Source organism: Ptychodera flava, chromosome 15, assembly GCF_041260155.1.
Source record: "Ptychodera flava strain L36383 chromosome 15, AS_Pfla_20210202, whole genome shotgun sequence".
Lineage (NCBI taxonomy): Eukaryota > Metazoa > Hemichordata > Enteropneusta > Ptychoderidae > Ptychodera > Ptychodera flava.
In genome coordinates this window covers 35,077,372-35,206,551 of record NC_091942.1, presented here as the reverse complement: position 1 = coordinate 35,206,551, position 129,180 = coordinate 35,077,372, and the positions used below count along the sequence as shown (strand labels likewise).

General features: G+C 36.2%; 5 protein-coding genes across 8 annotated transcripts; 3 read left to right on the top strand and 2 right to left on the bottom strand.

The window, feature by feature from the left end:
* Positions 1 to 9,799: 9,799 nt before the first annotated feature.
* LOC139152004 (ras-related protein Rab-40C-like) lies at positions 9,800 to 41,217 on the bottom strand. Its single transcript, XM_070725083.1, has 5 exons — positions 40,761 to 41,217; positions 26,709 to 26,769; positions 20,968 to 21,106; positions 18,894 to 19,116; positions 9,800 to 14,609 (listed from the first exon to the last, which is right to left on the bottom strand). Exons 1-5 carry the CDS (start codon positions 40,900 to 40,902, stop codon positions 14,371 to 14,373), a joined length of 804 nt encoding a protein of 267 aa, XP_070581184.1. The 5' UTR covers positions 40,903 to 41,217; the 3' UTR covers positions 9,800 to 14,370.
* On the top strand, positions 41,213 to 56,966 carry LOC139152003 (PR domain zinc finger protein 4-like). Of its 2 annotated transcripts, none has more exons than XM_070725081.1 (9): positions 41,213 to 41,346; positions 41,579 to 42,104; positions 43,366 to 43,499; positions 44,294 to 44,449; positions 45,909 to 46,034; positions 48,567 to 48,693; positions 50,980 to 51,182; positions 52,706 to 52,853; positions 54,566 to 56,966. In XM_070725081.1, the coding sequence occupies exons 2-9, from the start codon at positions 41,612 to 41,614 to the stop codon at positions 55,126 to 55,128; spliced, it is 1,950 nt and encodes a 649-aa protein (XP_070581182.1). In that variant the 5' UTR covers positions 41,213 to 41,346; positions 41,579 to 41,611; the 3' UTR covers positions 55,129 to 56,966. The 2 variants fall into 2 exon arrangements, with proteins under 2 accessions (XP_070581182.1, XP_070581183.1); XM_070725082.1 differs by having other exon boundaries at positions 41,282 to 41,346; positions 41,595 to 42,104.
* Positions 56,967 to 63,115: 6,149 nt separating this feature from the next.
* Positions 63,116 to 103,311, top strand: LOC139151999 (putative leucine-rich repeat-containing protein DDB_G0290503). 2 transcript variants are annotated; one of them, XM_070725077.1, is made up of 20 exons: positions 63,116 to 63,263; positions 72,268 to 72,320; positions 77,408 to 77,437; positions 79,880 to 80,286; positions 81,862 to 81,909; positions 82,394 to 82,447; positions 82,982 to 83,026; positions 84,750 to 84,848; positions 85,160 to 85,283; positions 89,624 to 89,979; positions 90,305 to 90,432; positions 91,079 to 91,318; positions 91,974 to 95,161; positions 95,607 to 95,754; positions 96,136 to 96,168; positions 96,832 to 97,038; positions 97,541 to 97,741; positions 98,304 to 98,471; positions 98,878 to 98,970; positions 99,277 to 103,311. In XM_070725077.1, exons 4-20 carry the CDS (start codon positions 79,944 to 79,946, stop codon positions 99,391 to 99,393), a joined length of 5,592 nt encoding a protein of 1,863 aa, XP_070581178.1. In that variant the 5' UTR covers positions 63,116 to 63,263; positions 72,268 to 72,320; positions 77,408 to 77,437; positions 79,880 to 79,943; the 3' UTR covers positions 99,394 to 103,311. The 2 variants fall into 2 exon arrangements, with proteins under 2 accessions (XP_070581178.1, XP_070581177.1); XM_070725076.1 differs by lacking the exon at positions 63,116 to 63,263 and adding an exon at positions 66,429 to 66,595.
* LOC139152001 (meiotic recombination protein DMC1/LIM15 homolog) lies at positions 103,251 to 114,271 on the bottom strand. 2 transcript variants are annotated; one of them, XM_070725078.1, is made up of 14 exons: positions 113,973 to 114,271; positions 113,452 to 113,617; positions 112,351 to 112,442; positions 111,276 to 111,320; positions 110,696 to 110,746; positions 110,273 to 110,368; positions 108,967 to 109,049; positions 108,110 to 108,277; positions 107,499 to 107,590; positions 106,035 to 106,108; positions 105,805 to 105,919; positions 105,521 to 105,581; positions 105,034 to 105,150; positions 103,251 to 104,431 (listed from the first exon to the last, which is right to left on the bottom strand). In XM_070725078.1, the coding sequence occupies exons 3-14, from the start codon at positions 112,399 to 112,401 to the stop codon at positions 104,362 to 104,364; spliced, it is 1,023 nt and encodes a 340-aa protein (XP_070581179.1). In that variant the 5' UTR covers positions 112,402 to 112,442; positions 113,452 to 113,617; positions 113,973 to 114,271; the 3' UTR covers positions 103,251 to 104,361. The 2 variants fall into 2 exon arrangements, with proteins under 2 accessions (XP_070581179.1, XP_070581180.1); XM_070725079.1 differs by lacking the exon at positions 113,973 to 114,271 and having other exon boundaries at positions 112,351 to 112,454.
* Positions 113,808 to 124,427, top strand: LOC139152002 (NHP2-like protein 1). The gene is made up of 4 exons (XM_070725080.1): positions 113,808 to 113,940; positions 118,117 to 118,237; positions 121,170 to 121,307; positions 123,849 to 124,427. Exons 1-4 carry the CDS (start codon positions 113,938 to 113,940, stop codon positions 123,971 to 123,973), a joined length of 387 nt encoding a protein of 128 aa, XP_070581181.1. The 5' UTR covers positions 113,808 to 113,937; the 3' UTR covers positions 123,974 to 124,427.
* The last annotated feature ends 4,753 nt before the right edge of the window (positions 124,428 to 129,180 follow it).

Here is a 129,180-nt window from a genome sequence, read left to right as displayed (position 1 = left end):
TTACTGGAACTATAAAATGGATACCTTGAGATGATTGTGATAGACGATGAGATAAGGTTTTTTACTTTTTTTACTTTTTTGAAAGTTTTTTCTTACATTTGTATTATTTATTTACAAAATTCAGCAAACTTTAAATAAGTTATAGGTATGGATACAGATTTAACATATGAAGTTCAAAAATATATTCATCTTTACATTGAAGTTGTAGCCCTTTCCTAGTTGAAGAGTCTATGTGACTCACGTAATAGTATTATAAATGGAGTCAAAAAGACCTTGGGTTGAGCGATTGTTTTGTTTTCAGAGAACCTGCTGCTTGTTCATAATTTCTTATGTGAAAACTGTAAGAGGGACTTGTACATTCTGTAGAATTCAAGTCCTGTATTACCAGTACATTCAGTTTAAAACACGTTGTGTGTGACCATCACTTTTTATATTGTATACATTGTGCAATTTTTTTGACCTACCCTCTGTGTGAACTTTACATCCTGGTAGGGTTTTTTGGTAAGGATTTGCCATTTTGAATTCAAACTCTGCAATAGTCAACCATACCATTGAATCTTTGAACAGCATCTTGAACAAAAATTCGGTTATCTCTTGTTAACAAAAGAGAAAAGTTTATTGTTGTTAGATACCATAGTGACAAAAAAACCCATGAGGTAAAGTAACTCTTGGGTCATGTAAATTGCCTAGTTCCACCCATAAATCTGACTTGTTTACTGTATGCCCTATCAAAATTAACGCAGTGTGATTTCCAGATTTCCAATGTCAATGAACTGAAAGGGTTCTGAAAAGTTGTCTTGAGAAAGTCATCAAGAGCTTGCATTTAGCTTTACAATTTTAAGCTCTTGAAAACGTTTGGTTTCCAGCAGTCTCTGCTAGAGAATGCTGGAACGGTTAATTGTGGATGGGTGTTTCATAAATCCTAACTTTTGTGCATTGGAACAAGTGGCTTATTGTAAGCTTTGTACAGCTCTATAAAACAAAATTAATGTTTGTGTTGACACACAGAATAAAGAGGCTGAAGCTGTTCCATGTGATCGGAATTAATGAATATGGGTGTTAGAATTCACCTGTATGTTAGTGTATGTGTTCTAAACAAGAAATAAACACAAAGAATTTTTTGCCATACATTTTATTTTTTACGACACAATGCAACACTTATAGTTCATATCAATCAGAGACAGTTTAGTTTCGAGTCCCGCTCGTAAGTCTCTTCAACTGGTTCTTCTTTAGTATGCTTCTGTGATTACTCTCATAAAACTACTTGTGGTCGATTCCTTAAAGTATTTTAACATGCCTGAGTTCTTGATAGTTTGTTGGAGACAAAACAAGCTGCAATACAGATTCAGCTAACATACAATCACGAAAATAATTCATAGTATGAAGTTGTGTACTGTGATATGCATCTTGGTGCTAGCCATTATGGTTCAAGACATTGTGATAGTCCAGGCACGGCCACAGAAGAGTGTCGTTGATCGTAGCCTGAGATTAGGCCAGAATGCAGTCGACGGGCGAGGTATGAAGGAGATGGAGCTCATCAGCAATGAGAAGGGAAATGCACACGGTCCTCCTCAGAATTCAAAAATTCTTCTGTGTCCATATTTCTGTCCTCCTAATTGCGGTTGACATAGTAAAATGGTAGAAACGTTAAAGGGATCTGATTGACAACATTAACGTTTTCCCTGTGACCGATTTCGCTATCAAGATGTATAATGACTGTTGACTATAGTCTGGTGCCGAAACCCTGATTTTTGGTCGAACCCAAAAATTTCGGCCCCACAATGGTTCTCGGTGGTTTCTGTATCTTCAAAGCCTACTGAATCAGGATCTGCATGATGCCACCCTGGCATCCTTGGGCATTTTAATATATTCAAGATGGCCGCCAAGATGGCCGCCAAAACATGTAAATGGTAATATCTCAGCTCTATGAAATGTTATCAAAGTGATTTTGGTGTCATTTGCCAGGTAAACAGGGTCAAGGAATTCATTTCTTTCATTGCCCAACATGTGCAACTCTTAATTTGCATAAAAATCCAAGATGGCTGCCAAAATCACCTCCAAAACAGGTAAAATGCCATATCTCAGCTCCATGAGAAGCTGTTGGAGTCATTGTGGCCTCCTTTGCCAGGTAAATGGGGTTAAGGAACTCATATCTTTCATTGCCTTATATGTACAACCCTTAATTTGCATAAAAAGCCAAGATGGCTGCCAAAACGACATCCAAAATCAGGTAAAATATCATATCTCAGCTCAATGAGAAGCTGTTGGAGTCATTTTGGTCTCCTTTGCTAGGTATATTGGGTCAAGCAATTCATATCTTTCATTGGCTGACATGTACAACCCTTAATTTGCATACAAATTTGCATAAAAATCCAAATACCTGTTTCAGTGTGTAAGGAGTCATATCTCAATACACTATGCCACTGATTTTGGTGTCTTTTGGCATGTTTTACGGGTCAAAATTGGTATCTTTTGTTATATTTGCTATAAAATCAACCATGAAAATCTGAAATTGATGCTTACAATCCAAGATGGCTGCTAAGCTTGTTTCCACAACATATATCAAGGTATATCTTAGCTGAAATTGCATCCTAGAGATTAATACATTAAGGGTTCAAGGCTGAAGGATAAGTTTCTTTCGTTATATTAAATGTAAAGTATTTCATTGAAAGCCAAAATGACCACCCAATATCAACTATGGCCACACAAATGGATGCCATAAAACATTGAGCCGTATCTTAATCCACCAAGCATTCTTGAGATTTATTTTGTTGTGTTTGCCTGGTTTTATTGGCCGCAGGGTTTTTTATTGCTTGTATTTCTGAACTGGAAAAAATCTTACTTATCATGGAAGGATTTTATCCTACATTGCCGCTATAATGGTTTCATAAAACATTACACCGTATCTTAATTTATCCAGCATCTTTGACACAAAGTTGTGTGTGTTTTGGTCTGTTTTGGAGGTTATGGAATTCACATTTCCATCCACATAAATTGTCAAACCATCCATTTAAATTAAATGATAATGAACTGTATCTTTCCATACAACATCAATGGTCGTTTTATCTTTTGCCAATAACCACAATAAATGAGCTTCAATTATTGAAGGCGAATTTGCCGAGAATGCATTTGCACTTGCATAAAAGTGACTTATTTGGTCATCTTTGAGCCAACCTGAGTCATCTGTCTTGTTTATCTTTGCACCAACTTAGTCACTCAGATGACCGCAAGTGGTGTAGCAGAAGCCTTCTATGAATACCTTATCATTGCAGGCACGGTTTTCTGATTTGACAATAAAGATACTAGTCTTTTGCCACTTTTGACAACCAGTCTTAATGTCATCCGTCAGACGTTGTACCTTAAGATTTACAACCGTCATGCTGCAAACAAGTCTGTAGATTTTGCTATAATGTCATTCATAGGCAGCAGAAATACGAACTTCTTGCGTTTGACACAATTCAGAGCACTTTGAGCAGTTTAATTGCATTACAAACACCAATATTGGTAAGGTGTGAGTTGCATCTTTACCAATCAAGCATTCTTAAGACCTATTTTGATGAGTATGGTCATGTTTTATCCAGTTGCAGAATTTGAATCTCCAGTTATCTGACCTGAAAAAACTTCCAAGAACATTACAAAAGAGGGAGTTTATCTGATAATGCTAATAATGGTGTCAAAATATTACATCATGTCTCTATTTACTGAGTAGCTCATAAGACCAACTTTTGTGTCTTTTAATTCATTTCAAGGGTCAATTGCATATAAACTGTGCAATCCAACATATATCAAAAGTGAAGTCAAAACATCGATGCCCTAAATAGAGTCGCAAAACAGGCATGTATCCTTAACATTATCATTGATCATCTTTGAGATTGATTCTTAATCTTTGGCCGCATTTTAGGTATCGAGGAACACACTTTTCCCATTACATGAACTGTTTACGTAACATTTATCAATCAATCAATCAATAAATCTTTATTAACCCATGACTGGGCAATTGACATTGCAGCAGTGACAAACACAGTACATCAATCAAAAAACATGACAAACTAAAAAAGGTTAAAATACCAAACAGCACATCCAATAAGTAAAAATCACAGGGAGATAAAAGAAGTATATTTAAAAACTAGTTCAATCTATTCAGTTGACCAATAGCTCTGTTGATAAAAAAGTTTTTGGTTCTATTGGTTTTAAAAGCCTGTACTCTGAAACGGCAGCCGGATGGTAGCAAGTCAAACTCGTTTTGTAGAGGGTGCTGAAACTTGGAATGTATGATGGAATTCCCCTTACGTAAAACATGTTCTCGTACAAGTCAGTGGGGCCCACTTGTTGTTCTCCGATAATATTGCTGCAGACTTTAACTATCTTACTAATTCTGTTTCTGTTCTTAACATTTAAATTGCCATACCAGCAGACCATTGAAAAAGTGCAAATACTCTCAATAAAAGATTTATAAAATAACGTCATCAGAGACTTATTTACATTAAATTGGTTCAACTTCCTCAGGAAAAACACACGTTGTTGACCTTTACTACAAATAGCATCGACATTGTCATCCCAGCATAACTTATCATCCACTGTAGAGCCAAGGTAATTGTACTTGCTGACTATCTCAATTTCGGAGCCGTCTATAACTGTTGGCTCCGGAGAAGATTTGCTCCTTCTGAAATCAATACACATGTCTTTTGTTTTACCAACATTCAATTGTAGAAATGATCTATTACACCATTCGATAAAATCATCTACTATGGGACCGTGGCCGGTCTCACAGTTATTCAATAAACTGACAATAGCCGAGTCGTCGGCAAACTTCAGAATATGTCTATTCACGTGTTGACTCTACAGTCGTCAGTGTACAATATGTATAGCAGGGGATAGAACACAATCTTGCACAACATTTATCATTAGGTGGCACTTTTTATAATACTTATCTGTAACAATGTATCAAAATACTCATTTACAAGTTTTCGACCAAAACTGTTAGATTCTGTAAGATTCTTGCACAACATCATCTTCATCGCTTTATTATTAGCAGGGCCGTTTATATTGGCAGTTGCTTGCTATACTATACTGCTAGAATATACAAATGTCACAGCCAGTTGAGTTGAAGAGCGCCTGTAACTTCCTGTGGAATATGGAGGGTCACCTGTACATCCATTAGGAATGATGTATGCACATCTGAAGGAGCTGGTTAGCTTTGACTAAAAGTTAAAGTGAAAAGCGATTTGACTGATTCATTTTTCAGCCAACCAAAGTCACGAAATCCGTTTGACACCTTGGATCTTTGTTCACTAAACCGTTCCTTATTTATATATATAAAGTTAAGTGAAGTAAAGTAAGCCTTTATTGAAGTCGTATCCCAATTGGGATCTTGATCATAAAGTACAATAAAGGTTTTGCAAAATCAACAACAAACGAGTATTAAAAAGAGATATATATGTATAAATCTGAGTATCTATATGCGTATATTACATGTTCATCAATAGTTTACTTTTTTTCATTTTTTCTTGTCTAAGTTATATATGTGTGTGTGCCAGTTGTTATGCTCGTTATTTTAGAAGCTGTTTTAGTGTGTTGCGGCTCAAATGGCTAGCATGTAGCCCACTGCACCATAACAAGACAAAACATGGGCACCTAGCAGTTGTAGCTCTTTGTCTGCATACATTTTTGGTTGTTAGTATGTTTCTTTTCATGGTCCAATAAAAGCTTGTACAAGTCATCAAAACAGTACAGGTTAGTCTGCAATGTACTTTTGGTTTCATTCCGAGACACAAGGAAAAATGCACATGCTCATCAGTATAGAACTTTTATGTCAGTTAGTGGATTAGAACTAGTGAAAAAGATTGCTTTTGGAGGAGCAAGGTGTATATATGATTAATCATAAAACAACAACAATCCAATTAAATATTGGGTATACGTAATTGTACTGCAATTAAACTGTTCAATGTGCTTTGGATGGGTGTCAAGCGCAAACATTGGTATTCTTGATGCCCCTACGGATGACCGTATTGCAGAAACTATAAAATTGTTTGCAGCATAACGGTTGCGAAGCTAAGGGTAGAACTTCAGAGGGATAACATGAAAGTATCTATACTGTCAAAAAAGAATAATATAATTCATGTAAATGGATGGTTTGACAATTTATATGAGTGGAAATGTGAAATCCATGACCTCTCAGACGGACCCAAACACATACAACCTTGTGTCAAAGATGCTGGATATATTAAGATACGGTGTGATGTTTTAGGAAACCATTATAGCAAATGACACCAAAATCACTTTGATAACATTTCATAGAGCTGAGATATTACCATTTACATGTTTTGGCGGCCATCTTGGCGGCCATCTTGAATATATTAAAATGCCCAAGGATGCCAGGGTGGCATCATGCAGATCCTGATTCAGTAGGCTTTGAAGATACAGAAACCACCGAGAACCATTGTGGGGCCGAAATTTTTGGGTTTTGTGTTTCGGCACCAGACTACTATGCCCACTTCAAGTCAACTATGCTCGATACATAGACGGCAAGCAACACTATCAGTAAATGCATATCGAAACTGTCATTGACATATGAAACAAAATTTCACACTGTTTTTTAATAAATATTGGAGAATGTTGTCTAATCATATTATGTAACAGAGCAAAAGGGCGAGGACTTAAAAGTGTACAAATCACAGGAATCGATGCGGGTTATCGCTTGTAGTGTAAGTTATCTGCATGGATGAACGTATCATATTTCTTTACATAACAATACTTTCTTGAGAAATTCGCTCTTATGAATCAGAGCGTCCATATTTGCATTAAACACAGAACAGGCACGTTAATCTTTGCACGTCATGTATGTGGAACAAGATAGAAAAGATGTACAGTTATGCATGGTCCTGTCTGACATCAGTGCACATCAAAGCAGACTGTCGGTGTAATTTGGAATTTTGTTTATCCATCCAGTAATTCAGTGCCTGCATGTCAATATTTTGAAATGGATTTCTGACGAAACCCGGGAGGAATCGATACCTTCTCCCATGTACGGTGGTGAAGACGTCTTCCTTAAAAACACCTTAACAAGTATCATTTTATCCCTCTCTGAAGTCACTCGCATGTTTACTTTCAGGCCGTCGAACACTTGGAGCCTTATCCCATCCCAGTTTCATGGATGCGACTTTTGCAGAACTTTCTGTAACGTTCGCTGCCATGTTCAGAAGAATACGCATGAATGTGTTATTTAGATATTCCAATGCCAAATCAGAGAAATATTCCATCCATTTCCTCCTGTGTGCATGGGGTGTTAAAAAAACTGCGTCAGTTAAACATTTCATAACAACTTACAGCCATCGGCACTAGGCCTAAATTTTACATCTGTTGTCCATATTTAAAAAAAAGTAAAATAGTAAAATAGATGAGCAAGATGACGCATTCATAACCCGTCTTTCTCGCTGGAGCAATATACAAGCACAAGGAAAATTACATTTACCTTAAGTATTGAAGAAGCGATTGTGCATCAGCAGGTAAGACATTTTCTCAGAAAGAAGAGCCTGCAATTGCGCTGTCAAGTTGAACGCCTCGATGACGTATTTATGGTGACCATATGCTCTATAAAATAGCAGTAAATACTTCCAATCACGGACAACTCTTTCTCCATCGCCTTCTTAAACTGCGTCAATGAAATCTGAAATGAAGAGACCGCTGTGGAGAACGCTGCAATGGTAGTTACGTACATAGCATTGACTTCATCATTCATGACAGTGGTGGATGGTGGTGGTGGCATTACGTATTTTATTGACAAATTTCATCATTGTCATATTAATGAAATTCGCTATATCTTGTTCAGATGCCATGGGTTTCAGATGTGTAATCAACCACACTTTTTCCAGCATTGGCAACACATGTAAATTCTCCATTATTTGCATCGACACCAACTCTACCATTCAAAATATACAGATTGTAGGTACAACATAATGACAACAGTGAACGTCCATACAAACTTACATCTTTGTCTTTTGACACTCGTCACATTGAAAGGGTCATTGTCATAACCATATGTGGAATCTATTACATACTCTGGATTGTCATTCATAATATAATCAGGTTCTTCACCAGTTCTGGCATTGAAATCACCAGTAACAATAAATGTACACTTCTGGAAGATTTGTAAGAATATCAGACAATTCATTTTAAGTAATTCGATGACATCTGTAGAAGACAATTTGTCATAAACTTTTGAATAACATGGTGAGATATAAACACAACAAAACAATACATCTTTTTCAAGGGCGAAGATATTGTCATTAAACAATAGGAAAACACAGTCATGAAGCTTTGATTCAATATGTTTAACATGTGGAACTAGATTGTTTCTAATTATTGTACACACACACCACCCGGATAGCGACCAAGATTTGTAGTTCTCTTACGTAACTTGTTGAAAATATGAAAACCTGGAAAATTTTTGTCAATCTGAGACACACTTTCTGACCTTGTTTCAATGAAAGATATACACCAAAGTTCAGAACATAGCTTGCAAAATCGAAACACAATTTATTTTTGAGACCATGTACATTCCAAGTTAAGAATGTACCCGTATCTAAGTTTGGGCCGCGGCCGAAACTCGGCGATTTTCTAAGTTGTGGTATAGATGTTTCATTGTAAGTACTTAAGCAGGAACCAATTGTGTCTTCATACTTTTTGAAGTTTCTTGTAAAGTTTTTTTTTTTAATCTGTGCCGAAGAGAATAAACAACACTTAAATCCAGGTTGAAATTTTGTGAGCATGGCCAAGAATTTGGCTCGAAACACCTTATATATCTCGATAATGGTCTGATAAAAGTACTCTTTCTGTTTAAATTCCGTGAATGCTATGTCCGTATCTGTTTAAACTGAGAACGGGTGCTCTATAATCTTTGGGTATATATCTTATATGTTTCAGCACATCAATATTTCAAGCCCCTTAAGTCGATTCCAATGGATTTCACTTGTCGTTGTCGATACTCTTGAGATTTCTTGACTTGTTCAGTTCTCTGTTTAAATTGAAAATATTTCAAATGTTTCAAATTTTCGTCACGAGAGACTTTTATAAATCTTTTCTTAGCAGCGCAAATACAATAGAAATACAGACCTGTTTCCAAAACGTAAATTTTGTTTGTCATTTTCGGTACACACAAAATTTGTAGGAAGGCTATCCAGGCAGATATCACAGTCTGACATCGAGTTCTGATAGCGTTCTTCTTGACATAAAGTACAGGTTTATAATTTAGTCTGTTTTTGTGCATAACATGTATAAGTAATGGCTGTTCATAACGAGAAATAAGCTTATACTTCATTGTGATGGAGTTTCCCTGCTTCATGTCAATACGCAACTGAGGGAAGCTATGGATGTTTTGTTAGGCTGAACTGTCAAACTCATCATCGGCTTCTTATTGATGCATACCAGACTTTCATGTTATCTCTTTTGGATTTTTAGTCTGAACGTTCCAACGTTTACTCGAAAATCATCATTAATCTCGACCGCACTACGTTCTCGCAAGCCTGTAGTGGGGCCATTGATGGCGCCACCAGCAAGTCAAGTGTCGGCAAGAGATTTACGCTGGTGGAGCCAACGAGGCTCTGAGAATTTTGGCTTTTGAAACGTTCTGACAAGCGTTATTGCTTTCACCACTTCGTTCACGGAATTCAATTTCTAGGGTCTACTTTTGTTTAGCAAAGAAAAATTCTCGTCTCCTGTTTTGCAAAAACAAATAATTGGGAATTTTTTTCCCTTAACTCATGAAGCATGTTTGTCAATAACAATCCTCCAAAACGGACAGTTTTGTTTCTAGATTTTATTGCAATGAATGTAAAATACAATTTCCCCTGCAATACAATTTATCATTATAACAAAGTAAGAATTATTCAAGAAGGTATTTTATACACAAAGAACACAACTAACAAGCAACATATACATACATTAGAACCTCACTTGTATTGAAACACACTTGAGAGGTTTGGTAAGATTCCACACAATCATAATTGATTTTACTAAAGCTTTACGGACTGTCTACCCATGAGAAACATTTGCCAAGAGTTGCATTTTTAACAGAAAATGCAATCCTTGATCCCACAACCTGTACTGTTCCTTTATTTGGAACATGCTGTTCAGAGTTTAACTTTCAAATTGGCCTGTTGCTGTAGATGCTCGGTTTTCTATTTGAATCAGAAACATGCCCAGCTATGCGTGAAACCACATACAGTACTGAACCAGCCTTCAAACATGAATGCAACCACAGAAGGCTGAATAGCGAACTTGGACTCTAAGGGTGCAGCTCATTTGTTTGGAACCTTCTGATAAGGTCATTGAACTTTGCAGTGAATGTAACTTTGGCTCTTTGGTGGAGATTTTTGCAGTGCTGTGAAAAAAATGCAGAAACTCAAGTCTGAAACTGATTACCATTTCATGTTTGAAGTCTCGTTGGACGATTCTGTATGCATCACATCGTTTTCCAAGTATTTTTTGGAATGAAGAGAAATTGAAGTTGATGGTTGTCATAAATACTGTTACATATCATGTGTAACACTTCAATATTACAATGCAAGTTATGGTGATACCAAAGGACTTGATTCATTGCTTATGTTGCATTGCATGCATTCAGTTGCAATGTTACAGGCTGTGTATTTGTCTGTTTACTGAAATTTTACATCATTTCTCTGTGGTCTGTAGCGTCAGGCCATTCTGAAATGTTTTCAAATCTTCAGTCAGCCGTTTCTTTCTACTGAAACAGAATAGTGAAGGTATTAAAGACACCTCTGAAAATGTGGCTCCATGGGTTTGTGAAAGGTTTCCATTGGCAACATTTCAAATTTTGGATGAAAAATCTGAATGACGCATTTCCAATAATCTAAACATATGGCACAGTTTGACAGCTGTCAGTGTTTGGGAATACAGAGGGTACACATATCTTATGTACCAGATATGATTTTAGGTCTCACAGTAAATTTAGAACTGCAAAGATTTTGTAACCTCACTACATCCATTTGCATCTGTACAGTAGAATTTCAGTCAATTCTTGGCGACCAAATACTTGCTCACATTAGATTGCATTGACTTGTTTTAAAGAACTTCTTGTTTGCTTAGCAGCTGTTGCTTAGCAATTTGAATCCTGTGGGATCACCTTAAACTCAATATTTTGAAAGATGCGAATTGACAAAATGAATGGCATCCCTTCAAGAATGTTTGCATTTATATTTGAACAATGCACTGTGTACTACTTTAACTGCCCAAATCTTTGTGACGTTCAAGTCACTAACTGAATGAATTATGCCAGTATGGTGCTGAATGAATGGTTTTTGAGGTAAACTACAGTAGTTGTTTCAGAAAGAGCAGAGAAATGTACATCTTCAGTCGTCAACTCAACGGATACAGTTTTAACTTTTCTCCTTCCAGCTAATTTCTGACATCATCTACACGGTACATTGTGCTAACTCATGAATACAATGGTTTTGTCCTACTGAAAGCGCAACAATCAATAATAATTACAAAACCCTGCCTAAATTACCATGAGAATTCAATAAAATCATCCATTCTCTTCTCAATGATGGCAGATTAAACCAGCTTTACAGTCATACACAAGATCAATCATGAAAGTAAGATGCTCTATGCAATACCAAATATCAAGTAACTTTCTTCCTAAACTTCTTTTTTTTTAGAAATGCCATAAAATGTCTTGCCTGCAGTTGTTTAAAAATACACTTTTTATATGTACATAAGCAATTGATAAAATGTCTATTTGCATAATCTGGTGTGACAAAATCACAAGTCTTCAAAACATGGTTTGTCTTTGCTGTGAAATACTTATCATCAACAAGTAGTTTAGGAAGGGATGCTTCAAAAAAGGTGTTTTCTGAAATCCAACAGAGCACACAGATTCTTCTTTACGACTGTGCAAAACTAAGGAACCCAAATTACTGCTTACACTTTGATATAACCTTTCCTTGCAGTGAAATAAGCTTTGAAGAATTGACAACCTTACTTACACTGGCAATTGAAATATTTGAATGGTGAAAAAACAACTACTTGACTGTAATTTTTTAATTTACAATATTATAACTAAGGCAAACTGGGGGCTTAGAATAAATAGATAGATTACAAAGTTTGGGAAGACAGTTTATGTTGATGTAACTGTAAATATTCTATTGATGAAGTATTATATTTTGCTGAGTGTTTCAAACTGCTGAATGAAAATTACAAAAATATTATATATTCAGTGTTGTACAATGATGTGCTTTGAAGTGTTATATAGACAATTATTTTGAGGGACTACATGACAGACTTCTTCATGAGAGCCCCCCCCCCTCCTCCTTCCCTCAGATGATGTATTTACATATAATAGAAACTGTGGAACAAGTTAACTAACTGTTGCGTATGATTATGATATTGTTTCAGAATTCTAACAAATGAACATCACCGTGAACTGGTTACTATGTCGCAGGAACTCTTAAGTCATCATTAGCTGATCAGGCAGGATTAAAAGATTCTCCTCTGTGCTCTCAGGACTTATCGTTTCAAGTTATGGTAAACAAAACAATATTATGACAAACTTAGGATAAAAAAATTGGTTGTAAGTTACAATGAGTTGTTACCTTGTTGTATGGTAAAGCTGAACCTTTCTTGGCAAGTTTTCACAGCTTAAATTAAATATTAACTTTTTATTATTATTATTACTATAATTATTATCATTTGTAATTGCCCCTCGTTTTGCTTGCCCATCACCCCCTCAGCATATTTGCAGAATAATACAGCATGGCCGGTATACTTGAATGTTAATTTTCATTGTTCATACCAAATACAGACGAATTTCAACAAACTTTGGATTTAGACAAATTCTCTCTTCTGCAAAGACGTCCATTGTCATGTCATGTCATCTAGGCTGAATTATATTCTTAGCATTTATTTTGGCAACAAGTTAGACATCTCTGTTTGCATTTTGTTCCCTAAACACCATGAATCAGAGCTTTCCTGGGTTGTATGAACTTTAAAAAGGAAGGAATTTTCCAGTGGATGCCGACTTATTAGCTGAAGTATGTACAGCATTGGACATTTTTTTCTCTCTTAGATATTGAAATTTTGTTTTGCATTATACTTTGGATGACAACTAGACATATCAAACTGTAAAATCTTCCTTGGCCCACAAACAGTGCTAGACGATTGTTTACTTTCATGACATTTCATTATGTTCAAAATTGAAATTACCGAAATCATTATTAGGACTACACCCACCATGCAGTTTTACTGCAAAGATTACTGTGATATCAACAGAATATATCAGATGCTTCTGTGTTCCAAATTGATTGTTAAACAAATTCTATCTCACCAATTAAGAATATTTAATTAATACATTAGTTATCATAATTTCATTTTTCTAGGTTAAAAAACAGAAAAAAAGGTTACACATTTTTTTGAAACAGTTTGTTTCATTCTGTATTTACAAACAAATCTTGGCGCGTCAAATTGCACAGAATCTTCCTCCCCTATTCCCTCCCCCTCATGGGGTGTAAATTGACTATGGTACTCCCTGCATAACTGTTACATGGGCTTAAAAATGTTCAAAGTACAGACCACAATACTAAAATAATAGTTCACACTGCGGAGCATAACGTAAGCTTTAAAGTACTTTATATTAGAATTCCATCATATAGGCTCTCTCTAAATAAAATGGCAGCAAATAATTTATGTCGTATTAAATGTCTCTAGTCGTTTTCTAAAAAATTACCGAGCTAGACATTTTTGTCAATCTGGCCCTCGGCTATGGATGCAAAGTCCTGCTGTGGTTTGCTCATCAAAGGGCCATTGTCTTGTCAATGATTATTGAAATATTCTGATAACGCCCCAGTTTCATGCCTGTAATGTTACAACAAAAGACTGTTCGTAGATATCTGGATCAGATGTAGACACAGCATTCCAAGGAATCTGAATTGAATGTAATACTGCTTGTGATATAGAATATTGAAGTAGCTTGCTGTTTTTCAAGGCACGGGTGTCTGTGTGTTCGTTTCACACTGACCCACAAAACTATGGCTGTATTATGCTTGCAACGTGATCTCCATCAAGCTATCTTTCTCCAGCTTTGATCGCATGGTGTCAAAGTGATTCAGACATGTGGCATTGATCCAACTTCAAAATAGACAGCCTCAGCTGATTTGGAGTTCATGTCTTTTGAGATTTATTTCCATGTATGTAGTTACCACACTGTATTTGTTGTGATCAGATGCAATTATTCTGTCATGAGTGATTCATATCTCCATCCCTTATCTATGCATTGAGGCTGTTGCTATCTTGTAAAGAATGATCCGCTTGCCACAATATTTCTCACTGTGTCTGTCACACAGTTTGTCACAGCACGTGTCATGAGACACAGCAACTCTTTCGGCAGTTCATGGGTGGCGAGTCGTATGGGTTCAATGGAATAGTCCTTGATTTCTTGGACTTGGAGTCTCTTGGAGGTAAATATCGGTGCTGGTGATGTCCATTGCCAAATGACTTGAGCCGTGACCTCAGCTGTGTTGGCAAGGGTAGCTTATCCACACTGTAGACACACGTACATTTCACGATGGCTTGGCAACACAAGTCTTGAAGACTGAGCACTAGAAAACAGGGTACAAGAAGACAAATCAGTGTCCCATATCTTATTTTAAGCTATGTGTATTTATCTGTCCCTTGTCAAAGAAACATATTTCAACTAGCTGAATGCATTCTGTTTTAAACATCCATTATTTACTGCTGTTTATACAATGAACTGTGAACCACCAACATTTTAAGAGTTCACTATTGGCAAAAGAGTAGGGTAACATATGCCACCTTCATGATGTATTATTTCTATAACATTACATAATATATTTTTTCCTCCATTGTTTCAAATATTGATGTTATACTGACTCATACATCCATGAGGAATGTAGATTAAATCATATTGATCTCATGAATAGAATGTTCACATAATAGAACAGTAATTTCAGAATTGATCAATGCTAGAGACAAAAAGAATGCACTGTTTGTTTTCATAGAATGTGACTAGGAGGGTTTCTGCTCATTGTTAGGGTAGGGCGCGCCTCAGAGACAGATAGTCGGACTCTCAAATTTTTACAATTCTTTTCTGATCTACCACTTATGGAGGCTCATTTTGAAGCTCTTGGACTCAAAACCATTTTCACTGTCTTAGTTTTTTTTAAAAATTGAAAATTGAATTTTTCCCGCTAGAGTTAACACAGGGATGGCGGCCATTTTGAATTTCAAATACGGGTAAATATTATGTAATTTGCTTCTCTAATTCTTTGCATTGTAAGCCCTGATTTTTATTCTTATTTGGAAGTAGAATGGTTGAAAGTTTCACTGAAGAAAGTTCGAGCAAAAGTTTAAGTCTTTCATTTTCAAGGCGCGTACTACCTTAACTTAAATGCTCTTTCTCAGAGAACATTGAAATACCGGTATGCTAGCTTATATAAAATCTGAACATGCAAGAAGTCAGTCTGGCTGGAGATACAGCAACACTCTAAATTAACATGCATCAGACTGCACACAGTAAAGGGTACCCTGGACATATTTATTCAATTCACAGTGTTATTGCAAATGGTCACTTAGGCAGATATTGAGGTAACAGGTGTTGATGACAGGGAATATGCAAGTCATCATACAGATGGCAGTCTGGCTTCATTATTGTAATCTCCTGTGAGATTGACTGTGACCCGACAGACGACATATCCACCGCCATCAATCAAAATGTGTTAAAACTATTTGGATAAACTCCCATCAAAACAGGCATAACTATTTACATGAGGGAAATGAAAAATTGGAGTTCAGCACAGCGTACCGCAGCGACCAATCATCTGTCATTATTATTCAGCATGGTGCCTGTCTCTCCCAGACAGGAAACTGTAGAGCAGTAATCACCAGTCAGGACGTTGACTCACATCAGGTGAGACTGCCCACTTTACAAGTCATCAACAACAGATACAGATCTTGAATTTCAAAAAGGCTGAAGGCAGACATATAAATTACCCAAAGTTCATAGCAGACATGAGTGAAACATGTCTGGATGTCACCGACTCTACATATTTGCCATGATGTTGACAAGATTTGGATTTCCAATCTGCAGGCACAGACAGACAAAGTGCATCCATCAGCATTTCCTCTGAACAATTTTCCAATATCACACTACCGTAAACTTTTGAACCTTTGTAAACATCAGAAAGTATTATAGTAGAAATACTAAATTGTATTCAGTCTTTTTCAGACTCACTGTAGACTGCAACCAGCTCAAATAACATGAATGCAATCACTTAATGTCGGCCAATATGAACAGATACAGTATACTGAACAGGTGGCTACCTACGACTTCAGTTTTTCAATAACAACTTGTTAATAATAATTTAAGTATGTGTTGTGGCATGCCATGTTCCGTCAACCATGTAGAAATAACATACCAAAGTTGAATACCCAAGCAGAAGAGTTCACACGTTTCACTGATATGCACAATTGCTCATACAAAGTCTGGACTTCATGATAGGTTTTCTAAGCTCAACAATTGTCAACATTTTGCGTTGAAAAGAAGCTGCCAAAACCATCTGATGAACTATGAGGTTTGTGTCCAGTCAATCAAAGTAGACAGAATTGATAGAAAAGTTCTGCCAGATTGGATTTGGACAATCAGATTCACTGAACTGACTTAGAAAATGTAGAGAGATGAATGAAGCCCTTTGTGCATATTTTCTGGTTTAATTATCATCCAACTGTAGATAGAATACAGTCAGCCTATTTTCCTCCTTCAAAACAAAGTGTATAATACGTAAAATTCCTTTCAGGTACATGTATGTATATGTTACATGCATGTATTTCTACTTTTTGCGTTTTATTTAAAATGATAGCACATTTTACTGTAAATGGTCAATTCTTTATCGATTATGTCTCTTTGTATGACCAATGACCTTCATGTGACCTTTGACCTTCATATGACCTATCACGAAATCAAAAGCAATTGGATTAAATGTAGAAGAATGAAAGGATAACAATAATTGCTACTGGCTTATCTATACAAATTAAAGGGAAGCTGTTTAGCCTCTGTTCAACTACAGCATATCGATAAATTGTACAGACTGTAAGTGATTTTAGTTACTTTCCTTTTTCATGACAAAACTTACTTCAATCAGTCGATTATATCCTAAATTAAGAAGAATCATGTTTGACAGTTCTTCCAGTGATTGCATAATCAAACGGACCAAGACAATTCTTTCAAATAAAATGATTGATTTGGTAGATGAATTTCATTAGGAAACCGGAATTGCTTAACCACTCATTGAACACAATCCCTCTAAATGGATATCAGGGTACTACAACAAACATACTACCAGCTTCTCGTACCTTTACAAAGCTACAAACTGTTATTGTTGAAGTTGCATTCTGAGGGTAACAAAGTCTGTTTTGTTCTGAATGCTACAACGGCTTAAATTTAAGCTACTTTCAGAAATCTGTTTGATATCCTATACACACACCTGGTTTCAGACACGACTACTGTGAAGTCAAATGAGACTTGTCATCACCTCATATTTGGCCATGGGTCATTAAAATTCCAGTGTGGGATTTCTAGTATTGTTGCTTGTGTATGTATTTATGGTCTAATGGAGAATAAAGCCTGGCTCTATAGTGACAAAGTGGAAGCCATAGATATGTGTATGGTAATACAAACAGGTCGTGACAGATATAGAGGATATATTATAGAATGACTCACAAATCTGACCAGCAGGAAGAGTGTCTGTAAATTCAGATACAAACAATTGTTTTGTTCAACTACGACTATTTCAACAGGTTTGAATGGAAAGCTGCTTTAATAACACTATACGCCTGAAACAGAACACCTTCCAAGACGGTAATCCTGTCTGGAAGAAAAATATTAAATCAGATAACAAAATAAAAGAAAGCCAAGACAAGAATGCAGTAATTTTCAGTCGCATGTCAACACAATAAAGCTTTGTTGGATGAAACAAAAATAAAAGAATATTGTTTGCACTTAAAACAATATTCAGATTTATACTTGTGGAAACATGAAATCAAAGATGCCTAGCATTGATGATTCACGTCTCCATTTCCTGGCAAAGGGCTTTCATTTTTTGTTCTAATTAAGAAATAATTCGAAAGGTCAAGTCATATTGAATCATTGTTAACATTTATTTATAGCATTACTGCTGCTGACTTTCCACATGACAAAACAATGACAAGGCAAATTAAGTATATCTGTCCAAACTTCCCTGTCCATTCATTCAGTGATGACTTTGAGTAAAATATCATTTTACAACTCATGACTCTCGCATTGTGTTGGCATCTAGGCTTTCAACTTTGAGAAACACAATGAAGCAGAAATTGTCTTTTTTATACCCCAAACACAGATTTGTGCATTTTCACATTTAAATTCTCAAAATCGTGATTTAAACATTTGCATCTGGTTAATTAAGTCTTCAGTCAAGTATCCTAATACTGTCAACCTGTTCATAGAGAAACCTGCTTTTGTCAGTTACAATGGGAAATACAAACATACACAAAGAAATGTACAAATACCCAAAATATATCATATTTGGCTCAATAATATGTTCAGCTTCTAGTTTCTATGGTAATACATGTAATTGTTACTACGCCATGAAAAACCACATGTAACCATTTTGCAGTTTCTATGGCAACACATGTAAAAGTAATGTGTGTACCAAAAGGTATGAATGAAGTTGGCAATTTCTATGTTGAATATACAATCATTAGTGAAAAAAGACATGTTCTTCTCCTCGGCAGGGACAATGCAGTATGCTGTTTCCATGACAACACAAAAAAGGTGACCAGTGGTGTTTCCAAGGCAACATGTCAAAGTGACCCTTTTTTATCTCCCTCACCTTTACTTGGTCTCCATAACCTTTCCATTCCGTTTCTTTTGAGCACCTTTCTTGAGAGTTCAGTCAGCGATTCCACAATGTTGAAATCACAAAGTGGGCTCACTTCAAAGAAATCCATGTCATTCTTCATTGCATACGTCTCTGCAATCCCCGTGCTGACTTGACGTTTGAAGGCCAAATGTAACCGGTTACCAACTAAAATTTTTGGAACCCCTGGGGCGTGCTGCAAAGAAACCAGAAAATCAGGCATCAATCAAGCAGACTGGTTTACGTTGAAGTTTTCGCTGATGTTCATAATTATAGAAATCTGACTCTGTGAAACTGACAGCGATACTTTCCTAGGAATGAAAGTGAATCCATGAGTGGGCATTTGAATTTCTTCCTGTCGATGGTGCCAAGTGGAAGTTCCTCATTATAAACACAATTCATAAACAAACTGATCTATTACATGTATATACTTTGAAAAAGAATGTGCTGAGTCAGACTTTGCCGATACAATGTACAATGTGTCTTAAATTGACTAAAACTATGCAACACCAGAACATTTTAGTACCGGTACATTTCTACCTGAAATTTGGATGTGTAGCGGGGTAATAGAATATTTCAGCAGAGTTGCTCTGTACTAAATCAGTCAACAAACTTCCTGCATAGTCCTTACAATAGTGATGCAGACAAAGTATATCACAGTGACTGTATTTTTAAAATAGTTGATATGTTCACGTGTAAATGACCAGCAAAATACAGCTCTATCCTTGAGTGACATGCATATCACTGCTTCCTGTTTACTGTAGCTCTTGTACACTTGACATTGAAATTAAAATATCATTCTGTCTGGTAGGAGTGCCTGTGTATCCAAGCAACAAAATTTTTTTCCTGGTTGCTGGGACATATGCCCCCTGTATGCAACATGGACAAAGCATTTAGGCAATGATATAAATCTAACTACTATTTACACTGTACACTTATCTCTATTTTATTCATAAGTTTTATGATACCACACAAATCATTACAATGAACACACAGAACAAATCATATGCCCTGTATGACCTTGTGCTAAAACTTGACAGAAATCAATACTTTTCATTTTGTGTCATGCCATTCAATACGTCAATCTACCATTGTAGAGTAGGTCTATCTAGCTTGGACTGTTTGATTATTGAATTTCTCTGTTGGAGAACGCCAACCCTAGTGTGTCTATGTCACCACTACAAATCATTCACAGAATGTTACAAAATGTTATGCTGTCTTTGTTATGCAGGTGATTTATCATTGCAAGGAGTGGAGGTAATAAACTGCAAACAACAAATCAACAGAACATATTATGACATTCTGGGATTGGTTTGCATCAGCCTCACTTTAAACGCCAACAATAACGTCTTTCTCTGTTGCACATGTCACTCAGCTTAACAAAAATCCAACACAAGACTGTTGTGTTCTCAATGGCACTGAGAGAGGGAGTTTTGACTACACAGCTACAAAGAGACGTACATTAACAGCAACCAATCAGAGAGGCATATGGCTTGGAATAAATTGACCTTGCTATAATAACAAGTTGTTCTTGAATGGATACATCCAACAATAACCTTACATGTATTCAGGTACCTTGCCTTTCATTGCATGTCCATGTGTTGACATAATAACCCTGCGTTGAAAACTTCCCAATTTCTATGCTTTGCAAACAATTTCATCAGGGTTTTTTTTACACTGAAGAATTTAAGTGCTCCTTCAGGCTAAAGTGAGTTGTCCATCACTTCTGCAAACATCAGATGATTGTTGTACTGACAAAATTAAAGCTCCATTATTGAGATTTGAAAGCGTAAACAGCAAGCGCAATATTTCATTGATAAAACACTTTTTGTGTTTGCCATAATGGCCTTTGTACACTCCATGATGATATATTTGCCAATAACTCTCCGATGTGTTCATTATTTTGGTCTGAAATAGAGTGTACTCTGAAGCTGAATAACAGCATTTTCACAGCAGTTTGTCACTCAAACTTCTGTTAAGGACTAGGATGTTGCAAAATCTCAGAAAGCCTTTCAGTTTTCTCATCAGAATAAGAATGAAATCTCACCTCTTCAACTTCTTTGAGCCATCTGTCAATACCATCAAATGACCACTTACTGGTGATGTCATAGACCAGAAGGATACCTTGGGCTCCTCTGGAATATGATCTGAATATTGTACAAAATCTGCCTTGTCCTGATGCATCCCTGGATGAAAAATTTAAAAGAAATAACATATTAATGGTTTCTTCCAGATGGAGGAAAAATGATTCAGAGACAGTATTCAACAAATTGTATTGCCGGCTACAATAAAAATCCTGATGTTTTGTAGCAGATATGGCAGTTCACATCTGTTCTAAAATCTGATGGCAAAAGCACAGGGTAACATTTGGTGTAGTTCAGTACAATTTTCAAAGATACTTGAGATTTCCTTGTGCACAATTAACATTTGCTTATGTCTACAAGAATCCCCACAGGTACTTAAGTTGTTGCTGGCGTCACACTTCCAGACTTTCACCTAATCCCGTGAAATTAGACTGTCGCTGCCAAACAGATTCTCGGAGGAAACTTTCATTCCACAAATTGATGCCGCACTGGTTTTGGAAATTACTCTTTTATAGCCGTCACGGAATGATACCAATCTATTCAGGTGACTCCTCATACTGAAAGCTGATTTCACTTATAGTCAGCCATACTGTCTGCATGCATTCTTGCTGTGGCCACTACGATACTTGCTACAGGGGTCTGTTCACACTAATACCCTGCAGTACCTATAAATAGACTGAGTTTCATTTCAGCTTCTGATGCTTAATTTACATACATGTACACACCAGTGCTGTCTCTTCATGTTTTTGAAAAAGCACAAATTATTACTTTGTAATTTCCAAAGACAATTTTCTGTCATTGACTGAAGCAGTCAACTATAACTCTTGGAAGCTACTTGTATACATTTTATAACAGAATATTATACATACAATAAAATGAAGACAAGACATTTTATGACAGTGTAAAAATGCAGACAGCGATAATGTTGGACCCTATTACTTCAGAATGATAAACTATAGAATGTGACAGCAAGGCTGATTTGAAAGCTATGGAACCAAGACAATTACCATGGTGTGATTCAATCCAACATTACAACAGATCTGACATAATTGTAATATATGGTACATCTTTGCCCTCGAACCCTAACCCTGTGTTCACAGGTCCATGGTATTAGATCCACCGACATCATTTCGGCTTCTCTGAAGACTGCAGAGGGCCACAGAGGCAAATACTTACATGTATGCTATGATTTCAAACTGTCATGAAATTTGTTGTGAACATCACTTTAATATCTCAAATCTGCATGTTCACTCTAAAGGGCTATTCCACCCTCTCTCTATATACTATGTAGATTAATCCACTTATACTTCAATAGAAAACAATGGGGTTAAACCATAGCATGGGGTGATAGATTCAGGATGTTTTTAGTTCAAACTTTGTTGGAGACATCTGAAACAAATTTTTTTTTGTATATACAAACTTTCTGCACCATGATAATAAAAAAGAATTCTTTATACAGTGTGTGTATTTGTGATGATATCAGTTAATACTGGAACAGCTTTGCCATTAAACTTGTCTTTTTAATTTCACTTTTCTTGGTGCTGATTGTAGCTGCAGCCTTAATATCAAGACCGAATAATATGAAGCACAGGGTCCTTACTAAGCTTTTAATTATCTAGATAGGTTAAAATCTGCTTATTTTATTCAAATTCTCAGTATTTCTCACTCACCATCGATGTTTAATTTTTTCCAGCCAAAGAGTCGCAGTTCACAATTAACAGACTTATGAATACTTATGAATATGAGATGTATTTTCCCTGTGACTGAATTCCTTGTCTTGAACAACAGAGTCAAGGTTACAGTTTAGGGCTAGTAATGATTATTGATTTAGCTGGCATCATACGACGTTCTGGGGCTTGCATGTGAACTGGGCTATGAAACTGCGATGTGTTCTACATCAGTACAGGGTTTGATCTTGTCATGGAAACTCAAGGGGGAAATCAGAGGCAGACATCATGACTGTAACCACAAATCCAACACTGTGTGACTGACAATCAAGTCAACTAGAAGAGGAATTACACTGCAGAAGCTGATCAGTTTTGTTCATCAACTGTGGCATGATAACGAGTGTTTATGGAAGCACGTCGGAAACCAGAAATGATTTTCCTGCTTGACGGCCACAGGGTGGCATATGTAACTTCTTGAAAAGTCTCTACAGGTTTTGATTGAGTCTTTTTTAAGTTATGCAAGCCACCAAGCTATATGAGCACAGCATAATGTAACAGTTGTTTTGCTAAGTGCATTGTCGTGCAACTGGCCGGCATCAGCACCAATTTTACTTGTGATAAAATGAGGACGTGATGCGATTGCCAATAATTTACTGTTAAAAAGGCTACTTTCAGTGCACATGTTATTATTTGAAGCTGCGATGCTCCAAATGTTTTACCGATGCATATACAGTGGAAGTCATGGTAAATACAGGGAAATCGTAAAAAGCAGTCTTTAAGACACTCATCAAGTAAATGCACAATGATGACTTCCACAGTCAGTTTCACAATATAAATGTAAAGCAGGGAACAAATGGCTTCAAAGACCTGTCCTTGTACCACTGACAAGCAAGTGAATTATTACAGTATTTCATATAAATCATGGCTCTGTGAAAGCTGCCCGCATTCTGCCTTCATCAAGTGTCCTTGGATTGTTCATTTACCTCCGAGAGTAGGAATATATTCCCTGGATCTCTAAATTCCCTTTGTGATAATTCATGTTGTTTTACCGAAACAATATGCACGTTCATGGTCACTGTCTTTGCGTCCATTGACCTTCTGAACTTTATTGTTTCTATTCATATGTAGATTACTTAAAATATGTGCATAACTAATTTTTGTCAGTAGTAGCATTGTTTTCAGTACTTTTTGTGAAACTGTTGAATATCAATGATATGCGATCGTTGCAAGCTGAAACCAATTCAGGCATGTTTGCCTATTTGGTCACATACAATACAATGAAAGAATTTTCCCGATACTCTATGCATCCATGTTTGGTTACCCTATCACTGAAAGCTTTTGTTAAAATTTCACAATATGAAGCTTGCAATGCCAATGCTGGTGTGATACGACTGCACATGATTTTATGAACTTTACACAGTTCCCTACTCAATTGCTGTATATGTTGCTCAGCAACCCTGTAACGTTTGTCCATAATGTAGATAGCATTCTTGGCCAGATGTCTATTGAACAGTCTCAGTGCAAAGAATACAGTAATTGTACAAACATGATTAATTTATTGTTCTATTTTACCTTGACAAATTCTGATTAGATAATAAAAGAGATTTCTGTTTCAAAAAACTATCTGCATCAAAATCTCCATATTCAGGATTTCCCTGAAATACCAAAAACATTGAGAGCATGGAGTATAGTACCTGGCTATTAAATTTTACCTTAAACTGATATTTAAACTGATATACGCCATCAGTCAATATTACAAAAATATTGTGTTAATTTTATGGAAAGATGTTTGAAATTTTCTCTTCATTTTTAAACAGCAATTCGACAAACAAGTAAATATCAAATCAATATAAAACATTAGCTATGTAACATTAAAATTCAGGCAATACCTCATTGTAGTATTCTAACAGAAACAACATACACTGAAAATTGATCATTTCATTTTAAAAGTTGATGGTTCTGTAGAGTACAGGTAAACAGGAGTGTTGAATTTCAAGCTCTGTACAAGTTTGGAGTAAAATGCACTCATCATACAGTGAACTGATTGTTTTGATTGAGGTGTACATTTACAATATTTCAATGACTAGACCTTTCTGATAGGTGTCAAATCTATTGATTGTTATTAAGAATAACCAATTTTATCATATTTAATAATAAGCAGCATTTTGAGCATTTTTTGAAATTAAATGTGGCGTAATTGTATCACTTGTCAGTTTCTCTGGGAACATAACATCTCAAATGATGGTTGAGCCTCCATTGGGAAATTACTAAAATACTCCTTCCTATGCAGTGTATCTTCATATCGTGTACTTCACCCTTTGGCTTTTATTGGAAAAACTAGCCTGATAGCAACACTCAAAATTTTTGCCACAAGGGAACGTAATTTCTGTTCAAATTTGATGTCCAGTTTGGACAGCTGAACAAATTGTTAAAATTCCATCTACCCAGTTTAGAAATTGGCAGGTTTTAATGAAGCCAAATACCATCCCTGAGTCAACATTGTGCACAGTAACTTAATATTGCTGTGGCCAATTAATTTAATTGCTTATGCTAATCATGCAGCTGAAATGTGATTAAGTGGCATGCACTTCGCAAAATTGGTTGGAAGTGAAAAGAAAAATTTCAATAATGAAGCGCTGGATCTCCGATTAAAATTATGTTATTACTGGTTTTATTGGAGCTTGAGAGCACTTCCATCAGAGCCTAAATGATTCCAATGGAAATTGTGTATGGAGTATATTAAAATTATGCTCGTCCAGTCCATCAAATGTCTTGCAGCTGCCATTGTGTTCTGGTGCTTTGTCTCCTGTGCAGATGTTGATTGCTATTGTAGATGTGATGTTTGATTTGCAGATAAAGACACCATAGTGTGGCAGAAAGACAGCGGTGTCACGCTGTTCAATTGCAAAATTCACCACTGGGGACTGATAAGTAGGAAATGAAATCAAACATTCAGCCAAACACATTAAAATGGGCTGTCACCTAGACTAGCATACATGGATGTCATTGGTTCGTGAGGCAATTCTGTAAGACTACGGTACAAGTATACAGTAGCCTTAAAATGTGTTCTGATGGATATCATCACATTAGATATCGGCATTGTGTCGGACCACATTCAATTTCTCCAAATTGGCTCGAGATGGAATGGGCATTCATTGAACAATTACAAACCGACTTTCATACGTCAGTCATACAGTGTATACTTACAAATTGATTTTTTTTTCTATTTTCAAAGACAAGTTGTATCAAAATCACACTAAATTTTTTTTTCGAATGTGAATATACCATTTGAATGCCCAAGGTAATCAAAACAGGAACTTATTATGTTGAATTGTACCAGTAAACTACAGGTATCCTTGAATATAAATCACATTTTCGAGTGTGGACAAAATACAGCAATAAAATGTTACCCATAAGAGGACTTAATAAAAAGTTCTTTTACGGCAAAAAAACAACAACAAAGGGCCTTGATTAATCTTCCTTTGTGTCAGAGAAATCGTTTTGAACATATTGAAAACATTTCTAAAATTTTTGCCATACTTTCTTTTCTTCAGATATGAGATCACACACAAAAGAATCTGGCCTTTCAACGTAATCGGTTAAAATTACAAGATAAGGTGATTAATCTCTACCTGTGAGTTTACAAGAATAGATGATTGATCCATAGAAACTGTACCCTGTTTTGTAAACACTTCCTTTGAATGGAAAACCTATTCAGTGACTCACTGTATATGGCCTTTCTCTATTCAAACTTTACAACAGTTTTCACTGTTTTTTAACCTTGACTGTTATCAATGCACTTCACCTGTTGACCTGCTATAGCTTGTCCAAGGTATACTGTACCTACCGGTTATGTCATGTAATAGTGAGTTCCTAGCATTTCGTTGATTGACCCTATTGTTATTTGCAGATATTCTGTACTGTTGATACATGTTTGTGTATGCTGGAGGGTATAGCATTGCTTGCAGAACCAAGGCTCTCAATGAACCCTGTGTATCAGCTAGACCACACATCAGTTGCACACTAATAAAACTTACCACAACTGTAACTTGACTTTCTTCCCATCGAGAAGAATCGTTGTCGTCTTGTGCTCGATGCCTGTAAGATAAAAAGACAAAAATAGAACTGAGTTCAGTTGACACACTCACAGAAAAACTATAAGTCATTTACTTGGTGTTGGAATGCCTGTGTGAATATGAGATGAAATTTCATCTCTTTGCAACCTACATTTTGTTTGAGCACTATAATCAATTTCTGCTGAAACAGACATGTCCAATGCACATATATTTTTCACTTTAAGAGCACTTCAAACAATAGAATTTTGCACATACGTTAATGTAATGTACAATGTATGATCAATCATTATAATTATAGCTGTCCAAGAACAATTGACATAAGCAATTTCAGATAAGACAAAGAAATTGCAATTTTTATCATACTTGTATGCCATTTATGTCCCAAAGTACCGCTAAGAGGAGAAAGCCCTAGGTCTTGCACCAATGAAAACATTTTTCAGACTCAGTATCATGCCCAAGCTGAGTTGCCACTGTTCAAATTGCACGTTCTATATTTAACCTTTGCCTTTTAAACGCGGTTTACATGTAAACAGTAAGAGTGTGGTTTAAAAGTTTTCATCTGGCATTTGATATTTTTAAATATGAACCATCTACATGTACATTGTAAGGGAATCCCCATAGAAGAGCATTAACTTTGCTTGGCGATACATTTGATGATGTAAAGAAATACTTATATCGATAATTTCATTTTTTCAGCTGCAATGAAAGTTGTATTTAGTTGATTGCCAGAATGAAATGATGGTGAGAGTGGTGTTATTTTGAATTTACATGAAGTGTGAGATGCTGAATGTCTAAGCTAATAACAATACGGTAGGAGTATCAATACTGGGGGTGCAGCTAGAACAAGCCAACCCTCAACACTGCATCCAAATGGTAGATGAACTTTGACAATAATACATGTACTATTGCAGTCATTATATGTAAGTTTGCACAACCTTTGGGCTCTAAAAATACCTATCAGATACATAAAGATTAAAAGTTACTTTTCTAACAGCGTGCATTTAAAATGTTATTAATACAAAATGTTAAAATGAAAATAAAAGACGACGTTTGTCCAAAAATACTGTACATGTATACCATAACAAGTTTTCCTCTAAACATGATACCCCTCCCATCGATTGCAAACAATTGTGCATGCCTGACACTGTGCACAGCAGTCAATCATTCCGTGATGGATAATACCATTACCAGGTACTGAGATCAAATCGATTACAATACCCACTGCTAACAATACTGATTACAATCCACTATGACTACTTCATATTCCTTGTTTGTACAAAAATGACCAATCCATTATACTTTGCTGAGAAACCATCGATGAGGAAGCAGACTGCATCAAACACAATATTGAGGTATCTGCTCTATCATGCTAAAATTAACCATGAATATTTTAATTTCTCAGCACAAACAAGACAGTTCTTCATATATGTACATTACATGAATATTCTGCCAATTAATACAAGTATGTGCATTATTGATAGATGTACAGTATGCATTATTGAAATATTTTAAGAGACAAAATTACTTCTCGTTTTATTCAACAAACGTATATAAATTTCAATAAAATACCAAATACTTTTTAAAACTTAAACAAAGTCAATCACTAACTAAAATGATATAATGTTTGATTTGATAGTTAAACTGTACTACCGGTAAATGCAAATGTTTGCAATTCGCCAGAGTTAGCTCATCTTGGCACACAAATTTCAAATAGATACCAGAAATTATGCTGCTCATCATGTATGTTTTATGAGGATGTTTTTTGTTGGATACCTTTTTGACATATTTCAAGACGTTGTAATCCCAAAATGTACAAAAGTGATTGAAAAATAATAAAGTCTGTTCCAAGGTAAAAACTGTATGCGTGAAGGTACCCGAACATAATGCCAGCAAAATGTCTTTGTCAAATTTCTTTGTGAAAATTTAAATCAAAGCTACTGTACACCTACAGCATGGTCTGAATGTTGAATAAGGAAGTGAATCCAAAGACTTTAACATGACTACACCCAGCTCTACCAACTACTTAAGTTTAACAATAACAAGTGAATTAATTCTCTATTCATGGACTGCGGTAAAACTCTTCCCTAATTTGGCCATGGATAATTTGGAAGACCACACTCACATGTACATGTACCAAGAACTAGTGATAAATCAAATGGTAGACTCTGCCATTGAGTGTTCAAAGATCACAGTCCCTAGATTTGCCCACAAAAATGACCTCAATTCACAAGGCAAAAGGTTAATGATTATAAGTTTACATCGCAAATCTCAGTCAAACATTTTGCCATTTCAGGTTCTTCAAGGGCAACGAACTGTATAGCCTAGAAGACCACGGAACTAGGGTAGTAAATGGTCCATAAAAGGAGAAGAATTGAAAAGTTGGCACAACTACCCAACTGAACAGTACATAATTGTTACTGTAATCTCTCACATATCAAGCAATTACAGTAAAATGCTATCTCTAAGTTTACTAAGTGGTACAGTGTCATTTGACATGAAAATTTAATGGTATCACTACCAGTATTTAACTTCAACTGAGATGATGAGTACAAAAAGACAATGATTATTTTTTCTGGGTCGTATTGTATACGTCTCTAAATTGTTTCATGCACTCTCTGCATACGTGTCTACACACTGGCACATGAGTATGACTGGAATATTGTTTACACAAGTGAACAAAGACCATGTCCATAAATTAATACTTCATACATTTTAGTTACTCTATGCAATTCATGTCAACACGTACAGCTTGGACCCACTATCAGCCTTGCCAAAGCTTCCACAATACAGTTAATTTACATTTCAAATTACTCAAGCTCTATTCACAACACTACCTCATTATGAAAGGAAACTCAATTTCTCATTGACAATGCTATGATGTCTATCATTTCATTAGTGTAATATCACTTTTACAAAATTTTGAAATATAGCCTTCACTTTTCTAATTATCTGCTTGGCATATTTTACAGTTTTCCGTTCTCTGACCAGAGGTGCATTTAGAGAGATATCCTGAATTTCTTTGGAAGTGAAATAATGGGAGTCCATTCAAACACGCTAACTGAAACCTCTAGCAATCTGCAAATTGTTGTTTATTTTCAGCACGCTGCAGGTGCTAAATTTGATGAAACTTCATTACTTATTCATAACTAATTTAATAGCTGCTGCATGAACATCATGTACAATGTGTACTTCACTCTACAGTATATCGATTACAGAAAGAAATTTTTTCTTTAGTGTTGAAATTATCAAGCTTAAAAATTCAACCTTTAATATGAGTGTGATCATGCTTTGAGTTAAATATAAGGAACTGGTATGTCATTGTTCAAGACCATTTTTTACAGTTTGTCCTTGGACTGGAAGTAATTTAGCAAAAAACTGTATTTTATGGACCATACATGAACAAAGGTTGATTTATGAGAGTATACCAATTATACGAATGGTAAATTCTGCACACGTACTCGGTACATCAAAACAAATGTAAGTCATGGCAAATATCTCAAGAAACTTGAATGTTCATAGTACACTAAAATGAATTTTTCAGAGTTTATTTATATCTGTGTGTAATCGCCTCTCCAGTGCGTCAGCATTTAGTACCTCTGTATCATTTACGCTTTGTACACACCAGTATATCATTGCGAATTGTGTATTAATTTACCACAAATGTATCATACAGCACTATTTGATGACAATGCCAGTGGATTGGTCTTCCTGAAGAGTGTTCACACACATGTACTTTCTGAAGGTTTGACGGATAACTTGCAGGGACTTAAGTTAAAGGTCCTTGATATGCAATTGATTTATTACAGATTAACAGAAAGACAAATACATGTATCATCATCAGCCGTGTACATGTCTGATCCTCTTACTAATGCCAAAGCCATTTTGGATTAAAAAAGTTAGGAAAAATTGATTTTTTGTAATCTAAAGTTTTGCTCAATTTTGTTATATCTCCATGATTTACAGCACATTTAACATTTTCACCAATAAAGACATTAGAATGGTATTTGTAATGGTCAGAGCATTATCTATATAGATAATCTGATTTACAGCATTTGTGGTATCTTTCTGACTATTGTTATTGTATATTGTATATCTAAAAGTACATGCACATAACTGTATGGCTGCACATATACAACAGTTCTCCTCCTTCCAGGTTAGGACATATGTTGCTGGATCCAAAAGCTTGCTTGGTTCAAAGTCATCCTGGCACTTGGTGTGTAATTTACATGTAGGTCAATCATGACAAATTATCTCTACAACCACATATCACTAACAGCTCTAAATTCTTCCTGTAAACATCTCCTCTTATATACCTCATTAAACCAAAAAATAGGACATTTCAATTTCTTCAAACCATCTCACATTACAACATGTTAACTTTACATAAATACTACTGAGGAGTCGGCAGATTTGCTGGTATACAGCGGTTTCATGTATCTCTTCCTGAGTGTCCTCTGAAATCAGGGGTCACACAAGGCCACTCATACATTTTGAAGAATTTGACATGTCTCTGAGATCTTGAAGAGTGGAGCAGCAGTGAAAGTTGTTTGTAAACGTTGACAGGAAAGGTCAGAAACTGACAGTCTGTTTGTATGGAAGGAATGTTGGACTTCAAATTTTGGACATTGAGAAGACGCACATTGGAAATTGCGACCTTTAACCCCCAGACAGGTCATAACTCCTGAACATTGAACCACTTGATACTGAAGGGCTAAGTTCAGCATTTGTTCATGAATATCTTTGGCATAATTCTTCCAAGATGTACTGTACATATATGTTTGGCAGTCAATAATAACTTGTAGTTAGATAGCACCCTTAAGTCTCTCATAATAATTGGATTCTAAAAAGTAAACAAAGTACTTCACATCCAACACTTCATCTTGTCAAAATACATAATTCGTTTTCAAGCGTGTGCTGAAAGGTGAATGCATGTGTTGCAGTGAAATTGTCCTTGTTGATATACAGTCCCTCCAAACACTTTGGTTGATAAAAGGATCTAGTGTGCCATTCTGAATGTAAAATGTTGAATAGTTAAGAGGTGCCAAGGATTACTGACAGACACTATACACTCAACACAATGTTGTGCTTTCTGTGTTCCATACCAAACCAAGGATTACTTGCTTGTTGACAAATCACTGACCCTGACCTAGACAAAGTCTTAATAGTTTGTATGCATACTGTCCATCAAATTTATCCACATGATCAAAGCATACAAGACGATGCAGAAATATTACGCACAATCATTATATCATCTTTATTAAAAAGACCACTAAATGGGACATAAAATGTACGGGAACATTTGTCGCTTTGGTTGTTCCCTTTTTGAAATTTGGCATGCGGATCATGTTGACAGCTGATGACCTCTTGCAACTTTCCAAGTAGGAGGAAGCTGTCAAAAGTTTCTTTGATCCGTCACAAATGAAGGTCTCACTGGTTTTAATTCCTACATTCAGTCAGTGTGCAAACTGAAGAAACGTCAGCCTTGACACTTAAAAACTATTTCTTCAAAACATGTTTGGCTTCTGCGGTCACTTTAGAGTCTTGCCGTCAGAGCTGCACAGGCAGAAAGCAAATAATTACGTGGTTTACTGGGAAAAATACCTCAAAGAGCCCTTGAGAGTTTATGAACCACACCTATGTTGTTACTTGAGAAGTGTTGGCTTACACGGTACAATAGGTGAACCTGGAATTACGTACCATGTATAAACATCAACGGCTATGTAGACATAGTTGCATTCCGTGACACTATTCTAAATCAGGCATTCAAATACCTGCATGTATAGTTTGAGTCGACCCTTCTATTCAAGAAATTCTCTCAACTTTCAGACTTGTCCTGCAGTGAAGGCTGTCTGCATATTTATTACACAATCAAACAATGCAAGACTGAACACCTGCCACTTACATGCACAAATACTTCTTGGTGGTTACCTATTTCTCATACTTATTTTCCGTGTCAAGACTTACAGTTAGCTTTCAAAAATTGAGCTTCATTTGTTTTTTTTTGAAACATTCATAGAAATTGGCATAACACTAATGAATTATTGATGTTTACTCATGTTTGATCCAAATATAAATCTGTGATGAATATCAGCGTATGTTTGGCAAGGTAAAATATTCAAAATAATGTTCTACAATTCATTACACTCCTACATGTATTGCGTCATTTTTATTGCAACATTGTAAAATATCCTTTTCATATCATAGTAATTACTAAAGAATCAAAGACTGAACACAGAAATGCCAGAGAATGTATGTATTCCAAGATCATATTGAGAATTTTCTGGTGTGGTTTCCCACATAACATAAAAATACCAAAGTGAAAGGAAAATTCAAGCATGCTGTGACCAGTCTGTGTGACCAGTCTGGCAATCCATTGTTACAGTCTAGCAGTGTGACGACGAACCATAAATCATCAACATGGCTGATATTATGAGTTGAAATATTACAAAGTGGAAGTGAAATTTTATGAGATTTTCAAATGTTCAAACAAAGGTGTTGTTGTCAGCCTATTGACTGGTGGTTGCTTGATTTCAATTTGTAACTTCTTACATTATTGGACGAAAGCTTTCCTTTACTGGATGTTCAAGATGCCAATGCATTACCTTTGGGTGAATACTGATGCTGCTCTATGGCATGCAACTACTGCAGCTACAACAATGGCAATCCATGGCACCTTCTAGCTGGTATTTGTACAACTGTTGTTATCAGTCAAAGCTTTGCAATATTGCTGTAAGCATCGACCAAAGAACCCGCCAAAGTGTAAAGTACCTTTACAAACTGGAATGAGTGATAATTGCTTCTGTAACACTGTTTCTGCACTTCAGCATACTAATCAGTACACAGTGCTGATATGGAAAAATATGATTGTTTACTAATGAATTATTATTGGCATAACTTTATGTGATGTCTCACATACAAGGGACACAAAAAATTACTAGCAAGTGCAGTATAGAGAAAGTCTCAAAAAAGCAAACTGAAATATAACTTACATGTACTTTCTATTTGCTGTTAGTTTGCAAAATACAAAAATATATCGCTTAGTAACAGTAGAAATATCAATTGTAACAATGTTAGTGTATGTATCATTCATCACAAAATAAACATAGAAGGGCTGAATGCAGAAAAAATTCAAAGCACTGCAACTGGAAATTTGCCAACGTTTACAGTGCCTGTAGATCAAAGTTGTAGAATGGTATGCCGAGAACCATCATATGACTGCATAAATGACATTCTATGGTATATTAACAGGTCATTATGGCAGCTCTGAGGCAACCAATGCTGGGTTCAAACCTTGCATAGGAAAAATGTCCTTAGGAGTGAACCGTTCGATATCAGGGGATGGAGGAAAAGCTTTTGCAAATAGACTTGACACAAACTTTTGAAGCTTTCAATGATGTCATTTTTTTAAATAGACTGTCCTTTCTACACCAAAGACATGACTGTTTTTAATCACAATTTATAGCAAACAAACATTTCCTCCTGCCCCCTTCTTTCTGCTTCTTTGTTTACCTTCATACCACCACCCCTGAATGTGAACAGAATGTCAATGGCAACTACAAATATTATGAAGAAAGAAATTTATTTAATTAGTTGTTTATAGTTTGTATTTGTTACAATTACCTATATTTTGACATTCTGGGGTATCTACACACCTTGTTCATCTCTCTGCCCCCACAAGCACATCTTCAAAAAGTACAGCATACATGTATGTTTATAAGTCTCTCTGGCAGTGTATGTGTGTTAATTAAAGAGGCCACACAGAGACAAATGTGCCCTATTTTCATGACATTTATGTTAGTCTAATGGGTATTTCAATTACTTTTGCTAAGATTTAAACACAGGACAGAGATAAATTTTGATGACTATGCACTTATAGCACTCAGCAATAAAGCTTGTGTTAATTGTGGGCAAGATATTCCAATCATCAAAACAGCATAGCAAAGGAAAAAAATGTTTTGACAAAACTCATTCCATTTTTACACAGCGTAAAGTATGTGTAAACCTCCCTTTCATGCTCTTACCCCAAGGTCAAATTGAAATTCACAGAGGGGACTAACAGGCAGGATAGTGTACGTTGAAGAAAAACACACACTGACTGACTGAGTGGTATCACCTGAAGGCCATGTACACTCAACTTGCATGTTACAGTAACTAAATTCAATAACTTTATCAAATGAGCATTGGTTTGTTATCATTGCAAATGTGAAAGACACATAAATTATTAGATCATACTGGAAAAGTTCTAATCACTTGGTTACTGACACGTACTTAAAATAATCTGACATGAAGAAAAGGCTTGTGCAAGCCAAGACTACCACTGACATGGTGACTTATAATATGGCCTTTCTTGTCACATAGCGGGTCAATGTCCTGAGTGTTAACCTGACATGGCTGCATGGTACATGTAATCAGAGTTGAACGATATCTTGATGATGGATGTACCCTGCCTGGGGATGTACTCGCATTAATGCTGGTTATTTAGGCCGTAAATCAGCTGTATCAGGTTAAAACTCTGAATTGTATCATTTATTCTTCTATTGTCTGCACTGAACTTGCATAGAATTCATCATCCTTGCATAGTTACAAATGTGGCTGTCATTTCTTTGGAGAGGGCATACCTGTAGATGTATGAGTCTGAGTTCACTTTACTGCGTATAGTGGCTGGATTTTGAATAGCTGAAGATAAAATCTGCCAGATGCTATCACCAACAAAGTCTTGAAGCTGTATGCCTGATAAAATCTAAGAATTCATACAGCCTCAGAATCTTGGCAATTCATCAGACAATCTGTACTGTCTGTATCACTATATATGTGTAACATATCTAAGGAAGTTGGATGAATCGCAAGGCTTGCATGGAGCATGTGGATGTATGCCTCCCGAGGCAACATCATGGTGACAGTCTGCAATAAGAGTTCAAGTATCCAGACTTTGCACCCGAAATCATGAATAATTTATAAAGAGGTTAACACGGTCATGTTGTATCATGGCTGAAAGTACATGTACATGTGTTTGCAAGACACACATAATTTGCAATGCCGGGGTCCAGGGACACACACATTCAATGCAAATGCCAGAAACTATTCACTAGCCAAGTAAACAGACCACCATAAATTGTCTTTTACTAGGTTCACACCAGACATTTACTATCAACTCAAGGCTAAATCAGAAAACTAATTGTGGGCATCACTGTCTTGTAGAGTTTATTTCAATGTTTCATTTAGAGAGGGGGATGGGGGATTCCCCCTTTGCTGACATGTTGGTACCCCCTAGTATGATTTGTCAAGGGGGACCAGTCCCCCATGGAATGGTGCCAGTCACACCATACAAGTAGAACACAATGACATGAACTGGTGAAATCACCCCCTCCCCTAAATTTTCTGGTAAAGGGGGAAAATCCCCCCCTGTTGATGCCATCCTGGATGAAACACTATTATTTTGCTCAAAATAGGAAGGGGGTATTGGGCCGGGGCAAAAATTTAAGGAGCCAGTATCCATATTAGACATGTCAATGCTTGCCTTGGACCATGTTGAAACCAAAACAATTGGCAGTGACTTTGATGAAACATCTATACTGACAGTATGGGGTACATATATACATGTACCAAATGGTTGAACTAAGAGGTCAAGCGCTGAGAATGGGGTCAAAGCTGAAGTCCTGATTCATAAACACCAGAGGAAAAGCAAAAACAGAATGAACAGCACTTGGTCCTGTGAGTCACACATTATTATTATGGAACAGTCAGAGGTCGGATAGGCAGCCCTATGTAAGTAATTGTAGGCTTTGGCACTGTTCTCAACATATCAGTTCCAGCCCTGACAAAGATGATAACTGCCGATAAAAAAAGGCCAGGAATATGAAGGCCTTTGTATCAAAGTCCAAATCTGGCAAACAGGTTACAATGTATCCACATGATTGGTGATATCACTGATAGTTTTAAAACGGAAGCTCTCTAATGCCTAGATTCACCAAAAGCCCAAGTGTGTAAGAATTCACTCACATTTCATTTTGGAATACAAAAATTCATAGATTTGCTTCTAACACTTGCATGTGCCACAACTAAAGTTTAGCAGTGAGATCTGTTCTATACTCACTGAACTACTGTAGAGATGTGTGCTATTCTAACACATCTAAAATGGAGTTGCTACTTTTGTGTTACCGGTAATGCTATTGATAAGTTTGGTTATTGCATTTTGGTTATTGCATTTTGAACAACATACAAAAAATACCAGGTCTTAACCATGACCATTGTCATCATCATGCACAATAAATTCACCTCAAAGTTCAGCAGAAAGATTCACTGTTGCTCATAAAAAAGTTTGGAGAGATAAGGTCATCGATTATTAAAAGGAGTTTACGACTATGAAGTGTTTCCTTGTTCATTGAGTAATCCAGAAATGAGTGTATCCGTATTCGACAAAACTGTTTATGTATACACATAGTATTTATCATGATATGCTTTGTAACACTGACTCTGGTAAACCACGCAAATCATAGCCTATGGAAATCCTCTCTCGGAAGTCTTATGTTACTTAACTGTAGAATAAGGCTAATCTCCCCATACTCTTCCATTTCACAGCAGTAAGGCACTATCATGTGGCTTAATTGTCATTTTCTGACTTTTAGGAAAAAGTGAACGAAGAAGTTGATATCACTGATACTGCATGCACAATCTTTACTTCAGTTATGTAATACATTACAGACATTTCAGTTTTCCCTTCCCTAGTTGTTCGGGTGTCCGTCATTGCTTTGCTAATGTAGAGTGTTGCCCAGGGCACTTGTTCCTAGATCCAATAAACAGTCATCAATTTACTGAGATAGCAATATTCACACTTGATATCCTTTAGTCCCATATAGAGTTGAAATTTTCTTCTCTTAGCTTGTTAAAAGACATACTCACTTCAAAGGCCCGCTTTCTGACATCTACCCTTTGGGAATACATGCATGTAAGATGTTTTTTAATTACTGAGAGCAGACATGCCAAGCTATGAATGTTACTGAGGTTCTGGTGATAATCTCATATCTAGCTGAATGTCAATTATTCCTCTTCGGGCAACACGATCATGCTCTTCACTTGGGAGGTATCTGGACATTCTTACGTTAACAAATACATTCCGGGAATTCTGACCCACTTTCCAGACTCTCTTATGACGGAACTTCAACTTTGTAATTGCGATGGACCTGCTTTTCTGCAGAATATTTCAAGTGAGTTTTTCTTTAAGTGAAGTTTATGAGAGTATATATTAATTCTTTCATGCTGATGTGAGTTTTATGAGCAACTCTGGTCTTGCTCTTTTTTCTTATCAGTATGTATGGAGGTGAAAGGCCACATCTGCAGTCACTCTATGTTTGTAAACGTAACTTTGTGGAACTTATGAACGTCCCCACTGATGAGGTATGCATATGGAAGTAAAATTATGGCTGCTAATATTTTGCGTAAGCCCACATGTTTGTTATCTGTATATCATAAATATTGATTTTGCTTTGTGGAGGATTTTTATGGAACATGATGCACTTATGTAAATTCTTTGTTGCATCATGGAATGTTATGAAGGCACAATCAAAATCTATAGAAGAATACATCCGCATTTTGAAATGGCAGAAGAAATTTTATTCGACCAAATAAAAAATTATCAAAAAATAAAAACACAAAGAAATAATTATTGTATTACATACATTTTCACTGTCAGTGCTTTTCATACTTATTTACTTTTTATAGAGTCTAGCATCTTGAACAAATTTGCTACTGTGGTTTATTTTACTACCTTTCAATTTGTTATCAGTGGCATAGCTTAAAATATCACCATTTACATTGTACAAATAAACAGTAGTTATAAATTTGTCAGAGTCCTATCTCAGCCTATAGTAACCATTGCCTTTGTACATCTTGTTGTCAATCACAAGCTCCCGTGGTCTGTAGTTTAAAAGAGGTACTTTGTGTACCTATCTCTCCCATGCTTTTTCTGTAAATACAGAGTAATTAAATTGGTTTTTGTCAGACTTATAAGGGTGTTTTTCATTTGAATCATGGAGAAGAGCTATGTTTACATTTCTTTACACCATGTTTATGTACATGGATTTAAAAAGAATAAAAGGACAAAAAATTGCTGACAGTCTCTTTCAGGGAGGTTCTGAAGCAATGTCTGTCCTTGGGAAGCCCTACAAAACTTTCGTCGATGACATTGTTACCAAACTGTGTATGGTTTCTGAAATTTTGAGCTTGGTGACCATAAAAGTGCTACAACAAAACTACAATTGCCAAACTTCCCTAGGAACAAAGCATTTCTGTTTTTTGAAGTAGTTCTACAGGGATAAGTGAAATGCCAGTAAAGATTTTCATCTGTGGTAAGTAGGAGGTAAATGTATACCTTTGTGGACAAAAGTACACTGTAGTCTGTGTGCACATGTAAGTCACTGTTCACTTGCCTCCTCTGTTCCTTGGATTCTTTAACAGATTATTCATAAAGATTATAATACGTATATTAACATAGAATATTTACATAGATTGATTTGAATTTGAAATTTACCATTGTACTAGACTCTGACTGATAGTCTAAACTTTTGTCATTATACATTTCCCATTACCCAATCCAAGCCTGTGTAATTCCTGGTATCTGAAATAACCAATTTGTTTCGTTCCCTTGCAAAAGTCTCTCAAAAGAACTTTGCAGCTGTTGCTTTAGTTAAAAGAAAAATTGGAGTTATTTGTTGGCATTTGTCCCTTTCTCTAAACAGGTTCTATTCATTTTCCGAAGTCTTCTTGAAGCGTTACAAAACCCGTTTGATTTTGCTTGCATCCATGATCATCTTACAGGAACACAATGCAACGCTGACAGACAAAGCCTTCTCTACTGTGCAACCAATTACTACCAACCCCAGTTCTACGCCTTGTCAATCAAAAATGCAAATATTACAACACAGCATATACTGCATTGGAAATTCACAAAATCATCTCAATAACAATTGACGAGAGTTTGATGTTGTTACTCATCAGAACCCTTTGTCCATTTGTTCTTTGCCACACTTTACCCACTGTATAATGTGTGGTAAATGTGGGTTCACGGTACAGCTTGCATGCAAATTACAATACTGCATATGGTTTTGATTGAGCAAAGTCATCGATGTTTCATGCATGTACATTTTTCATAACTTCGCTTTAGACTGTGAGTCTGTCTCAGCTGAAACACAATACACACTAAAGGCAATGGGGTCATGAAATTGATGACCACTGTGGAGGACATATCATTTACCTATAGGTGACGCACATTATAAGCTATATTTGATCAATAAATGCTGTGTGCAAATGTTGTGAAAAAATGGAAGTTAATGACACGCAATGAAAATACAAGTATTGAAGTGGAACTCCTTTTTTTGGAGATTTACATCGGTAATGGAAACCGTTTGACACTTGATGAGAATGTACTTAAATCATGTATGTAGCCTACTTTGAAACAACGTCACTATAAACACCTTTCAATGCAATCATGTATAATGTGTGCAAGCTGGTGTTTTCCATACCAGCGTGCTGGGTTCACTTTCCTTTGTGTGTGCTATTTATTCCTAAGCAAACATCAAATGTCTCGTTTTCCAAGCTACGTGCATAATAGCTATGGCTGACTGCACTCACATATAACATGCACTGTTTTCCCCTTAAATTATCGATCATCGAATCCTTCACAGCAAATTATAAGCTGGTTCTACGACACTTTATAATTCGGGGCAAGGTGAATCATTGACGATCGATGCGCTTTCTGCAAATGTCAATCATATAAATATCACAGAACCACTTCACTCGAAATATTCATGGTTTTCGTTTGAAACCGGCAACCTAGACAAGAAACTTTTTTCACATTCATGAACTCAAGAACAAAGTACCCGAATAACAAAAATCGCGGAAGCCAATTTCGCATTACCATACATGCATTTGCTCAGTGGCAGAAACCCTCGTTACACTTGTGCATTGTGTTGCCTATGCTGAGCAACACGCAGTGGTTGAAAAACTAATTTTTCTCACCGTTTGTGTAATGGCCGTACGGGGAATCGGCAGATCCGTCTTCAAGACCACTCAATATCTCTCCCTTTCCTACATCGCTGTCCCCAACCACGATGAACTTCAACATGTAATCATAAGGTTTAGTGGCACCCATGTCCATCATTGTGTTCACACACAACAGTGCAGGAACTTGGTTGAGTCGCGCCGAGGACCAAACTGCTCTGGTGTCGTCGCGAAACCTTGCAGTACTGGCTCTGACAGTGTAAATCTCTACCTGATAGGCATTCCACACGAACTCCTAGGATAACAACGTCTTTGGCATTGGCAAAAGGCTGACGATCTTTTTAAGAGTCGTGCGAGTGTGAAAAATTCACCGTGTTACGATGACTGCCATCAGCTGTACGTTCGTCATTCTTGTGTTCATCGTGACTCGACTGTGTGTGTGTTGTTTGTTGCTTGCAATGACCTATCCCAGAAAGCCTGTCTCCGCGCTTGCGTAGTTACTTTTGAAACTGAGCCGTTCATTTGTTTTCTTTTCTCCAGTAAACTTGAGGTAAAACAATATTTATCGGACGACGCGTTGCAGATTTTTGGAGAAAATTAGCAGGTAATCTTGTAAATTTGCATTTGAGATAACAATGTATATTGCACGAGATGATTATTTGCCGTACGATGTTTTAAGTATCACGTAGCTAATTTGTCAAGCTGATTCCCCGAGTTCACGAGCTGGCCGTCTGCAATTTGCAAAATTGATGCGAAACCGATGGCCGGATGTCAGTTGTTTTTCGGTGCGATTGCTATAAAATTCATTCAGACTTTTTTCCGCATATTTTCTGTAGTATTTCACCTATTCAGTCGGACCTATCCAAATCATGGGAAGAAGAAGCAAGAAATCATTGCGGGCCATACGCCTAAGTCAGATACGTTGGCAGAAGAGAAGAAATGCAACTTCAGCAGCATGCGGCCGCGGTGGTGATGGAGAAGAGGCAGTTGCTATGGAAACTGAGCCGACTCCTATTGAAGACGGGGAGTTGTCAGAGATAGAAGAAGAAGAAGAAGAAGAAGAAGAAGAAGAAGTGAGCGTTAGTGCCTCCACAAAAGATGACACAATTGCAACCAGAGTGCGACAGAAGAAAAGATTAAATCTTGATAAGGTTGTTGAGGCAATGAAGAAGAGGAAAACAAGTGGAGATAGCAATCTGCTGTGTCCAGACCAAATCAGTCATAATGGCCTGAATGATGAACAACTTGACAATATTGGAACTTTTCTCAACAAACAAACAAGTGTAATACAACAACATATGCAGCAAAATGACATTGATGCATCAGAAAGAGACCAAAACAATGCAGAAAACAACCAGACAGGTACTCGAGTCAACAATTTTTTCAAAATTATAACTAGATTTCATTTCATATATTCCTGAAAATGGATGAACTTTTTAATGAAACAACATACTGACGTTGAAACAAACTTCAAAAAAATATGCTTGAACTGGAGGGTAGTTCAAGGGTCAATGTAGCCTGTAATATGATTACATAGAAATCACCTGAATCTTATTCTACTTTAAAGCTTAACTACAAAATTTGTTTAAAAAATCACTGTAGTGTTCTACTGAGTGAAAAATGAAACTACTTTAGTAAAATATTGTGATCAATTTAGTCTTGTTTTTTTGTACAGTATTGCAAACTGTAAAGACAAACTGCTTCTACCTAAGTCCAATAGTCATCTTCTTGTCTCTTTCCAACAAATTTTATGACAAAAAAGTCCAATCAATGTAAAAAACTTAAAAGCAGTAGTTAGAAATACTAATGTCCAACTGTAAACAAATGAGTTAACATTGATCATTAGAGTTTCAATATTTAATAAATGGAGAAGCTGATAAGTAGGCAACAATTTAAAAAAGAACAATTGTGAGTAGGATTGCAATGAGGCCATATCCACTAGACTAGTAAACCATTGTATATAACCATGATTAGGTCCTTCTGACTCCATTGTTCCTTTCAACCACAGTTCCTAAATGGGACCATGTTTCAACTCAAGATACTTGTTACTAAATCAAAGAAATTTCTAGATTTTCCCGAACTGACAGGAAATGTTCAAAGGCATTATCTCTGTAACAGTGTAAGAGGAAGCAGGCTTCTTAGTTGGATAGGTTGACATTTATTCAACAGATAAATTATCAAACACATGTGTGATAACTGATTTACTACTAAGTTGTATACAGCTGCTCAAGTGTTATGCACTACTTTCAAAGTTCATTGGACTTTTGCTGTTTCTGATATATATTGGAAATGAGGCATTTCTTTTTTTAAAAAGTGCTTTATTGTGAAATATGCTACATCCTTCTACTTTTGTAATGGTGGAAATTGAAATTCTCATAATCAAGTATGCCGTTTGTAGGATGGCAAGTCTTAAATCACTGACCCAGTGAATAAGTCCTCCGGCAAATGTCAAACTACAGCCCCTCCACCCACGGTCAAACCATTGTTCCAAGGTTTGTTTACTTATATTTAGGGATGTTTACATTGTCATGCATTGGTAAAATGGCATTAATTTTGTGGGAGGTTCTATACAAACTGTCATTTTAAAATCAAAGGTAATTTTTTTCTTGAAATTCTTTTATAGATCCGCTAACCTCTCTGCAGATATATAATGAAATGAAGAAACTTTATGGTGCAAATTTAAAATACACATTGGTACGAGATACTCTGATATCTGAAATGATGACAGGATCAAGAGCTCTATCAAGTCTTCCATGGGTAGGTTACTTCTCATGCTAAGATAGTAAAATGTCCGCTTTGTAATTGTTAGTTATTGATTAATATTTCACATGAAGTCTATAGAGATACAATGAGGCCACAGTAAGGCAACTATTACTCATTAGCTATGCGAGATCTTTTGGTTATATGTTGAAACACATTTTTAATTTAAATATCGGTACATTCTTTGCTCAAAGTGAAAAAAGTATCACAAACTTCTTCCGCAATAAAGCATGATTTTTAAGAAGGCTTGATTATTGAAGATTATGATTCAGTGTGTAATTACATGTACAAAACTCTGCTGTGATGATGGTGCTAGTGACTTATCATTTATGAGTGACTGAGTGGTGACATATTGAAATTGTTGGCATATAGTTGTTGAAAAGATTGGCATAACAGAGTATTCTTCAGGCTCAAAGTATTACCATGCCTACTGATGACCTCAAAATGAGTGCAACATAGTAATATGGTGAAGCTTGGTATTGATTGATGTGTGGTCAGGAAGTTCAATATACAAAAGAATCAGGACTTCGGAGCAATGTAATAGCTGATAATGTTATATGTTTGTGAATTTTAGAAGGGGCTCTTGCCATCATCCTAGATAACACCCATGTTCAAGAAAATGGAAGTTGTTGAAAGGCACCAGTTGAAAACATGGTTTGTGATTTTCTCCCTCTAACATCATCTTACTTTGATTTTTACATTCACAAAGTGAACTGAGGAGGTGCAATCGGGGCAAAATGATAGTTAGATTTCTTGGACTGAGGTAACATGTTTTGTTTCATACCTTGCAGCAACTCCTCGTTGGCCAGTCTGAGGCTTGTGGGGGTGAACTTGGAGTGTTCAGCAAAGTTTACATTAAAGCTAATACTGTATTTGAACCCATGGCTGGCCCAACATTCCTGCCTGAAGATGTTACAAAGGAGATGAATCCAAGATTCCTTTGGCCTGTAAGTAATGATAAATCAATGCCTTAGGTTGTTTATTTGGAATAATGTTAGGTCTTTGCTCAATCTGCAGGACTGATTCACTACCAGACTGCTGTGCAGTAAAACATTGTAAATTATGTCTACTTTCTTGACATGAGGAATTCTGACTTTGCTACATTGTGTCTCATGAAAATTATTGAAACAGGTTTATCAGTGATGATTGTGTTCCTTTAAACGGACAAAGTCGTCTGTTTTTACTTTTTTTGTGATATCAATAACACATGTAATGCTTGCATATACGTCACTCAGTGTACAGAGTGACGATGGTACATAACTGCATAAAAGTAAAAAATTGTCCCTTTGCCAAATGCAAACAAAATGGAGTTTGCTATTGCGACTTGCTTTCCTATGAAAAATAAACATTGACAAAACAAAAGAAAAGGCTGCTATCCTTATCTACATGAAAGGCATCGCTAATTAAGATTTCATACGCTTGCATGAGGTCCAAACTTTTTGTGTAACGCTAACAGTATATGTTTAGCCATGCATACTGACAGTTGTACACTAACTTGATTTTTTAGTACGGACCGTAATTGTTTCACTGAATCTTTAACTTTGTCAGGCTGTAAGAAGAATTTAGGTTGTGCACAGTTGGCCAGTATTTCAGCATGTTTCAAGAAGTCAAAGAACGCACAAACTACTTTTCATGTCAAAACAATTCATGATAATAGCTCAAAAAATATTGGTGTTGTCCCTTTTTAAAAGATCATCAGATCAGACAGTCATCATTTTATATTAAATCAATGTGATTTCTTAGGTTAAGGAAAGTAAAAATTTGGTTTGTATGCAATGTCTCTGTTGTCTTGTAATGCGTCTGCTATCATATACCAAATGGAACCCTGATAACTTGAGTTTTGAACTTAAACATTTGCCTAGTACCAGCCTCCTGCCCTGAACAAGAATACTCATCAGTATTTTCTGTGCACAAACTGAATCAACATACTTCAAAAATGTTATCTTTGCACAAAGATGTTGTTATTGTGAAAGCCAGGGTAGTTGTTCAAGAAAGGAGTAAAGTTGCTCATTAATGGGTATTTGCAGTCAATTGTATATTAAACTCTCATCAGAAGCACCAGTGTTAACCAAGTACCTGTGGATTAAAGGCTTGTCTTCATAGATTAATAATGAAAGAATATTTGGTACTAACATGGAATATCTCTTTGTTTATAATAGGTACTGTCCTTGTATTTGTCCTTCCATTTGTACATCTATTGGTAATATAGACTGGGAAAGCAGATGTAATGATATATTGTTTTGTACTGTGGTGCAAAATCTTGGCAAAATTTCTTCTTTGGTAATTTTATTCTTGTAATAAATATAGGAATCATCTGAAATTTCTACTCATGAAACTCAAGCCTGTAAAGTGATAGCTTTTGACAGATTGATGTGATGTTTTTGTATTATCCTTTGCTTGATTTAGCTCTTTGATGATTGCAAAGTATCACAGTACATAGATGTTTCAAATGAAGGCTCTGCATCCTGGTTACGTTACATGAACCCAGCACCAAAATTGGCAATGCAGAACATTGAAGTAAGACTTGTTAAGGTAAGCTCCTATTCCATTTATGATGTGTTTAATATCAACATTTGAATGTCTGAATGCAGAGGTCACTTGTATGTGTATAAGTGATCCATAAAATAATATTTTCCTGCTATTCCTGTACTTTCATTAGCTACTATTCTTGTGCTTTTTTTAGTGTTCAGTGTAGTGTTTCAAATTTTGCCAGGAGTAAGTTACTTACTGTGTGGTCTCTCAATGTTGGCTTCTTAAAATCAGCTATCGTACTATTCATAGTCTCGGAAATTGCAATTGTGTGTCAATATTATCATACATGTTATGTAAGTATCAGAAAGTGTTAAGTTATTTACTGATAGCTAGTTTTGCTGAAATAGTTGGCTGTTTTTAAAATTCCAACACTCTATAAGATAAAATTTCATCTTAAATACATGTAATACTGTAAAGAATATAACAAAGTCCTTTGGTATGTGATGGTCATTTCATGGGTATATTTATGAAAAGTCCAAAATTACTGTGTAATAAGTTTGTTCCTATTCATATCACAGTTTTGATAAGTTGATCATAATTGGTTTCCAATCTGAAGGTGTCATTTTAGATTCCCAGAGTACACACACCTGGAGATAGCTCTGTAGTTCTGGTATCAAAACAAAAATGCATTCAAAATTTTCATGGCAGAGAAAGTTCTACTTCAGTCACCCTGTTGGTAATATATCCAAGTGAGCATCTCTTGATGTGAGTGTGGTTTGATATGTTTCATAGAAAAAGTAAGTTATATTTTGAAACTTCAAGGTTTCACCCTTACTATAGGTAAAACAATCCACTGTTGTGGTTTCATCCATCAAATTTTCATGGAATCGTTTCTCAATGAAGTTTTGAATATCAACCATCCATAGAATCCATGTAAACAAATCAGCATGAGTTATTGCCAGCTCAAAATATCAAGAGAATATCACTTAACAGAGGGAGAAAGAAGGCACAAATTGGGGATTTTACCTCTAAAAATAGGGCATACACATTGATAACATATCTTCTTAAGTTGATTAAAATGAAGCCGAGGTTAGCTAGTCTGGTCGCTGCCATTGGCTGTGGCTTACGTTATCAGATAATCTGTTCAATTGGTCAAATTATTAGTTAATGGTTATCACATATTTTCAATGCCTGTGTTAATTCCTGAGCCCCAAATTTTAAGTAGTACCATGTATTCCTCTTTTTTCCATCAAGTACCATGTTCACAATAGATAAAACTGGAAATGTTTTGGAGATACTTGCAAACATAGAGGATTAGTAATTTGAGTTCACGTGTGTCCACGCATAGAAAGTTAAGTCATTGTTGAGGTGTTTTAGCCGGCTTAATGCACCCTCTCCAGTTCAAAATGTGTATATGGTCAAGCATAGCATTGCAAAATGGCATGCATGATACATGTTGTTGCAGCTTGTCTTTAGTTTTGAGACAGTTCCTCGAAAAAAAGGCATCCAGATTCTCCTGGTACCACTTTGTCTGTTGCTAGCTGTTTAAAACTACGAGTATCTCAAATCTAGAATGCTTCACGACCACTAGGGCATGTCGACTCACAAATTTTATGCCAGTATTTGGTCTGAGAGACTGGCCTGAGACATTTCAGAAGCATTTCAATGGGCCCTGTGTGAACACAATGAAGATCTAACATCAAATAACAGCTGTACACTCATGTTGTGGTCAGAGTCTATTTATTGGTAGATAAATAGCCTGATATAAATCTGTACAAGGTAGTGTTTCATAGGAAGTATTGTGAAAGGCGATTCTAGTTGTATGACAGTGGCATTGTAACCATATGATATTGAGTACAGACTGCCTTGAAAGCATTGATAGATATGAAAGCAACAATTTTATGTTCAGGAAAGATTGGTGTGTATGTACAACTGTGACCTCGAGAGATAGGCATTTAGTTTTGTAAAAGGTAACTTACACATGTTTATCATAGAGATGACCTTATAACTGAGGAACTATACTTGTCAGTCACCAGATGATATCCTTGCCTCTGCTAGTTGTCACACAAGCCTGTTTATATAACCTACAGTATTCTCACAGAGAAAACTTGACAATATAGGCCAATACCGATAGAAAGTAAAAGGTTTAGTTTGCTTTGATTGGTTGTTTTTTGGATTTTTAACAAATGGTCCATACCACATGAGGTCTATTATCATGCGTAAACAATTTCTCAAAGTTTTTAGAAAATTGAAAGACTTGTCGCCACATGCTTATTCAACTGATAGCTTCATCATTTTGGTCTTAGGAAATTCTATCTATGAACAATATTTTGCATTGTCAGGTCTAATCGACATAGTCAGAGATGAATGATATTTATTTCAAAAGTACATGTATATCAACATGTATTGATATCATAGGATGGTGGCATTGCTGTCTTCAAGGAAAATTTGGCACTGGAACAACCATATCAACAACTTGACAAAGTCTTTGAAATATGAAACAAAACAAGGTTTAATACAAATGTCCCAATTCAAAGTTGTTTCAGTGCCACCCTGTAATGATGGCCTGTTTGTTTCCATTTTCCACCACAGAATACTATATTCTTTGTGACTATCAGACACATTAAACCTGGTTCTGAGCTTCTGTTTTGGTTTTCACATCCTTACTGTAAACTGCAATATCTACCTAATGATCCAGAGAAAGCAACAATGAGAATTGGTAAGTATTCACTCCTGCCTAATCATTATACCAAATAGTTTTTTCAAATGATAAAATTTTTCAGAATAGTTGTCCTTGGAGTAGACAGAGTTAGCATATTAAGTTTCATACGAAGACCCAAAAGTTTCAGACATTTTTGATCAATTTTTTGCCATTTGGTGAAACATTAAGTATAGGTCATTTACCAAAAACATAAGAAGTTGCTAACACTAAGTAACAGTAGGGAGTTCAGTTAAAACTTCATCAGTATGATAGCTAAGAATTTTTATCTTATGTAAATTTATGAAGATGAAAGAAATGAAACAAAAAAGATCAAAATCAGTTATCAACTTTTCATGATATGTGCATTTGAACATTGTGAATTTTGCATGGTTACAGGATACTTAGTAACTTACATTAAATAATTTGATATGTCTTCAGATTGGTTTTGTGAAGTTTTTATTAATGTCATCCAAAGTGGACTTAATACAGTTCAATTTTGACTTGTTGACATATTTAAAGAAAAAAGTTAAATTGATTTGTATTTTCTGAAAGGTTTATAGAGTATAGAAATCATGATAATACAAGAAAAGAACTTTTAGATTTTTCATAAAAAATGCCACTCAGTAGGGGTAACGGTTATATGCCCTAAGTCGAAACATATCTAAATAGGTCGCCCTTTTTTGTGCTGAACTGATGTACCCCAAAAGATAAGATTGAACTTTTGTGCGTTGTTTGCCAGAAGTATATATACACTGCAAAACTTGCCTTGCATGCTTATCAATGCCTATCAAGGGTCCATTGTTCTGATTTTAAATACAGTGTATGCTGTGATGGAAAGATTTCTAACAGTTAGAATCAACAAAAACTTTGAATTGTGATTTCAACAACACAAAATAGTGAACCATAGTAAAAAATATACTTAGCCAATGATAGTAACTTCCATAGTACAAATATGATGACCTATAAAAATAAATGAATATGCACTACAGTGGAAGGATTTTGCTGTGATCTCAACAGTCAACAACACAAAATAATTAAAAATGGCCATGCCTCAAGGCAATTAAAGATCATTTCAGCTGTCAATTTGATGTTTGTTTTGTATTAAATTGATGAGAAATCCAGCTGTGCAGCATCTTGTCATGAATGTTTCTATTTTAAAAAAAACGACCTGCTTATTCTGCATATTTTATGCGGGTCTCACGACATGAATGATTAAGCAAAATTGAAAGAGAGATTCATTCTATTGTCTGTGTACATAGTCATTGTTGACTTTATTCTTCATGGTGATGAAAACTGCAGTCATGATATGGTACCGTCATTTTCACAAGGTTCCATGCATTACAAGTATGCTAGGTCACAGAGTCTAGTCCAAAAATGCAAATCAGAAGGGGGTATGTGTAGGACATTTTTTCATGACTGTTAAAAATGGGGACCACCATTGCCCTAGCAGGTCAGTTCTGCTTGTCATAACATGATTCTGTCAACAGGTAACTTCCAGTTGTTACAGTCCATCAAACTAATATCGTCACTATGTATCCCACTTTCCATGGCATCTAATACTTTAAATAATGTTAACATAACAAACTAGTGAAAAGGCTGAACAATTACACACATCCAGAAAACATCTGTGCCGGAAAGACAGCTTTTTAATGCCAAAATACAATATGATTTAAAAATAGAAATGCTGGCAGAGAACACCCATCATAAAAAAATAATGAGAGTGGTAAGAGAAAGCAATAATGTAACTTTATTCACAAAATATACCTGGATTTACCGGTATGTCTGAGGACATTGTATAGCAAAGGTATTGTCTGAGTTGAGGACAACACTGAAGCGTATGGTTCACAAGGGCATAAACCCTGGTATTCTGTGAATCTTTTCAAGTCAAATTTTACAAGAAAAGTAGAGGGTAAAATGTTTTCAGAATTCGATGAACACTGCATCACTCAATTGCACAAAGTCTAGAAATGCCTCCAGCGTGTCAGTTAATGTACAAAATGAAAAATCAAGTGCAGTACATATGAAGAGATTGTAGTTCAGTGATCTTTGTTCACTGCATAACCTAGTAATGGCGAGACCGGTTTTTTTTTGAAAAAAGGATTGTGAAATGTCTCGTTTTCTCAGTGACTACATAAAACTTTAAGGTCAAAGGTCAGTTAGCATCCAATACACATTCAGTTCTTCAGTTATTAGACTTCATGTCAATGTTATTGGACTCAGGGTCCACTAATACTGAAACTTACTGCACAGTGAAACTCCATAGATTACATATGTAGGTGTATGATCATGTTCTTTTTATTTCAGAATGTGACAAGTGCCAACTACAGTTCAGTTCACCACTGTATACACACAGACACATCACAGCGTTTCATCCATATGGCTTGAAAACTGACAAATATACCTGTTATATGTGTAAGGAAGCTGTATATGGAAGAAAGAAACTAACAAACCACATGCAGGACCAACATGGTACAAGGGCAGCCTGGCAGTGTGATTTGTGTGGAAAGGTACGTACTATTCTCACACTTTTTGTTAAATGCAAATATACAATATTGTATAAAATATAACAATTTGTATAAAATAATCAGTGTTCAACAAAGCAGCAATGTGTTTGTCACAATGTAGACAGTCAGTGTGTCCATCAGGATATTTCACTCTCACTTCATATCGTCCTTGAAAAAGCTGTTTACCATTGTGTGTTTGGATTATTCACAATTAGTCTGTTCAAGGTGATATAGCTTAAAACTGATGTTTTATTTAAAAATGTCAATTTAGGTAACTGCCCCAAATTATTTGATCTAAGACAATATTGCATTGTTTAGAAATTGCAATTGGTCACCAATTGAAGAAAAAAATGAAGATGATTGCTCAGATTCATCGTTTTGCATTGAGTTAAGCCATAGATTTGACCCCACAATGACTTCAGACTTTTCTCAGGGAAAGACCAATGCAAACTATAAGAAAGATTAAATGGGATTCGTTAGGATGTTGGAGTGCAAATTAGCTTAGGTGCAGAGGATACTGACCAAATATTATTGATCCTAATTCTTTAACGTCCAAAACATTTTCAAAGATCAAGCACAAAGATTTCCAACTCTCTTCCAAGTGCAAAATTTGGCCAATAAAGGTATCCAATGCCACCCCTATGTTATGTTCCATTCAACAGTATACCGGTAGTGTATCATATTCAAGCACAAAGTTTCAGTGATGTGATTCTGATTGTGTGGTATATTACACAGGTTGTCTGAAATTTCTTCACAATGTTTTCAATGGCACACTAGTAAGAGCAAGATCAATTGACATCATGTTCATCCTTGATCTACTCTCTTCATTTATTATGTTGTTGTATTGGTCATACCAATGGGATATTTGCTATCTAGCCAATAAAATAGTCTAGTTTCACTTGATTTGTATTGTTAGGATGACCTGTTTGGATACTGAATGTAACAAGTTGTTCTTGACCTGAAAAAAATCAATATAACTATCATTTGCCCCAGTCTGTGTTTGGTTATAATGCTTCATTGGTTATAATTTCACAGTAGACAATTTTACTATCTTAATTTGTAGTGTGACCCCGTTGCAACTAATCATATTTTGAAATTAATCGGCATACTTTAGTTTCTCACGATCATTAGAGCTATTGTTAAGTAGGACTATCAGTCTATGTGGTAAATACATGTGTATTTTCTTGTCTCATACTGGGATTTTAGGAATTTCAAAGTCCCTTTCCAACAAGCTACAAGGAATTGGCATAAAGTTTTGAACAAATCTTGCTGACTTTTTTGCAGGTGATGCTCTGCATCATAAAAAAAGTGTATGTTGCTTGTTTCAGCCAATAAAATATTTAATGTTACATCAGGGCCTAATTATTACCAATGCTTCATTAGCTTACTAATCAACCATAGATAGTTACTCCACAGTGTAGTTAATTATTCCCAAAGTAATTTCTTATCTTGCCATATTGTGCATCAGCACACATGACAGCTACATTTCATCTACTCCATGGATTATCTTGATATATTGCAATTAGGCTGTCCATAGCAGATCCTACCTGAAGGAACACAAACGGAAGGTGCATTTGCCAGAGGAAAAAGCCAAGAAATATCCTTGTGAACAGTGTGGTAGAATGTTCAAATGTAGAGCTCATCTCAGAAGACATGTGGAATGTGTTCATGACCGTAAGTATGGTTTTCTATCAAAGATATAGCTCATCATAAACTCTGTTGTCTTGATTACTTGTCTCTAATATTGCAGTAACCAGACTAAGCTAGACACCTACTTTGTGCTTGGGTGTATAGATGTGCATTCATACCATAGATCTAGTTATTGAGTGAAAAACCTATAGAAACCAGCATATCATCACTCTTCTTTGCATCCTGCAATCTGTCATCTATACCAGTATCGTAATTTCTGACAAATCTCATCATATTTTACAAGGTCAACCCAGGATGGCATACTTTTTTCAAAGTGAAGAGCACTTTCAAAACCATGTACCATTCAGACATCTGAAATGGTCTAAGGTAGAATGCACCTCCGGGACTCTCAAATTTTTTCCAATACTTTTCCGGTCTACCACTTGTGGGGGCTCATTTTAAAGCATTTGGAGAAAGAAAAATTTCACATTCTTAGATTTTTCCTTCGGAATGGTGGCCATTTTGAATTTCAAATATCAGTGCCAAGCTTTGCATAGTGACATCTGAATTTTATTCTTGATTTGGTAAGAGAACGGTTGAAAGTTTCATGAAGGATATTGTGAGCAAAAGTTTAAGTTTTCAACTTTTGAGGTGCATACTACTGTAAACTTCAAGTCTTGCCAAGTTTATTGATGGTAAATCAATCTAATCAATACTACCAATCAATATTACTGTACCGGTACCATTGAAATCAATGTGACATACCACAGATGAATAAGATTTTTCTTTCATGCCAGGAAATTTTTCATGTTACTTACAATAAGCTTAGGGTTGACAAGGAATGTATTAAGGTAAATTAAATCTCACTCTGATTAGTGTATTTACCACCAGTCTTAATTGTTAATCATGAATGTGTCAAGCAAAAATGTTGAAATTTCCCAGTAAATCAGAAACTGAACACTTAAAAGGTTGCTATGTTTTCATTGTTGTTGATAACACAATGTCAGCTTTTCATGTTGTCCACAGTGTCTTTTATATGTTTACACAAATACCGTGTGACATTTTTTAGTGAATATATAAAAAAATAAGTCTCACGGCACATAGAATAATATAATTGAAATTACAGTAATATCACAAGTTACACTAATTTTGGTATAAATTTTTAAATCAGATTTGTTTGTTGTGAGACTACTGAGTCAACTTTATCATTCAAGGCCAATAAATGCTTAAATATTTGGATAACTGAAGACTCTTTACTCTGTAATATTTAATAGATATCCATCAAACATTGCCCTGAAAAGAGATATCGTTCCTTAGATTTATTGGCAAGAGAATGGATACATCGAGCAAGAATTTAATTATTTTCTTACAAATATGTGACTTTTCCAAAAAAGTGTCTTGACACGGAGTGCCTACGTGTAGTTTTGCAAGTAAATATCGAAGGATAGAAACCAATACTAATTGTTATTTCCAACAAATATATTCACTATGGGATGTAACAACAAGGACAAGATTGCTGATTAAACATCCAGAATAACTGAAGTATTTGTACTTGATTTTGCAGCATGCTTTGTAAAAATCTGCTCAATGAAATTAGAATCAATTATATTTTGGGAGTATTTGTTCCTGTTTGCAGGCAATTGTGATGAACATGTAATTTCTTTGCAGCCTTTTAAAACTTCAAAATATTTGATCACCTGTGTGGCATTGTTGATAAAAAGATATCATTTAGCAATCTCTTTTCACTTCCATTTCAGGTAATTTTAACCTTGAATGTGAATACTGCTGTAAGAAGTTCTCATCAAAGAAGTACCTTGACAAGCACTTGAAGGCTCATAAGGGAGAATTTCCATTTGTGTGTGACAAGTGTAGTAAAGGATTCTTTGACTCCCACAGTCTCAAAGTTCATCTGTTAACCCACAGTGGTGTCAGACCATACAAGTGTTCATTGTGTGATACAGCAACATCCACCAAACAACTGTTGCAGTTTCATTTCAAGAAGTCACATGGATTCACTAAAGAGAACATGCCTGAAATCAAACGCCAGATGGAACTGACCTTTGACAGTTCTCCTGTGACTGGCTACAAAGAGAGAGACAAACCTCCCAGACAACGGATATTCCGAACTCGTCCAGTGGACAAGTCAGGCACACAGGAGACTCATGATACTGCGCCTAGCGAGGAATCTTGCCGTACTGATGAAAACATCACTGCAGCTGACACTTTGCTTCAACAAAAGTACAATAATGGACGGGAAATTCTGAAAGAGTTCCTGAAAGTGACAGTAGGAACAACCAGCAAGCAAGCAGTGATGTACTAATATCTGGTGTTTCCAATCCATTTTCAAGTTCAGTATCTGTGAATGTCACAGACACGGTATGTGACACTCAGCAGACTAGCTCAACAGTGCAGGTTGCACCTACACAACGCATGCTGAGCACCGAAGTAACGACTGTTGACTCTCGTTGTGCTATGTCAGAGACGCCTGTCAGACCAGTGTATACAAATAGAAATGACAACATCCATCAAACTGTACCAATTGTGTCTGAACAACTACAACCAAATCAAAGAAGTACAGCACAACCACTGCCTCAGCCTTCAGTTCCTACAACTCCAAATTATAATCTTTTACCTTCAGATTACTATGGATCCACGGTCAGTAACTACCATAGTGACAGTCAAACAGAAAACCACGGACTTCCATCCATACCAGGACAGAATGCTGTCACCTTTCCGCCAACATATGCTACCACTGGTGTACCATACACTAGTGGACAACCACAGTTAGCAACACATACAATGCCTACTTCAAATTTCATCCCTACTCAAGTACCATGGCATTGAAACAATCTGTGCCATATGAGGATGCGGACGCATGACGGGACGTGCATCTGGATAATATAAACTTGTGTGAATTTACACGTGTCATGAAGTTCCAGCGCTATTGCCATAGACATGCTGAGTAAAGTGTGTCTGTAAGGAACATTAAAAAATTATGAATATTAGAATTAACATACAGTGCAGGATTTTTTGAAAAGGAAAATTTCTCCATATCTTTCAAAGCTTGTGCTTCTATCCGGAAATAAAATAGGGCATTTCTACTCTGCATATGGTGATTATGTCAAACGTCCAATATTGGTAAAGTTTATATGGAACAATTTTGTTTTCTGATGAAACAATTTGCAAGGCAGTTTCTTCACTTGATTTTTAAAAGTATGAACAAAAACTTCAGCAAAGTATAAATAAAAGCTTCAAGAGTTTCACTTTACTGTAAACATACAAATGACTCTGTTATTTATGTAAAGTCAAAAGTGCCTCTCCATAGAAAAAAACTCTTAAGCAGAATCCTATTGACACTAGCATATCATCATCCTCTCACACACATGTACTTCTGTCAAGAATCCTACCTGTACCGTATGTATACTATCTAACATATCACTCTTTCACACATGCATACTCCTGCCAGACATGTACCAATATGATATCACTTATTTTAGCAATCTGCCAACCGACATGATAAACCAAGAACACACTTAATGCTTGCAGTGTCTAACTGCCAAAGTGCCAAAAGTATTGAAACCATTGTTGTATAGTTACAAGAAATATACAACATGAAATGAATATGTCACAAGACTGGTTTATACCTTTTTATGTCCTATGTGACAACTGAAGAGTCTTATACACACTACTAAGCATATCATCACTGTCTTACACACACATGTACATGTACACCTGTCAGACACGTAGGATATCACTTATTTTAGCATTTTCACAACAGACATGATAAAGTACACTTATTGCTTGCAATGTCTAACTGCCAAAAGTATTGAAACTATTTGGAGATGTCTGTTGATGTAATTTTGTACATTTGTATAACCCTTATTGCATGATTATATTGTGTAATATCATAAACTTACCATCATATCATATTATGCTGTCTTCTGGCCGATTATATGTCTATGGTAAAGAGCCTAGAAATACTGCACATTACATCATATGTCTAAGTGGTGTCTTTGGCAATCTGTCCTGCCAGACAACGAACACTTGCTCATGGTCCCTCTAATGGGACCGTGATTTGCTGAAGTATTGCACACAAGGTATGTACAATGAACAGTTCTAGTTAGGCTACAAGCAGAAAACAAGTGTAGATATAATATTTGTTCTGGTCAGTCTGAAAGTGTTAGAAATTAAACTGCACATCATGAATGAATGTGACAGTGTCAAAACAGGTTGTCGTCAGGCTGTTCACTACCAATAGTTCTTTTACCGGTTCCATGATGCAGTATGTGCTAGGGTATACAAAGCGTACACTACTCATAGAACTTGTTAGCTGTAGGGTATACGCAAGGTATGTTATTCATAGAACACTATGGCAGGTTACACCCTGACCTATATTTTCATCTCCTTTGGACATGAGGAATTTTTTTGCATTGCAAATTTTTGTCATTCTTGCATAATAAATCGCTGTACAATACGAAATCATGTTTCTGTTGTTTTGAGTATGTACCATACACGATGTTTGATACAGTCACAGCTGCAGTGCATTATGCATAATTAATTTTTGGTCCCCCCTCCTCTCTTGATGTTAATTAGGATTTTAGACATAATTTCCTAAAGTGGTACTCAATTTCGATCACAGGATCTGTAAATTTTCGATAGTAGGATCTGTAAATTTTTTTTATTGCAATCGTAGAGTGCTGTTATCTCAAAGAATCAAAAAAATATTTTAATGTACAACAGTGAGATTAGTAGATACAACTGTAAACATGATATGAAATTGAGATGATACAGTTTAATATATGCTTGGTGATAATCACCAAGCATATATTAAACTATCATCTCAATTTCATGTGGGAAATATAAGTAAAAAAATATACTCAAAAAATTCCTTCATCGTAATAATTTTTAATAAATTAAGAATTTTTGAGAATTTTTAAAAAATTGACAGTGCAACTTGTATTCCAAAGAACAACATCATTAAATGTTCACATGAAATAGGACAATGTTTTTAAACTTGTTCAGTGATGAATTCCATTTATTTCAAATATTTTTTCACAGGACGATTTCCAAGTTCCATAATCTAACAAAATATGAAAGTGATGAAGAATTGTATTTATTATATTGTATTGGCATTTTTATTTTGAGATCATATTGAATAGTTATGCATAACAAAATACTGGGATAGAAAACTTTTCCAGTCAGGATATTCCCAGGTATTGATGTGTTTTATGAAGGATACTGGTATAATGCCTTGCTATTGCTGAAGCCAAATAAGATGTCATTTTTCAATATTCTTTATCAGTGAATATTGATTCCTAAACCTGTTGCACATGTGTTATTATCAAGATCCCAATGGAGATGTTGTCTCTCCAGATTTATGATTAGTATCATAATTACTCTTACAGCGAGCAAGATACACCACTTTATCAAAACAGATTTTCATTATGGGCATTAAAGTTCACTGCATTGTATATTATTCACTGAGGATGGGGTTACAAGTGCTTAATATTAACCCTTTGAGTGCCAAAATCTATTTTTGTCCCCTTTACAAAATAAGCCCCAGTCAATTTTTCTTTGATTTTTGCCAAAATTTTGAGAAAAAACTGTAGCCAATGAAATGTGATGTCCATTTGGTCCAAAATTATCAAAAACTTACAGAAAAATTCATAAAAATTGGTAAAATTTTGCTCTAAAATTTTGGCAGGAGAAAATTACAGTGCTCAAAGAGTTAATATTATAGTCTTATCATTTGACATCAGAACCTGGACATTAGAAATCTCCTGAATAATTTTGTATACCAGTTTGCTTGATATGAATTCATTTATGCCAACCAGAACCTACCATTACCATGAATAAACACTGTATTGACATATGAGGAATTTGACTTTGCAGCAGTACAGGTATTCAGACAGTACTGTGTTAGCATGCAAGACATGCCAGAAGTAACTACCGTTCTGCTTCAGCAATTCCTAGCTTACAAGTAAACTCTTAATTCTTTAATCCCAGTGCTCTTTTCTTGACGTACTTATTTTCATCACGCTCAATTCTTTGTAGCAATCATGAATTCTGCTCCACAGTGCAGTTATTGGATTAATGGTGACTTCAGTTCCCCGCCACAAAGAAAGTGAAACATTTCAGTGTTATCAGATTGTCCTCTAGAGGGTGCCGTAACATTGATATGCAATTGCCTAATGACATGGGTTTAAATAATTCAGGCAGAGTGAGTCAAACCGAATGAAAGAATTTCACTGAACCAGCCATTTAGATCAATTTAATACCCAGCTGACTTCTGCTATGCTTTGTGGTTGTATCAAGACCTCCAGTGCTAGACTGAGGGCTTTGTTTCCTGGTCATTAATGATGTGTAATTTCTTTATTCTGTGTGAACATAAACTTTGTTCCCTGAGTGGCCATGGAATAGTGGGTATTAATGTTTCTTGATACTCTGTGATTTGTTTGTTTTTGTGAAAACAGTTCCTCACTAATGCAAGAGTAAAGCTCAATCAGAGCAAATAAAATCTAACCATGGCATGAATATGCATAGGTAATTGAAGCAATATAAAGCTACTTTCATAGTTGACCATCATGAGTTGAAATGCCTTTCTATTTCACAAGATATATTGTAAAATTCCTGTAACAATGAACTCCATTCCATTGTATCTGATATTCTTGTCCAATTTGTGATTCTATACTGTGAAGGTACTATTTAATATATTGCAATTTTTCCAGGTTTTCAAATCACATAGTATTACTGGAGAGTATTTATCTGTACTGTGTCCAAGACAGAGTTGAATTGTCAGATGGCTAGCCAATCTTGTTCATAATACCTTATCATGAATGTATTGCTTCAAAACAGTGTTTGTATTAAAATGATACAAAGTCAGTAGTTTATACACTTTTTTATGTAAAATCTTATACAAGACATCAGAACACATGGCTGTGCTTTTTTCAAAGACAATTTAAATCACATAACATGTAAGACAGATATCTGCCTCTGCTTCTGTTATATGTGTTTTGATACTGTGAATTTTCACCCATAAAAGGTATCTATTGATGTTTATTGATATGGCTATTCTGAATAAAATACAGGGAAAGTGGCTGCGAATGTTAGTTGGTAATTTTGTTTTTATTCTGTGTGATGTGTTGGCTGTTTGTGTTAGAGAATAGCGACGATGAACTGTTCGGTATTCAATGCCATACTACATTGAATTCATCAGAGTACATTTGATTACATTGCTGTGAAATTCTCACGTGTCCAAAGTGCAACACAAAGAATAAAAAGTAAGTTTCCTGCCAATTTTTATTCCCCGCACCTGCAGTATTGCTTGGGAATGTTTTTTCCATGGCATATACCTGAGCTATTGCTATTCAATACATTAAACCTGGAAATCAAATGGACCATGGTACACACAAAATCATGTGCGCAAACGTGTATAGAAATATATGTATACATGGGTTTGCTTGTTAGCCATCTCGTGATATTTTGGGTGTATACGGAGTCTGAAGAACACATCATGTCTTTTTTATTCTGCACTACCATATTTGAGATATCAAGTTTCAACACAGGACTGTTTGTCAACGGTTGTTGAATTTAAGTCCCATTGCTGTATCTTTTTGCATTTTTTTTCTCGATAAGATGGTTTAAGATCAAATGTAACTTATGTAAAAATGCTTTGTACCAAAGCGTGACTACAGAATGATGTTCTGACATCAGCAACAAATGCATGAATGCACGACTTTAACATTTATCGAAAGATGGGACTTTTGACATTTCCAAAGACAATATGGGGTAATAATAGTAAATCCAAAACATCTCTCTCTCAAGATTGGATGCTATTGTTTGGTAACTAAAGGCAAAAAGATGCAGATGATGGGGCTTTAGTGCACTGTCAATAGGGAGTTTCTTAAAAGTTAGACTTCTTCAGTTCAGGTAGTCCCTTCCTCATTCTTTCTTAAGAGTTAATATTTATTCATGAAATGTAACCTTGTTGATAGCAGATATGCCAGCTACAACAACATTAAAAGTCATGTCAACATCAACTATAAATGTTGACATGACTAAAAGTTAAGTATTGAACTTCTAAGATTACAAAAATATATCTGAGAACAGAAAGTGAGAAAGGAAAGAAAGAATTTACCATAATTTAATCATAAGAATGAGTTAACAGTGTATCTTTGAAGTCTCACCAGGCTTGAAACATCACCTCAGTCCTGCAGGCAGAGAATGTTGGAGCGCCCTCGTAAGACGGTTCTTCCAATTTACGTAGACATTACCCTGTGATTTCTCACTTGCTATTAAAATAAAAATGTACACAATCTTTGCTATCCAAGCGGTGTTCTCCCAGCAGGTTCGATACGAAAAAATACAAAATTTTAGTATGTAGTTTGAAATAACAGACTGGTAAGAAAATAAATCTGTGAATTTTGTAAATTTTCACCATAAAGTGTGTGTACTTAAAGGTATACAGTCACCTGTAATCTAAATATGGCCAAAGGGGCGTTCCTTGGTATTCAAAGTCCCCATTTGAGGCCGCTGTTTTTAAAAAGCGGCCACCCGCTTAAAATCTGTGATTGGTTAGATTTTCTCTTTCCATGCGTAACTGTGGCAAAATTGGAACAGGTGACAGTATACCTTTAAGTATCTCTCATGCAATGAGTTGCTTCTCTAGTTCCAGCTACTGGTCAATATATACACAATTGTTAAGTATCAGTTTATTCTAGGATTTGATTCCATTTCAACCCTATTTTGTCAAAAGCAGAAATACATAGATAAATTGTGAGTTGAAGGTGAACACACTTTTTCCAGAGGCTGAATTAGGGAATCATTGCCCTTCAGCGCAAAGAATCTACTTGAACAAACTTTGTAGTGTATGACCCAGTCTGCTATATTGTTGTACATGTGGTAAAATTCAAAGGGAGATTTGAGTGGTACCCAGGTAATTTAGGGTAAATGCGTTATGGACACTTTTTGAAGACATTTTTCAAAATGGCTTTTAATACTGAGTATGTGAAGGTTTCAAGAAAATGACAATATTATAATGACACTTTCTCGCATTTCTCTGTACAAACGAATAAATTAGCTGACACTGCACTGCCCATGGATTGTGTTCAATGAGATGTAGAGATGTCACATTTCTGCCTTTGGTTACTCATTGCTGTTCTCATCAGCCAATGGTTGCCCCACTATGAATATATGCTAATGAGAACAACAAAAAATAAACAAAGGTGGAAATATCACCATCTGTACATCTGATTTTAATCAGATTAGGGTAGTCCTCTCACTTTAATCAAGACTAGTCTTGCCTGCATGTACACAGATACACACAGAGATGAATAAAGGTACCCATGGTTGAGGGATAAGAGAGCTGTTATTATTTGTTGACTAGGGTATTGCTCCTAAACTCTTAAAATCCAGCAAATTTTCCTGACCTCCTGAAATCTTTGTATGCCCCTGCCTTCTGAAGAGAAATTTAGTGGATAATGCCATGTTAAACGTACAAAAAAAAAACAATGATAACCTACAGACAAGAAGGAAAATCTTAAAGTCAAACTAGTCATATAGAAAATGAAAGCATCAAACCACGACACCTCATCAAATAAAAGCATGATGTAAATCCAAGTATTGAAATTTTAGCATCCTCATTTAGAGGAAAACTGGAATGTGAGCAAACGTTATAAGGGAAGTTGTAGTTTTTAATTTTGCACTTGATTAAGGAACCTGACTTCCGGTTTCAAAACACCAAATGTGGATAACATCTACTGATCTGTCATTTTACTGATCTGTCATTATCTCACCAATGCTTCCCTGCCTGTGTCGACCACACACAGGCCTATTGTAAGCCATTTTGCTGTGGAAATCTTTTCTACATCTGGAGTCCCCTTCCGCTATATATTACAGTTCAAAATACAACATTGTAGTGCAAGTAGTATTTTTTATTAGATACGAAGCATTTTACAACTGCAGCTTCATTAACTTTATTTACGTAAAGATGTAAAATCAAAGCATAATTTCAGTATTCTTCTTTAATTATTAAACTTGATGATAAACACTGATGCCATGACTTAGCATTTAATTTTCTAGAAAGTTTCTCCTATGTTTTGTAGCCTGGCACTTTCAATTGCCATTTTAGCAACTCCCCTCGCAACAGCATTTTGTCCGCCTCCTTGATTCCTCCGCCGCCCTCTCCCCTTGGAAAAAATGATGGCTCCCTAAAAACATGCGATGCTTGAAGAGAAAGCCCTTCTGAAAAATGTTCATAAAACGAAAGATTTACAGTTTTTTTCTTGGGGGCGCACTATGTATCGGTCATAGTGCCGCTTGCTGCTCAGTGCACAACCTACCCGGTCGTGCTGAGTACGGGATTATCAGGCTAAATGTCATTCAAAACGATTCCTCATACTTCGCATTTTGATGACATATGTTTTGATCATTTTCGTCAAGGAGAAGTACAAGGCGGTAAGTACGAATTGTGCATGTATATTTACCAACGAGCAAAATGTTCACTTCAACTCCATATGGGCGAGCCGTTATTTTTCTCCAGTTCTTCAAATGTACGAGTTTACACACTGTTTACAACTGAATATGTACGCAACGGTATGTCGACAATTCTCATGTTGAAGGCCTAAAATTTTTGGCATTTCGAGGAATAGCTCAGTTTATTTGAGAGAAAGTGTCTATATATAAATATGTATTCTTTGTTTGCCCAGTCGTTCGTTTCAAATCTCCCCCGGCCCCATAAAAAATGCAAGAGCAACCATGGCAAAGCGGTAGAGTTCAGGGACTATCCCAGCCGACTTCAATTTTAGAGGGCACAGGATGTTGAAATACGATACTGTGAACGCCGTTTTCCGTTTCGTCCATAATCCTGCAGAACGTGAGCTTCGATGGACTGAGTACAATTGATGTATTGAGTTAGATTTTTTTTGTAAATTTCTCAGACCGTTTTCTTCCGGACGTATCAAGATGGAACAATATATTTCCCGATCTTATTGCGAGTGAAATAATTCATTGAACTTATGTGCTCCCAGTTTGTCAAGTTCAACGTAACATTACGTAAACACGCTTGTGATCTTGCGAACATCTGCAACCTGATTGTGGATTCCACTATACAATCAGATTTCATTGGGTTGTCAAAAAATTAAAGTTTATTGTGATGTAGTTATAGCGAATCCTTTGTCATGAAGCAAATTTGAATATAGAAGCTATAGTATCTGTCATTATATATGCGTTACAAATTATAGTAATGCGGTCAGCTTCAGTGAGTGAGATGCCTTTTGATGCCTTATAATATATCGTAGTTTTTGTTGGGAATGTTATAACTTTCGAAATTTTACAGTAAGGAATGAGTAACCGCCTTGAATTACAAGGATACAGTATTTAACAAACTTACCAGGTAAGTTTGTTAAATACTGTATCCTTATACCAACTTACTGCAGAGAGAAGTATACAATGTTTAGTTCCAGAACTTTGAAGGCAGCATTTTACACTCAGATAGCAATGCCATAAACAGCTGCACACAATTTATTCTGCAGTACGGTCTTACAAAAATGTTAATCCTTTACAGAAGCAGACGTTTTAAATAGGAATATGATTATTAATTGTGTAGAATTAAGTCAATAAAAATTAATAATGTCATCGTTATTTGTCATTTCTCAAAAGTTTATAACATATGCAATGAAAATGAATTATTCTTCATCACTGCCAAAGCTGTAGTTGATCATTTAGTTTTCACCCAGACACAAATCCACAGAGTGGAAAACACATCTTGCCTGGCACTGTGAGTACATCTGAGCATTAGATATTTGGGGTTCATGGTCGGAATGATGATCAGTCATACTTTCCTCATTCAAGATGTGTATAATGTTTTTTTTTTGTTAATTTTGCAAACTGTATATTTCGGAATGCATTTCAAGATTTTCTTTTCAAAAAGGAAAAGCAGCAGAGTCATGAAATTTAACAATAACAGTTTCCACTCTACATTTTTCTTTTCAATTTTTGACAACTCTTGCAAGTTCTTAGAGGTACATCACACGAAGTCAGCCGGTCTTCCATCAGCATGTGCTTGTTCAATCATGTGTACGCAAATTTTATTTATTAATCATTAAATTAAAATGTTATTTTATTAACTTTTGCCTGAATTCAAATAGATAGATGTAATTTTTGGGAAAAAAAAATCTGCCAATACCAGAAGTGTGATTCTAAAAAGTGGTAAGTACAGAAACTGCTAAAGAGCTACTTAATTATTCACTAAAGTTCTTAAACCATTCATCATTTCGGTGGTGAGACACAAGAGTAAAAGTCGGCAACTTTCATTGTTGTCAGCAATTCTTAAAAATATCAAAACGTAGAATGATAAAATATTTAAATGTTAATTTCTCTAAACCCTTGACAGTGTTTCATGGATGTTGATGGTAGGGGCTGACACCAAATGTACTGGTATTTAAAAGTGTAAAAAAAATTAGTTGTTTCTGGTTCTCCACCCTCTTCGTTGTACACTTGCACATCAGGTTTCTTTTTCAGCTAGGTCTATGATGTTTTTTACAAATCCACACCAAAGTGTTCCCACAAAAATAGTAACAAGCAACCTACATGATTCACAAAAGTTAATATATTATGTGTGGAGCTTCCTTCACGTCATACCAATAAAATATCAAAAAAGAAATGACAGTGAGGTGTCTTGTAGTCCATGAATAAAAACAATTACTGTAACGATAAGTTGAACTGAAGTGATATGAGAGGAAAACAACAAAAATGGGAAATATGGCAAGTGACCTTAGATGGCTGCTGCAGTGGATGCCTGTTTTAAAATACGCCATGGAAACTAGTGGTCAATCAAAAGTGCCTATCGTAACTGCAATTAACCAATATTCGATTTATTGGGGAGTGTATATAGAAAGTGCTTGTACAGTTTACGCATAGACCCGAAAAAAAAATTCAGGGCCGATGGTTTATGTTATACCATGGACGTTATTACTGTGAGTCCATCGTTATACCAACCTCACCGGTGCGGTGCTAGGACGCTGATCGATTCACACCTACCTAACCTACCTTCTGGTTAGGTTGTCTAGGAGATAAATCCCTTGATCCTTGTCAAAGATAAAACTTGGAGGGTTATAATAAGTGGGGATCGTGATAAATATATAAATAAAGTAATAATAAATAAACAAGTGAAAAACGGAGAGCCGAAAAGGGTGACAGGGAAACAATAAGGTGGGCGTTGCCCCTAATTTTTAGTAGGTATGTTATTGTTGTTGTCTGTGGTTTCGGGCCATCCCGATTCGACGCGCGCGCTCCTGCAGCCTGAGCTAGCCCCGTACCGTACACCATGTTACTCTGTGACTATTTGGTGACAATGCTCGTGCCGCGCTATTTCAGACCGATTTTATGCCCCGATCTCTGTGACTTGAGTCAGTCTTTTATCTCGCTTCCACCTCCACGCTTCTACTAGCTACTGTCTGTACCGCTACAGTATGCGGCTACAGTATATCATGTATTTGAATTGTGTGGAGATTAGAATCATCTGGCGGACCTCGTTGTCTGATTGGCCAGACTGACATTAATATGCACGATGTATCCCATGGTGCTTAGCGTCACCCGCCTCATATCATTATTGTCGGCCATTGCAACTGATACAGCTAGGATTATTGCATCGGACGACTGTAATGTAGAAACTACATCAGTTATATTTTCTGAAGGAGTGTATCGTTTGTGATATCTAAGAAAATGAGGCGTAGTCGAAGAATCTCGAGTTCTAATAACCCGCAAGATAGGAATGGCCCCAATGACAGGTATATTACAAGTTTGTTCATTGCAGAGTGCGATCGTACTGTACACTACACTACATTGACTTTCCCCATGTGTTGTAAGCCGATGTGCTTATGATAGCTGGTTTTGATCGTCACATTTTATGTATTTTGTCTGTACACTTTCAAATCGCAATCGGGAAGGCCGGTATCTTCGTTGGAATGGCATCATTCGAGGCAATCTTTGATGCGTTGATCAGTTACCTTTTAGTTCCGTTAATCAAAGAACAAGTTATGTGTTGATTTGTTGTTATTGTTTTTCGAGTTGGGCAGATGGCTGGTTTTGTCCGCTATTGTATTCATGTCCTGCGTGTAGCTGTCAAATATGATAAACCTCTGTGCGGTTACGTGAGATGTCTTCCTCAACAAAACGGAAAAGGCCGACAGAAATTAGTTACTTCACAGATTGCAACATAGGCATGAATTTGATTGTGAACGAAATTAAGTTTCGGTGACATAATCGTTGCTCTTTGTTCAAAACCGTTGTGAATCTAAAAAGTAGTGTTGAAGTTTGAGTTTTGTTTGCCAAGCTGAACGAGATTAATCAATGACATGTTGTTTATTTTCTTTCGAGTTCAAACGTAATTAAGAAATTTTGGTGCTTTGGATACCCAGTTATGTATGGATACGGTAGTTTGTACAAGGTTAGTCAAACAGTCACCATGTTATCTTCACTGTGTTTATTTGACATAGTGTGGGAGCAAGTCATGCCGTGAGATTTTTATTATAGTGATATTTGCTTCTCACTTTTGTTTGTAATTGAATTAACAAAGTGGTGTTACATTCTCATGTACTGAATTACACCAACTTATTGACCAAGTAATCGAAAATCATGAGTAAACTAAGCTTGCCCATCAGGCATTGAATATAGTGGGTAACATTTGGTCCCTGAACTTACATTTTGGGTCAGGGTATCGACATACACCATCGTAAACTGCTTGTGCTGAGGCCCTGCAGGGGTATCTCACATGGATATGTTACTGGGACTGATATCTGAAGAGTTGAGGAGTTCAACTGTTAGAGGTGATGTGCCCTGATGAGAGGTGATGCTATGTTCATAAATTGTGTCACTTTTTGAGATAAAGAAAAAAGTGAGTGAGAGGATCAGTGACAGCATTAACATATGTCATGGTACGTGAGGGATATTCTCCAAAGGCAGAAGACAAATGAAATATAAGATGTCACACAGTTCATTCGGAAAGTTGATGGAAACAATGTGAAATACAGCAGCTTGTTACTATGAAATGAGTTGATGATTCAAGATTTTTTTCAATAGCATTTCATCATGCATTACTCTATGATTAAGCAATCATTTTTTTAAAATTAAATTTGTTTCATGCAAATAACAGTTAGTACATTTGTGTTCTCTAGCAATTGTTCACTGCTTAGAATAGACAGTCCTATGTGTAGATTTGCTCTTTCTAAATGATGGCCTTCTGATATCTACCGTAGTGCTAATAAATTTTAGAATTTTTAAAAAAAGTTCTTGGTAATTTTAGTCCAGGAAGATTTGTAGTGGAATTAAAAAGTACAATTGAGCTTGTGTTGTTTTAGATCTACATTGTCAAACTTTGTCTTAATGCTTAGTTTGCATTAGATGCATGGTTTTTGCTAGGGAAACAACTGGCTGTTTTATCCTTGGAAAGCAAAATACCACAAACACCTTTGAATTAGGAAGTATGTATATGCTTTGAGGAAGATTATACCCATTCACTGTATTTCCGTCAGCATGTGACATTTGTAAGCTACTACCCAAATTTAATTAACCAAGCTGTGTTACCATTGATTGTTATGACTTACAAATTAAATACTAAATAATGCAAATATTTACAAAAATTACGATCAATAGTATGAAATAGATACATCAGGAATTAAGGCGTAGATGATGTAGGCAAAGAGATCGTTACATCCAGTATCTGTGTAGTTTAGTTAGGAAGAAAAGTTGGTCATGTGAGTGGGCATTCAATGTCTTTGTCTATACTCAGTTCATACATCATGGAATGATAGACATTGCTATGTCCATTCAAAGCAGTATTCATACAGTTTAAACAAGATGAGCTTGCATGTTCAGCAAATTGTATAATAACCAACTTTTAATAATGTGGTTTGTTTCAGAAAATGTATTCATGCAAACACTTCTTATAAGATGTGTCCTTTGCATTGTAGCAGTGAGATGTAACTTTCATGAATATAATACAATTGTTTGAATCTTCTCAATAATATTAAATGCCAAATGAAATGCTGTTTAAATGTCCCCATTTGTAGGTTAATATTATCACAATTTTGCATATTTGTTTTATTAACACAATAGCAATAGCTTTTATAAAATTAATAAATTAATGATTTTTTGTTTGCTTTGGGTAAAGTTTGTTGAGCACATCTACTTGAATTATTTACAATATGATGATCATCTGATGTAATGTTGTGGTACTCCTCTATTTTACAGCATTTCAAGGGTCCTCTTGAGAGGATTGTGTAACAATTGATTTTTATCAGTGCTTCATCATTTTACAATTTTAAGCATCGTTCAGAGCACAGATCTTAATTATCAAGTTTGTACCTAGTTGGCAGCCAAGACAAACTGTCAGTTAACTTAACAATGCTATATACAACAGTCTGAGCTACGACAGAAACTATCCTTTGAAGTGGTGCTGTCATTTGGCGGTCATAGATTATCTCAAGACTATAGTAAATGTCTTTTTAGTCTTTCATTCTTTTTTGCGTCATTTATTGTCCATAGTGTTCTAAAAATAGATGTTTCTAGTCCAATCATAACTCATGGTATCAAAGTATTACTAGTTTAGGCACAGACAAGGCCTTGTCTGTGGTTTATGAGATGACCTTCAGTCACCTTGTCATTAGTTCACTGGAAATTACCATGCATAGCAACAGGGCCTATGGGTAAATATTTCTAAAATCTGCAAAGTCTCTCTTTTGCTGTGATCTTTACTCAAAAAGTTTGTGAGATTTGTAAAGTTTGATGCTTCTTTTCTCAGAGGGTAATGGTTACCTGAGATGTAGTTTTATGTGACAATTGTGCACGTCATTTAAGAGTACCTATAAAATGTAGAAAATTGGAAGATGTTGATGAATTTTCCAAACTTGGTGCTTGATAGACTAGCTAACATTCATATGATTTACATGTAGTGCCGTAGTCAGTCTGACAGTGGGTGACTTGGATCGTGAGCATTGCTGTATTTACTTTCCATAAAACTGGTATGGTCAGTTAACATTCTCTTAGGAATGAATAGACGCCAAACATTCAGTCCTGGTACATAATCAAAACAAATCAATATTTGTGAAAGACTTTGGTAGACGAACCATTCACAAACAAAGGGAGAAATAAATTCCTCCACGACAGAGAATATTTATGTGGGTTGTATGTATTTATGTGGATTCTTCAGTCCTGATATAACCTCATACTTCTTATTTTATTTCACATGTCTGAAGACACTGCATGTATAACGAATGTACATGAACATACCAAACACCTGTTACTGTACTTTGTTCACTGTTGCACTCACCTGGAACGAATGATTTACAGTGCATTTTGTTAGAGCTATAGTAAGCATGATATCAAAAGACTTTGTGCCTGCTGGAAAAGCCAATGTTACAGCCATTATAAATGATGTCATTAAAAGAGGTAACATCTTGTTATTACAAGTGATCAGACATCAATTAATGGAGTAGGTTACATCCAGGATATTGCCAGCTTTTATTGTTTTATCAATAGATTAAAAGCAAGAATATTTTATGCCTTGACAGTAGTAGTTGTAACATTTTGCTCATTGGACTGGTTGGCCTATCACTTTCCATCTTCTGTTCCTATTGTTTTTCTTTGCTTTCCAGCGTTGTTTTTACCAATCACTTTGTTTAATCTTTGTGAACAGACTTCAAAGGTGTCACGATGAAGTTGAAAAGTGCAAGCTTCATAAGCTGCTCTTTGAAAAACGGGGTCATCACAGCACTTTTGGAGACCTATTCCAGATTTGAAAGGAATTGATGGGATGTTTTATTGAGAGTCAGTGGTGCGTGAACTCTCACAATAGAAAGCCGGTACTGAACATAAACTATGAAATCAACTGCAAGGCACATACCTTCATTTTCTTCAACCATTTAGACACACCCTGTAAAGCTATTAATGATGTACAGTAGTAGTTAGAATGAGATGTACATCATCCAATACTGAAATACACTCTTACCAACTACAAGAGTTAAAGGTAGGGGAATCGATCCAAAGGACCGAGTTTGTTCTAGTCTGTAAGAGGGTTATGAAGGTGTCATAGGCTTTTGTTTTCCATTGAAATTGTAATTCAGTAAGTAAATTTCCTTGCGAGACAATCTGACGTCTGAACCATGCCTTTAAGTGGTCTGTATGTGTATCAATAGTATTTCCTGCAATACTATCAACTGGAAAGATACACTTTTATTGGTATCCACACATGTAAATTTACCAAGCAGAAGGTGAGATGAAGATGCAGGTACAATTTCTAAATCTAAGTACTGTAGTGTTAGTTTCATGTCTTTTATGGGTGCATAGTATCAATTTTCAGTAGTTTGGTTACTGACCTGCTGTAACATCTGCATTACACGTTAAAAGACACTGAATAATTATGGAATTAGTTCATCTTGTGATCTGGTTATGTTAGTCAGCGATCGCATTGCCAGAGTTATGTCATTTCCAGAGTTATGTCATCATGTTCCACTATTGTTTGAGTCAATCCCTTGAGACAAAAGCTCCAATATTTTGGACAACAAATGTGTTACTAGACTTCCTAATCACATACATAACATTACTCAACCTTGGCAAAAATTGAAAAATACAGCTCATCAGTAAACTGTAAGGTCAAATAGAAATTCTGCTGTAAATTTTCAAAAAAAGTTGGACTGTGGCAAGGTTTACATGTAATTAAGTTTAAATGTCACATTTAGGGACTGTATTTCCATAAAAGTTCATGATGAACTTCTTTTAAGAAATTGATTGACAATTATTTTGTAGGTTCTGAAATTGTACTTTAAGTTATCCTTGCAAGTTATGGGGTCCAAGTACAGTTCTAATGGACTTTGGTCGTACCACTCAAAAGCTTTTTTTATCCTGCACTACAACATTGTTCAATAAAACCTCGTATCTAGGTGATGTAATGTCATAACTTCAATTGCATTTTGCTGAGTTTATGGTTTTGCGCATTTGATAATCGCTCAATATCTGATTTTCACTTTCAAACACTCTGACTGACACTAAATGAAAGAGTGGCATAGAAGTTTCCATGCAGAATAAGCCAGACAGTATAACTTCAAACAGGTGTGTCTTTACATAATTGTGTCCATCAAGGAGCATTCCATTGTTGAAGTGTATGTGATAAGGAGTGTACATTGTTCACTACCTGCATAGGTTTGTACAGTTTGTGTTCTGCATCAGGGCACAGGGTTTCCAGAACTTTTCCTGAGAGCTCTCTTGTTGCTGTGCTGGTGAGGAGAAGTTTTCTTTACACTTTAAGTTTATTCATGAAATAACACTAGACTAGTAAATGATAAACTAAGATAACCTTGGATGGTACAGGTTTGTGTCAGGTAAGTAATGCATCAGGCAACTTGCAGCTGATGATATGTTAAATTAAATACTCTTATTCATATACTGTCATTCTTATTGTTTTCAGGCCATTGTTGCAGTTTAGAATCCAAAGGAAGTGGAGCATTGGTTATCAACCAGGTAAGGACAAGGCAACTTGTTGTTGAGGATATTGTCTCTGTAGACGAGATAGTTGCACTGAAAGGTGCATATGAACTGTATTTGAAGTCAATAGTTTCTTCTGATTTTGTCAGTGTCAAACTTGCCAAGTCAAATTAAAAAAAACAAAAAAATGGTTATCCACTTGATGTCATGTGATCATGGCATTTTCAATATTTTGTCGATATTACTAATCATACTCATGAATATGTTTATATTGCAAGACATTCCCCCTAGATACTTCAGTTTGTTCAGGCTTGAAAAGTTACAGGGGCACTGCAACGTTCAGCCATGATCAAGCACCATAACACACACCTGTCCACACAACGCCCGCATGAATCCCTGTGATAGTGACTGTTGTATTTCTTTCAATACTACATGAGCTGTCAAGGGTACAAATCAATACCTCAACTCAAAAAAATTAGCTGGGTGGGTACAAGCTATATATTTATATTGCAAGACATTCCTCCCCACCCATATTTCTGTTTTGTCCCAGTTTGTTTGTTTATCAAATACAAATTTGATAAACTTTAAATAACAGGTAAAAGTTCAACTCGTTCAGAAACTTTTGCTTTTGTTCATCTTTATAATTAGGACCTTTGAAAAATTACAGTTCAAGATAACTCATTGACCCCATTGTCTAGTTTGTTGAGTCAGAAATCTTTTGACCGACCAGACAGGTCAAAGTCTGTAGTCTTTTCAAGTTGAAAGATCAATAGAAGATACCGGTATATATTTTATTTGATATCAAGGGGGATTAAAGTGATTAAATAGATCAATTTTAAATCTATTACTTTTCCATTTCATTACATATTTGTTGTACACATGTACAGGCTACTGTACTGTGTGTTGGTTGAGTATTACAGTACATTTACCAATGATTTGACGATGAGATACAGCTGGATATTGATACACTACCTAATTAGGTTTGTCAGTTTGCTCTAGAATTTACCCTTTAGTGGTCAACTTTACAACTTTGCGCCAACATCAGACAGACTAAAACAGCAGGTGACGCAGCAAGATGTCTGTAAACTAATTTACTATGTAGTATGTTTATATCTTTACAGCAGCTATCAGTTTCAATGGTGACACACACAGAGACTGGTTGCCAAGTTTTACAAGCAGTTCAAATTCATGGAGAGGTGGTAAAAGAACAAGGTTACTGCAAATTTAGACTCAGAGGACAGTGTTCTTTGTAGTTGAATATCAATAAAGTTCATGACTTCAAACAAAATCTAAAACTAACAACACAAATCGATCTGAAAGAATCAGAACGTTTGAGTAGCGATAGCAATGTCTGGAAGTCAGGGCTTTGAGTCAGCAACCAGTCTCTGTGTGTGTCACCATTGAAACTGATAGCTGCTGTAAAGATATAAACATACTAAATAGTAAATTAGTTTACAGACATCTTGCTGCGTCACCTGCTGTTTAGTCTGTCTGATGTTGGCGCAAAGTTGTAAAAGTTGACCACTAAAAGGGTAAATTCAAGAGCAAACTGACAAACCTAATTAGGTAGTGTATCAATATCCAGCTGTATCTCATCGTCAAAATCATTGGTAAATGTACTGTAAACCTCCACACAGTTGACAGTACTTCAACACAGTATGACAGTTGCTAGTATTTGAATATACGTGTCTGAGAACAATGACAGAAAAAAGACAGGACAGGACTATGCTTTTGTTTAGACAGACAAGTCATATGTGTTTTATAACTTTCTGTATTGAACATGCTTCGTATGAAATTTGACCATGAAGTCATTAGTAGACCATGAGCTACGATATCTTGTCATTCAAAGTTAGAAAGCAAATGCTTAATTTTTTAATTCAAACATGCACAATATATATCATAATTGTATCAGGTCTATCGGTACATGAATATTGGTATTGTGTACATGCACATACATACATTGACATATAAAAATCAGATAAGCAATTACCACAATGTACTCAGTACACATATACAATACCATTGTATGTGGTAGGGTCCTGCCTTTTGTCTCAGTTTAGAACTATTAAAATTTGAAGGCCTTATAACTTTCATCCTGAAAGGATAAACTACACCCATTGCTGTATAGAGATAAGTGTTAAGTGAAACAAAAAGGTTATATTTGTGATTTGTAGACTAAAAGGGACATCCCAGTAGTACATTGTTTAGCTGAATATATATTTGTATAGTTGTCGAACAGTCACCTGTCTATATTAATAACACATGTCGGTTGTACATAAATAGTAGGATATTTTTCTGGACTAATCATAGCTATAGTGTGAACATTTGTGTCATGCTGTCTAGAACAGCAGGAAAAATACCAAACAGAAGTAGTGACAGTAAACCTAGCCTGTCTAGCTACACAGTGTCATAGCCTGGAAAATTAGAAGTAACAGCTTTGTACACAATGAAAGTGCAAGTTATACTGAAAGCGTGGTTTATACAAGATATTTTTACATCACTGTATTATGAATTAATCTCCATACCCACATTGTAATCAAAGGTGACATACCACTAATATGTAGAAGACTAAAATCACCTGCACAGTTACAGGATGTCCCTGCTCTTTTGTTTTACAGTATTCCATGTTATAGCCTGACCACAAAACTGGCCTTTTAGATAATGCACTGTAAGTCATTGTGATGTTATTGCGTTAACTGGAGTAACCCATTGTTTGCTTTGTTAGGGTCGGTGTCCTCATCTCTAATTCAAATATTTGAGCTTGTCTGGGTAGTCTGGTACTATAGGTTATTGTGAAAATGTTGGTAGAGCATCACCCAGATGTTTGTCTATAATTAGACTGCCAATACAATTATTTGATATTCAATACATGTACAAAATCAAAATTGGGTTATTAGAACTGACTTATGCCATACATGTATCTATTTAGTGCTGTTCATACTGTTTATGACATTTATACGACAGACCAGCAGCATCTCAGAAAGCCGAAATATTGTTCACTGTCAGTTTGTTGTTGAATAAAAGGATGAATATTAATCACTCTGTTTTAACAAGTTGCATTTTGAAGAACACATGTTTCTCTGTCAATGACGAACGGGAAACTAAAAATAGTATGTGTTCAGTATTTCAAAAATAAGCATCCATATTCAGCTTGTTGGTGGGCATCACATGAATTGCTTATCAAATCAAGTGAAACTTGTGTGAACTTGAAGACTTCATTGAACATTTAGCTAGTGTTCATTGAAATTCAAGCCAGCCATTGTTTACATGCACCGTAACATGTCCAGAGAAAAGAGATTACATTTACTAGTCAACAAATAGAACACTGACCATAGTTTAATCAGATTGTATCAATTTACAGTACATTTACCAATGATTTTGACGATGAGATACAGCTGGATATTGATACACTACCTAATTAGGTTTGTCAGTTTGCTCTTGAATTTACCCTTTTAGTGGTCAACTTTTACAACTTTGCGCCAACATCAGACAGACTAAAACAGCAGGTGACGCAGCAAGATGTCTGTAAACTAATTTACTATTTAGTATGTTTATATCTTTACAGCAGCTATCAGTTTCAATGGTGACACACACAGAGACTGGTTGCTGACTCAAAGCCCTGACTTCCAGACATTGCTATCGCTACTCAAACGTTCTGATTCTTTCAGATCGATTTGTCTTGTTAGTTTTAGATTTTGTTGAAGTCATGAATTTATTGATATTCAACTACAAAGAACACTGTCCTCTGAGTCTAAATTTGCAGTAACCTTGTTCTTTTACCACCTCTCCATGAATTTGAACTGCTTGTAAAACTTGGCAACCAGTCTCTGTGTGTGTCACCATTGAAACTGATAGCTGCTGTAAAGATATAAACATACTACATAGTAAATTAGTTTACAGACATCTTGCTGCGTCACCTGCTGTTTTAGTCTGTCTGATGTTGGCGCAAAGTTATAAAAGTTGACCACTAAAAGGGTAAATTCTAGAGCAAACTGACAAACCTAATTAGGTAGTGTATCAATATCCAGCTGTATCTCATCGTCAAAATCATTGGTAAATGTACTGTAAATATTTTATCATTCATCGTTGGTGGTTTTGTCAAATGCTGACAATGCACCTTTTTAGTACTCTATACAAAATGATGCTTAACTTGTGAAACCTAACTTATAATAGTGAAGATATTTCCACCTATATTAAAACACCTGTTTGTCAGTTGTAAGATAATTTCATGAAGGTGAAGATATGTTTTTGCAGGAAAGTCTACATGTTACAATCAGAGGGAAATGAGTCAGTTGGATCAGGGTGTTGCTTTCAACTGACTCTGTTGGTTTCCATTGTCCATCAATAATGCAGCAATATATTATCATACTGGCTTATCAGTGACATGCATTTGGTATATCAGTAATGTTTATGCAGTTTTGATCGTACTGATATGAATACAAAGAACAATGGTACTATCATTTTTCTGGCCATAAAAGCATGGTCTCTGTACTGGATGTAGAATGCACACATACAATTGTGTTCATTCATATCATTGACCCCAACTATGATCACTTTCCCATGGAAATCTAGGTCACATCATTGATATGCATATATGACACTGATCTCTTGCATGTAGGATTTCTGACATCTTTAAAATTGTATAATACACATGATAAAACATGTTCTTCAAGTGTTAAATTATTTGATCTATAACAATATTTTAGAATCTTAGAAGCCAGTTTCTATTTTTGAGTACATCCGACAAAAAATTACTCAAAGGAATCCTGTGGAAACCTCAAATCTGAATAGTATTGTTGATTTAAAAATATATGCAATTGAAAATGATTGATCAAATGGCACCCAATAGAATTTATATCTGTAAACTTTGTGAGTAAACTTCCCCAGGCATGTAACACGTGTTTTGCAAATTGAATTTCATGTTATTGAATATTATACAACACACTGTCCTTTTTGTGACTTACACGACAAGACAGGTGTCAACAACAGCAGACATGATAAATCTACTCAAGTTATTCCCTATGTGTTTGACAGCTATTAGCATGTCTCCCAGCCAGTCCAATCATATTTGCATCACACAGTGCGTAGGATAATTTACCATGTTGTGTTTTTCATTTCAACAGACAGAAGACAGACTACACATATTCAAAGAGGTGAGTGTTAAACTGATTGTTGATGCTGTGTGGTATTTCAAAATCCTCTCTCCATAAAGTGCAGGTAGAGTTAAACATATTGAACCTGATAATGCTGCCAGTCAAGCATAACCTTTTACCGTGTATCATTAATATGCTGCATCATGTATTTCCAATGTGTGAGACAAATTCAAAATGCATCATTATTAGCCTTTTAATGTGACTACTCCATTTATACAGATCTAGACAGTATGCCCTGTATTAGATGCCATGTTATTAGTCCCCACGGACACCGTCCGGGGGGACTTATAGGTTTGGTCATGTCCGTCCGTGCGTGCGTCTGTGCGTGCGTCCGTCCGTTCACGCAGATATCTCAGATACGCCTCAAGCGATTTCATTCAAACTTGGTACATAGATTACTTCATATGTCATACATATGCACGTCGATTTGTTTTTGATACGATCCAATATGGCCGCCAGGCGGCCATTTTATTACGATTTTTTCATGTACAGAGCCATTACTCGGGCATATCTAAACCGATTTATTCAAATTTGGTACAAGGACATTGACCTATGTCATACATATGCACGTCGATTTGTTTTGTGATATGATCCAATATGGCCGCCAGGCGGCCATTTTATTACGATTTTTTCATGTACAGAGCCATAACTCAGGCATATCTCAACTGATTTTATTCAAAGTTGGTACAAGGACATTGACCTATGTCATACATATGCACGTCGATTTGTTTTGTGATACGATCCAATATGGCCGCCAGGCGGCCATTTTATTACGATTTTTTCATGTACAGAGCCATAACTCAGGCATATCTCAACTGATTTTATTCAAAGTTGGTACAAGGACATTGACCTATGTAATACATATGCACGGTAATCTGTTTTGTGATATGATCCAATATGGCCGCCAGGCGGCCATTTTGTTATGATTTTTTCATGTACAGAGCCATAACTCAGACATGTTTCAACCGATTTATTCAAAGTTGGTACAAGGACATTGAACAATGTCATAGACATGGACGTCAATTTGGTTTGTGATACGATCCAATATGGCTGCCGTGTGGCCATTTTGTTATGATTTTTTCATGTACAGAGCCATAACTCGGGCATATCTCAACCGATTTTATTCAAAGTTGGTACAAGGACATTAACCTATGTCATACATATGTAAGTCAATTTGTTTCATGATATGATCCAATATGACTGCATGGCAGCCATTTTGTTACAATTTTTTCATGTCGTTAGCCAAAACTAGGGCACGTCTCAACCGATTTTATTCACCGATTTTATTCAAACTTAGCAAAAGGACATCAGACCAAATTCATGAAGAGGACTCTATCCTCTCTGAGGATTTGTAATCAAAGTACCCATTAACAAGTGGGGACTGTGTCATCTACGATGACTTGTTTTTTACATGTAAGACTTCTTAGTTCCTTGAATCAATTGAGGAATTTCCAGCAATGTCTGTGAGAACAACCCTGCACCAATACAAAAAATATGTAAAATTTTCATGAGTCAAAGAGAACACACTTGAGTCAGTCTCTAATTAAATTGGCTTAAACTCCAGAGGGCACACTACATCCAGGTTAGCTCATGGTTTATTACATATCAAAACCATTCTGCAACATCATTCTTGCTATAACAAACATTCAGTGTTTCATTACCAAGTAATAGTAGCAGAATTGTCCATGCAGCAAAATCTCAAGTATCTATTCTGAGTGAGCCTCTAAAATTGTAGGGAAAATAGATATAGCCAGTACATATTGACGTAGACTCAGAATGGCTGAAAAACCACTTTTTCAGGCCTGATGTCAATGCTGATCTTGCATATGCATTCTGTGTCTTATATAACCTGCAAATTGTACCCTACTAGTAATAAAGCCATGTGTACATACCAGCTTTATGAACATGTGAAATATTCAAGGACACTTTCTTGCGTGTTATTTCCATATTTAGTGATGTTTTGAAATAATTTCATGCATAATATGTTCACAAATATCCAGCAATATTTTTGACACTAAATGAAATATTTTTAACCGTCACCAAACGAGTGACGCCAGTGTTAGATAATCCATAACATTGTCCTATCCAACAGACAAAAGCTTTTAGTCAATATTATAAAATACATGTACCATATGTATTTCAGTTCTTCTCTTTCCCAATAGAGGGGTTACATAAAATGTTTCTGTACATCCTTTTATATTCAGCTGAGGTCATGTTTCAATTACAGGAAGTACCTGTGTCAAGACTAGATTACATTAGTTAGTCACCCCTCACATGGTGCATCACGGTCCCTCCACTGTGGGTACTTGTAATCTACAACAACAGGCTATTTCATATGCTCTGAATGACCAATAACAATTAGTTAATCTCAATACACATGCAGTTTTATAAATGTTTAAAAAAAATGTGTCCCTAATTTGAAATTTTATTTCTTTTTGACAGTGCTAGTTACTCTGAGTTGCTTAGTCAGTCGGAGGTATCCGACAGTAATTATCAAGTACCAAGCATGTCAAGACTTACATCTGGGACAGGTACCATGGTGTCACCAGCATCGTCTCAATCCAGAAGACAACGTGCAAGGAGAAATCACTCCACCACCTACTCTATGATCAAGGAACAGTCCACCGACTCAGGAGTCATGACAAGGTCAAGGTCAAGATTAAGGTCAAGTTCTTTTTTCAGCAATGAGGTCAATGCCCTGGATCATAGGCGTACTTCGACACCACTGAAAGACAGTACATTATCGCATCAGACAACATCAAATACTCTTCTTTCACTGCCACAGGATGATGCTATTGTTTCACCAGATCAAGAGACTCCACCTGTTTGTATGCTACAACATCTCTTTGGTAAATAATACAACTCCTTGTCTTTTAAGTTTGTTTGCACCTCTTTGAGGAATCTTTCAATCATTCTCTTTCAAAATAAGGAATAAAATTTGGGGGTCACCGTATAAATTTTGGTAATAGGAAACAAATAACTCAAGATTTACCGATATTTAAAATTCAAAATGGCTGCTATCCCTGTGTTAACTTTATGGAAGAAAATAAAATTTTTGATTTTCAAAAAACTAAGACATTGAAAAGTTTTCTTACACCAAGAGCTTTAAAATGAACCCCCAGAAGTGGTATATCAGAAAAGAATTGTAAAAGTTTGAGAGTCCGAATATTGTCCCAAAGGCGCATTCTACCTTAAGACAACTCTTGTCGGACATAAATGAAATTGTTTCTGGCATTGATGAGTAATTATTACGTTTGCCATCCTATATTAGCAGTTTCAGAAATTTTGCTGAGTAGCTTTATATAAAAGTTCAGATGTAGTTAAAAAAATTATCGAAAATGTCATATAGTTAGTCATCTCAGCAAAAATCAAGACACCTATATATCCTGCCCTGTACTTCAAATGTCTGAAAAGTTACTCATCAAGGCAAATACAATACCGGTATATTTCACAATTTTCCTCATCATCACAAATTATGAATGTTTTACAATGTGAAAATTCATGTCAATCTTACTTGTAGAAGTTACAGATCCAGTGATATGAATTTGACAACATCATAAGATACTGCATTGCAAGGCTTGAAGCATGTCAGAGTATAAGTTACAGTGTTCTCCCCAGGATTTTTAAAAAGAAGGCGAAGAGGTGGTGCGAAGCACCACAAGCGACCACGTAAGCGGTCGCGGGGGGAGGTCAGGAGGGGGGTGTCCCCCCTCCTGCTGTTGGAGCTTTTGAAAAACAGAGATTAAAATGGTGTTATTTGGTGGCACTTGGGGAGTATTTTTTTCAGATTTTTTTCGTATAAAAAACTCAAAGGAAAAGAAATCTGAGACAGTGTTCCACAACTTTTATTCCAGTTCACTGATTTCAATGAAGATTACATTTTTTGAAAATGAAAACATAGCGACAGACATACATTTATTCATCGATGTCAAAATTATCACCATAGCACTTACGTGTTCTCATCCTCCGGCCGAGCCTAACCTCCTATAAAAACTTCAGTGTGACTCAAGCTCCTTGGCATTTTTACTCAGCTGAGTCGGTTACCGAATGCATGGTACCTATGGAAGGACCGTGGCTAGTAACGATACGTTACGGCCTGAGCCATGCAAATATGGCTGCCATCGATGAGTTGCACATGGGCGTATGATCTCGGATGACATCACAAACTCGCGAGATTTGCAAGATCGATGAGAATTACGTTTGCAGCCTGCAGGATCGACGATCACGCTTGCATTTTCTTGTAAATCACTGTCAACATTTTTCCCGTACATTTTATTGTTTTATTTTTCAAAAAAATAAATCTTTTTCATTTCTGGCTAGGGGGCGCTCGGAATTTACAAGAGGGCGCCACGCCCCTGTTACCTTATTCAGGGAGAACACTGAGTTATCACTCGTAAAAAAGTAACTTTCTTATTCTCTCATAGATGGTCTAGACAAAGACGAAGATTCTGACTTTTCATCAGATATGCAAGGTATGTGTTAATAACATTTATCAAAGCAAAACAACTTTTTGCATTACTTCTGCTCTTCAAAAAATATTTGTAATATCAAAATGACAGAGTATGAATTGTACATTGTCAGACATCTTTCAAAAAGAAATAACCATGCATGTTTTCAAACATTCACGCAGAGAATGAATTTACTATTTTTAAATATCTTAAAGGCAGGCAAAGCAAATTACGCATTTCCAAACACCTTTCACTCAAGAATGTGGATTTCCAAATTATTACTCTTTGTGTTTTGCCAGTGGTTGAACATGAAGCAGTATGTGAGATTTAATATTTTGATAGGTCAAATTTTTTGCAGCACAGAGAACTAGGAATTCTAAATTTTCACTGTCATGTTAAATAACAAATACCTGCAGTTTTGAAACTAAAGATGTGTACACTGTTATTTTATGAGCCACGTTTGAAAGTTATGAATTTTTACTTAGCTCTCATTCATTCCTGCTTAAAGGTGAAAGGAGAAGACAGACTGTTATAGAGAATACGATGTATCAACGACACTCAGGTAAATATTAAGTTATTACATTGATAATGCTACTTTACTGAACGTTAAATTATGTTTACTTTTAAAGAAATTAATATCTTCAAGATGCCTACTTGTGATATACTGTGTCCTGTACTCATTCATGTTTGAGGCATACAGACAGAAACAGTCCCAAAACATTTCATTTCTCATGTCTTCGCTTGTCTTTGAACTAATATTGAACTCCAGCAGTGAACTTGTTGTTGCTGTTATTTGGAAGAACTTTACATTTCACAGGAAAGTATCGGTATACTTAATTGACGTAACAGTGAATACAAATATGAAAATGTCTCATAAATTACATGTAACAAGCAATAATTACAGTAGTTATTATTATTAATTATTTCATTGACTGTATGATTTCACTCCACTTATCATTCTGAAACTATGTAAAATATTACCCTTTACACATTTGCCGGCTGAGAAACAGTTGCATTTGAACAATCTTGATGGGTAAATTGTGATATTATCCCATAGAATTCCATTTGATTTACTTAATGCCTGTTTCTTTCAAAGGTCACGAGGAGAAAAGAAATCAGATAAACTATTATGAATATACTGGTATGTGGAATGTCATGTTTTTTTATTAATCAAATTCCTTTCAAGAAATATGAATGTTTCTACTTATGGTACCTTGTACTCGTAGTAACTTTCATTTGTAGCTTCACTGAATGTATGATCATACTTATGATGAAAATTGCATGCTCTCTTTGTGAAAGTGATTACATTAGATTGGTCCTGTAGTGACCTTTGGTGAATTCAAAACCCAGTGTCAAGGTGTGAAAACCAAGATACAAAGGGAGTTTATTAGTCCCCACGGACACCGTCCGGGGGGACTTATAGGTTTGGTCATGTCCGTGCGTGCGTGTGTCTGTGCGTGCGTCAGTGCGTGCATCCGTGCGTCCGTCCGTCCGTTCATGCAGACATCTCAGAAATGCCGAGAGCGATTTCATTCAAACTTGGTACAAGGATTACTTCATATGTCATACAGATGCACGTCAATTTGTTTTGTGATACGATCCAATATGGCTGCCAGGCGGCCATTTTATTACGATTTTTTCATGTACAGAGCCATAACTCGGGCATGTTTCAACCGATTTTATTCAAAGTTGGTACAAGGACATTGACCTATGTCATAGATATGCACGTCAATTTGTTTTGTTATACGATCCAATATGGCCGCCAGGCGGCCATTTTGTTACGATTTTTTCATGTACAGAGCCATAACTCAGGCATATCTCAACTGATTTTATTCAAACTTGGTACAAGGACATTGACCTATGTCATACATATGCACGTCAATTTGTTTTGTGATATGATCAAATATGGCCGCCAGGCGGCCATTTTATTACGATTTTTTCATGTACAGAGCCATTACTCACGCATGTTTCAACCGATTTTATTCAAAGTTGGTACAAGGACATTGACCAATGTCATGGCCTATGCACATCAATTTGTTTTATGATACGATCCAATATGGCCGCCGTGCGGCCATTTTGTTATGATTTTTTCATGTACAGAGCCATAACTCCAGCATATCTCAACCGATTTTATTCAAAGTTGCGTGCATCCGTGGCGTCCGCCTGGCAGCCATATTGGATCGTATCACAAAACAAATTGGCGTGCATACACATGCACATTGATTTGTTTTGTGATACGATCCAATATGGCTGCCGTGTGGCCATTTTATTATGTTTTTTTCATGTCCAGCACCATAACTCAGACATGTATCAAGCGAATTTTTTAAAAGTTGGTACAAGGAGATTGACCAATGTCATACATATGCATGTCAATTTGTTTTGTGATACAATCCAATATGGCCGCCGTGTGGCCATTTTATTACGATTTTTTCATGTCCTGAATGGTAACTCAGACATGTATCAAGCGAATTTATTCAAAAGTATTTTTATCACAGACCTAATGAAGAAGACTCTATCCTCTCTGAGGACCTGTAATCAAAGTACCCATTAACAAGTGGGGACTGTGTCATCAACGATGACTTGTTTTGCATGTTTCCAGTGTCAGACGGTAGAGTATTGGTATGATCACAGTAAATGCACTGATGAATTCATTGGATGTATCAATATTCACATAAAGTTGAGCGTTTGATGTTAGATGCAAACGAGTGTAAAGTGGAAACAAGTGGTCAATGTCGAACATAATGGAATTTGTGTCTCAACTATAGGCATGCTGTTATCATGAATACTCCCTTTACTTCACATTTTGTTACAAATTTATGAATATTAAGATGGGATTTGAATCAACACAATTCACTCTCTCTCAGATGATGAAGACACATTTGACATGACAGTTGATTCTGCCCATTCAAGAAAATCAATTACGACAACCATAATCTGGTTGATTCAGTGTATAATTGCAATAGGTAAGCAAAGAATTTTGAACTAATTATCTCAACGAATGCAAAATACTGTGATATCATATTTTTGAAAGTTTTCTCTTCAAAACCATGCTATATTAGATCAGGTCATATGTACAAAGCTAAAAGACAGGAAAATTATTACTGGGAAATGATACGTGAAAGAAAGTTAGGCATTGTTCTTTTTTCTACACCAGTGTCAACTCATATGATATATAAGTTTGTTGAAGTGTGTTTAGACTGTACTACTGCTTTGACTATGGCAGCAAAGATAAATTGTGTATTCTGATTTAGTCTGTATTCATAATCTCTTGTAGCCACTTCTGTTGCAAATAAAGTACCAGAAGCACTATGGAGGACATTTTTGACCATAGAAGCTTTGTATGAGAGAGTAATTACTCTGCATATATTAGGTGATGTCATGATAATCAAGTTAGTCAAGTAAGTATTTCTGTTTTACTGTAATATAGAATTACACCAGCATAGCTTCATTATTTTTTTCCAATTAATCTCAATATACTAATAGCTTTATGAATGCTGTCATGGATAGGTCATAAACCGGTGCCAAAAAATTCACTTCTCTCTCTACTTTATCATGTTTTATTTAGTGGAGCCTTGTTTGAGCTCTTGATATCACCAAAAACAGAAGTTCAAACCAGCTTCACATAGCATCCATAATTTTTATACTTCAAAAACAAACATGCAAATTCAGACTGTTGGCATGCATTGACCAGATGACAAATTCAATCACTGGGCACTTCTTAAAGATCATTTCATCTGCAAATTAGTCCCCACGGACACCGTCCGGGGGGACTTATAGGTTTGGTCATGTCCGTGCGTCCGTCCGTGCATCCGTGTGTGCGTGCGTGCGTGCGTCTGTGCGTCCGTCCGTTCACGCAGATATCTCATAGACGCCTGGAGCGATTTTGTTCAAACTTGGTTCACGGATAGTACCCTACCTCATACAGATGCACGTCGATTTGTTTCACAATGCGATCAAATTTGGCCATGTTAGAGGACTTTTTAGTTTTCACCTCCATAGACCCCCATGTATAAGACAGTCCATAGACTCCCATGTATAAGCACAGGCGACCCATAAAGTATTACTGAGATTTTCACACTAGTTTTCACCTCCATAGACTCCCATGTATAAGGCAGTCCATAGACTCCCATGTATAAAGGCAGACCATAGACTCCCATGTATAAGGCAGTCCATAGACTCCCATGTATAAGGAAGTCCATAGACTCCTGTGTATAAGGCAGTACATAGGCTCCCATGTATAAGGCCAAGATAAATAAAAATTTAGTTTCTCATCGTATTCATATTGCAAAAAGGATGCAGTGACACAGTTTTAGTCCCCACAGATAAAGTCCAGGGGGCTCATAGATTGGGTCATGTCAGTCCGTGAGTCCATCCGTTCACGCAGATATCTCAGACACTTTGACAAAATGTCATGTGACCTTGATGACCTTTGACCTCGAATATACATATTTGTCCATAACTCAGTAACCACAAGTGGTAAACCTTTCATATATGGTATGATGGGACACCCTATGACGCCACATATTGTACCTCATTAATTATGTGCATATCTAATTTTGAGCGAGCCAATAGATCTAGAGGTCTGATTTTTGGTATATATGGATAACTTAGCAATACAATTTTTTTGACAAAATGTCACGTGACCTTGGTGACCTTTAACCTCAAATATACATATTTGTCCATAACTCAGTAATCACTAATGCTACACCCTTCATATTTGGTATGATGGGACACCTTATGACACCACATATTGTACCTCATTAATTATGTGCATATCTAATTTTGAGCGAGCCAATAGAGCCAGAGGTCTGATTTTTGGTATGTAGGGATAACTTAGCAATACAATTTTTTTGACAAAATGTCAAGTGATCTCAATGACCTTTGACCTCAAATATACATATTTGTGCATAACTCAGTAACCTCAAGTGCTACACTCTTCATATTTGGTATGATGGGACACCTTATGACGCCACATATTGTACCTCATTAATTATGCGCATATGTAATTTTGAGCGAGCCAAAAGAGCTAGAGGTCTGATTTTTGGTATATAGGGATAACTTAGCAATACAATTATTTTGAAAAAATGTAATGTGACCTCAATGACCTTTGACCTCAAATATACATATTTGTCCAAAACTCAGTAACCACAAATGCTACACCCTTCATATTTGGTATGATGGGACACCTTATGACGCCACATATTGTACCTCATTAATTATGCACATATCTAATTTTGAGTGAGCGAATAGAGCTAGAGGTCTGATTTTTGGTATATAGGGATAACTTAGCAATACAATTTTTTGACAAAATGTCACGTGACCTTGGTGACCTTTGACCTCAAATATACATATTTGTCCATAACTCAGTAACCACAAGTGCTACACCCTTCATATATGGTATGATGGGACACCTTATGACGCCACATATTGTTCCTCATTAATTATGTGCATATCTAATTTTGAGCAAGCCAATAGAGCTAGAGGTCTGATTTTTGGTATGTAGGGATAACTTAGCAATACAAGTTTTTTGACAAAATGTCACGTGACCTCGGTGACCTTGACCCCAAATATACATATTTGTCCATAACTCAGGAACCACAAGTGCTACACCCTTCATATTTGGTATGATGGGACACCTTATGACGCCACATATTGTACCTCATTCATTATGTGCATATCTAATTTTGAGCAAGCCAATAGAGGTAAATGTATGATTTTTAGTATATAGGGAAAAACTATAGGATAGAAATTTTTTGACAAAATGTCATGTGACCTTGATAACCTTTTACCTAAAATACACGATTATGTCAATAAATAAGTAACCACAAGTGCTATGTCCTTTATATTTAGTAGGATGGGAGACCTTATGACAACACATGCTTTACCTCGTTAATTATGCCCATATATAATTGTGGGCAAGCCAATAGAGCTAGAGGTCTGAATTTTGGCATATATGGATTAATTAGCAATACAATGTTTTTTTCAAAATGTCACGTGACCTTGATGACCTTTGACCTTGAATATGCATATATATGCATAACTCAGTAATCACAAGTTCTTTACGCTTCAATTTTGATAGGATAATAGACCTTAAGATGTCACATCTTGTACCTCATTTATTATGCACATATGTATTTCTTGGCTGGCCAATACAGCTAGAGGTTTGATCTTTTTTCCCGATTTAGAACCATAACTTAGACATGCGTCTTGTTTCAAATTGGGAACAATGACATACACCTATGTGTCCATAGATCTGAACATATACACTTTAGTGATACTTCTTAATGACCTCATTTCCCTGCCCCCTCAAGACTAATACTCCTATTACAAGTGGGGACTATGTCATTGTCAATGACTTGTTTTATTAAAAATTGAGCATTCTTTGAACTAGTTACCATTTTATTTTTATGAATGTGAACTTTCACTCCCTGGGAGAAAAGGGATGTAAAACTGAGTTCTCCTTAAAAAGCTATTTGGTATGCAGGTTTCAGGGGTGACATCGAGAAGTTTAACGGTCTGTAGCAGCTGAGATACATTAGCACTCATTCTGTGTATAAAGCTGAATATGGTGTTGACTTAGTGTTTGGTGCTGATTCCATGACAAACTGCCGATATTTATGTGTTTAGTCAGTGTAGACATTGTTTTCATGACCAGACCTGCATACTGATGAGTATAAAGTTGGCTCTGGCACAGGTTCCGTGACAATAGGAATGAGGTGTTCCTGTTTTCATTGTGGAAAATTCCCATGGCAACAGTACATTGTGCTTACTCACAATATGTGATTACCATTGACGGTAAAGTGATATCCCAGTTTGTTCATTGTGAGCAAAAAACTAACACATTATTTGGGAATAGACATGGAAGTGAAATGATCAAAATTCACCAAGAGCATGACTAGAATGCATTTGCCAACTTCCAGTGGTGTTGTCTTTGAATAGATTGTTGTTTAGAATATACTGTCAAGGAAACAGTCAACTCTTTAATTGCATAACAATTGACAATTCAATCCAAAAACAAAACCCACATTCTGTTTAAGCCATTAACTTGATCACCTTTTATGAAACGAGTGAAAAGGAATGAAGGAATGTTTTAGTAACTGGATTTGTTGTGTAATGGTAAATGCATACCATGCCTTAAAAAGAATGAAAGGTTAAAAATGTTCTGTACTGACCATACAAACAAACAGTGAGAAGTTTTTATCATGTTCAGAATAATATCCTTTATCACTGGCTACCTCACCATTTATAGATAGGTGGAATACCACTATCCCCCGTTTGGTGTTGACGATTCTCTTGAAGGCAATGAAATTTACATGTGTTTTGATGCCAAAGTCAAATGGAATACCTGCTGCAGCATTCTGTAAATCAGACAGATCATAATAGTTGAACATCTCATTATAAGTACACATGCTCAGTGCACAGTGTTGTGTTTTCATTGGTTCATATCAGGTCATGTGGTGACTCTTAACAGTTGTATTAGCAGCAGTTACTTCCGGCACATCTGATCGTGATATGTCAGATCTATGCTCACATGTGTTGGCATGTATGATGTGGGTTAAAAATGTTACACATACCATAAACATGATATAATCACAGTGTGAAAAGCAGACATTGAAGTTCCATTGAAGTTCCAATGCACTCAGTATTACATTTTTAATACTGCTTGCATGACTTCTTTCAGTATATATATATGGCAATGGCAAAAACCGCTTATTATCTCTTTTATTTTCTCTTTCAGGGATAGCCTATTTTTTGTAGTTTACAGTATCAAAAATGGAATATTAACAATTATCAAAAAGACAAACTTAGTGAGATTTATAAGTCAAAGTAGTAGTAGTAGTAGTAGTAGTACAGACACCACTGACAGCGGTCAAGGATTTGTCAAAAGCAGCAGTACTGTGGGAGGAGCAACATCTGAGGATGAAAATTACAACAGGTACTCAGAGGAGCAAGATGATGATGATGATATTGTTTCAGAAAGAATCATCACCACCATAGAAAGAACCGTTGCAGAAAAGAGTGGTCGGAAAACTGGATTTGCCTGTTGTGTCTTCTGGTGGATTCCCCTCATAATGCTTGGTATTGCGTGCTCCTGTAAGTTTTATTTCGCTGTCCTTATTTTGTAAACCCTTTCAAAATTGATAGATGTCTCCCCCATATAGTGCAGTGGAATATTCCTGGCAATCAGAGCTACAAATACTGCTTACATTGTAGTAACCAAGATGTATTTTTTTCATTTTTCTCTTGATTTTGAAAGAGAATGGTATAATGTTTCCTTGAACAAAGTGAGAGCAGTAGTTTAAATCTATCAATTTTGAGGTGGATATTACCTTTAAGCGCAGTATTAAGAATTTCAAAATACCATATAACTATTGCAGTGCTGTAAAATAATTTTTTTTCTTTTGATATTTTTCTCCAGCCATTTTTTCATTATACTCAGATGACATAACAACGCCAATTCTTGCCAATGTATCAAATAATACATCAGAAATTCATGAGATTTCCAGTACCACAAGCAATATCATAGAAGATAGTGAATTACACCCAGTAAGTATTAACTTTGTAAAGAATGGTCGTTCCTCTCAGAATTGTGATATTCAACCACTGAGTAATGTATATCATTTGTAAATACTTGAAACTCTTCCTATCTGATATGGTATTCAAATATGCACAATTATCAAACTCCCACATCAATGATAGGAATAGATCAGGTACTTTGTTTGTTGTTATTGACACTTCAGTTAATCACTTCAGTTTTTCAAACAGTATTTTCTCTGTTTTGGCCAAACCTTTGTGTACAGCATAGACTGAAAAGGTTTCAGTATTACAAATCTTGTAATTTGGTCATTTCTGCCGGCCAAGTCATGCTAAATGACAGTAGGTCCACACAAATATATGAAAGTGTAAAACACTAAAACAAACTATGAAATGGTGAAGAATTAGTTTTTGCAATAGTTATTTTATATATGTACAGAATCATTCATTGCATATTCTGTTGTCTGTCATTGTTTCTAACAACAGAAATGAACAAACTCCCAGTAGATACAAATAATAATGAATTTTCAATTATAGATTGCCGTTTTGTGTGCAGCTATCCGGTCCAACCATTCAAGCTATTTATGGCATCTCTGCACTGTACATGCCATTCATGTGACTATTACAAGTGTCTAACTACATTTTGTTTTATATTCAGCCGTCAGCCCCAGAATCTATTTCCTTGTTAATCAGAGAAAAAATTAGCCAAGCAGATGCCGTGTCATCAGAACAGCTGACTGAAAAAGAGGGGTTTCAGCAAACAATTCCACTGATGACTACATGTGGAAACTGTCCATCAAGGGATGACATTGTGAGTATGGTAAACCTGGCTGTTGAGGAGCATCATGATGTCTGGCAAAACAAGCTTGTTCTTCTCAGTGAACACCATATGAAGGAGGTAAGTTTCTATTGAATCCTGAACTCTGATAAGAGATCATGATTATAAGATGTATTTATTGATGATTACGTGATCTTTTCTCTGTAATCAATGATTGGAATTGTTCTGCACATCTCACTTTAGTGAGTATTTTTACCCTCATCATTGTGTATCAGTATTTTAAGACCATAGTCATCATTTTTGAGCCAATAGAAACTAAGGTTTTATGGGCAAAGGTTTCAAGTGGCTGACTGTTCAGTATCTGAATTTAAAATAGGTTTTGAAAATATGGAAGTTTATTCATTTGACCAAACAACATGCTTGTGTGGGCAGTGAAGCAGTTTTGTCCTGGATCCAAATATCCTTAAAATTTTATGTTCCTGATTTTGTATACATAGAATTATGCATGTAATTGTAGTAAATATGACTTTTGTTGAATGATCTCGAGCAAAACTGCTTTGTCAAATTTTCAGAAATGTATACTTGTAACTTTTGCTATAAATGTAACACCTCACAAAGAGTTTTAGCTGTAGAAAAGAGGCTATCGTGTACCAATGAATGACACATGAATTACTAACTGTAGAGATGCCCCCAAGCAATACTATCTCTTCAAGTTATGCTGGATAATGGAGCACATGTATATTTGACATTGTTTTATGTGTTTCATATTCAATAGGTTGAACAACTAAAGATGGACTATGAGAAAAAACTTGGTGATCTACAGAATCAGCTGAATGTTATGAATATTTTTAGCAAAGAAAACAATGAAGAGACACTGGTCTCTGTCAAGACAGTAGAGAGTGAAATGTCCACTCTCAGAAATGAAATGAGAAGTCTCATGTTTGTTTTACCAGCTGAGGAAGGAAAGAACGTCAACATTAGAGAATACACCACCAGCAATTTCAAGAAGTTGAAAATAGACTTGCATAATCTTGATGCACGACTCAACCACCTCCGAAGAGATCTCAGATCATGGCAGAGCAAACTAGACCATAACTGGGACTTTTCCAATTTCATTCCTGCACCTGCCACTTTGTTTGAAACTCTAACCCAGACAAGCAAGAAGCAGGAAGAGATCGTTTCTGACATCACCAAGTTGACTTCATCGATTGATGTATTGAAAGACAACGTCACAAGCCTTCAACGTGATGTTGAAATGCTTTATAAATCTGGAAGGGATGGCAAGGAGAAAGTCCAGGAAGTGATCAACCGGATGAATAGTCTGGAAAATGAAGTTGTTAATATCAATAGTGAAGTACGTGGCTTGAAGACAGAGAGTATATCTATAAGTGCAAAACGTGAAGCTAGTATTCAAGAAGATGAAACCATGGCTCTGAAACAAGCAATGGAGAGTTTGAAAGAGGAATTCAGGGAATTAAAAACTGATTACACTGAACGTCTTTCAACAAACACAGCAGATCACCAGGTTGTGATTCAGAGTTCTTTCAGTAAATTGAAAGCTGATGTGCTGAAAGCAGCTGATGAGCTGGACGGTTATAAATTAGAGATGGCTGCCATTGGAGAGAATGTTCGACATAAAGGTTTTGCTGACACTGCGACACGTGACAGTTTTGAAAAACTTTGGCATCAGGTGTCAGTTATTGATGGCATCATTAGCAGTCTAAAGCAGCGTGTTGCAGGGCTTTACATTTCTCAGGGATCAGCTGATACCATCAAAGATACAGTGGAGACATTGAATAATCTAGAATATGAACTTGCCACCTGTAGAATAGGACTCAGGAATTTCCACCATGACACAAATACTGCAACTGTCTTGGACAGTACAGATATTATGCATTCAAGTCAACAAATACTGAATGAAATGAACAGTCTAGATACTGACATTGCTTCAGTAAGAGTTGAAATCAGGAACTCTCTACTCAGTCAGAAAGACACACACCCAGGAGTGGAGGTTGATGAAGAGGCTTTGAAAGAAAAATACCTGGGCATTCAAACTAAACTGGAAAAATTTGAAGTTCGTACTGCAACACTACAAGCAGAGCTACAGCAGTTCAAAAAGGAGCTTGCATCAAGATTAGCTGACCAGTACGTCACCAGTGAAGTTGTAGACGAAATAGCCAGATTCCAAACACATATAGCAAGATTTGAATCTGAACTGCAGGTCATTCATACTGATCTTGACTTGGACTCTAAAAGTCAAGGAATACCCACCGGGTTTGATTGGGTTCACCATCTTGAAATGCAAATCAAAGCTTTACAGGAAGACATTCTGAACACCAAGTACTCACATATGGATATCAGTGATGTGAGGAAATTGAAATCCGATATTAGCAAGATGGAGAATTCCTTGGCAGCTCTGAAGCCTGACCTACTACAGTTACAGAATTCCCGGAGTGTAGCTCTTTCCCGAGAACAAGTTCCCAAGTTGTCAGAGGATTTCATCAACTTAAATGTACAAGTTGCATCTTTAAGAGGCATGTTGATCAACATGAAAGGTGACAGTACGGATCAAAGGTCGGAGTTGATCGAGAGCATGAATAAACTACAAACAGAGATTACACATTTTAAAATAAATCTCAGAAACACTGAAGCCAGCTCAATTGGAGGGTCTCAGTCAGAAAAGCTTGATGTGGAAAATGCCATAACAGCTATCAGCACTCTGCAAGAAGAGTTGGATGCCATCCTGATCAGTATAAGAAACTTGCAGCTCTCTGAGAACTCAAGTTTTGTACTTGAGGAAACGTCCAAATTGCAGTTAGTAGTAGAAAATCTTGCAAACAATGTGTACAGATATGAAGAGAAAGTCAAATTAATGCATTCAAATATGGAGAACCAGGATTCTGAAATGCTGCCGCTGATACAAAAACTACAAGTTGACCTCAGTGCTATCAAAGCAAACATTGAAGAACTAAATCCTGAATTGAAGAAATCCTTGAGGAATTCAGACGAAGCGTACAGTTCATTCCACAGTACCATTGTCAATTTACAAGCCGATGTGAGGGAAATCAAAGAGAAACAGGAAAACCTCAACTTAACTCCAGAGTTTACCAATATTGTCACCTCTCTCAAAGCATCGTTCACAGAGCTGCAAACTGAAGTGAAGAATAATGAGTTTGTAGATGTACAGGCAGATGTGGACCATCTGAAGAGGGAGTTAGAAGGCTTGAAAATGAATGTTGCCTCTGGCCAGCAAATTCTTGGAAATGTTGGACCATTGCTTGCCAGATTGGAATTTATGGAAAATCAAGTCCAAAGCTTTAAGGACAGTGTGGAGCAATCCCATGAGTCATCGGCAGGGATGAAAGCTATTGTTACAGAATTGCAGTCTGAGATACATGCTCTGAAAGCAGACTTTGGTCAGATCTCACAGAATATTCAGTACACAGTCACAAAAATTATTTCTGAGGAATCATCACAGAAGTCATACAGCTCAATAGCTATTGGTGACATTGCTGGGCTAGACAGTGCTCTGGCCAAAATTAAAAATGACCTCAGCTATGTGAACAAGGAAACATCTACAGCAATTCACAATGATTATGAAAGTTTAGCTGGCAGGATATCTGGCATTGAGACTGAGCTCCTGACTTTGAAGGGAGAATTACCGTCACTGAGTTCTCAAGTCACTGAAACTGTCCTTGCAGCATGGTCCTCTCGTATCCAGAATCTTCAGTCTGATATGACATCTGTCAGGATTGATGTGGACACACTCAGAAGCATGTTCACAGCCAAAGACAAGGACAGCAGCTTGACGGATAGAATGAGCAGTCTTGAAGCTGCAGTGTTAGCCATGAGGTCATCTACATCAGAGTCTTTGAACCTTGACAGTGATGCTGAAAGTGTCTCTATCAACATTGATGGGTCTCCAGTGAAAATTGACAAAGATACTCTTCTAGGATTAGCAGGGTTAGTATCAGTTTGTTTATTTGAAGGTTTGTTTAGTCAAGATCCTCTTCATACATGCACAATATATCTCTGCAGTCTTTCTTTTTCAAAGTACCACATGAGAAGTGTTTAGGGTAAATACACACATCAGTTGCACTCAGGCTGCAGTTGTCAATACTGGAATTCCATTGGTTAGATTAATTACAATTTAGTGATGCACTTTAATACTGCCATGGAATATGCGTTCAACTGTAAATAGGAGAAAAGAGTGGACTGTTTGTAAACAATCTTGAAATTACTAAATCCACACACAAGACAGGCCGATGCTACACAGGATCATTTATTAAACCTTTTCCAATTTTTGCACTGATAATGCCACCAGCGATTACATAAGTTACTAATTTGTGCCAATAGTATAGTACAAAACTTCCATTCGTCTATTAAGTGCATTTTCATTTATTGACAGTGGATATTTTGCAAGAGATGATGGTCAAAAGATCATTGAGGATCTTAGGCTTGTAATGGCAGATGTAGATGGTTTGAAAGAAGAACATCTTAGCTTGTTGAGAGAACTACACAGGTGCTGCAGAAATGAAACTTTCTTCAAAATACTGGTAAGTTTTGTTATAAGCAATGTAAATGAAAAAAATACAATAAACGAAATGGCACCCATCGTTCAGTTATCTGTTATCCTATGTTGATGTTATCCTATGTTGAGAAGAGTAGTCTCCAATGATAAGTCAATTCTTATTTCAAGGATTGATGGGTTCAGTGCAATCAAAGTTGGGTGATAAATTTGAAACTATTTTCTGTTCTCTGTATATTGGGTCACACACATCACAAACAAACTGTCTTACAAGATCATCGTCAGCAATAATGCATCTGTAGAAAATTGGTATTAAATCAAAACTTCATCTGTTTGAGGATTATTCAAAACATCTGTACAGATTGAGTATGGAAATCATGATTCCAAATGTGGTACATTCCTTTTACAGATACGAGACAGTGTTGGAGATATACTGAACCAGGTAAGTAGTCGGCTCCTAGCTAGGTAATGATGACTGGTAACCAGTTATGGATGCTAGTGTTTTTTCCAGTGTTGAAAGACCAGTATACTGTGACTCAGAACTGTCAGTTGCATCTTATGAAAGAATGGCAGTTATCAAACAGTCATGTTATTGTTCATTGTGTGATCACATCAGCAAGTTTCCTGTTGGAAATATTTTCTATTCATATTTTGTACTGAAATGTACCTCACTGACGACTAGCAAAATTGGGTTGAAATATTTTTTGTATGTTGTGCATATATTTCTTTTATGTTTTTGTGTGGATTACTGGAGAGAATGAAAACTTCAGTGATTTCAATTTCAAAAAACCTTTGTGTGTGAAGATTTTCATTTCTTAAACAAAAATATCCAGAGATTTATCACATTCACCCTCTCAAACACCCTAATCTGGTTACAGCTTTTAATTTTACAGTAGTAGAGCAACATGTCAGTAATCTATTCAAGATCACTAGAAACAGTTTGTTAATGTTTTTATGGTTTATTGTAGAGAATAATTTGAACATACTACAAAGACAGATAGCAGTATTAGGGTACCTGCTGACTCTTGTTGATGTCTGTTGATAACTGCTTAAAAAATTTATTTTCTCCTTGACCAACGTTTGTACAACTGATTGTCCCAATCAGATTATGCAAGAGGATTCGGATAGCAAGTTTGCAGGATGGCTTCATGGTCAGTTTGTTAGCAGTGAGCAATACCAGAATGATCTGAGAGACCTCCATGTCAGACTTCAAGAACTGCTATTTATAAGAGGTGTCTACAATTATGCAAACAGAACAAGTGGAGCGGCTGGTGGAGGTGGTGGCATTCTCACTGGTCACATGACAGAAGAGGTGGGTAATAGTTACTGTACACATCTAAGCTTGATTTCTGACAGAAATGTATTCAACTTACGTGAAATGTAGTGGTAGACATTGGAGAATATTCAAAGGTCTGGAATTATGCACGTCATAAAGACACAGCTCAATCAATGTTCTACTCTTTTGGCACCCAGGTGTACATGCTTTGTTATGCACTCATAGGTGCCAATGCTATCATCAGTTTTTGTGTCCATGTCTAATATCTCATCTGTCTGTTCGTAGGAAGTTTGTCACATATGATTCGAAAAAAGAGATTTTTTTCACAATATTCATGCAGAGATCAGAATAGTTCTCTTGAGATGCAAATTTTGGGTATGATCATAGTAATGGATTTACTGATGATTAAATAATTATGACAATTTCTTTATATATCGCTTGTGTTGGATGGGTAATATCTTATTGATATTCACCTTAAAAGATCAAATATTAAAGGCGCATTTGCACCAATGAATCTTTTTCCATGGTTTCTTTACAGAGAATCCGGGATATCATCAATGAAGCGTTGTTTTTATTCAGTGCTGACAAGACTGGTATGGTAGACTATGCATTGGAGTCAGCTGGTGGCAGTGTCATCAGCACAAGGTGTTCAGAAACACATGAATCCAAAACAGCTCTTCTCAGTATCTTTGGAATTCCACTCTGGTATGCTGCAAACTCACCAAGAACCGCTATACAGGTCAGTTTTGGAACTCTCTCTTTTGTTATACCCGGCACTGCCAGTGTTGTATTATCCCTTTGATTATTCTTGTTTCAAGAGACAAAAACTAATCACAGAAGAGTAACAAAAGTTTACTGAATTAGCTTTTTATTGGATCTATGAGCTTTAAGTTTCTTACTTTTTTATTAGTTTACTTATTAGCATTTAGACGTATCTAGCTGGAGAATGCACTCCCTGAATACATGAGAATTCTGAACATGAATATAAATCTACAACATCTTATAATTTTTGGAAATTTATTACCAGTACTAAGATACAATATGAAAAATCGGGGAGAAATATACAAAGTAAAGGAACAACATGTTCATTGAATATAAAATTGATTTTAGTTCTTGTGAGTATGGGTACAGGTGGTGTTACTATCCTTGTAGATCTTGACACCCATGGCACATTCTACAGCCATTAAGGCAGGTGACATGGTGGAAGGACTCATTATAAAACCTTATAAGAATTATAGTGGTGAAACTTCACAATGATGAATGATTATTCCAATCATTCCAATATTGTGTGTTGATTTCAGCCTGATGTACAGCCAGGGAACTGTTGGGCTTTTAAAGGTACAACTGGTTACTTGGTGATACAGTTATCTGGAACTATTAGACCCACATCTTTTTCAATGGAACATATTCCTAAGTCATTGTCTCCAAATGGAAATATAGACAGTGCACCCAAGGAGTTCAGTGTATGGGTAAGTGTAGCAACTTTATGTCTTCATGTTTACTTGAACTTCACCTTGATAGCCAGTAAAACGCTTTGAAGCATCGTGCATTTTCATTGTCTTTGAGCTGATCGACAGAACTTCACAAAATTTAATAAATATATTGCCATTAGTTTGACGAATTAGAAGGTATGCAGTGAGATAAAACAACAAAACAGTAAGATGCATATTTCAATTTAATGTAATCCTGCATTGAAGCTGTGTCGTTGCAACCCATATATTTTTGTCACCTGGGAAATCCGTGTCCCATGGTATGGCATCGTTCTGATTTTGCACCAAAATTTGAGATGATTTTATTTTATCTCTGATGTCCACATCTAAACACACTCTTGGCCTTGAAAATCTTCATTGTAATTTCATATCATATTTCTATCAGGGATTAGAAAATGAGTTTCAGCAAGAAGGAAAGCATTTGGGTTCATACGAATATGACAAAAATGGAGCACCACTTCAGTTCTTCACTGTCAAGGTGAGCAATCCAAATCCAAAATGGTTTAATACAGGTGAAAAGTAGTACTTTGTTCTTCTGTGATGTTTGTATAGAACATTTAGATGTGCATTCATTAACACACACACACACACACACACACACACACACATTGTCATGTTAAGTATGTTTGGTGCAGGACCTACAACAAGGCTAGATTTTCCTTAGTAATGCCTGTTTTAGAAGTGGGATAGTCATTTGTAGATTTTTCTTGGGTGGTAGTTCTGTTCTGATAGACCACTGAGGGATACAGCTTCTTATGCTATGGTATTGTGTTTTCCTGTGCAGGATCCAGACCCAGGAGTTTTCCCTATGATTGAACTGAAAATCCATGGTAATCACGGAAGCCTAGAGTTCACATGCTTGTACAGATTTAGGGTACATGGAGTGTTACAGAAGAATTAACTACCCACCGATATCAAGAAGACATTCTACAGAGCTAAATGTGTGTGCTGCCCTCTTTGGTGTCTAGAGTGTAAGGACTTGTAAATAAGGTTCATTTGCCTGCAGAGATCGATGAAGTACAGCTTATTGCTGTGAATAAGCTTGTACGTGCTTGAGTGACAGTGATATTTTGGTGATGTCTCCTGCATTTGTCTCCTGCTGTAATAGCACACATTCTTTGACAGATCTCTGATATATTACAAGCATAAGTACGGTATGCACTGATTTGAAAGATGGCAGTGTTTGTCTTCCAAAGCATAGAAGATCAGATTTCATTTGTCTCAGAACAGAAAATCTATGAAAGATGGTCACTGTTATCGGATATGCCTCACACTTTTTAAGAACACATAAAAAATTATATGTGTTTGTCATTGGTCATTTATATAAACTTAAGTGTGTATCTATCTGTCTGTCTGTCTGTCCCTGACCTTGAGCAGAAGGTTGAAACTTTGGGATAAACATCTATTTTGTTCTAAGCATGTGGCATTAGTACTGTGTCCATGTTGTTCTTAGCAGAAGGAACTAGAAAAGCAAACCATTTACCCTGGAGTGAGAGTGATAATAAACTATAGTGCTTGTTACATGTAAGATCTCTTAGAATGATCTGAGTTGCATTTGCTATGCTGTAGAATAGTAGCATTTATATGAAAATGATGCATATATGTGCAAATTGTGCAACAAGAAAACAGAAAGAGCCACTATCAAGTCCTTTGCACCAGTGTTCTTCACAAAGCATCCTAGGTTATCAATATTGTTATCAGGGCATGTCTACAGGTATGCATCCTTTGGCACATTTCGATTCAGCAAATTGTCCAGATGCTACTGAAATCATTCAAAATTGCAGTATTTGAATGGATATCCTATTATTGCAGCTTGTTAGTAATATACTTCCCTAATACACTTGAAGGAAAATTTAAATTTGAAATTAAATGTGCACTGGCTTTGTCTAAACAGTTAAAGTAAGGTATGAACACATATGTTACATGTTAAATGTCCTTGTGATCTGGTGCCTTAAATCTGTATTCTTAGGGTTGAGTGTACACTTAGCTTGTGAAGGAGTGTTTTGGGGGGGCAACTGCAATATTAGGCCCAAATGAAAGTGACTGATAACACTTGCAAAGTAAACTTGAAAAAATCCCAACAACCTGAATGGCAAGCTTCGGTAATTTCTCATATAAGTGTTGATTATGCAATGAGCACACTTGTGTAGACTACACAACATAGCATGCATGTGTGTATAAGTCCAGTGTTATTGTTGATAGATGAATATAATCTTGCCCTGGGTTTCATTTGTTTGCAGTAACATTGTATATTGTACACAGTCATTGAGTTGGTAAGGCTAGTACTTAATGATTTTAACATACTTTGGAAGGAAAAAAGGATTTGTTCTGTATAACAAAAATAATGAAAATATCAAAAGTTACAGCTACTGTTCATATCAGCATATGCGTGGCTTAGGCAGTGTAGCTTTGATCTTCACTGCACAGTTTTGTTTCCCTTTGACTCCAGGGTCAATAGTGAACCATAGTCTGTCTCTTAGGTATCAGGCTGTCTCTCTAGGTTGTTTTTGAGCACATGGTAGCAAACAAAATTTAGCCAAGTCCTGACTATTATTCTGTCATTCATAGACTCACACAGATGTTGTACTCCTCACTTTCCACAAATCATCCCTTCATCTTCAGCTTCGGTAACCATGTACAGATATTATACCTCACGACAGTACAAAGATACTGTTTGGTTGCTCTTGGAAGTTTTATGAATCAAAATTGCACAGAATTACAGAATTTTTAAACCATGTGCCATAGAATTTTTCTGTGGTGTTCTTGGTTTTTCTAGGGACAGCAAAGCAATCATTGGGGGCACCAAAAATGATACCTTTGGTTCTTGACCAGTTTGAATTTCCTTGCTCTTAACCAAAATAAAATTCTTCAGCTGTCCATGAACTGTGGTAGTGGCATTGACTGTTTCCTTTAATGTCTTTGCCCATGGATTATAAAGCGAGCTACTTGACATTCATTTGATATTTAGCAAGAATGACTAAATTGTGTAAAAATGCAACTCTCTCTAAATTTGTATATTGTTAGAGTTTATAAAGTTTATTTTTGGAATGTTAAAACATCCAAACTCTGTAAATAAGTCTGCTAGCTGAGGCAGAAAATGTAACTTATGGTGCTGTAAATATTTATTGCATTTCAGAATTAAGGATAAACTAAGTTTTTTTTTCAATATTTACAAATTCCACTGCCAGTTTATGTAAGTCCAATATTGCAGTCATTGCCTGACTTAGCAACAATGTAAAGATTTTATGGTGCAAGCCTACAAAAAATTTGCACAAGCATATTTGAAATACAAGTTGATGTACCATCCATAATGTAAAGTGAGACGGTGCATAGATTTCATAGAATTTTGTATTCATCAGTGCTTGCGATTCCAGTGGCAGGTCAATGGTGGAAGCATGTGAAATAATCAAAATTAGTGTTTAGAATGTAAATAAAATATCTTTATGATGTTGATGTTGGACAAAGTCCATTGTTACTGCTTGATCTCTTTTGACGTCAGTCTTGTACAATGAGGCAAGAGATTTCTCAAAAATATTTAAGTACCTCATTGAAGACAGCATCTGTGTAATGAAATCCTTCCAGTTGCTCTAAAATTCAGTCAAGATCAAAGTTTATAAGTAAATGCTTTAAGTAACTAAGAATCATTGCTGCATTTTTGTGTTTTCTAATTTAATTTAATATTTAAAATGGCTGTAAGAACACTGACAAAGAGAAAATAAGTCTAACAATTTTAGTGTTTGGTTATGTAAATTGATCACAGAAGACACTTACTCCTTAAAAGTCCTGGTGAACTAGACTTAAAGTGCACCAGCTAGTCCAGTTCAGTTCAATCATAGCAACCCAACCATGGCCACTGCATACGGTGAAAAATCAAAATGTTTTGTCTCACAGTGACACTAAATTCACTGTTTAGAATTAAAGTCCACTCTCCCTATGTGTGATCCTACAGAAATTTGAACTTGTGCAGTGCATGGCACTCCATCAAATTCCATCTTCAACTCTGAGACATCGTGACTATATTATCTTGTGTGTTTTTGACATCAAACTTGGCATTTGAAAAAGTTCTCGATTTGTGAATGAACTTTCACATAATGTTGTCATTTTCTGTAACACTCAGAATAGGAAATGTGCATCCATAGATGACCTTGCATAGAAATCTGAGCTTTGAGTTGGGAATTGAATTGAGAATATCACGTAAATTGTCTGGTTGTGCTAAAGAGATATCACTTAATTTTAAGGTGATGAAATCTGACGGAATACCAGTTGTTTCACACACATTTTTCACCGTAATATTAAAACAAAAACTATATCAAAGACAGGTTGCCCGTTTTTTTCTCTTTGTCTGTGGCAGGTGACATTGGAACATTGCTGCAGAGACCTAGAGGCTGAAAATAACTCTTTTCCTCATGTATAAATAATCTATGGTTACAATTCTGTACATACAAATAACAATTCAGAGATTTTCTCTGATATTATGTACAGTGCTAATAGAATTCAATAGTTTAGGTGTAATTTTGTGTAATATTTAAGTCACTGCTGCCATTTTGACGTTGTAGTCTATATCTAATCATGTCACATGAGAGAATAGAGATTTGTGTTACAGTGTTGTATTTAAATATCTTTTGATAAAATGTTGATAAGCTTTAAAACTTGCTTTATTTGAAAATGTTTTAATTCATTAACAGCTTTCAATAAAGAAATCAAAAACAAACATTTTGTTTTGATATTTTTTGGAAAATATTACATCATAAATAGTTTCACAAGAAATGTGACATTGAAACTTTGTCTATTAAGAAATAAACATTTCTTGTTGTCAAAATATGTTGTGTTGTGCATGTAAACTGACCTTTAGTGATTGGACGTATGCCAAGGAATGTTTGAATGTTCAATATTCACTTCACTCAGCAAAAGTAGTAACAATTCAAAAGTGATGCTCTCATAATGTACAAAAAACCAAATCCTCAAACTTTTTTAGAAATTTATGCATCGTGAAATAGTGTTCAGTACTGATGAAGAGGTCAAGACTTGGGGCTGATGTGGATTACAGGGTAACTAGTCAATCAAAGTTGTGTGAATAAAAGAAACAAGTGTGATAAGACTTCTGTTGGTTCATCATCAATGAACAGTAGTCTGTAAATGCATGTCAAAGCAAAAGTGTATGCATACATAGTTCATATGATATAATCACACTGTAATTGGTTAAGCAATGCACCTTGAAGAAAATGAGTTTCCACATTTGACTGTATAACGAGAATTCATAACATGTAAGTATCGCAACTTGTTACGTCCTTTTAAAAAGTTCCAAAACCACTTTTTCGAAGCATGGCCACGAAGTAGTTTTCCAAATGAAACTTTCACAGATTCCTTTCAAAAATATATCGTGGAAGTCATGGCCATGACCTTGTACTGAAAAATGGTATAAATTAAAAGAAAAAAAAATTGCATTAGGGTACGTCATTGTTGGTGATGCATCAAAACAAGACATACATGCTTACTTTGCAAGCCAACTTTACCCTTTTTGTACAATTTCTGAGTCATCACTGAACATATTCTATCGCTGTTCAAATTTTTTATTATTGACAAAAACAACTGCTGCACATTTGATAGAAAATTGAAAACCTGTAGTCACTTACTATAGTTAAAATCTCCAGGCAAAAAAGCTGATTGAACATGCACCTATTGTGGGCGGTTGAAAGTGTGAATCAATGGAAGTTTGTAAATACAGCAATAATTAGAAAAAAGTACTTTACATCTCATGTTCCCATGGCAACTGCAGTACTTCCTCTTAATTTATAGAACTTGCATGAGGCTTGGAGTAGTCTAATTACTGTCCTTGAATGCTTTCTGCAATTCTTTAAGGGTCATTTCTTTAGTCTTTTGCATCAATAATTCCTCCAGTAGAAATGGCAAATGTTGCTTCATTTTCTGGCATATCAGGACTGCATTGAAAAAAAACCATAAAACCATATGGTTACCAAAAGACAACAGTGGAAAATCTAAGCTAAGGTGATGATTGATGTGTAGTATGGATTAAATTGGCACAGCTTTGAAAGGTTTATGCAAGTTACGAGTGTCATTGTATGTATTGTCACTTTTATACGGACAAATTGATATAGCCACATTTTACCCTGGAACCTGGTAGCTCTACATCTATCAAGATCACAGTGAAAGAATTTGTACTATCAATAAAGGTGTTGATACCAGGCATGAAACTCTCTTGTCCTAACTACAGACAAAAGTTAAGTGTTAAGGTTGAAGGTTAGGTTTAAATTTACAATTATGAGTCCCTCAATAGTGAGTTTTATTTTACACAAAGGGTTGATTGATGCTTGTAATCTGTGATTATATGACTGATAAGAAATTTGAGTCTGAGCCAAAAAATAGGGTAACACAAAATGTTTGAGGATAACACACAACCATTCACTGGTATTATCTCTATAAATTTACATATTCTGTTTCACAATTAAGTAGCATGTAGCAAAGCATCAGCAATATTGTATTGAGTGAAGTTATGAATGAAGTTAACATGGTTGTTGCATACCTGTCATATATTTTGGCTATCCTATTCTCACCACGTCCCTTTTTCAGACTGATTCGCACAGTTGAAGCATGGGCAAGAATATGGCCACCAATTGGTTTCTTGGGATCTGCTTGAAAGCTAGAAAATTGCCAAACCCATGTAAATAAAGTCTTCACAACACATAAGCTTTCACAAAATGTTCTATGCACAAGTTTTGTGGAGAAAAGGATAAATCCAGCAGTCAGAGAATCAAAATTGAACTAATTCAACTAATTAACAAACTACACAACCCTAAAATGAACCAGAATTTAAAATGAAATCAGTGGATTAGGATAGCAGATAACAATAGCAATGTCAGTATAAAAGTAAAACATGTTTTACTGACATTGAGCTTTTCTTTCATCTGCCATATGCAGCAATCAGAATGGTACAGGTTAAAAAATTGCAAATCTTAATTGCCATATTTGGCAAGCGATGATTCCATGTACCATTGAGAAACCTGGCTTACCTCATTGTAGCTCCTGGATCAGCTGTCATTTGATTGGTTATGAATACTGCAACATTGTACTCTATCAACAAAAAAGTATAATTTGAAGACAAAGTGCCATGATAATAGCTAATATCATACTCTCTCTTGTGTAACAATATCTGAGAACAGGTTACTCTTTCCAGTATCTTTCTGTCTTCACAGTTGGTTTATTGGATCAAAGTGAAGTTTTTACTTCTTTGTTCATTGCACAAAATTGGCAGCTGGAAATTAAAGTTTGATCTAGCTCTAATGTCTCATAGTACCTTCAGAAATCTTCTGCAGTCTTGATAACATCTGAGCTAATTTCTGTTGTCGGTCTGCTAATTCACCCCTTCCACTGAAGTCAACTCGGAACAATGCCATGATGGAATCAATTATCTGAAGAGGGAATATTCAGGGATGAGTCTTTCTGATTTGATTCATGAAAAATGTAAAAGTTACAAAAGTATATGAATATGGCATCAATGAGAATCCTATTAAATTTGATACAAACCAACAGTTTGAAAACTCCAGGCTCTTCATGGAATTTGGCAGCTACATGTTCAAGGAGTTCATGCTGATGTTCACCTATCGAGAGTACAAAGGAAGATGATGCATCACACATGATATCTATATATATATATATATATATATATATATATATATATATATATATATATATATATATATATATATATATATATATATATATATATATATATATATATATATATATATATATATATATATATATATATATATATATATATGTTCGACTCTGGTTTTTCAGGTTGTCCCCAGTGTTGTCGGTGGCGTGGTTATGATAAACTATTTGAACCAGAAGATTGGTACGTGTGTAATATCCTACAAACGAATATATATATATATATATATATATATATATATATATATATATATATATATATATATATATATATATATATATATATATATATATATATATATATATATATATATATATATATATATTATATATATAATTCATGGGTTGTATTGGTGAGTACTCATCACCTTCTCACAGCATTACATGAATAAATGGTTAAATGCATTACTCTATTCTTGCCAATGTCTTCCCCATCACTTTAAAAAAACTAACTGGTGAAATACACTTTGTATTTGTAAGAAGTACAACTGAAGAACTAAACATCTTGTGAGAAAAGATAATTATGAAATCCAGAAAGCAAATGGTTACATTTACTTGTCTTTACTTGAGATCATGACTGAACTTGGTGTAAGAAAAGTGGAGTTTTGCCTAATGTATGGCATGGGTAACCTGTCTAAGAATACTCAACTTTTGAGAATCATTAATAACCAAGAATGTGTATGACTGCCCTCACAATATTATAGTAAAATTACTTTGTTTTTATGGCTGTACAGGCTGTTTTCATATTGCACAACAGAAACTCTCATACATCTTATCCATAGAACAAGCAACATCTATTGCTTATGCAGAGCAGATCGATTATGTCGATGTAACACATGTTGAATTGCAAAGTAAAATTTACAGCTTAGAGAAACAGTGATGTTGATGTATAATACCATACTCCAGGGACAGACAGCAGGGAATAAACAAAGCTGTAGATGAAAAATATGGCAAAGCTACATAACATCATTATCGGTTTACATCATGGACATAATTTTCTTGAAACCATTTGTATTGAATAAGAAAGTTTAACGATAGGAAATATGGATGAGAAAGTGTACATTCAGATAAAATGTTCATGAATGCCAGCAAAACAATTTTATCTGTAAGACTTAAAATGCTCAACTTGCTCAATGCTTAAGTTTGATTTCTGAACTGTCAACACAGATTGACTTCAAGTACCTGACACTTTGGCTTTTTTGTTCCAAAGTGGGTGATAGACAACACATCTTAATAACAATTTACTGTGAATAAGATAACACAGATGATAATGTAATGAATACAATTTATATAACTTTTATCTCAAAAACTTACTTGTATAGGCTCTGGCATACAGTACATTGTCCAGCATGGCCTCATGGTCTAAGTTAAAACGATCTGCAATGGCTCTTAATCTGTCTGGACGGCTAATATGAGAGTTAAAGAAAATGTCGTTCAAAGGTAACAAGCAGCGGGTTCATTATAACACTAAATTTACAGCACATATGTTCTCCTGTATAATGAAGTTCACGGAAGGAGGAACCACTAGTATTTCTCCTGCTGGTCATTTGTGGATGGCAGGGACAATAGCTAGGAAAAAGGTAATATTCAACAGGTGTCTTCATGTACATCTGTATTAATTTTTAATAACAGCTTTGACCGATACATATTGATTTCTGTGAATTTACTAACACAAGTGGATTTTAAATAAATGCATCTTGCTAATGTATACATACCCTGGTAAATGTACTCAGTACAATATCTACATGTAGGAGTGAATATGATGGCCAAAATGAATGAGAAATAGCAAACACATTAGCATGGTACTGTGCATTTGTAGTTTTAAAGATTTGTTTACACAAGAATATTTCTTTCAAGTATCAGACAAGAATTGTTTTGAAGTAATTCCACACTGAAGAGATTAGAATGAGTGTTGAAAAGGATACAAAGTATTTTCTGTATCTACAAAGACTACTTTTCCTCCAGGGTAGCCATTAGCTCCAGGTAATTGAGTTGTAACACACAAAGTATGTGATATCTGAGTTTTACCAGTTCTGAACTCCCCAAATGCCTCTGTTATTGCCATGCTTTCAATGCCGCCTCCAAGCAGCTTACTGAAAAGTAAACATATGCCACATAATACCATATCATCAACATTAATCCTTCCACCTCAACAGCCTTGTAAATATAATCAGTCCACCCACTCTGAAAACATCCCAGGGTACATGGAATTTGTTGTGAAATGGTTGATTGCACAGAGGGTAATATTTGCCTTATTGCATGAATGGCTGGCCACTTTTTTATTGTAATGTACACTACAAGATTCATCATGAATACATACTGTGGTAACTATTTATGAAACATACCATGTCATTGCTACAGTTTCATAAATTAACCTATGAAACAACAGAAGTGTACATATTCAAATTATTAAATTATTTCTATTACCAGGTAATTTTACCACAAAACAGAAAAGTCATCCTCAATAGACCTCAATTCACCTCCAAAAAGGTAAAACCACTTTATAGTTAGTACTATTCTCAGCCTTTCTTACTCATAATAAATGAGGCAACATTACGGTACATTCCCTTTCATGCAATGCAAATCTCTTCCACACATTGTGCATGAATAAAAATAATCAATCATCCCTATAATGACGCAAGCAGTATATTCATGCAAACAAAGAAACTATTATAAGTCACCTGAGTTGTTCACTTCTGTTTCTAAAGCAGTCATTCAAGTCACACTGATACCTTTGTGCTGCATGGTCTGTAACTGATGATTACAATAAATGTACACTTACTCCAATTCTGTGCTTCCTGTTGTTATTCTGAACACATTCTTGCGCTTCTCACTGAACTCTAATGCAGTCAGAAAACCTGGATCCTGACAAAGGAAAGAGAAAAGCAGGGTTAACATTGGCTCTCATACTGTAAGAGATTTATCGGTACAGTGTGTTTACGTTGAAGAACAAATACAAATCTATTCTATGGAAGCTAGGCTACAGATCTTTATAGCTATTGGGATAAGATTAAATATGTGAATTGAGGATAAAATTATTGAATAGTGATTTAAAATTTGTAATACTTAACCATGTAAAACTACAAAGTTTTAGTAAATTGAACTTGAAAAAAATTTGTGGGGCGACTTACACCTGTCTATATTCTAGAAAATGAAGTTCTGATTTGACATGCTTAGTGCTAAATACTTTGTTTTTAGGGAAATTCACAACACATGCTTTCAAAAGATTGTCAATACAAAGAACATGACATGAAGACAATGTCAAATTTAACATAGCATCTATTTCAAAAGAAATTGTATGCCTAAAAATCAATGTTTTTGGAAGAATAATACAGATCTGTATACTGTACTGCATATTGGCAGCTATCATGAGCTGTGATGATAATCACATACTTTGATCATGTTCATCTGTAATACTATGGACATGATTCTTATTTATAGCATTCATGTTCTAATTTTCTGTATCATGCTGACTACACCTTTACAGGTCATTGCACAAATAAGTCAGAACAGGTTGTCACTCAAGTACTGATATGAATAATTGCTATTTGTACATGTTAAATTGCCAAATAACTCTGTTGAAAAACCAGTTGTAGCTTTTGCCACTCTAAAATTTTACACTAAACATAAAATTCTCATTCATTCCAATCTGATACTTTCTCTTGTTATATGTTGAAACAAATGCACATTTTGTAGACCTTGGTCAGGGTCCTTGTACAAAGTTGAGCCCATTATGATGAAAAGGACAAACTTGACCAACAAATGTTGTACCTAGTCTATAAAAATTGATACATTATTCAAGGAATAAGAGCAAAAGACAATAAATGATCGTGACTCATTATTGTTGTATTGACCAATGTTAAGATGATAAAAATGTCTAAGTATGGAGGACGAGAAAAAATGACCCCTCGAGTAAAGAATTCTCAATCAATACTGATTTTAGGCAGCTCTCTTGAACTGGCTGTTAATTTGTAAAGAATAATCAAAGGAAATCCCAAAACATTCCAAGACATGCACTTCAAGCATAAAAAAACTATTTTTCGATTAAGTAAACTAAAAGAGGCCACTTGCCCTATGCCAACACTTACCAATATTTTACCAGCAGCCTCTTTGATCTTTTCCATCTTGGCTTCTGAGATACCTTTAATGGCACACAGATGTTTACGGGTAGTCATCAAGATACCCTATCATGGATTAGAAATGTGAATGGTCAGTGTTGGTGAACAAACAGAAAGATGTCGAAACATTTTTTATTTTGCCAATGATGAATACTTGTCAATTGAACTTGACAATGTGCTGCAATAACAAAACAACAGTAACTTTCCATAGAACTAAAGGTATGGATTCATTGTAAACAAATGCAGTACATTATTGACTATATGACATTTTCTATAGACAAATATTTAAAATCATGTTAAATGATACATTAATAAGTGACCTGAAAGAAAGTTATTTATCAGGAACTGAATTACAAACAAACATTTCTTAATACTATATAGGAGGTGACAAACCTTGACTGTACAGATTCCTGATGATTTTAATTTCTTGATATCTGCAACATTCTGAAATTATTTCATATAGACAGTGAGAAAAATATACCCTTATCCCTGTGAAAAAATATATGCTCCAATATAATAGGATATTTACTGAATGCCAGTAATACTGAAAATTAATGGTTTTGGAACATCTTGAAACAAATTACAGTTGGCTATACTGCTGTATTTTTCATGAAGAGGTTATGATTTACGAGATTCATAGGACAGCCAGCTGATTGTAAAATGCTCCTTAAAAAATTACTGAACTGGAAAGAATGTTTGCATATATATGCTGTTTTCTTGAGAATCAAACCAAAAAGATAACCTTTCTTGCAGCATTGTATTTCTTTGAAAAAAGTAGGTTTGATATTTGTATGGCTATTGTTTGCCAGGTGAAGAGATGCCGAGTCTTACAGCAGAATTAACAGAAGAGATAAATGTCATGACCGAGGCATGTTTCTTTTTAATTTTTCACACGAGTAGTTCAAAATATATGAACATGGTTTTCAACTGTAGACTGTGATATTTCATGTTCAATTAATGTAGTTGCACTTACAATGCCATGATTCTGCAACAGATCAATGTCTTGAAAAAAGGACTCCTGAAAGATGTCAGAAATCAAATAAATTTTAAGGCTTCAAGAGTGTTGTTGACAAATTCTGTAATTTCACTGAGAACCTTTCTGGAAACTGACAAGCTGTCACGCAATGGTTCTAATGTCTATAACATATTGTTCTAATGTATAATTATTCTTATTTGTTTGAATTTTCTACATTATTTTATATTCTGAAAGAATTATGACATCAACCTTTCATTAACAGGTCAAAATAACACAAGGAATGTGATCACAATAAAATATTGACAACCATTTGATTCATTTATCATGATAATAAAAAATTAAGAGTCAGCATGTCCATTGCTTTAATTTCATGTGATTTGATTTTGTCCAAAAAATATAGATAACCTTTTGATTCATTTATTATGATAATAAAAAATTAAGAGTCAGCATGTCCATTCTGTGTGAGATTATGTTTTGCAAGACCAGAATCAAAGTAACTTCAGTGGTCTTAAATTTAAGACTGGCTCATATTTGTGAACAAATATTTGTAAATTACACAATTTCACTAGTGTTCACTGTTCTGGTCTGAGCTACAGTGGTTAATTGGGACTTCACAGGACAGTGGCCCAAATGGTGGCCATAATAGAGCTAAACTATAGGTGAATGGAAACATTTAAATTAGGTAAACAAAATCTCATCAATCATCATTGTCTTTATACTTTCCACTAAAAAAAGCAGATAACTGGAAATTATCAGCCAAAACTCTGAATGACTGTCAAATATGTTGCATTACATTATCAAGTTGTGTGTAATAAATAAATGCAAGTGTTCTACCTGTGCTAATGCTCCATCCATTACAATTTCTTTCATGGCCTGCTGTAGAGATGCTCTTGATTTCTTTATTTACCAAGATATTGCCATAATATATTTTGACATACAAATGTTTTTGTATGTTTGCAAATGAGTGATATCATCAAACAATTATTATATGTTATAAAGCTATTATGTTTGAAGCAAATGTCAAGTATCAGGAAAGTACCTTGTTGAAAAGATAAAATTTTGAACCGTTTACCTCATCAATGTCATCTTGAATGTCTTCCTCTACAACCTGATCTGATGCCATCTTGATCTACGCAGTTTCTGCAATGTGACTCCTCTGGAAATCTATCGATAAAACTTGAATTAATGTGGCATAAATTACGCCAGCTGCCAAAAAATATGTAAAGTTCTGCCACTTTCATCTAACAAATTCATAATTGAAGTACCAAGCTATCATTTTGTAAAAATCAGTTAAAAAATGTTAAGAGAAGTAAATCTTGTCTTTTAACTCAGTATACATCAACATTTTGATTTTGTTCACTGACATGGCACACTACCAACAAGAACTATCATGTTTATGTCAACTTAATAAAAATTGAAACAAATGAACCAGTATATATCACAATGCAACCAGTACAAATATTTTCAAACATTGTATTTTGTGATTGTTCAGATCAGAAAAAAATTATGGCATCAAGTTTAGTACTATAGTTTGACATTATAGGTGTGTGTGCTGTTTCCTCAGTTTTGTAATATAATACCTCAGAACACATGATGCTTGAAAAAGTTTGATGATTTAAATATTCTGTTATCATTGTGTGTAGCCTTTCCTCAGTTTTTGTCATTTTAAGATAAGAAGTTCAAAGCGTCCACATTTTTCGGAGTACAATATTTACTTCACTGTACATCACAGTTTCTTCCAGAATGAATTTCTTTCTGCTGTGGACTGCATGGTCGGTAGCTACTCATGTGTACACATGACTGCATATGCAGGCCTTGATTTGAAGTGATTTACACTTTTAATTTCTTTTGCAAGTTCGAAAAAGATAGCGAGTTCTTCTTTTTTTAAGATTTTAAATATATTATAAATCAAAATTTAGATTAAACCATGATCATTTGTAATATTTAATTTGACAAGAATATGGAAAATGTTTCCACCACCTGAAACTCTTCATGCATGTGACGAACGCATACACGACAGAACAGTACATGTAAACAGTATTAAAAGGACGTCATGTCTGTGATATTCCTGGTCGTTCAGTGACTGTGGTTGGCTTGAGACGACACTTTGATCTACATTTCACCACAGTCTCTCCATCATGTGATTTCATATTGTATTTATAGAGTACTGTACCTTTGAGTGCGGGAGATCCTTTGCAAAATCGTTCGAAATTACTCTGGGGAGAGGGTATCCGCACCGATCGGTTTGGTCTTGCCGCAGATAGGATGACTCCGATTTCAGACTTTGGCGGGATCTCGAAAGCAGACGACACTATTTCAGTGTAAAAGTTGGTAAAAATCTAAGAATACGTGAAAAAAAATCAGCAGTTTTAAATTCAAGAAAGTCTTACAGAAGATCAAAGTGATTTCTTAAAATATTATCCCCAAAAAGGAATAATCCCTACCAGAAATTTGACAGTTACCTATCATCAGTAGCTCCAACTTTGCACGACTCGAAAAAGTTGTCTGGTCGTATGTGACCTTTGACCTCTATCATTTTGAAACCGAGGCCTTTAGTGACAACACGTGTATTTTGGTTTTCGTATCCTCCGGGAAGCTTTACGCAGAGAGGACGAAACTCACCCCTAAACCGACCTGCAGTGAGTGAAAGATAGAAACAATGGTAAGATTAATATTGAATCGATTTAAGCCTACTTTTTTCTGGTCATAGTTTTCGTTTAAACATTGATGTCGCCGTTTTCACTCAGACTTCCTGTTCTCGAAGAAAGACTCGCATCCAAAATGGCGGTTTCAGGAGAGCACGTGTGAAACGAAGATCCGTGTCGTGGAGATCTTACCTTTGGAGTTCCGCTATTTGAACTTTGAACACTACGCTAAAGATAGTTACATACAGTGAATGCGTTTTGTTGTTCCCTAATTCCTATGCTCGCATAACGCTTTTGTCTTTCCCCTCTGCCAACCAGCTACAACAGCATACGGCTCGTCGTAGTACTGAACATTGTTGTTGTAGTAGTAGCAAACTGGTGCTGTGTGCTGTGCCGGTTAGTTCCTGAAAGAAGGGTGTTACCTGTATAGTTTTTTTGTGGTCTACGTTTAGATGTCACGATAATACTATCCAGTGTGGGAATTGCACGTGCAGCAAATCGCATGAACTAACTTGGGGTAGCGTAAAAATTACACATAGTATGTAGAGCCTGGGATTCTCCCTCAAATGGTACATGGTAATATTGGTAGAGTGCTTGCAAGTTGCGTACCGTGCGTGCGTGGGAATCTTGCAAATAATGTAAACTGCATCCAAAAAATCAAGAAAGCTATGTTGGGTTTCATTTCCACACATGTTCTCATAGAAGTATCATTTATTTTTGATTGTTACTCTTCATTATCTACTTCATCTTGTCAATTTTATACCAGAGGTGACCTTATCCACATGCCCACTGTCACTTGTTGTTCGATTCAAGGCAAAGGTCACTTTTGGTAGCTTCTATGCTCACTCTAATGGTACAGTGGCCTTTGCCATGCATCAAACCACAAGCGATTGTGCACTGTCGGTTTGTACTAGTGAATGCAACTGAGATCCCTGCCCCGAAACCCAACCCCACTGCAAAGTCATCCCCCTTACACACCCAGCCCAACAGCTTGGTTTGATTCTGTTATTGGCACCATTTTACAAGTGGTATGGCCACAAACTGATGCCGTCAAATCACCATACACAATACACAGTGCTGTAATTACAAGGCTTCTGTGTTTTGTGTATGGCTATTTGACGTCATTAGTTTGTGGCTATACCGTTTGTAAAATGGTGCCCTGTTATTACTTTATAAAGCTTTTGTTATGAATTAATTACACATATATTGGACTTGAAGAACTGTAACAGTTTGCTGAGGACGGGTTTTGGCTGTACAGTCTGAAAGGAGCCTATGAAATTTGCATAAAAGTTCGTGTTAGAGAGCCTCGTTTTCGTTAAGCTGACCGCCACTGCAGTGAGGGATAAAATACGGCGAAAGGGTGGTCTTTAAATATCGACGTGCAGCAAAACGTACAATAGCTAGAACTAAAATTTTTGCTCACAGTTGTAGCATACATACTAATGATCTGTTTTCCTTGGGTAAACTCACAAAAGTTGAGAAGATTTTATTTAAATCGCTACAAAGTGGGTGGCGAGGTCGACCCGCCAAATGCGGAAGTAAACTTCACCTTTTTCGTAAAACAGCTCGATAATGACCTTAGAGGTCTTAAGCCAAGTCGAAAATTTCAGAAAATATTCATTTAACTATTATCAACATTTGGTGAAATTTTCATGACCGTGCGACCATGGACATGTATTTGCGGCAGTGTTGAATGTTGGCATGCAGTTACCATATCGCTGTATACGTAGATCTCGAGGGTCTATGAGTGTACGAACACCCGTTACGCTACGTACACTCCACGCTGTTTACCGCGACCAAACAAACCACTTGTAGTTCACACGGCGCGGGTGTTACACGATTAATCTTTCATTTTTTTCAAAGTTTACTCCTATAATCTCGGGTCACTGATGTTATATATAAATAAAGTATTTAATTAATGTCACATTATGACCATCAATACTTAAAAAATTTTTTGCTAGTTACATGAGTTATAAAATGTGCCGGTCTAGTTCGAGCACGCACGGTAATGCTAGCAGGGATGGCCGCAACGCGCAGCTGTTTACCGGCTATCATTCTAGCCGCATCTATATTCACGTACTCGTGTGTGGGATACAGAGTAGCCGTATTTATCCACGGAGATTTTTTGCAGTCGATGTTATTTCCTACAGTTTTTGTATGCTTGCTAGCTACTAGAATGCGAAAACGGAAAAATCACACAAAACGAAACAGCACTGCTAGTCAGTACGACGGGTGTCTACCACTATACTACGTGTACGGCCACAGACAGTGATAAACGTAGCCCTTCTGTCACCGTAGTGTTTTTCTCCATTTGCACTGTCCACGACTTTACCGAGAAGCCAGCCAGGCAGATTGTGTTGGCCAGTGAGGTAACACAAGCTTGCAGTCTTGCTTCCTCGTCACAATCATTGAAAACATAAACAGAACCGAAAAAATCTGCCAAGTTAGCCGGTGAGGACCGAGAAAGAGCTGAAAGAGTTTACGTGTACACTCACGCTGCGCTGTACGTCGCCATGTTAGATTTAACACATGAACGTCGCTGCATAGTCAACTTCAACGAGACTTATTTCAAAAACGGAGGCTTAAGCCACTGAGATTTTTTCAGATCGTATGGACCTACTCAAGATACGTCCCCTCCCTACTTCTCATGAAATTTGACTTTGGATATGCTTTTGCGGCAGTGTTAGTGAACGGCATTTTCGGTCGCTCGAAAACCATGAAAATAAGGCTAACGCAAAAACGAATTGATAAAACCCCATAAAAAATCATCGGCGAACACTAACTAAGAGTACAATTCAGCCGCTAACTGGAAACAGGACGTATGCTAAACGAAGGCTGAGATATCTGCGGATAAAATTCTGGCGAAAAATGCCATAACCGTCACTCACTGGCTAGAGGGCGCTGTTCGAATTTGAACTAAATCCCTAATTATGCATGCAAATGAAGTACCCTCCTTTCAGACTGGTAGAGATGATCAGAGTCATTGCATAGCTTAGCCCGGGAGATACCTCCAGGCTTTCTCAAGAGAAGACCTCCCATTTGCATCGACAATTATATATACAGCATGATGATAGAGTCGTCAAATGTGTTTAGGAACCTCAAAGGAAATGTTGCATAAACGTTTAACATAACTTGTAGTGGTAGTTATTGAAATTTATGATCAATGGTTCTGGCCAACGGGTTTACGCAGCGGTGTCATTTTGCGCTTGGAGCCAGCTACTCCTATACACAGTGGGGCCGGGTTCAGCATGGGACTCTCTACTCTGATTTGGTACTAGTAGTGTTTACAGCTTGGTTTGTAAATGTTTTGCTTCTGCAAACCAATGGACAAGATAGTTATTTAGCCAATAACTTAAAATATTGACTTGTAGGAGCTTCAGCTGGGCTGAGTATACTTCCGGTAGTAATTTATCTTTGGAAAGGAGACCACAGGGTAGCCAGGATAAATAAACAAAGAAATAAACTAAAACAAATAAACAAATAAGTAAATGAATAAACATAAGAAAAACATGAAATTGAATAAAACTTTAAATAATCAACTGAACAATGTATGTGACACATTCCAACATCAGTATCACTACTTTCTGAACTCCCGCAAGGGATGCAACTTCATGGCTGCTCATGCCATGCCACGGTCCATGATATAATTTTTTCCTGTTGCAAACAATATGGCCATCTCACTGCAGATGACTTAAAAACCATACCAGTTTTGAAGAACATGAATAGGGGTCACATGTTCACCATGTAAAATGAATATGCGATCAATAAGAAAGTAAATGTCTGATTTCTAAAGTCATGTTGATACCATTTCTTCCAATTCCTGCTCTTCTGCATTCCCAGGTTGCTTTTTGCCATTGAACGACATCAAGCTTTGAAATTGTAAATGAGCCTGTCGTGTAATCCATTACACCCTCTAAAAGAGGCTATGTGATTGGCCCATTTATGATTTAAAATTTTCTCCTTGCCCACTGTAAAAAGTGTAATTTCTTCCCTGCCCATGGCAAAAATTTGTTTTTGTTCTGCCGTAGAACCAAGAAACAGATCTATGCCTTCTACTTCACCTTGTCTGAACCAGTGAATAATGGGAAACATTGCAACTGGTTTATTAGCAATAACAAACCACCAACAAGATCAGGTTGTGGTAATGGAATCATGAATGAAAGGTAATCTTCGATTTCTGATCTTTATTTCAGGCAACTGAAGATGTCAACCCAAAGGCCTATCCATTGGCAGACCCTAAACTGACGAAAGAGATTCTGGATTTAGTTCAGCAAGCTGCCAACTATAAACAGCTGAGAAAAGGAGCAAATGAAGGTAAAAACAATGTCATTTATTAGTTTTCAGTTGAAATAGAAAGTGTGACATAAAATTCCTTTAAAATATTTACAACTTTAAATGAAGCATCAATACTACACCATATTGCAAACATTTATTTGCATTGCAAGCTTCTAGCCTGTATGAAAAGATGGGTTGCATTTTATTAATACAGATATACGCACAATTCACAAAAAGCAGGTAAATTAGAATCACAGAGTGGAAATATTTCCAAAATGAATCAGAACATATACATGCTGTAAAATAAAATTCATATTTACACAAGTTTAGTTTTAATATGTAAACATAAAACTTGTTACCACCAACAATGAAACTTTTCATTCCCGGTGTTCATATATAATTGCATTCTCCAACAGTTTATGTTAGTGTGAGTATTCCTGAATCCACTTTGACCCAATGGGTTACAGTCTGTACATGACAAGTACTGATTAATGTAAAGTAGTGACAGTCTCAATTCACTAAACTTGCTGATATGGAGTCTGCCCAATGAAAATCACTTATGGTATTTTTGTCATTTTCCAACAAATTGATTTCGCACTGTACAGAAAATCTTGGCCCTCATAGACAGGTGTTCAAGAAGGAGCGACTTCAGCTAGTCATCTCCTCAATGTCCTGAAAGGAACTAAATGAAGGGCATGACTTCCTGCCTTAGTTTTGCATTATTTATTCTGTATTTCCCAGCTTCAGTCCCAGTCCCTCAATATTTTAGATTTGAAATATTTGTCTATTGTAAACAGTCCAGAACAAACTGGCAGGTTACTTTTCTTGATCTGACTAATCGATTAGTTTTTCCAGTTTTCTTTGAACAATGGCTTGAAGGTTGAACTTATCGACACTCACTTTTTGCCCCAATACGTAGTATTTTTATGACAATAGGCACATCTGTATGTGCACTGAAAATTTATGGTTTATTTCCTCTCAGAAAGGCCAACCTTGGCAAGTAAATGATTGGTGAAAAAAGCATTTACCCATCATGTTAGGTCTCTTGTATTGACATAAATTTCAGGTGAAAGCATAGATAGGGATGTCGTTCCACTCCACTGTCTATGGTTAAAGCTATGATAAGCATTGCACAGACTTCGCCGTGTCAAATAATTTTTGATTTTGTACACAGACAAGTCATCTGTACTGGTGGTTAGGGAAAACGTACCCTTGCATTCAATCATAAATACTGATGATCTGTTGAGAGATGAAAGCAGAATACTTTTCAAGCACATTTGTTGTTCTCAACCTTTATTTCTGGACAATATTGGTAGCCATAATAATGTAAAAGTTAAACACAGAGTCATTTTTCATATCACAACTTGTCCTATCTCATCCCAACCTCAAGTACTGATATGTCCATCCCCTAGTATCTCACTGTCTTTTACTCCTTGTCATTCACAAACAAAACATGACCATGTTTCTGTCTGAACTAGACATGTCTTTTGAAAAACCTAATTATCAGATGATATGCTGTATGGAGTATCCAGTTCTTATTGAATTTACAGAATATGCATATTGCCAGTGGTTTGACACCTTCTCAAAGCTAAGGCAAGAATTGCTAAAAATGTTACTTTTTCCCGTTAATTTTGTCCTGTGATACAAATACAGTGTCTCTTTCTCCCTGAACTGTTGTGAAATTCCCTAGTCTAATAAACAACACATTATGTACAACATGGTACTTGTAATCAACTATAACAAGGGGTAAAGCCAGAGTTGACAAAGCGAAGATAAAGCATTTAACTTTAGAAGTACATGTAAGACAATAAACTCCATTTTTTCAGGGGAACAATACTATTGGAAAATACAATAAGAAGTTACATCTAATTAAGCCTGAACTTAAACAGGTGATTTAGGTCAGTGCACACTACCAATAACGTTCATTGTACCCTTCATCCAACCTTGAACAAATATGTCATGTAATCAGCAGTGAATAAAACCTTCATAGTTGTCATCTTCAGAATTTCCCTTGAGACAGGATTTGCTGCATGGATGCCTGTCATAGAGTCTAGCCCAAATGCCCAGCAACTAACCAAGAATTAGTGTATCAGTAACTGAAAACTTAGTAAAGGCTAAGTGAGGATCAAATCATGGCATATACTTATACATTGCCAGTATGGCACAGCATCTAAAGTTTTTAAAAATATATGTAAAGGTCACCTATTTTCTTAGAAAATATTATTTTTGACAAAGATATTACATCCTGTATCTGGATCATCCCGCCAACTTTCGCTGGCTATGCAATCACGTACAAAGCAGGAGTTTCCAGTTGAGTTACCTCACCTATCTGAAATGTCAGGTTGTCACAATAAACACATTCAACTCTTTTGATGGACAAGGAGCCCTTTCTTGTTGCAAACATCCAGAAATTGTTAGTTAGGTGCTATGTCCATGTACATGTCATTGACAGAACTGCATCAATGACAGAATTGCATCACACCTTCTCTGAAATATTTTATCCATGCTTCTAGTACAATATACATAAATTGAGTGGATCAAGTATGTTTTCCCAAAAAATAGATCTTGACGTGTCTTATTGGCGCATAATTTTTCAATTGGTCCTTTCAGATTTTCTCTTGATGTGAGGATTTACAGTCACTTGTTATCACCATAGAAACTGTAGACTCCCTGACAGACACAAAAGATTGCAGCCATTACAGTAGTTGCCGTGTTTTTCATTCATTCAATTGGTTTTAAGGATGTTTGCCTAGATCTCATTGCGTTCTCAGTATGTTCTAAATTTAAACATCACAATACCAAATGGCAAATGTGAAGTTTGCTACCTTAGTGCTAGCAACCATATAATAGTCCCACCGGACTACGTCTGCGGGGACTAAAAATGCGTATGAATATACCAATGGGCATAGGGGGTGAGGCATTATTATTCATAGGCTAAAGTTACTAATTCTGTCTTATTTTATCTACACAGCCACAAAGACTCTGAACCGTGGAATTTCAGAATTCATCGTCATGGCGGCAGACACTGAACCATTGGAAATCCTGCTTCATCTTCCACTACTGTGTGAAGATAAAAATGTACCGTATGTGTTTGTCAGATCCAGGCAAGGTAAGTCCTCATTCCAAAAATTACAATACTTCCCATTTCCAACAGAATTTACAGTGGCTAAATTTAGCAACAGTGTGCAGCTTTCCACCATTAGAAATGACAAGATGAGAGCTCCTTGTGATTGAATTAATTTCACCTTGAGTGAAATAAAGAGTTTGTCATCATCTACACAGACATGAGTTTGACAAACCTAAAGGGCCAATCTGCACTGGCTTTGAAGGCCATGGTTGAGCGCCAATGTCAATTTTTGGGGCGACTTGCAGCGATTTCGAAGCTGTTATCCAATTGGTTGGCAGAATCTTACCGTTACAATTAAATAATACAAATAAACTCCCTAAGTTGCTGTGAATAGTGACAATCGACCAATCAGATATAACCTTGCAAACACGCTGCGAGTCAGCTGCAATTTTTGTCACATTTAAAAATTATACCCTAGTCAATTTTTTTCAGATTTTTGCCTAAATTTGATAAAAAACTGCAGCCAATAAAATGTGATGTCCATTTGGTTCAAAATTATAAAAGAAAATAACAGAAAAACTTTAAAAATTGGGAAAATGTTGCACCAAAATTTTGGTGGGAAAAATTACAGCACTCAAAGGATTAAATTTTAACTATTCACAGCACCATAAGGAGTCGAGAGCTAAAACTGGGGAGCTGATTGGATTCAGTAATGTCAATAATATTCAGCAAACCATTAAGCTACAAGCTTCAAATCTTCTGGAGGGCTTGACAATTCCTATTGCCCGACGCCCGGGACAAGTGAAATTTACGTTCGGGCAAGTCAAAAATAAAATCTGGTCGCCCGCCGGACAAGTTGTTTATACAACTTCTGGCGCAATCGACGCGAACCTAAGTTGCGGTTTGTGCACGTGTCGCCCGATTTGCGTTGTCGTTCACACAAAATAAATGTCAATCACTGACTTTTTTAGATACAATTGTGACGTTCTTCTGCGATTCACTTGCCGACTCACACAATGTTGCAATTTTTCGATGATCGACATGAAATTGTTTCATCGTCCAATTAAAAAGTCGCTTAAAATTTGGCGTAAACAGCATTTCTTTGTTGAATGCTGACTGCTCCGCCCCAACAAATTAGGTAAAAAATTGCAAAACCCAATGCCATAGCGCTTATTGGCAATCGACCGTGCAGTACTTAATTCGGATAGTTTTCAATCGGATTCGAACCCAAAACATACGGCATCATTTATATGATCGCTGTAAATATGAGTATTTTAGGGTAATATCTCCACTAATGCAAACAAGGCATTGTGCATTTTCGCGAGCCAGATCGTAATTTCTGCTCCGCAGACCTACGCAAAAATCAAGCAAAGTTGTTGCCGTAAAGAGGCACGTAGTTTACGACGATGGGCATTGTGTAACTCTGAGAAACGACATTGTGATTATTTACGACGGCGCCACGAGGGCCAGCGTGATCGACGACTCGATGTGATGATTTAGAACGATGTTTCTGACAAAAGATCTAAACATAAGCGTTATGATGAGGAAAAACGCCGTAGATGTTATCTCCCGAAATGGAATTTGGAAAGCACAGTGGCCTTGGTTGAAATGACGGTTCCAAAATGTTCAGTACGTCGTGTCTCAAATACCCCACCATTGCCAAAGCATGGAGGTAGGAAGAGACTACCTCCATGGCCAAACCAAGCGAAATGCTTTGCTTGACAGATACGACATGTTTCGCGTTGAATCGATAAGGTCTCACGAGTTTAGTCAACCGCATTTGGACTGTTTGGCACATCGCAGATGAGATCGTGACGGGGACAATGATTGTGGAAATTTTGTGGGTCCCGCTGAGCCCGATAGTACGGTTTCACTTGCCAACAATTCGATCGCATGCACTCGCAATGCGTGAACCGAATGACGACGACCAGCGACAGAAACTGACCAATCTTTTTACGACAGCATTTATGCTTGCCAAACACGGGAAGCCGATGTATGATATGTACCTTCAAATTCAATGTTAGCCCTGCGTACACTACAGGTCTGTGTGTTCCCGGCGTTATTACGGCCTCTTGTGGTGGAGGCCGTATAACGCCAAGAACACACAGACCGTACGCAGGCCTACTTCAATGTAAACTTTTGAAAAAAATCGGCGTCAACATCGGCGAAAATTACCAAGATAAGAAAGCCGTGAAAGTCGCTACGGAATTCGTCGCAAGTATTTTGGTCTTGATTATTACAAATGGAGGACAAGTAAAATTTTTGAGAGGACAAGTGAAATTGAAAATCCACTTGTCCGACGGACAAGTGAACTGGAAAAAAAATTGTCAAGCCCTGTCTTCTGGAAGTATGCTGCCTTTAGTTCTAAGTCTAGAAAATGCAAGTCTAGAGTTTCATCCATGAAGTGATCTATTTGAGCTTTAGTTGCTCTGTGAATGATAGACAACATGAATTCTTGCTCCACCAGAAACCTATTTCTTAAGCTATGGTTATGCCTCAATACTGTAGTTGTATGTGATCTGCTTCTGATATAAAATCATAGAAAACTGATAAATGATCAATCATACATTTATCTATTTTCAGCTCTGGGCCGTGCCTGTGGAGTATCTCGTCCAGTAATCGCCTGTTCTGTGACTGTCAATGAAGGGTCCCAGTTGAAACCTCAGATTCAAGTTGTACAGCAGAACATCGAAAGACTTCTTATTTAAGTCCAACATTGAAAAGGCTTCTAAGCAACATTCACTTTTTTCCAAGCCAGCACTTGACAAAGTATTCACATTTCGGTTCACAGGGACGTTGCCACTACACACAGGCCCCAACTACCATAAATTTGTAAATGTATCAACAGAAGTAGAAAACTGTATGAGAGATACCTTTTTTTTTAAGTAAAGGAATTTCATAATGCAGAACTTGTAAAGTCATTTGCTATATCCTCTTCTCCATTTCTCATTCTGCTGCAAAATGAACTGAAACCTAGCCATCAAAGCTATTGGTCTTGTAAAATCAAAGTTTGAACAAAGTTGAAAATACACAGTTTGTCACAGCAGAGAAAGCTGTAAAAATGTGTTATGCATTTCAGTGGTGTTTTCATGTATTTTAAGAATCATGTAACTTGTAATATTCTGAAAAAACCCAAAGAATAAATATGTTGTTTCAGACATAGCTTCCAACTTGGTCACTGTGTTCCACACATTGCCTTCTCCTTTATAATTAACCAGCATTGTTGCCAACAGCAAGAACACATTATCAAGGAATGAATATTCCATATGATGAAGAGGGTTTGTGACTGTTGAGAATTCCTACAGATGAGAGCGTACGTCGCGGCTATAGTTTACCATGTTTTCAGGTCTCATTTTGTTGAAGCTTAGAGATACAAACTGAATACAGCATTACGTCTTCACAGAAAGACAGACTTCAATTGCAAGTTACATTGTACTGTCGTCAATGTTGTGTATTTAACTGCATAGAGAGTAGTGTTTTGGCAACTTTTGGCAAGGAGAAACGTCGGTTGTCCCCGATGACTTTGTGTAGACCTACCACAGGGAAACCAGATACCTGGGTGTTGTCTTTGTTGTTGTCATTTGTATGTTATTATGTTTATATCGGTCGTGTTGTTGTTTTACAGTATAGCTAGAGAGTATGTTGAGAGAGTTGCATCGGGTGAAATAATGATAGTGTCTGTGTTATGTTTATGGCATCTACATCATCTTTGAAAGAATAACACAATAGTTATGTTCATTGAATTTTGTTGGTCAACAACAACACAACTGATATAAACAACAATACAAACAACAACAACCAGATTTCTGGTACCCTGTGGACCTACCAGGGGAGTCAATAACGTTTAGCAATGTCAAATCTGGCAAGTATTGTGAAGAGATTGAGACCGTCAGGATGTCAAAACCATTTTGTTTTTCACAAAAAATTGTGAGATTGGCTGAAAAAGGCCACTTGGAAGCAATTATCTATTGAAACAAATTCAACATGACCTACACAGTTCAACATTGCATGAAGAATCCTGCCATACAGCGCATACGGTAGACCTGTTTTCTGTTACACTAGCCATTAGATATCGTTATTGCATAACCATGTATGTTTATCGTTAATCATTTAACCATGCAGTACTGCAGTAGATTTTGGTATCATTTGATTTTATTAGGGGATGACCATAATGAGAGTATTGAAAATATTTTTATGTAATAGCTACTGAGGTCTGAAGAATTTTTAGACGATTTTTGCTTCGTGTATTATTCGATTTTTGACCACCCCTAAATAGATATAATTGTTCATCGTATAGAACTAGAAACCAAAGATGCAAATATACCCTCTTCCCTTCAACATTTTACAAACTAAAGCCCATGGTCAGGACGGAATTCTTGGCCCGGGGGGGGGGGGGGGGGTGGTTCGAGATGTGTACTTTTAATACCATATATGGCGCGCCCTCTACAGCTTCTCATATAAGGAGGTTGTGTCCTCATATACCCACGCTTTACACATAACCTGTAGTAAGTCGTTGACATTCAGTTGGCGGTCGCGTTTTTACCTCGCGTGCGCATGCGCGCAGCGAGGTTATGTCGCAGCGATGTCTGTCTGTCTGTCTGTCTGTCTGTTGGTCCATTTTCTCAAAAACGGCTGAACGTATTTCAGTCAAATTTGGTAGACATCTTCAGAATTCAAATGGCTAGAACTGAAAAGGTTTTGGTGGGCGTGGCTTGGATATTAATGAAGTTATGAAAGTTTTAATTTTTCTGTTACACGCCGCGTATGACAAGTGAAAACAATCGACTGTTTGAGGGCGCTGTGAAATGTGCTTGTCCAGGTTGGCTACAGCTGGATAGCTCTGGTTTCAACCACGGTCCCTCCGTGTTTCAACCTCGTATTGAACATTAAAAATATGATATTTTATTACTCATTCAACTCACTATTCAAGATAAAATATCGTTTAGCAAATTAGCTTCATCCTTGGTAATTGATTGTTTCCCTCGCTGCTCGATCGCCAGAAATGAGTACATACGTTCTTAGCCCTGCGTACGATGCTGTGTGTTCCGCTACAGCTATTAATAGCCCCGCTCACCACAGCCCTGCAAAGACCCGTACGTAGAGTTGGTGACTTCAAATCCATTTTTGGACTTGACGTAAAAAGCCAAATTACTGCCGAAATTCAGCGTTCTTGGGCCCAAGTCGTATCCCTGCCTACCGCAGCTACTCGATCGCTTCCAAAAATGCCAGTCTTTTATTCTTTTTTCGTAAATAACCGTCGATGTCGGCAACTCTCTCGCTAGCCCTGCGTACGTACGCAGTGTACGCTGTGCATTCCCTGTGTGCGTTCCTAACACACTGCGTACGTAATACGTTCTCTACCTAGCCTCATGGCATGGAAGTGCTGATGAATAATAACTTTGGGTCAAAGGTATTGAAGTGTCCAATCAGGTTCGTGCACAGAGTCCAAGGCCATGACCTACTTCATGTACTGCTGCACTGTTTTGATTTTGCTTCGCCAAGAAACGTATTCGTCATTGTCCATAGAAGTATGTTTGCTCTCCTTTGAGGTTGTTTGTGAAACAAATTCCGGGATAGGCCTTGGAATGCATACGATCGGCATCGCGGCAGTGCATGTAGCTAGCCGTACGAGTATGGCGAGAGTGTCCGGCTTTGGCTACGCCGCCTCCCACCTCCGGTAGGCGGCGTAGCCCCGCCCCGGCGTAGCCAAAGCCGGACACTGTCGCCATACTCGTAGGGCTATGCATGTAGCGTACCATGCTTGTGTAACTGCCGAGCTCAACGTGCATTCACGGTTGATACTCGTGTACAATCATGATGTGTTCAATTCTGATGAAGATTCATAAGTCTTAGTTTTGCAGTCTTTTTTCCGTACGATAATCCTGACAATACGTGTTACTGTTAGACGAGGTGGCCATTTTATGATAAGTTTCAATACTGCACAGCTACATAGCGTCACTATCGTGTGATCGAGGTACAGCGTTGTTGAACGGGATACAGAAACTCTGCAGAGGGAGAAACGATCGTTGACATGAACAGTCAATGTACTTCAGCACGTAGTCCGCAGATAGCGGATCGAGAAAATAAACGTGTCCCAGTAAATAACGGAATATCGTTTTTGGGCGCATTGAGATACTGTGAAGTAGGTCAACTCGTTCTACATGGCAATTATATGTGAAATATGCAGAATTTATACGCAAACGCGACCTCTGCCAGTTAAGAGCCTGCTCAGCCATTTGCACTTGCATCGACAGATATTGTTGGATCATATTTTTCAAATGGTTTCTTTTCTTTTTTTTCATTGCGTAATACAGTGGGGATAATGTCAAATTTAGATAGATTGGATTAATTTCGGGAATAAAAACAATGTAATGTCATAAAAGCCAATACCCCAAGAAGTACTTTACAAAATGTGCACGCGAGGCAATTCAGTTCATATCTGGTGTTTGTATCTAGTTCCACTCATCATGTGGTATTAAAATGCCTTTTGTTCAAACGGAGATCACAAAAGTCAATCAGTGTACATGTTATCGGCGACAATTAGATTGCAGACTAGAATTAAGTTGTCAAGAATAACACGGCATGTTCAGATTACGTTGTAATTGCAATACTTGTGCTCTGCTGTGTTCCGACATTCTCAAGGGAAAGGAAGAAGAAGAAAATGTTCTCATTTTATTTAAACAAAAAACAAGAATGCAGATATTATCAAAAGTTTCAGCTATTGCATGAGTTTGGTAATCAGGCACGCAGAAGCAAATTTGATCCCTGAATCCTTGGAAAGAGTTCCCAGTCAATGTTTTCTTTTCCCGTCAGAGAGACACCTCAAGCACTTTTGAACGCAGTGAATTTCATCTCTGTCTAGACTTGCTTGTGGGCATATAAGTATCAAAACATAAAATAAATTGAAGGACTAAACATCGGCAGACCGACTCGCTGATGGTAGGCTGTTGCGCTGATCGTGGGGTGAACGCCTTGGCTTGGCAAGCCAGTAACTCGACTGCCGAGAAAAGCCAGACGACTGGGACCAATCTAATCTCTGTCCGATACATCAGACAAATTTTCGATTTCGAGAAATTATAACATACTTTTCACATAAAATATCATGATTCCAATTTATTATTTCAAACATTAAAATTTTGACTGGGATTGTGGGTGAGCCACAATGGAAGGGGGTTCGATCGTTTCACAGCAATGAGTGGGTGACGATACAAGACAATGACACTTGGCTGAACTGTAACTGGGAACGCACGTTTATTGACTGCAGTACTGTTACATGACTTACATGTGCTCTCTTGCTCACGCTCACGCTAACAGTGCCCAAAAATACATGGCATGCGTGCTTATATGCTATAGGCTCGGTAAGACAAAACAATTTTAGCGGGCTGCGTTGTGATTGGCTAGAATGGCCTGGTCCATAAAGGCTGTGACAGTTTCCCACAGGAACGCGTGTAATACTAGAACACAACTGGTTTGAACTTGAAATGACTGAATAACAATGTAAACAATAATAATAACACATTGCAATAAAATATAAATCAATAATGTAATTCTCGACTGGGATAATCAAAGCTTTTTGCACCTCCCTTTCCACCATGACGTGATATCTCCCCTTTTACGCTCTAGTAGTTTTCCTCTCTCCCGCACCTACGAAACCTCTAACCCTTTCCATTAGAAAAGCTTGCCTACCCCCGTCAGCAAACCTTGCAAACAGCCGAATCCCTCTCTCTGTCTGCCCGCTAGTCTCTTTTCCAAGTTGCTTTAGGGAACAAACATAAACTTTTCCCGTCCTCCAATGACAAAAAGATAATGTCCTATCACCCGCTGATGCGAAGAAAAACATCTCCGCGAACTTCAGCTTTGTTATCTTCCCAGGGATATAGTAAGCCATCGATCTGTGCACGGACTGTTCTTTAGT

Excerpts from the sequence above, each read along its gene's own strand:
- LOC139151999 (XM_070725077.1), top strand. The coding sequence starts at position 79,944 with ATGTCAAGACTTACATCTGGGACAGGTACCATGGTGTCACCAGCATCG. Across the intron at positions 83,027-84,749 it reads AAACTATTATGAATATACTG|ATGATGAAGACACATTTGAC; the intron begins GTATGTGGAATG and ends ACTCTCTCTCAG. Across the intron at positions 84,849-85,159 it reads TCAGTGTATAATTGCAATAG|CCACTTCTGTTGCAAATAAA; the intron begins GTAAGCAAAGAA and ends AATCTCTTGTAG.
- LOC139152001 (XM_070725078.1), bottom strand. The coding sequence starts at position 112,401 with ATGGCATCAGATCAGGTTGTAGAGGAAGACATTCAAGATGACATTGAT. Across the intron at positions 109,050-110,272 it reads AGGCTGCTGGTAAAATATTG|GATCCAGGTTTTCTGACTGC; the intron begins GTAAGTGTTGGC and ends TTCCTTTGTCAG. Across the intron at positions 106,109-107,498 it reads GTATGCCAGAGCCTATACAA|GTGAACATCAGCATGAACTC; the intron begins GTAAGTTTTTGA and ends TACTCTCGATAG.
- LOC139152003 (XM_070725081.1), top strand. The coding sequence starts at position 41,612 with ATGGGAAGAAGAAGCAAGAAATCATTGCGGGCCATACGCCTAAGTCAG. Across the intron at positions 43,500-44,293 it reads CTCTATCAAGTCTTCCATGG|CAACTCCTCGTTGGCCAGTC; the intron begins GTAGGTTACTTC and ends CATACCTTGCAG. Across the intron at positions 52,854-54,565 it reads TGTGGAATGTGTTCATGACC|GTAATTTTAACCTTGAATGT; the intron begins GTAAGTATGGTT and ends CTTCCATTTCAG.
- LOC139152004 (XM_070725083.1), bottom strand. The coding sequence starts at position 40,902 with ATGATGGACATGGGTGCCACTAAACCTTATGATTACATGTTGAAGTTC. Across the intron at positions 26,770-40,760 it reads GTACGGCCATTACACAAACG|GCATCGAGCACAAGACGACA; the intron begins GTGAGAAAAATT and ends TTTATCTTACAG. Across the intron at positions 14,610-18,893 it reads GTTATGGAGACCAAGTAAAG|TGCTCAGTCTTCAAGACTTG; the intron begins GTGAGGGAGATA and ends CCTGTTTTCTAG.
- LOC139152002 (XM_070725080.1), top strand. Across the intron at positions 118,238-121,169 it reads GAGAAAAGGAGCAAATGAAG|CCACAAAGACTCTGAACCGT; the intron begins GTAAAAACAATG and ends TTATCTACACAG. Across the intron at positions 121,308-123,848 it reads GTTTGTCAGATCCAGGCAAG|CTCTGGGCCGTGCCTGTGGA; the intron begins GTAAGTCCTCAT and ends ATCTATTTTCAG.